The 122340-nt window shown below is 55.2% G+C and overlaps 6 protein-coding genes and 1 long non-coding RNA gene across 12 annotated transcripts; 5 read left to right on the forward strand and 2 right to left on the reverse strand.

Moving 5' to 3' along the window:
• Positions 1-565: 565 nt before the first annotated feature.
• Positions 566-21991, forward strand: CEACAM19 (CEA cell adhesion molecule 19). 2 transcript variants are annotated; one of them, XM_045845229.1, is made up of 8 exons: positions 566-807; positions 1414-1782; positions 12260-12386; positions 16791-16874; positions 17991-18037; positions 19079-19164; positions 19772-19849; positions 20563-21991. In XM_045845229.1, the coding sequence occupies exons 1-8, from the start codon at positions 753-755 to the stop codon at positions 20614-20616; spliced, it is 900 nt and encodes a 299-aa protein (XP_045701185.1). In that variant the 5' UTR covers positions 566-752; the 3' UTR covers positions 20617-21991. The 2 variants fall into 2 exon arrangements, with proteins under 2 accessions (XP_045701185.1, XP_045701186.1); XM_045845230.1 differs by lacking the exon at positions 16791-16874.
• Positions 21992-36497: 14506 nt separating this feature from the next.
• On the forward strand, positions 36498-46197 carry CEACAM16 (CEA cell adhesion molecule 16, tectorial membrane component). Of its 2 annotated transcripts, XM_045845208.1 has the most exons (7): positions 36498-36629; positions 38307-38439; positions 39620-39964; positions 40282-40557; positions 41501-41779; positions 43966-44292; positions 46019-46197. In XM_045845208.1, the coding sequence occupies exons 2-7, from the start codon at positions 38403-38405 to the stop codon at positions 46027-46029; spliced, it is 1275 nt and encodes a 424-aa protein (XP_045701164.1). In that variant the 5' UTR covers positions 36498-36629; positions 38307-38402; the 3' UTR covers positions 46030-46197. The 2 variants fall into 2 exon arrangements, with proteins under 2 accessions (XP_045701164.1, XP_045701165.1); XM_045845209.1 differs by lacking the exons at positions 36498-36629; positions 46019-46197 and adding an exon at positions 45829-45893 and having other exon boundaries at positions 38388-38439.
• Positions 46198-61764: 15567 nt separating this feature from the next.
• Positions 61765-69299, reverse strand: LOC123822980 (cyclin-dependent kinase inhibitor 1C-like). Of its 2 annotated transcripts, none has more exons than XR_006786454.1 (4): positions 68997-69096; positions 68225-68404; positions 64015-64073; positions 61765-62290 (listed from the first exon to the last, which is right to left on the reverse strand). XR_006786454.1 is itself a non-coding variant. In XM_045845233.1 (4 exons), the coding sequence occupies exons 1-4, from the start codon at positions 69297-69299 to the stop codon at positions 62027-62029; spliced, it is 867 nt and encodes a 288-aa protein (XP_045701189.1). In that variant the 3' UTR covers positions 61765-62026. The 2 variants fall into 2 exon arrangements, 1 of the variants encoding a protein (XP_045701189.1); XM_045845233.1 differs by having other exon boundaries at positions 68164-68404; positions 68997-69299.
• Positions 69298-78758, forward strand: BCL3 (BCL3 transcription coactivator). Its single transcript, XM_045845206.1, has 9 exons — positions 69298-69553; positions 71439-71592; positions 75959-76067; positions 76263-76467; positions 76575-76663; positions 76868-76945; positions 77419-77586; positions 77895-78012; positions 78150-78758. The coding sequence occupies exons 1-9, from the start codon at positions 69298-69300 to the stop codon at positions 78335-78337; spliced, it is 1365 nt and encodes a 454-aa protein (XP_045701162.1). The 3' UTR covers positions 78338-78758.
• A 3681-nt stretch (positions 78759-82439) lies between these two features.
• LOC123822998 lies at positions 82440-88833 on the reverse strand. Its single transcript, XR_006786459.1, has 4 exons — positions 88750-88833; positions 87449-87678; positions 87229-87318; positions 82440-82546 (listed from the first exon to the last, which is right to left on the reverse strand). It is a non-coding gene; the product is annotated as an uncharacterized LOC123822998 (long non-coding RNA).
• Positions 88744-102601, forward strand: CBLC (Cbl proto-oncogene C). 3 transcript variants are annotated; one of them, XM_045845198.1, is made up of 12 exons: positions 88744-89162; positions 90121-90267; positions 90475-90631; positions 90855-90976; positions 93023-93160; positions 95801-95888; positions 96521-96652; positions 98187-98348; positions 98660-98740; positions 101677-101792; positions 101917-101989; positions 102090-102601. In XM_045845198.1, exons 1-11 carry the CDS (start codon positions 88810-88812, stop codon positions 101924-101926), a joined length of 1506 nt encoding a protein of 501 aa, XP_045701154.1. In that variant the 5' UTR covers positions 88744-88809; the 3' UTR covers positions 101927-101989; positions 102090-102601. The 3 variants fall into 3 exon arrangements, with proteins under 3 accessions (XP_045701154.1, XP_045701155.1, XP_045701156.1); XM_045845199.1 differs by lacking the exon at positions 101677-101792; XM_045845200.1 differs by lacking the exon at positions 93023-93160.
• Positions 102602-107290: 4689 nt separating this feature from the next.
• BCAM (basal cell adhesion molecule (Lutheran blood group)) lies at positions 107291-116909 on the forward strand. The gene is made up of 15 exons (XM_045845164.1): positions 107291-107444; positions 109352-109473; positions 109988-110216; positions 110303-110373; positions 110607-110703; positions 110791-110973; positions 111256-111392; positions 111758-111914; positions 114099-114214; positions 114317-114458; positions 114651-114787; positions 114925-115069; positions 115163-115307; positions 116248-116365; positions 116464-116909. The coding sequence occupies exons 1-15, from the start codon at positions 107357-107359 to the stop codon at positions 116467-116469; spliced, it is 1893 nt and encodes a 630-aa protein (XP_045701120.1). The 5' UTR covers positions 107291-107356; the 3' UTR covers positions 116470-116909.
• The last annotated feature ends 5431 nt before the right edge of the window (positions 116910-122340 follow it).

A 122340-nucleotide genomic window follows, 5' to 3' on the forward strand; every position in this document is an offset into this window, starting at 1 on the left:
AGCATCCCCTTGGGCTCTCCCAACCCCCTGGCTCCCCCATGCCAGCCCTGATCACTCTGGACCATCATTATCTGGAGGTGGGTCTGTCCCACTGTGGACCAAGAGCAGGGCAGGAGCTGTCCTAATAGTCACTGTGTCTCTGGCACTGCCCGGCGTGGGGTTGGGCATGTGTCAGTTGGAATGAATGAATGAATGAATGAATGAATGAATGAATGATTTTGAAAAACCATGCGAAGAGTTTTAGAGTAAGCCAGCCATAGGTCACATCCCATCTGCCCCTTCTGGTGGGCTCACCTGTCTCTCTCCCCCTCCCCTCAGCTTCCTCATCTCTGAAACGGGCACCGCCGTGCATGGTGGGTGTCGGACAAGGTAGTGCGTGCTGGGCCAGGCACAGGTGGGGCACGTTGCTCAGCCAGGAGCCACTGTGACTGCTGTTGCAACTGACAGTCAGCTGAGTGGTGAGAAGAGATGGAAGCAGGTCAAGGGAGGAGTGCTGGGAAGCTCCGGGAAGTCCCCCCCGCCACCCAGGGAAACTGGTTGGACCAGTGTCTGCACATTCATTCCAGGGAGCACAGGTGAAGTCTCCGGAGCCTGTGGAAAGGGGGTGCCGGGGCTCGGCCAGCCTCTGCCATGTCTCATAGGCACCCCCGGGATCCTCACTGAGCAGGCCCACTGCAGACAGCCAGGGCGTGGCCCTCCGGCCCTCTCAGTGTCCAGTGGGTGGACCCTTGGCATCTCCACAGGACGTCAGGATGGAGATTCCCATGGGGACCTGGTGCCGCTTCTCCAAGGGCCTCCTGCTCTCAGGTAAGGAGGAAGTGTGCCCCCAGCGCCTAGGCAAGAAGGTGGGACTCAACCCAGGGGTTGAGGTTTCCCTCTGGAAGAGGGAGGATTGTCAGGGAAGTTGAAATTATTAGAGTAAAATGAAAGGGAGAGCAGCAGAGGTACAAACCCATCACCATTTTACCTATGGAATTTTCTAGAATGTTAGGACCATGAGGGCAGGAATTTATCTGTATTCAGTCCCCTGCTGTATCTCCAGTGCCTAGAAACCTAGGGAATTTTACATATATCATATATAATTGATGTGGTAGCATAAATAATATATATGCCTATAAGTATTGGTTAGATGAATGAATTAATGAATTCAGAGGCTCTGACTGCTTACAGGCAGGCCACACAGCATCTCAGGGCAGAAGAACCTTCTGGACCAATGGGATGGCAAACCTGTGGCATGCATATCTGGATTTCCACTCCTGAACCCAGGGCAGACATCACTAATCAATCCCAGCACTATTTCCAATGAACAGCACTCAGAGTTCTAACCCCCAGATGAGGACTTAGAGGGCAGAGAATGCTGTGATCCCTGCCCAACACACTTCTGACCTCAGGCCTCCCTTTAATTCCCAACAGCCTCAGTCCTGGCCCTCTGGACCCTCCAAGGCTCCTGGGCAGCCCTCTACATCCAAAAGATTCCAGAAAAACCTCAAAAGAACCAGGACCTCTTCCTGTCTGTCCAGGGCCTCCCAGACACCTTCCAAGACATTGTGTGGTACCACGGGGAAGAGGCAGATGGTGGCACAAGGCTGTTCTCCTACATCCCTGACCTACAGCGACCCCAGAGAGATGGCAACGCCATGAAACAACGAGACATCGTCGGCTTCCGCAATGGCTCCATGCTGTTGCGTCGTGCCCAGCCCAGCGACAGTGGCACCTACCAGGTAGAGGTCACCATCAACCCTTCCTGGACTATGCGGGCCACGACTGAGGTCCAGGTGGCTGGTGAGTGCTGGGTGATGGGGGAGGAAGTGAGAAGTTAATGCTCACTTAGCGGCTACAATGTGCCCAGCCCTGTGTAAATACTACTTCTCTTCAACACACATTGATTGAGCGCTTACTGTGTACCAGGCCCTGAAGATATTTGCTCCCCACATGCATTAACAAATAAAACATCTATAGAGTGCCCGACAGGGAGCCAGAGCTGGAGAATGGACTGTTTGACTGACTCTTCACGTGCAGTCATTAATGAAACATTTATTGAGCACCTAGTGTTTGCCGGGTCTAGAGGAAGACCATGCAGTCATTAATGAGACAGTTACTGAGCACCTAGTGTTTGCCGGGTCTAGAGAGAGACGCTGTATCACACGATCCTCGTGTTCATACTCAAGTGTTTTTTTGGTGAATCCACTGTGAGCAAAGCTCTAGAGATGGGGCAGCGGACAACAGCAAAAGCTAACATTTCATGGACACTTGCTGTGGGACAGGTACTGTTGTGAACATGCACTAGGCGGGGGTGTCCAAACTCTTGGCGTCTCTGGGCCACACTGGAAGAAGAGTTGTCTTGGGCCACACGTGAAATACATGGAGAAAAGTAATCACAAAAAAGCAAACAAACAAACTGATAGTGTTTTAAGTAGATTTATAATTTTGTGTTGGGCTGCATTCATCGCCACCCTGGACCGCGTGTGGCCTCCGGGCCGTGGGTCAGACATGCCTGCTAGCGCCACAGCCTGAGCACAGCTGACATTTGAACCCCGCTAATTCTCTATGGTGGGGTGGGCTGTCCTGTGCGCTGTGGGACATCAAACAGCCTCTCTGGCCTCTGCTCTCTACGTGCCAGTAGTGCCCTTCCAGTCGTGACAGGCCAAAATGTCTCCAGACATTGCCAAATGTCCCCCAGGGACTAAATCACCCTGACTGAGAACCACTGCCCCATAGTAACTCACTCATTTTTGCCTTTAAAAAACTCCATGAAATGTCACATGTCAACAATATCTCCATGGGGCTGGCAGGCGTTGGCAAATAATAAGCAGACTTGATCGCTCATCGTCTGTGTCCCCAGCTACCTTTCTGACTGTCATGATGTATTCTCTTTGTTTAGAGATTTTATTTATTTATTTTTAGAGACAGGGGAAGGGAGGGAGAAAGAGAGGGAGAGAAACATCAATGTGTGGTTGCCTCTCATGCACCCTGCACCGGGGAACCTGGCCTGCAACCCAGGCATGCCCTGACTGGGAATCGAACCAGCGACCCTTTGGTTCACCAGCCAGCACTCGATCCACTCGATCCACACCAGCCAGGGCTTGTATTCTAATTTATCAGTTTACACACTGGCCTCACTAGGATAATCATTCTTCAAAGTGAGAGAAATAGGAGCATACTCTTCCATTTATTATCCAACGTCTACTCCAGTGTGTGGGATGTAGTAGGTTCTCAGTTAATGTTTGCTGACTAAATAAATAAATGAATGAAAACTTTAATTAAAAAAGAAACTCCAAGAGGCAGGAGCCATTATTGTTTCCATTTTACAGATGAGCAAACCGTGGCACAGAAAATGGTAGAGCTGAGATTTGATCCTATGAAGTCATGATGCCAGGGTCTGGGAGATTAACCACATCCTCACAAAGAGAAAAAGAAAAGTCTCCCACTGTCATTGAAATGTGGGGTGCCGATAATGAGCATGCATAATAAATTAAGATGCCATTTCAGATAGTGACCTCTACAATAATAGTGATAGCTAACATTATTTAGAGCTTGTCCCATGCTAGCTTTGCATATAGTCACGCATCTAATCCTCACAGAAGCCCTGTGAGGTGCACAGTATCATTAGGCCGATTTTACAGATGGGGAAACTGAGGCACAGAAAGGTTATGACTTGCCCAGTAAAGACAAATGAAACAGAACGATGTGATCTGGGATGGGAGGTAATCAGGGAGGCCTTCCTGAGACGGGACACTGAACAGCGATGAAAAGAAGGCAAGGGAGGGAGGGAGCCGTGCAGGTTTCTGGGGGACCAAGTTCCCGGCAGAGGGAATAGCACGTGCAAAGGCCCTGAGGCCAGACTAGTTTGGTGCGTCCTAAACACAGACGGAAGGACACCGTGGCCCACAGGGTGATGAACAAGTTGGGTGTTCGCAAGCGAGTCTGAGAGGCACTCAGGGGACAGGCCTGTAGGCCATGGGGGAATGGACAAGAAGCCACAGTTTAACCCGCCGGTGGGGCCCAGTGCAGATTGCATTTGCATTTCATCCAGGGGGAACCTGAGGTTCAGGCGGCTTGCGGCGCCTCCCATTTCAGGCAGCTAATCCTCAAATTAGTGGTGCAGGATTTGAATGCAGGGCTGTCTGAATCAGAGACCCGGCTGTCTCTGAAGACGCTAAACCACCCTTTCACTTATTCCTCCAGCAAACACTCCCCAGGCGCCTCCTCCTCAAGGCCTCATCTGCGTCTGGCCCACACTGAGTGGTGCTGGGGACACAGTGGTGACCAAAGCAGCCCTGGCCCCGAGTTCCCGGTGCTCACAGCCCAGGAGGGAAGACAGATATTAACTAAATAATCACACACACATGCGCACACACAAGCAGATCATTGTACACAGTGCAGGGAAGGAAAGGCCAGGGCAGGGGTTATGAGGTTGTAGGTGGGGCATCCACTGTGGATATCAGGGAGGTTGGGCCAGAAAGGTGATCCTTCAGCAAAGCTTGAATGATGACTGGCCTTTCTAAGTAGAAGGGAAAGAAGCTCTGGGAGGATTTCGGGCAGAGAGCTCAGCCTGTGCCGAGAGCCTGTGGCAGGAAGCTGCAGGGCTGGTAAACTGAGCTGGCAGCAGAGCAAGGAGAGCATCCTAAGCATGTCTTTGAGCCAGGGCGGAGGTTGTAAGGACAGAAGCTCTCCCCAGCTGGCTCAAAGTGGGGAGAGCTATTAAAACCCCGGAGGGAGCCCCTGGGAAATGAGCACCACGAGGCCTGGGTTCACAGCTGCTCCCTGGAGCCTAGAGCAGGGCAGGACCCACTGTTGAAGGGGCCCCGCAAGATCTGAGGGGAAATAGTCGTCAGGGAGGCCAGTGCCCCTTCCTCCTCCAGAGGACTCCTCCTCTGGTCTCATCCCGTCTTGGACTCCATGCCCCTCTCCATGACCCGGCATTCCCTCCCAGACACAACAGCAAAGAGTGTGTTCGCCCAGGCTTCTTTGCCTATTCAGAATCCCTATTCTGAATGCCTATTCTGAGATTTTTTGTAAAAAGGAGCTGAAGAGAGACAGACAGAGAGACAGACAGAATCTGGATGGCCCAGTCTGGCCTGCGATTTGCTTCCCTTGAGTCAAGGGCCCACCCCTTGTCCGAGGGGGTGGGGTCAAGTAGGAAAAAACCAGAGGTGGAGCTGGGGGCCTGGGGACCAGGGCTGGGAAGATGAGCAAGAGCTCACACCCGCCATTTCTAGTAATGATAATATGTTTTCATTATCGCTTAGTTCACCATTAATCCCCTGGTGCCTCGGGCAGTGTTCAGCACACCCTAAGGATCCAATACGTATTTGCAAAGCCATCGCCCGTCTAGGGAGCACAGGCTCGAGCCTGTGCTGACCTCACCTCACCTCATTCCATTCCCACGGGAACCCCCTTGGGAAGGCCCTGGGATGATTCCCTCTTTGCAGAGGGGCAAACAGGGGCCCAGAGAGGACCCAAGGCCACGCTGCTGGGAGGAGGGACACCGAGGCTCCCGCTGGGTCCCACTGCAATCCCTCCAGCCTCTGCCACCTGGCTATTCTTCATCCGCTGCTTCCACCCCACCGGGGCTCCAGGGAAACACCAAGGGGTCCCCATGGAGTGCGGCACATAACGTAATGGGGTAGGAGCTGCCCTGGATCTCAGAGAGCTGAGCTGAGCGCAGGGAGTGGGGAGGCAAAGCCGCTCAGCTCAATGGAAAAGGAAGAGCCACGGGAAGGCGGAGGCCCTGACCCCTGTGGCTCCACGGGCCGGGCATTGTCCTGCAGAGCAAAAGGTCACACGGGTTCCTTTCCTGGCTAGGGCAGTGAAAAAAAAAAAATTAAATGACAACATTTAAAATAAATAAAAAGGCGGAAGCTGAATTCATGGGAATTAGGGACAGTTGAGAGTGTCTTCAAGTCAGAATGGTCTCCTTGGCAACCAAGGGCATTTATTTTTGAGGGCAGTTGTGGTGCAAACTTCAGCTGCTACATGGTGGGGTGTGGAGATGGCGGGTTGCACTTTCTGCACCCCCACCCCCTGCCCTCTGTAACTCAGGTGCTCTCTCTGTCCCAATCATGAGGGGATTGGGCTGTAACAGAAGCCGCCCCAGCTGGCGTGTGCAGGAGAGGGGTTAGTAGAGGGCACTGCGTGCTCACAGGGCCTCCAGAAGCCTGGGAACCAGGAACAACATACAAATTACTCAGCAAAACTGCTCCCGCCCCTCAGTCCCGGAACAGGCATGGCCCACGCTGACAGCGCTGGGCCCAGAACCCCTGCGCATGGGGCACCAGGAAGCTGCATTCATTCAGTCCTTTATTCATTCCACAAAAATCCACTGAGCCCCTGCTGGGTGAGCGGCACTGAGTTTACAGAAGGAACAGGACAGAGAGCTCTCCCCTTGTGCAGTTTATAGGTAGGTGGGCCTGGCGACCTTGTTCCCACCATCGAAGGCCTGGCCCGAGGATGACAGTGCCAGACTGAAGAGGAGGCTAAGGCCCTGGCTGGTGGGGCTCAGTGGCTTGAGCGCAGCCTGATAACCTAAGGGTTGCTGGTTCAATTCCCAGTCAGGTCATGTGCCTGGGCTGCCGAACAGGTCCCTAGTAGAGGGTGCATGGGAGGCAACCACACATTGATGTTTCTCTCCCTCTCTTTCTCCTTCCCTTCCCCTCTCTCCAAAAATAAATAAATAAAATATTTTTTTAAAAAAGGAGGCTAAGAAAGCTAGTCTCTGGCAGGACTCCTGAGGTGGAAGATTCCCAGGCACAGGGCAGCCTGGAAACATGAGACAGGCCCAGGACACGTAGGTACCGTGGCTGTCTCCACTGCACAGATGGGGAAACTGAGGCTCAGAGAGGGGAAGTCGGTAGCCCAAGCTCGCACAGCCAGGAAGCAGCAGAAACCAGGCTCAAAAGCCCAGAGGGAAGTCATAGTCACTTACAGCTGGTGTCTGTTGTTTTGTAAACCTAGTCGTGGGGATTTCAAGCGGCGCTACATGGGCACCCCAAAAACTTCCGGGCCCCCCGACAACCAGGCCAGTGAATAGGGAGCCGCACACCCCTTAACTGGCCACGCGCAGAGAGTCCACACATATTTATCTTCTGCATCCTCCCAGCCACGGCATCATGACCCCCGTTATTCAGGGGGGAAACTGAGGCACAGAGAGTTTGAGCAGCACGTCCAGGCCACCTGGCTGGGGACCAGGACTTGGACCCACGCTGGCCGGCTCCAGAGCCCACAATCTTCACTATGACTTTAGAGGAGCCCAGCCCCCACCCCCACCCCCACCATCCCTTATCTGTAGTTCTGTTTTCTGCCTTTTGGTGACCTGTGGTCTGAAAATGCTAAATGGAAAGTTCCAGAAATAGACAATTCATCAGTTGTCAATTGTGTGCCATCCTGAGGAGCATGATGAAATGTGCCGCCACCCAGCTCCGTCCTGCCCAGGACGTGAATCATCCTTCGTCCAGCATGTCCCTCCTGTGCCCACTCCCTGCCCCTCAGTCACCCGAAGGGCAGGACTAGTGATGCTAGCAACTCTGACATGCCCACAGGAACCCAAACAGTGCTTTCTGCAAGCGAAAGGTGAGTGCAGCGCAGTAAGACACTTTAAGAGACAGAGAGAGAGAGAGAGAGACCCCATTCTCGTAACTTTTATTACAGTATAGTTATAATTGTTTTATTATTGTTGTTAGTGCCTTCCTGTATCTAATTTATAAATTAGACTTTATTAGAGGTATGTAAGCATAAAAAAACATAGTATATACAGGGTTTGGTATGATCTGTGGCTTCAGGCATCCACTGGGAGTGTTGGAACGTATCCGCAGCGGATATAGAGGAGACTGGTGTATTCCGTCTCATCGTGAACAGCCATCATGGAAGGCTAACTCCACGGTGTCAGCGGTTTACTGCTCACCGGCCATTAGACCTTTCATCAGATGGCCACGCCGCTCAGAGCCTCCATTGCCACGTCTGACAATGGGGGCAACCATGACACCTCCCCCCTCAGGGCTGATATCAGGGAGACCTTGGCACATCCTTACGCTACTGCTGCCTTTGAAGCTCTGCAAATCAACAGAGCCCAACCAAAGGAGAGAGGCACAGGCTGTTTATTCAGAGTTCACTCTGTATAGCAAGGCATCAGCCGCCGTCACCCACATCGTGGCTGAGACTCAAAGGCAGGCAGAGGGAAAGCTCAAGGGTGCCCTCCGTGGGGGCCGCTGGCACAGGGAAGCGATCTAGAAGCGAGGCATCCTACTGACCGGTTAGGGCACATATCTGGCTCCCCCTGGTTGGTCCTGAGTTAGAAGTGTGGACAAAAATTAGGGAAGCTGTCAGTTATCAGCCAAGTCCCGGCCGTGTGGGGCTGACTGTTACAGAAGTTATTTAGCTTCTGGGACGGTCACTGAGGCCAGCAAGCTGGCTTCCTGCCACTCTGGTGTAGAGCAGGCTGGCTTTTCCGGGGTTGTTTGTGAGAGGGTTGGTTGCCCGGGCGGGGGCTGCTGCAGGCTGTGGGTCAGGATTGTGCCTTTATAGATGGTCTGGCCATTGTCCGTTTGTAACATGGTCCCTCGAAGCTTTCAGATGTGATCGTGTCTAATCAAATATCAGCATGGACACATCCTGTCCACAGAAGAAGGCCCAGATAATTCGTTTTTAGTAGAGCTGAGCATAAGTGGTCCCAGAGACCAGTGAGGAGAAATGCCAAAAAGAAAGTTTTCAATTCCAGAAGGTGAAACAGGATGTGAGGGCAAGTTCCAGTTACTCCTCACTGCAGAGCAAACTCGGCAGTATAAAGCAAACACCATTTTATCACGTTTCCGACTTCGGGGATCAGGAGTTTAGATAGGGCACAGCAGGGACGGCTCCTCGGTGCTGTGGTGTCTGCGGCCTCCGATGGGAAGACGCAGGAGGCCAAGGTTAGCTTCGGTGCTGGAGGCCGCATCATCCAGGGCTGTCTGCGCCCACATGTGTGGCTGGCAGCCGGGACCTGGGCTGGGGCTGTTGACCAGATCAGTGTCACGTGGCCCCTCCAGTGTGACTGCCTGGGCCTCCTCGAAGCCTGGTGGTGGGGTTCTGAGGGAGCAAACATGGAGACTGGGGGTATCCCAAAAGACCGAGGCAGAAAATGGACGGCTTCTCCTGAGTGTCACCTACAACACATTCTTTCTCTTTAAAGAGTTTATTTATTTATTTATTTTTAGAGAGAGGGGATGGGAGGGAAAAAGAGAGGGAGAGAAACACTGATGTGAAAAAGAAACATTGATACACAACCCAACCAGGGACCAAACCCAAAACCCAGGCATGTGCCCTGACCAGAAATCGAACCGATGAACTTTCACTTCTTGGGACAACGCCCCACCATGCCACACCAGTCGAGACTACATGGCATTCTTTGGGTTACAAGGAAGTCACTACAGTTGGCCCAGACTCAAGGTGGGGGTTGGGGGTGGGGGCATAAATCTTTCTGCTAGATGGGAGAATAGCAAGGTCATATCACAGAAGAGCATACTGTTGCAATACACTTTGGAAAATCCGGTGATTCACAGGCTTTCTCTTTACATGCTGTCTATAATGAAAGGCAGGAAACACATCAAGTTATAAAAAGAGGGCAATTATGTGAATCAGGCTGGGTACTTCCTTCAGCAACAGAAACTGCTTCTGGCTGATTTCGGCGGCAGGAGAATGAATTAAAGAGTCCTGAACAGCTCACAGACTCTCAGGACAGAGGACCAGGCTTGGGAGGTGTTTTATGTTGAATCAGGTCTCCTCCAAAAGATGTGTTGAGTCCTAACCCGCAGTACCTCAGAATAGAACCTTATTTGGAAATCACATCTTTACAGAGGTAAGCAAGGTAAAATGAGATCATACCGGGGGCCCTGACCCAATATGCCTGGTGTCCTCATAAATTAGGGAAATCTGGACACAGAAATGTGTATGTGAAGTTGCCCAGGGTTTCAGTGTCAGAAGCAATACTGGTGTTTTGTTTAGTCAACACAGTGCTTTAAGGCAGGTTTAAATGAGTGGTCCACACATGAGGCTGGAAAATGTCTTTATTTGGGGCAGGCTTCTGCCCAGTTAAAACTCAGGATTCTCTTTCCAAGGAAGCAAAGGTAAGGTCTTCGCGGCAGCAGCAGCAATAGGACTCCAGTGCTCACAGGCCTCCCAACTCCACAACCGACTTCCAGGGCAGGGAATGTCCTTTTTCCAGGCTCTGAACTACAGCCCTTCACTTCACTCTGATTGGACCAAGCTGAACCAATCACTTAGGCCAAGTGAATGAGGAGTTCTGATTGGCTTACATCTGGATGGCTGCCTATTCTGATCCAGTCACTGTGACAAGGGTTGGGACTATACTGATTGGAATATGCTAATGAAGTCCCACCCAGAACTGAGGGTGGAATCAATCCCTCTATCTCTTGAAAATCCTGGAAACTTCACAACAGTGGAATGGTAGAAGGTGCTGGGGAAACACCCACATGCCCATTCTACCAACATTAACTAATTGCATAATTAAGTAATGAGCCATGAAGAAAAAGTGTATCAGGAGTCTCCTTGGCCTAGGGTTATAAAAGAAAGCTTCTAGAAGGAGCTGGGAATGGAAAAGTGAGCAGGAGTTGTAGCACATGGGGAAGAGCATGCCAGGCAGAGGGAACAGTATGAGCAAAGGCTGGATAGCTCAGAGAGTGAGGAAGGGAGTTGTGGGTGGTGAGACTGGGTGGATGGACTAGGCAGCAGGTGCCAGAGAGAGCAGGTCCTGGGGGAGGGGACTCCAGATGTTGTAAGAAGGCTGGCCGATTGGTGGAAGGATGGGGGAAGGACAGGGACTGGAAGGCTCCCTAAGCCAGCCAACTCAGCCTCAGCCTTGTCCCATCTCCAGAGTCACTCAGGGAAGTCACCTAATAACCACCTGCTGTTGTGGGAATTGGATAATGTAGACATAGAAGGTGCAAAAGTTGTTGGTACAGTTTCTGGAAGAGGGACAGCCTTCTACTGTCTGCCCAAAGTGGCCTGCTGGGCCTTGGTTTGTACATCTGCAGAATGGGCCTAACTTAGCCAACTCCCTGGGGTAGGGAGACAACTACTGAATATGCCCAAATACCAGACAAGTCTGGACGCAGCTACCCACTTCCTCCCAGGGACAAGATTAAACTTTAACATGGACTTTGAACACTTTGAACAGATAAACTTTTAGGGACATGGATGAAATAGGCAAACATTTATTAATTTGAATACATACACGCACACAGACACACACACATAAGGAGAGGGAGAGAGACTCTAGTCCATTGGGAAATGCCTTTACTGGCTCAGAGCCTGAAATAGCTCATTCCCACCATTCAAGGCTCTCAGGACCCAGGCACCTCTTTCAGAAGCCACACACAGTGGTCATTAGGAGTTCAGGTGGCCCAGGTATGATCCCAGCACTGCAATTACCGTGAACTTACCATGAGCCCTCGGGTAGATCAGTTCACTTTTCTGTGCCTCAGTTTCCTCATCTGTACAATGGCACAGAATCTACTTCAGTGGATAATTGAGAGAGCTGTGTGTGTGTGTGTGTGTGTGTGTGTAAACTCATTCAGTCTTCACCACAACCCTACAAAGTAGGTATTCTTACAATCCCCATTTCACAGATGGGAAAACTAAGGCACAGAAAGGCTGAGTGATCTGCCCAAGGCCACATAGCCAGTAGGTAGCAGGGACTAGAACTCCAGTATTCTGACCTCAGGGTCTACGAACTCAGCTGCCAAGAAGGGCTGGGATATAAGTGTTCAACTTGACATGAAAGGCTGGAGGCCTCGGGCTGGGGGCCAGAAGCCTGGTAGGCTTTGTCCCAAACCCGGCACGTTGAGTTTGAGAGCCCTGCTAGTCCAGTCCTCTATGTCCTCCACAAAACACAGCCCAGAACCTCCTGCTTTCACTGGAAGAATGGAAATGTCATACCTGAGGCACAAAAAAGTGGGTAGGGGGTGGGGTAGGGGGTCACATCAGGAGATGGGTTTGGGATGTGCTGGGAGTGGTAGGAAATCCTAGGAAAGCTGAGACCTTGAGGTGGGGCAGCCAAGGAGCTCCATCCGGGACTCACTGGGTTCTGTGTGCAGTGGAGTCAACCAGGTGGTAGGATACTCAGGTCCGAAAAACAGAAGAGAGCTCTGGGCTGGGAAGTTGCCCAGATCACACCTCGTCTCTCGGTGGATAGTCATGAATGTGGGGGGTAGGGTGTGCTCCTGAGACATCACACAGCCTTGTCTCTCTCTCTCTCTCATTCTCTCAGAAAAGCTGCCCGTAAGCACTGGGAATTTGACTGCCATCATCATCGGATCTCTTATTGCTGGGTCCCTCTTCATCAGCATCATTGCCTATGTCCTGGTGACAAGAGGCTGGAGGGGCCGGAGCCACAGGTACAGGGGCCCCAGGCCTCTCTGCTTTCCTTCTGTCTCCTCCCCCTGCCCCCTCAATCAACCCCATTCATTGATTCTTCCACAAGTCACATCATCTGACCGATACACAATTTCATCAAATCTTAGGGCCCCTAAAGTGAAAGAATCTTTCCATCCTGATTTTGGAGAGAATTCTGTATTGCAAGGGACAAAAACCCAACACTTGAACTGGCTTACAAAGAATTAGAAACTGTTTTTGTCCTATGTGAGCTTCAGGTGTAGCTGGATCCAAGGGCTCAATTTTTGTCAAGAAACTCCTTTAGCCCTGACCAGTGTGGTTTAGTTGGTTGGGTGTCATCCTGCAAAGTGAGAGGTCGTGGGTTCAATTCCTGGTCAGGGCACATGCCTGAGTTGCAGGTTCCGTCCCTGGTTGGGGTCTTTATGAGAGGCAACCAATTAATGTTTCTCTCTCACATCAGTGTTCCTCTACCTGTCTCTCTCCCTCTCTTCCTCTCTCTCTAAAATAAATAAATATTTTTTCAAGAAAAGAAAGCCCTGGCTGATGTGACTCAGTGAATTGAGCACCAGCCTGAGAACCAAAGGGTCGCTGGTTCAATTCCCAGTCAGGGCACATGCCTGGGTTGCAGGCCAGGTCCCCAGTAGGGGGCGTGTGAGAGGCAACCACACATTGGTGTTCTCTCTCTCTCTCTCTCTTTCTCTCTCTCTCTCTCTCCCCCCTTTCCCCTCTCTAAAAATAAATAAAATTTTTTTAAAGAAGAAAAGAAACTCCTCCACATGCCTCTCAACTCTGCCTTTCTCTATGGTGGCTTTATTCTCAGGCAGGTTCTCACCTTGTAGTGTGACAAGAAAGCTCCTAGTAGCTCCAGGCTTATGCCCCACCAGCTCAATTCCCGCAGAGGACAAACTGCCTCGTGTTCCTGATAGTTCCAACCAAAGCCCAAGGGTTGACTTAAATCACATGTTCTCACAAGGAGTAGTTACTGTGGCCAGGTGCTGGAATGCCCTAATTGTCCAAACATAGGCTATTTGGGAAGCCCTGGAGCTGGAAATACAACCAGCTTCACAAGACCAAATGGATTGAGAGTGGGGAGGGGTTCCTCAAAGGCAAACCAGATGCTATTGCCAAAGAAGTGGAATGGATGGTGAGCAGGCAAAGCCATCAGACAGTGCCTACTTCTGCATGGGTGGGGAGAGAGCAGTGGGGGCCTGTTTCCCCAGGAGACAGTCTGTTTGTGAAACACTCCTCCCTCCTGAGATGAGCCTCTTCAGAACTTGGTTCTGAGCTAGTTGCAGATAAGCCATCCAATTTTTCTGCTCCACCCCCCCAATCCCCAGAAAATGAAGGCAGCAATCTTCTCTCTTCCCTCACCTCTTGCTTGCGTGTTATGGTTTCTTGACCTACATCACCTTACTTGTCTTCCTCCTGATATGTCCTAATTTAGGGGTGTCAAGGGGCTGTAAAAAATACTATAAACAGAGCCACTTTAAAATGGAGCCAGAGCAACAAACAGAATAGACTCATAGATACAGAAGACAGACTGGCAGCTATCAGAGGGGAGGGGGTAAAGGGGCTGGGCGAAAAAGATGAAGGTGTTAAGAAAAAAAAAACAAATATAGACAACGGTATGGTGATTACCAGAAAGAAAAGAAGGTAGGGGGAGATAATGTTACAGAACAGACGGAGGGGGTGTTGACGACATAAAAGATGCCCCCTTTTTCTCCGGGGGTTCCTCCCCCGTACTAGGTGCACTTTGCCGCCACAGGAAAGACTCTCAATGCCAGAGATTGATGAAAAGGAAAGGAATTATTATTTATTTAAAAGTTATACAGACTAAAGTTCTTTAGAATATCCACAAATGCACACAGTCCTTCCTTCTCCCTCTGCCCCGTCTGGGGTACTGTATCTCAGGAAAAAAGTAGAAGTCTGTGATTCAAGCTCCTGGCACCATCCACATGGCAAAAGGGAGCACTTCCAAAGCCACGTGATCCCAACAAGACACCCAAGCCACGTGGTCCCGAAAAGATGCCTAATGGCTGCCAGGCCTGGGTTTAAATCCCAGTGCAAATCTTCCTCTGCAGCCTCATTTCCGTCTCCTCCCACAAGTGACCACAGCTGCCAGCATTTGGGGCAGGTGTGGCCCTATGGTGTGAAGCCAGTCCTCTCCAAGCTCATCTGGACCCCATTACAACTCCCTTATTTGGGGCTCCCCTCTTGGCTGCACCCTGTTACAGTAAGAGAGGATAAAGGGGGGGAAATGGTGATGGAAGGAGACTTGACTTGGGGTGGTGAACACACAATACACTATACAGATGATGAATTATAGAATTGTACACCTAAAACCTATATAGTTTTATAAACCAGTCACCCCAATAAATTCTATTATTAGTTAATTAATTAATTAATTAACTAAATGGAGCCGGAGCAGCCATCCTAAGGAAGCACTTTGCACCTCTTATCCCTCCAACCTCTGGAATGTTAAAACTGGACAAGACAGGCTCTGGACTGGGACTAACACAGCATTGTGTCCAAAAATAACACTGTTTGCAAAGATAACCAGGAAGCAGACATTATCTCTATGACTACCCAACTGACCGATGACTGTTAGGTTAATAATTTGAAACATTGTGTGCTTATCTGCACCAACAGAAATGCCTCCTACTGGCGTCATCGTTTCCCTTTCCTTTCTCATGCTTCACCTCCTCACCAGAACGCTTTTTGGATTTCTGCCTAAGTCCGTTACTTACTAACTAGCTCTTCCTTTTTTATCTCAAGTGAAAGCCGTGGCCTCTCGCTTTTGGCATTTTATTTTTAGCTTTCACCTCCTAGCCCGATTCTGATCAGGAAAACAGTCAACACATATTTGCAGAGGACCTACTAGGTGCCTGGCACTCTTCCAGGCACTAGAAGCTCCGTGGAAACGGTTTGGAGGTCGCATCTAAGTTCAGGGGGAAAGGATGCTGTGATTGGCTACTAATGTCTGCCGCTGTCCTATCAAAGGTAGAGCAGGCACAGAAGCCCTTCTCACTACACTCCTTCGCTCCAAGAGGAACCGAAAGAGGTGATGGGGAGCATCTGTACCTCGGAACACAGTTTGCTGTAGTCTCTAGAGCCTCTCTTTAGAGGCGTGAAGTCGTTCACCAAATGGCCTAGAACTGGCTTGTGACTGCCAAGAGTTTCTCGGGACAGAACCCGGTGACTTGGAAGCTCCAAACAAAACTAGGCTCCGTGTGTCCTGACCCTCGGACCAGCTTTTCCCCCACTCCCACCAGTGATTCTCGCAGACTCTGAGAGATTCTCAAAGCGCTGGCTAAACTACAGGCAACTTAACCTGGCATTCTGGGCCAGGGCATTAAAAACACAGAATCATGGAAATACTTAAATACATGGAAGTATTTTGTGGTAAAAGGCCATCCTTTTGAAACTTACCCTCAGATGGTTCTGGAAAAAAATATGCATGGGGGAAGAGAGAGGAAGAGAAAGAAGACAGATGCTAAAGCAAATGGAGTAAAAATAATAGGCCAATTTGAATAAAAATAATAGGCCAATTTGAGTAAAAGTTATATAGATGTTTTTCATACTATTTTTGTAAATTTTTCTCTAAGTTTTAAATAGTTTCACATAAAAAAGTTTGTTTAATGGCTTGGTATTTTTAAAGGCTTTGGAACACATGGTGAAAAAATTATTTTTCTGTTCTCTTGGCCTCGTTCTGCTTGTGGTAACTGAACAGAATTTGATTCTAGCCAGCCTTTAATGCCTTTCTAATATTTGCTGGCTTTTACCGAGAGAAAATCGGCGGCTACGCCAAGCTACAAATCATTGTTGGGCTTTTTTTAATTTCCCCAGGCATTTTCTGCTTACGTCTCCTTGGAATTAGTTTTTATGTATAATATAACAGCTTCTGATGGGTCTCCCAGCTTCCACTCCTGGCCCCACAGTCTATTGCCCATTCAGCAGCCAGAAACACCCTGTTCAAATCTGTGAGCTCAGCGTTCCTCAGAGTCAAGGCCACCATCGACATGAGACCTGGCTCAGCCTCCTGCCCCGCCCTACCCCACCTCACCTCCCTGACCTCACCGCTTCCCACTTTCACAGCCTCTCTTCCCAGCCACGCTCCTCTCCTTACTGTTCCTTTGCTGCTCCTGCTCCTGCCTCAGGGCCTTTGCACAGACTGTCCCCCTCCGCCTGGAACTCTCTGTTCCTGATTCCTGCACATCTGGTCCCCTTGGCTATTTAAGGATCCTTAGACTATCCTACTTAAAATCATACACACGCACCCCTTCTGCCCTCTGCTCCTTTCCATCTTTATTTTCCTTCATAATATTTTTCAATCTACTGTTGATTGTTTATTCCAATTCTCTACCATCTAATCTAGTGTTATCTCTGTCTTTCTCTTTCCCCACTAGAGTGTCTGCTCCAGAATGCCAGGGGTCTTTGTCAGTCTTGTTCCCAGCTGTGTCCCCAGTGCCTTCGACAGCATCCAGCTCATGGTTGGTGTTCCATAAATATTTATCCAGTGAAGTTACTCATTGGAGGTAGTGATGCCAAGTGTACTTTTAAATAAGAGTATTCAAATGAGCTTATTTAAAGAGAACTATTTTGCCCTGGCTAGTGCGGCTCAGTTGGTTAGAGTGTCAACCCATACACCAAAAGACTGGGGGTTCCATTCCCAGTCAGGGCACATACCTAGGTTGCGGTTCGAACCCCAGTCAGGGTGCGTATGGGAGGCAACCAATCAATGCTTCTTTCTCACATTAATGTCTGTCTGTCTGTCTCCCTCTCTCTCCCCTTCCTCTATTTCTAAAATCAATAAACATATTTTTAATTTTTTAAAGAAGTACCTTTTCTTTCTTTTTTTAAGATTTTATTTATTTATTTTTAGAGAGGAAAGGGAGGAAGAAAGAGAGAGAGAGAAACATCAATGTGTGGCTGCTGGGGGCCATGGCCTGGAACCCAGGCATGTGTCCTGACTGGGAATCGAACCAGCAATGCTTTGGTTCGCAGCCTGCTCAATCCACTGAGCTGTACCAGCCAGGGCTTATTTTTAATTTTAAAAAAATTTTAAAAGTCAGGAGAAGTATTTTTTTCAAATACAAACAACAGTTTGTTTAGAAAGTCACAGAGTTTTTTTTGTTTTGTTTTTAAGTGAGCCAGTTGGGCTTTGGGGGCTCAGGAAACAAGTTATAGGGGAAAGAAGGGCCCTTGGAGCTTATGAGAGAGACAGCACAAAAGTACGTGCCTGGAGGGAAGAAGAGGGAGAAGGGGTGGAGAAAGAGAGACAGACGGAAAGCCTAAAGAGAAATATCAAGGAGATCATGAAACGGGTGGATGGAGCTGAATTGCTTAGACGGCCTGTATAAATGGCAGCCTTGGAGAAATGCTGCTTATTGGTGTCAGGTGGAAGCTGGGGATACTGAGGAAAGGCTGCGTAGCTGGGGATTATGGGAGAAGAGATGTGGATGGGGACCGGTCTCATCCTGGCTCACACTGAAGCAGGGACCACCTCTCTCTCTGGAGCCTGGTGGGCTTTCCAGCTCCCCTGGGTCTCTGCCCACCTACCCGAGCATTTGACTGTACTAATGTTGGTTCCCTCCATGTGCCCCAAGGATGGCGACCACAGGGAAACCGGAGCTGGACCCCAGTCGTAACAGTGGTAAGCCAAGGGCCCAGCCCTGCTACCTGACCTTGCTCAGGGCACTTTCCTCTTCTTCCACAGCAACAAATCGCCTTGCCCTCCGCTACTTGGGCTCTCCCAACTGTCTACCCCACCCAGACCTCTCTGGGGTCCCCAGACTCAGCCCACAGATTCCGAGGGCATTGGCACTCACCCCAAACCTGTTTTTCTCCTCTCCTCAATGGCTGGCGCTCCCTGTCCCCAGGCACCATCTCACCTGCCCAGACACCAACGGGCCACACCCACCAACAGGCCACACCCACCTCAGGTTCCACCGCCCAGATCCCTCCACCCAGCTCCCCCCGGGTGTCCCAGGACAGCCTTCACCCCATTCCTGGCAGGGCCCTTCCAAAACTCCCACCATGTCTCTACTCACAGACCCTTCATGGCTCACCAGTGCCCTTAAGGTAAAGTTCAGGCTCCCTAACATGTCTTTCATGGACTCCCATAAACCGGTCCCCACTGTCTATCCGGCTTCATCTCTGACAGGTAACATTCTCACCCTCAAACCAACAAACAAACCAAAAGACAGACCAAACATATAGTTCCTCAAACACGGCAGGCTCATCCTGGCTGGTGTGGTTCAGTGGACTGAGCGCCAGCCTGTGAAACCAAAGGTCGCCTGTTTGATTCCCAGTCAGGGCACATGCCAATCAATGTTTCTCTCACACATCGATGTTTCTCTCCCTTTCTCCCTCCTTTCCCCTCTCTGTAAAAATAAATACATAAAATCTTTTTTTTTAAAATCTTCACTTCTCCTTACAGTCTCAGGTGTACCCCTCTTCCAGGAAGCCATCCATGACCCTTCTCCAGGCCCTGACCCCTCTCTGGGAGCTGTCTGGGCTCCCCAGCTCCAGCCCTGCTCACTCTGGGTCTTTGCTGTGTGGGAACAGATCTGTCCCCGACATAGGGCTGGGCAAAAAGAGGGATTTGCACAAATGTTAGTTGAAGACATAAATGAATGTTGACAGCAGCCAGAGTGGGCCTCTGGGTGTTTCCTCCCCATGTCCTCTGCTTCAGGTGACAACAACATCTACGAAGTGCTGCCGTCTCCAGTCCTCCTGGTGTCCCCGCTTAGTGACTCGGGGTCCACCAACGCCACCGCGGTGAGCCCCCACCCCTCTTGGGGGCTGAAGCCCCCTCTGACCTGGTGCCTCCCCTCCAAGTCGGCCACGGTACCTCCGGGGCCCACTGTCACACAGTTTGGGAACAGTGACTGTCTCTCCGGCACCCTTCCTTCCTTAACAACCGGAAGGGAGAGAGGCTGGAAGGAAACAGCACCAAGAGCATTTGTCTCTGGGCCTGGAGCCCTGGGGACGGGCTCCATTTTCCCTCCCATCTGTGTTTTCCACACTGCGCATACACGTTCCCTTTATGCTCAGGTGGGAAGGGTTGATAAAAATAAGAATTAAATGAAACAAGAAGAGAAACTTGAGGAGCTAAGACTATACACATGGAACAGCAGGTGGTGACTGGGAGGCTGACGTTAACGGGGTGACTGTCAGGCCACTAGACACGCTCCCGTAAGGTGGCACCCTCGCACCCATTGCTCGGAGGGGAGCACGGAGGTGCAGGCAGGTTGCACCCTTCACCTGGGCTTCGCAGTCAGGGAGGGGCGATGGGGACTGGGAGTCAGGCCTGCCCTAACACCAAAGGTCAAGGGCAGCTGGTGGGGGTACCAGGACCTGGCTAACCTGTGTTCTTCCATTGCAGCCCCCGCCCCCACTCCCACTCCCAGCCCCACCCCCGCCCCTGCAGCCGGAGCCAGCGCTGGAGAACCACCAATACCAGGTGCAGATCTCGCAGGCAGGAGGGATGGCCGGGACCCCACAGAGCCGCGGTGGGGAAGGGTCAAGGAGGCCGCTGGGAGGGCTGCCCTCGCCACCACGCCCCACTCTCGGGGTCTCGCTGAGAGACCTTTGGCAAGTCCTTTCCCCTCCTGGGTTGCACTTTCCTCCTGCGTCAAAGGGACTCACGGCTGAGAGCTTGCACAGGAAGAAATGAAGGGCAGGAAGGGGAAGGGTGTCGCTCAGGGTCCCTCGGTGGTCAAGGCCCATCCCTGGGCCTGGGTCTCAGCCCCTGTCCGGCCGTCCCCTCCGGTCTGCCCCTGGGTCTCCGTCTTTGTCTCTCAGTGTCCCTGCCTGTCTGCGTGTCTCTGTGTGTGTCTCTCTACCCCCTCCCTCTCCTCTCGCTCCCTCTCTCTGTCCTTCCCTGTTTCTCTCCCTAACTCTCTCTGTATGTCCTCACGTCTTTGTTTCTCTGTCTCTTCTCATCCTTTACTGTGTCTCTGTCCCTCCCATCTCTTCGTCTCTGTCACTCCATGTCCACCCCTTTTTCTGGCTCCTCCAGTACCTCCATGCTCTGCATCTCCCTCCGTCTCGGCCTCCTGGTCTCTGTTCAGCTGTGTTTTTCTCCACATCTCCCAGTCTCTAGCTGGTGCTTCTTTCTCCCAACTCAGCCCCCAACAACAACCCCCCCCTCTCTCTCCCTCTCTCCCCCACCAGGATCTGCTGAACCCCGACCCTGCCCCTTACTGCCAGCTGGTGCCAACCCCCTGAAGGGAGCCCCAGCCGGGCCAGTGGGCAGGGAAAGGCCTCAGACCTCCCCTGGAGGCCTCACCCCTGCAGAAAAGTCTCACCAGAGACGCAGCAGGACCAGGCTGTCAGGGCTGTGGGGCCGATTGGGTGGACTAAGCTAAAGACACGGCAAGGCATCCGACAGGTGTCCGGGAGGTGGGGGGGGGCGGAACGGAAGACCACGAGGGGCCCAGCTTCCCACTCACTCTGCGTGTACCACCCGCCCTTAGTCCGGTCCTTCTCGTAACCTGACCTACGCCATGGGCCTGGGGAAAGCAGGCTCTCACCCCCTTCTCCTCCTCCGCTGGGATATTTGGGGGTTAGGAGGTGGTCTCAGGCCTGCCCCCAGACAGACCTCTTGGGCACCCACTTGGCGGGACTCCCCACTGACTATCAGTCCACAATGCCCTACCCCCGATCCCTGGTGGCCCTCAGAGCCCCTGCCCCTGGGGACAAGGCAGCCCCCTCCATACATGCCCCAGAGGACAAGGCACATGGCAGGGAGGGCTGGCCCCACAGATCTGTGGCCCCAGGTGACAGTCCTAGTCAGTTCCGATGGCTGTCGGACCCCTTCCCTGCTCAGCAGAGCCAACCCCTCCCAAAACCCAGTCTCTAGGAACCTGTGGCCATCTTCTGCCCTGCGCCCCCCACGCTGAATCTCACTGCACCCCTCAGGGCAGGAGTCCCTTCTCTGCCCCACCCCCCCACACCCCCACTCCCAAATATGAGCATGGTCTGTGGCCCTTAATTTATTCATCCATTCAACAATACGTGGGCTGTGCGCCATGCACAGCTCTGGGTCCTGCAGCTCTGGCAGGGAAGGAAGCAGAGAAGACTCCTGCTCTCCCAGAGGAACCTCGGTCAGGGGAGAGAGTCAGGAAACTAAGTAACTAACAAAGGACACCGGGTGTTGGACAGCACTCGGGGAAATAAAGAAAGGAGGGGGGTTGGGAGTGGTTCACTGAGAAGGTGACAGTGACCTTTAGTGCTCAATGACACTGAGCAAAGACCTGAAGGAGGAGAGGGAGGGAGCCATGTGAAGAGCTGCAGGCAGAGCTTCTCAGGCAGAGGGGATGGCAAGTGCAAAGGCCCTGAGGTAGGAGGGTGCCGGCGTGTTCAAGGAGCAGCAAGGAGGCCAGGGTGGTGGGAGCAGAAGACAGATAGGGCTGAAGGGTGGGAGGTGATGTCAGGAAGGCGGGCAGCAGCAGAGTGAGCAGGGCCGTGTATCAGGCACTGCACAGACTGTGGCTTTCACTCGGGAGCTGAAAAACAGAGACTGTGGTAGACTGAATAATGGTCCCTCAAAGTGTCTATGTCCTTACCGATGTCACCCCCATAAATTCAATAAAAATATCTATGTCCTAATTCCCTGTGGATGTTATCTTATACGGCAAAAGGGACTTTGCTGCTGTGACTAAATTGAGGACCCCCGAGATGGGGAGTTATCCTGGGCTATCCTGGGGGGGGACCTAAACGTAATCATAAGGACACATATAAGAGACACAGAGAGAGCAAGGGTCAGAGCAGGAGAGAAGGGAGCAGAGACCAAACGGCACACATGGGAGACGGAGGGAGGGGCCAGAAGCCAAGGCAGCTGCAGACTCAGGTACTGGGGTTCCACTGGCCCTCTCTGGCTTTGGAGATGGAAAGGGGCCAGTGAGCAGAAGCTTCTAGAAGCTGAAAAAGGCAAGAAAATAGACCATCCCCTCGAATCCCCAGAAAGCAACACGGCACTACTGATACCATGGTTTTGGCCCAGTGAGGCCCGTTTCGGACTCTGGAACTCCAGAGGTGTAAAAGGATAAATTCCTGTGGTTTTAAGCCATTAAATTTGCGGTGATTTATAATAGCAGCAACAGGAAACTGATAGAGAGAATGAGGAAGGATTCACAGAAAGGGAAGTCGCACCTCCCGTGGCCCAGCATGCAAATACTCCCTGCGAGGGACTTCCATCCCCAGACTTCTCAGGACACCCAATGCCTGGTCACTGACCTCCTGCTCGCGGCAAAGGTCAGCGGAGGTCAGTCACATGCACAAGGCTCAGCTTCAGGACTGGCTTGCTAGGGTGCCACATATGGGGGCGCTCTGTTCAACTCAACCCCGGATGAGGAGAACCCACATGCCTGCTTCCCGTCTTCTATGCCAACAACTGCCTGTCAGACCCCATACCTGTTCTCTCCTCTCCTCAATAATGGGGTTTTTAACTAAGCATATGGCTGCCGAGCATAAAAACTACACTTCCCAGCTTCCCTTGCAGCTAGGTGTTATCCATGTGATGAATTCCAAGCCAATAGGATGTGAGCAAAAGTGATACACAAATCCCAGGTCATATCCTTAAAGGGAAAGGATTCCGCTTCTTTTCTGGTGACTTAGGCTGGAGACAGGCTGTGGTGGTGGGAGCCACCTGGGATCACGGGGAGGAGGGCAGCGCAGAGCCAGGTTAGAGGGAGAGCCTGGGAGGGAACACAGGGCCTCCGTGCCAGGTTATGTTGTTACCTGAGAGACTCCTCCGTTGTGTAAGCCTTTGTTACTTGGGGATTCTATTACACCCAGCTCCTTCTAAATCTTAATACAACCCCCACCTCCAGAAGAACAGTATTTCAAGAGTAAGCTCTGGGTGCCTGACTGCCTGCTAACTTCTTGCCTGTTGTTATGGACTGAATTGTGTGCCCCCAAATTCCTGCTGAAGCCTTAACCCCCAATACCACTGTATTTGGACACACACACCTTTAATGAGGTCATTAAAGTTAAATGAGCTCTGTCTCCAGTTGGCGGTCAGCTGGTTCGAGGTGGAATCCACTGAAGAAGAAAGACCGGGGGCTTCAGCACCCTGTGCCGGCAGGGAGGTGGCACTGTGAAAACTTCTATAATATCTACTGCAGACCCCCTAAAATTCAAGTGGACTTGGCTTTGACTGGTGTGGCTCAGTGGGTTGGGTGTCATCCTGCAAACTGAAAGGTCACTGGTTCAATTCCCGGTCAGGGCATATGCCTGGGTTGTGAGCCAGGTTCCCTTCTGGGGGTGCGCAGGAGGCAACCAATTTCATTATCAATGTTTCTCTTCCTCCCTCCCTTCCCCTCTCTCTAAAAATAAATAAATTTTTAAAATTATTTTAAAAAATCAAATCTGCTTGGATCTGGACACTATCAGTAGCAATGGTTCCAGGCTGATAGGCCCATAAAGACCTGATGCTGGGTGGTTGATAGACCCTACAGTGCGACTTCATTCCTAGGCAGAAGCTGGATTCATCTGATGCCAGAGAAAATTTCAGGAGACTGAAACTACATCGGAGTTTCTTTCTAGAAACTTCTTTCCCAGCCTTGAAACTCTTGGGTGCTATATTATTCCTGGATGTACAATAGATGAGGACAATATTTTTCTTTTATGCCTGAAATTGTAGATGATTCCTCAGATTAAAGATGGAAGCTAACTTTTCTCACCAGAAATGGTTTATAGAATCAACTTGCAAAGATACAAGGAGCAATAGGCCCTGGCCAGGTAGCTCAGTTGGTTAGAGCATCATCTAGACATGTCAAGATTGCAGGTTCTGTCCCCTGTCGGGGCACATACAAGAATCGTCCAATGAATGTATAAATAAGCGGAACAACAAATTAATGTTTCTCTCTCTCTCTCTTTTTCTCTAAAAATCAATTAAAAATTAAAAAGTATATGAGGCAGCAAACAAAGGAAAGAGTACAATATTTTCTTTTATCATCCTTAGATTCTTTACTATAATGTAAACTCCATGAAAGCAGGATAACTTCCTTATCCTTAATACCTGGCCTAGAATACTCAAAAAATATTTTTTAAAGATTTTATTTATTTATTTTTAGAAAAAGGAGCTCTGGCTGGCATAGCTCAGTGGATTGAGTAAAAGCTGCAAACCAAAGCATTGCAGGTTCGATTCCCAGTCAGGGCACATGCCTGGGTTGCAGGCCATGACCCCCAGCAACCGCACATTGATGTTTCTCTCTCTCTTTCTCCCTCCCTTCCCTCTCTAAAAAAAAATAATTAATTAAATCTTTAAAAAAAAAAAGAAAAAGAAAAAGGAGAAGGAGGGGAGAAAGAAGGGGAAAGAAACAGCAATGTATGAGAGAGAAACACATCGATCACTTGCCAGTTGCACACCTCCAGCTGGGGACCTGGCCTGCAACCCAGGTATGTGCTCTGACTGGGAATAGAACCGGAGACCCTTGGGTTCCCAGGCTGGCACTCAATCCACTGAGCCACACCAGCCAGGGCTAAATACCAAAACATCTGAAGTGAACTGAAATTCCCATTGATTTTTTCTTATTACCTAGAACATGGCAACCACTTTAATGGGATTTCAGCAAGACATTTACATGGAATAAATGGCACTTAAAATTTTTGACTCTGATGTAAAATGTATGCATAGTTACATTACACTAGCTGGGTACCAGTAGGTCTGTTACAGAACAGACGGGCGAGGCGGTTGCGGGGGGGGCGATATAAAAGACCCTCCCTTTTTCTCCCAGGGTTCCTCCCCATGTACTGGGTTCGTTTTACCCGCCGCCTGAAGAAAGACATCTCTTAATACCAGAGATCAGTGAAAAGGAAAGGAATGTATTATTTATTTGAAATAATACAAACTAAAGTTCTCCACAAACGCACGCAGTCCTCCCAGCACCCTCCATGTGGCAAAAGGGAACACTTCAAAGCCTCGTGGTCCTGACTCTCACCCAAGCCACATGGTCCCAACCGAGACACCAAAGCCGCGTTGTCCTAACTGGACCCATGGTCCCAAAAAGAGAGACCCCCAATGGCTACTGTGTCTCCGTTTAAACCCCACTGCCAATCTTCTCCTGCAGCCTCATTTCTGCTCCTCCCACAATCGGCCACAGCTGCCAGAATTCCAGACAGGTGTGGCCCTGTGGTATGAAGCCAATTATCTCCAGGCTCTTCTGGACCTCGTTGCAAATCCTTATTTGGGGCTCCCCTCTTGACTGCACCCTGTTACAGGTCTACTTAAAACTCTATATCTAATTATGATGTTTGATCCTTTAAGAGGCAATAAAGAATGCCTGTGAAAACAACCTATGTCTATGAGGAGTAGATATATAAAACTGACTGATATTTAATATGAAATCTTTTCTTATGAACATTTTACAGCCTTAGTGGATAGTTATCATTGGTTTAAATTGCACATACCAGTCAAGTATAGTTAAAAAGTTATCATTTCTGCTTTATATTTAGTATTAAAATATTCTCTGTTGTTTTGGCCAAATCATAGCACAGGGAACTCATTGACCTATATACTGTGCTCACATCCATGAGGGTGTACTTAACATGCAGAGTGTATAAAATCCATCCAACATTGGAAGCCTGGCACACCTCACTGTGTTTTGCAATGAAATTTATTACTCATGCTTATACCAGAATCACACAAATGTCATGCAACTATAATGACTTCTGTTAGAATAGGATACCTATTCTTCAGGTTAAATTCCCCTATTAGCCCTGGCTGGTGTGGCTCAGTGGATTGAATGCCTGCCTGCGAACCAGAGGGTCACTGGTTCAATTCCCAGTCAGGGCACATACCTGGGTTGAGGGCCAGGTCTTCAGTTGGGGGTATGTGAGAGGCAACCGATTGATGTTTCTAAAATAAGTAAACAAAATCTTTAATTTAAAAAAGTGGACTCAAGAAGGCCTTTAAAAAAAACATGTGTGAGAATGAGAACACCAACATCTGACTTGTTTTACCTCTGGAGTGGTCAGAGGAAAATGGGGTTGAGGTGTACGCAGGGGAGCCTTCACTTGTATCTGTAATGTGCTCATTGAGATGTATCAAATGTGAAACAAAAGTTAAAAGAGGTCATAGGGTTAGGCCCTAATCCAATAGGCCTGGCGTCCTTATAAGAGGAAGAAGCATCAGAGATGCACCACGTGGAGAGGTCATGGGAGGACACAATGAGGCGGCAGCCGCCTGCAAGCCCAGCAGAGCGGCCTGAGGGGAAAGCACCCCTGCTGACACCTTGATCAAGCCCTTCCAGCCCCCAGAACTCTGAGAAAATAGATATCTGCTGTTTCAACCACCAAGTCTGTAGTGTTTTGTTACGGCTGCCGGATCTGACTAATGCCAGCTCCTCCTACCACAGCTCCAGGAAATGGGGTTCCAAAGGGGTCTTTTTCCTTCATTACAGTAAGACCAGAATTGAATATAATAATAATAATAATAATAATAATAATAATAATAATAATAAACAGTAGCCTGAAAAAGCCTGACCTCTGTGCCTTTAGAGGGCTGAATTTCTTTTTATTATTATTTTTTAATATTTTTATTGATTATGCTATTACAGTTGTCCCATTCTCCCCCTTCACTCCCCTCCCACCCGCATTCCCCCCCTTTAGTTCATGTCTATGTGTCATAAGTTCTTTCACTTCTACATTTCCCACACCATTCCTGCCCTCCCCCTATTTTCTACCTACCATCTATGCTACTTATTCTCTATATCTTTTCCCCCTCTCTCTTCCTCCCACTTCCCTGTTGCTAACCCTCCATGTGATCTCCATTTCTGTGGTTCCTCTCCTGTTCTCTTTGTTTGCTTAGTTTGCTTTTGTTTTAGGTGTGCTTGTTACTAACTGTGAGTTTGATGTCCTTTTTTTACTGTTCATATTTTTTTATCTTCTTTTTTCTTAGATAAGTCCCTTTAACTTTTCATATAATAAGGGCTTGGTGATGATGAACTCCTTTAACTTGGCCTTATCTGAGAAGCACTTTATTTCCCCTTCCATTCTAAATGAAAGCTTTGCTGGATAGAGTATTCTAGGATGTAGGTCCTTGCCTTTCATGACTTGGAATATTTCTTTTCCAGCCCCTTCTTGCCTGAAAGATCTCTTTTGAGAAATCAGCTGACATTCTGATAGGAACTCCTTTGTAGGTAACTGTCCCCTTATCTCCTGCTGCTTCTAGAATTCTCTCCTTCATTTTTACCTTGGGTAATGTAATTATGATGTGCCTTGGTGTGTTCCTCCTTGGGTCCAACCTCTTTGGGACTCTCTGAGCTTCCTGGACTTCCTGGAAGTCTATTTCCCTTGCCAGATTGGGGAAGTTCTCCTTTATTATTTGTTCAAATAATTTTTCCACTTATTGTGTTTCCTCTTCCCCTTCTGGTACCCCTATAATTCAGATATTGGAACATTTAAAGGTGTCCTGGAGGTCCCTAAGCCTCTCCTCATTTTTTTTGAATTCTTGTTTCTTCATTCTTTTCTGGTTGGTTGTTCCTTTCTTCCTTCTGGTCCCTTCCATTGATTTGAAACCCAGTTTTCTTTCCATCACTATTGGTTCCGTGTGCATTTTTCTTCATTTCGCTTATTGTAATCTGCATTTTTTCATCTAATTTATGACCAAAGTCCACCAATTCTATGAGCATCCTGATCACTAGTGCTTTGAACTGTGCATCTGATAAGTTGGCTATTTCTCGGCCGCTTAACAAGATTGGCTCTGGGGCTTTTAACTCTGTTTGAGCCATCTTTTTCTTTTCTTTTATTTTTTTCTTTGGTCTGGTCGCACCTGTTACATATGAGGGGCAGAGCCTTAGGTGTTCACCAGGGCGGGGCACCTTAGTCTCTGGGTTGCGACATTGTATGTGGGGGCGGGGTCCGAGAGGGAACAATGGCACCTGCTCCACTCTCACCAGGACTCCAGTCCCCCTTGCTGCTTCCCACAAGCAAATTGGTCCCCTCTGGTGCTGGCTCCCGGGCGGGTGGGCTTGTGCACTCTCTCGGACTCTGTGGGTTTCTCCAAGGAGCCTCCTGTGAAGCTGATAGAATCGCCCAGCCTCAACTTCCAGGTGTTTTTAATTGGTGCCTTCAGGCTTTGTTTCCCGGCGCTGGGTCCCTGGGATGAGCGGTCTGTGTCGAGCTGCCCATTTTTGCTAAGTTCTGCACGCGAATGTGCGGCTGCGGACAGCCAGCTGCCTTGCACGCCTCACTGGGTCTGCTGGTTGCCTCCTGCACCCAGGGTTTGCCACTGGTCCATCAGCTGCGGTCTGCGGTCTGCGCCATGCAAGCGCACGTCTGCCAGCCACCAATTTTTCCTGCTGGTACCCCTCGACCCCTCTCCGTAGGCCTCCGATTCTGCCCCTCCTTACCGGACTGGATGTATGGTATTCAGACTTCCATTGAGTTCATTTCTCTCTGTTCTGGTTGTTTTCTGTTTGTAAATTCTTGTTGTCCTTAGTTTTGGTTGCGCGAGGAGGTACAGTGCAGCCACCTATGCCTCCATCTTGGATCCTTCTTATTATTATTTTTTAAAGATTTTATTTATTTACTTTTAGAGAAAGGGGAAGGGAGGGACAAAGAAGGAGAGAAACATCAATGTGTGGTTGCCCCTCACACGCCCCCTACTGGGGACCTGGCCCACAACCCAGGCATGCGCCCTGACTGGGAATGGAACTGTCAACCCTTTGGTTCACGAGCCGGCACTCAGTCCACTGAGCCACACCAGCCAGGGTTGAATTTCTTGAATTCTCAGAACAGCCTTGGGAGGCTGGGACTATTATATTTCCATTTTGCCGATGGAGAATGGACGCTCAGAGCTGTGAAGTGACTACCCCCAGGTCACACACCAAGCGAGCTAGTTATGCTGCAGTAACAACCCCACAATCTCCATGGCTTAAAACATCACTGACTTATTTCTTGCCCGTGCCACGTGATCATCTCAGGCAGGTGGGTGTGACCAGCGGCAGGAGAGCTCTGGTTCCTCCTATTCATTCATGAACTAGGCTGACAGAGCCCATCCCTGTGCAGGTAAAAGGAGGGGCCATGGCCAATCACACACTGGCTTTGAAAGTCTTCTGCCAGACGTGACACTCCCACTTGCATTTCATTGGCCAAAGCAAGTCATATGATACACTCCCTGTCAAGAGGGCTGGGCAGGTGCAATCCTACCCTATACCCAGCATAATGAGAACCAGAACACGTATGGACAGCCCCGTCAATACACCACTGGGATTCACACCAGAGCCCACACCCCTGAGAGGAATTTCCAGGCAGGCCTGCCCTCCTACCTGTATTCACTCAACAACTCGTTCATTCACTCAGCAGGAGCTGGGCCAGGATGATGGAGGTGGCTGGGGCAAGAAGTACAGAGAGCCAAAAGCGATTTAGAATGAAACATGGATAGCATTTGGCCATGGATTAGATGTGGGCGATTAGGGAGAAGGGCGGATCAAGAATTTGTTCGTCCACCAATTCAACAAACATTTGTTGATCACCTGCTGTGTGCAGCTGTTTCAGGCTGTGAGGAGGCAGCTGAAAAAACAAACAAACAAACAAACAAAACACACACACAGATATCCCTGCGCCTGGTGAGCTGACCACAGAGCATCCAATGTGATGTCCCGGGCAGCCAACGTCGTGAGGGAGAACGAAGCAGGCGCTGAGAAAGCGGAGGTGCCGGAGTGGGGGAACCCTCCGGCGTCTGGTTTGTGAGACAAGAGGGCAGGGGGCAGTGGTGGGGTTCACACTGGCACAGGGCCAGGCTTTCAAGAAGTTGAGGCGCACATCCACACGAAAACTTGCACAGAAATGTTCACAGCAGCATTATTCATAATAGCCGGCGGGTGGAAACTGCCCAAGTGTCCATCAGCGGACAGAATGATAAACAAAATGTGGTCTATTTAGACCATGAAATATTATTTGGCCTCAACAAAGAAATCAAATGTAGATCGTGCTACAACAGGGTACACTGTTAGGTGAAGGAAGCCAGACACAAAAGGCCACACACTGCAGGGTTCCACTTGTATGAAATGCCCAGAATGGGCAAATCCATAGAGCGAGAAAGCAGATCGGTGCTTCCAGGGGCCACGAGGGAGGAATGGGGAATGACTGCTAATGGGTACAGGGCTTCTTCTGCGAGGGAGGGGGAGGATGGACAGATTCTGAAATTGATTGTGGTGATGGTTTTACAACCCTATGAATATACTAAAAACACTGAGCTGTGCACTTCAAATGGGGGAATTCTACAGTATGTGAATTATATCCCAACGAAGCTGGTTTTTTATAAAAGAAAGAAGAGGGCAGGGTTTGGGGAGCCCACCTGGAGTTCAGGGCCACGTGTTGGCAGGAGAAGGCAGCTGGAGACCCGGGACTAAGGGGTGGGTGGGACTGGGGACCACAAACATGATGTGCCCTGCAGCCCCTGTCGCCCCAGGAACAGCATCTGTTATCCTTGGTTAGGGTTTGGGTTTATTGGGTCCTGTCCTTGTTGCCAGTCTTGCAGGCGGGACTGGAGTCAACGTGGAGCCAGAAGGGGGCAGCAGAGGACCATGGCAGACCCACCGGCAGGAGCCCTGGCTGCCTTTGGCCGCTGTCCATGCACCTGCCCCCAGCCTCTGCCCCTTCCTCCACCCTTCTGGGCACACAGAGAGTTCACCCAGCTGCACAGACCTAAAATGAGGGCACCTCCCTCCCTCACTGCCACTGGGGCAGACAGTGCCACCCACATCACCTAAATTGTGTGTTCCCTGGTTTCCACAGCACAGCCCTGAGCCAGGCTTTCTCCGAGTCCCCTCCCCAGGCCCCACCTGGTCTCCTGCCCCCTGCCACCCTCCCACCAGACAATCCAAGGGATCTTTCTAAAGCCCAGACTCAACACTGCCCCTCCCTGTTCAAAACCATCTATGGCTCCCCAGTGCCCTCAAAGTCCAGGCTTCTCACCACAGCCTTCAAGTCCCTGTGAGGTCTGGCTCCTAGGGACTCCTCCGCCTCACCTCTCAGCACCCCCTGCCTCTCGCCCCCACCCTGGGGCCTGTGGTCCACCAAACCAACCTTCTTCCAGGTCCTTGCATATTCTGTTCCCTTTGCTGGATCATGTCCACAGACACACACCTCCACTCTGATCACCCCACCGCCATTCATCCTCTATGTTTCAGCTTAGACACTGCTTCCTCCAGGAAGCCCTCCCTAGCCCCCAAGCTGGGTCAGGTCTCCCCTGAGTTCATCCACCTCAGCCCTGCTTACTCTGGGTTGTTTCTGTCTGGAGACAGATTTATCTTCGTGCTGGACTGTGAGCCCTGGGAGGGCAGGGCCTGTCTTTGTCTGTCATCAGTGGGTCCCAACACCACCCAGCACAGGCAAGGCACAGGGGAGGGGCTTGAGAAATGCATGTGGACTAAGTGAATGTGTGTGGATTCTCATTATTGAGATTCTTCTCTTCCTGTACCTAGCAGTCTCCATTCACTCACTGGTAAACCTTTATTAAGCAACTACTATATACCACACTCTGTTGAGTGAACTCAGTCAGGCACCAGAGACATGAAGATAAAACCAGCACACCTCCTACTCTCAGGTAGCATGCAGTCTAGTGGTGGGGGGGCAATCTGGGGCCCAATGGAATAATAATGAATAGTAAACACTTATTGAGCACTTACTGTGTACACTGTGCTAATCACTTTCCATTTACTCACTTATTTTATCCTGGGAACAGTTTTGTGAGGGAAAAACTATATTGTCCCTATTTCACAGATGAGAAAACTGAGTCAGGGCATAAGTGGACAAACTGGGAATGGAACTAAAGTCTTTCCAACACCCAAGCTCTACCTTCTGCTTATTCCCTGTCTCAGAGAAAGACCGACCAAGATGTGACCCACGCCCGCAGACCACGCTGGGGTCTCTGTGTGTGCAAGCAGAGGGCTCTGCCCCTCAGGAGAGGGCACGGAGCAGAGCGCGAGGCTTCGCGCCCAGGAGCTATCGCTGAGGGTGGAATTTCGCGCATGGAGCTCTGTGTCTGGCCCAGTTAGGAAGAGACCCCGGTCCTCGGCTGGAACAGGGAGCCTGCAGGAGCCCGCCTCTGCCCAGCAGAGGTCGCTGCCTGCCACCACCACCCTTTTCCGCCGAGTCTGCGGGCACCACTAGATTCTCAGGGCTGCGGCTCCTTATTTTGCAGATGAGGAAGTGGCCGTGTGGGGAAGGAAGTGGGCTGGGCTGAGACAGAGAGTGATTATGATTCATGGGGAAAACCCTTCCCTCCCTAATCCAGCCTCTTTGTGAGCAAAGGGCATTGCCCCTGAGAGTCGCTGGGTCAGCTGGAGCAGGTAGACCCGAGACTGACCCGGGTCGCGGGCTCCCTCCCGTACCTGGGGGGAGGGGCAGCCTAGGGGTTCCACGGCAGATTGGGTTTGAGGAACGCAGCCGACTGCTGAAGCAAACACGTCGATATATTGAACTATTTGAAACCTTGGCACGAGGAACTTTTCCAGGGTGATAAAAGTGTTCTAAAAGTAGATCTGGGCCCCGGCCTGTGTGGCTCAGTTGGTTGGAGCGCCACCGTCCTATAGTTAGAGGGCTGTGGGTTTGATCCCCAGTTGAGGAGCAAATGGAAGGCAACCAGTCTCATCTCTCCCCCTGCCCCCCTATCTCTCCCCTCTTTCCCCCCTCCCCACTCCTGCCCTCCCTCCCTCATGGATGTTTCTCTCTCTCCCTTCCTCTCTAAAAGCAATGAAAAAATATCCTCAGGTGATGATAAAAATATAAAAATAAAACTAGATTTGGGTGATGGCTGCCCAAGGTGAATTTTCTGGGATGGAAATTAACGCCTGAAGCTGATAACAAGATTACGATATTTATGAGACAACTGGAAAATTGAACACTGACCGGGTATTCAAAGATGCTAAGGAATTGTTCATTGTTCATTTTCTTTTCACTTTTTAGGTGAAATAATGATGCTGTGAGTTGGGTTTGTTTGTTTGTTTTTTCCCCAATGAGTCCTTATCTTTTAGGGATACAGGCTGAAGTATCTATGAACAAAAGAACATAGTGGCTTAAATTTTCTTTCAAATAATATGGACAGGGCAGGGTGTCACCGCCTCCTCCCACCGTCCCCTCCAACACTGGGCTCTGGCCACACCAGCCTGCTTGCCTTCCACATGCTCACCAAAGACCTTCCTGCCTCAGGATCTTTGCACCTGCTGTGCCTCCTGCCCCTCTTTCCCGAGGTATTCACCTCCTTCAGGTCTCTATTTTAGGTCACCTCCTCAGAAAGACCCTCCCTGACCCTCCCTCCTTAAAAGGGTGACCCCTGTCTCTCCCTATCTTCTTGCCCTATTTGGTTTTTATGGCGCACTCTCCCTGACAGGATATGCTGTAGCAGGTGTTTCATTACTGCCCACCTCGCTCCAATAGGATTCGGCCCCACAAGGGAAGGGATGTTGCCTGTGGCCTTGACACAGCCTACAGATAGTCCATGCTCAATAAATATTTGTTAAATGATTAAATGGCTTGGGAAAACCCAGGTGAATGAGGTGAGGGGGGAGCAGGAGGGGGGAGAGATGGATATCCACATGAAGGGAATGGCCTGTGCAAAGGTGTGAGACTCGCTTCTGCGACTCCCTGTCCCCTCCTGCACAGCTGTCTGGGTGCACTTCCCAGGGCGAGCAGTTCAGGGGACACTGGGTCTCTCCCCCGGCCCCCCAAGAACAGCCTCCCAGGACCAAGCCCAGACCTTGCCAAGCCGGCAAAGGAAGCCACACCTGGAGGTCAGGTCCCTGAGTAAATATTGCAGCACCTCCAGCCTCACCCTGGTGAGATAAGGGGAGGAGGAAGGAGGGGTGAGAACGCCGCCAGCCAACCCCTCGGTTTCAAGGTCTAAGCGCAGGGAGACTAGGACAAGGGTCCTGCCACGGGGCACCGGGCACCGTTTCTATCTGACAGATATTGATTAAGTCTGCTGGGCAGGGCCTTGGCCACTGGGCTGAATGAGGAGGCCCCAGGCAGCCTCTGGCTCCCTCCGGGATTAATGAGGCGGCTGGTGAGATAAGAGGGCAGGGGTTGGGGGCGGGGAGCTGACAGGACGGGGTCAGAGAACCTCGCCCCCGGTTGGCTGTGGGGAGAAAAGACTCATCTGCTCCAACCTCTGGAGGCAAGGTCCCTGCGCCTCAGTTTCCTTGTCTGCAAAAGGCTCGAGCCTCTCTGGTCTCACTCTTACCCAAACAGCCCTGCCTCCGGGCCTCTGCCCTTGCTGTTCCCTCGCCAGGAATGCTCTTTCCCCAGAATCAGCAGGGGTTCTTTCTGGAGTCTCAGGGAAAAGGGAAGCTAGGGAATACATAAAGCAGAGTTATTTTAACCAAGCTGCTGGAATCATGAACGTTAGGAAGGTTGCAGCAAGAGGAAAGACTCCGTTCTTGTCCTAACTAGCCGGGGAATTTGAACTTTTTTGGACTCTCCAGTTCTGCATGAGTGCCTGGGTACACATCTGGCCCTTCAGGCAGCCGTCTAATTGTCCCTGGCAGGACTCACATATCCAGGCCACCTGACACCCATTATCCAGGCCACCGGAACAACGTGACCAGACGTCCTGGCACCCCTCTTCCAGGCAGGCTACCTGAATCTGCCTGATAACCAGCCTGGACCAGCCCTCGGGCTAAGAATGCAGGACTGATCCTTCTCCAGAATGTACTTTTATTTGCTATAAGAGCTTTTCACTTTGCTTTCTTCTTCCAAGCACTTCTGGGAGTTTGCCTAGCCGTGTTTCCAGTCTGCAAACGCCAGGACCCTTGAATAAATCTCTGTCATTTATTTCTAGCAAAGTCTCCAGACTCCTTTTTTTCTAATCCTCACCTGAGGATATGCTTATTGATTTAGAGAGAGAAAGAGAGAGAAGCATTGATGTGAGAGAGAAACATCAATCAGTTGCCTCTTGTTCGCTTCCCGATCGGGGAATCAAATCTGCAACCTAGGCATGTGCTCTGACCGGGAATCAAACCCTCAAACTTTTTTGTGGTATACAGGACAACACTCCAACCCACTGAACCACCCAGCCAGGGCTCCACACTCTTTTTGTTTGCTCAGCAAAGTCTCTCCCCCATGCCACCTCCTGCAACGTCTCCTCACTGCCCTGCACGAACCAGTGCCCCAGCCACTCCATCCTCCCCAGCTCTGCAATTGGTCTGTCTGCTCCAGGCTGTAACCCAGCACCCAACAGAGTTCCCAGCCCGAGGTAGGTCCTCCACAAATGTTTGGTGAATGATGAACGGCCCATGGCGTCCACCTACTTGTGCTCTATGCACTTGCTCTCCCCCACCCCCAGAGGACTCCCAGGAAGGTCAAGGTCATAACTACCTACCACCCACTTCACAGAGAAACAAAGGACCCTGCCCATGGTTGCCTGGTCTACTTTTGGCTCAGCTCTGGGCCTGGCACATAGTAGGTGCTCAAGAAACTGCGGCTGTCTGTTGGACCCAGCATCTGGGCTCACGTGCAGGAGCACCAGAGAGGGACCAGGGAGGAGGCGGGTGGGGGCGACAGCAGAGGACGGTCGGTGTGAAGCCATGGCGGAATCTGGACACCAGCCGCGTCCCTCCCCAAGCCTCCAGGAGCCGTGTCCTCGTCCTGCTCCTCAGCCAAATCGCCAGAAACCTGGCCTCCCTGGAGGCTCCTGTTTCTGTGTCATCCACACCTGGTGTTCAGTTCCACAAATACTCCCTGAGCCCCTGCTCTGTGCCCCACCCTGGGCTGGGCAGTGCTGGGGACACAGTGGAGACCACAGTAGCCCTGGTCCTGCGCTCCCAGGACTCACAGTCCAATCGGGAAGACAGACCCATCACCCAGACAGTAAGGACCCAAGGGGGCCAGGTTAGGAATGGGGATCCCAGAGCACACTCAACCCAGCCTGAGAGTCCAGGAGGTCTTCCTGGAGGAGGAGGAATTGTTGGGCAGGCAATGAAGCAGGGGACATGCTAAGTGAAGGGAGCACAAGTGAGACAGAATAACTGGAGCAGAAAGTTCCAGAAGGGAGAGGTGTCTCATAAGGCCGGGACACATGGGTCAGGACAAGGAGCTGGGCTCTCCTGAGGACACTGGGGAGCCATGCGTGGCAGGCTCTGCGCACCCTGGTGGGAGGGCGGTGGGCAGAGACCACGGAGGAGTTGGAGGGGAAGCCAGACAGGATGCAGGAGGTGCTTGGACCAGGGCCAGGGCTGCAGAGAGGGAGAGAAAGGCGTCCATGGAAGAAATACTTAGGAAGGAGGCGCCATAAGGTATGGTGTGGTGGGGGTGGGGGTGCCAGGAGGCGTCAGGGACGAGGCCTCGGTCTTTGTGTCCCTATGACGGTGGATGGTGGCGCCGATCCCTGATAAGGGGACAGGGAGGAGGAGCAGGTCTGGGGAAGATGCCAAGGTCAGCTTGGGACGAGGCGAGCGAGAAGTACTCGGGCACACCGGGGAGGCATCAGGAAGGACGCTGGGAGGAGGTCCCGGGGCTCAGGGGAGGGGGCAGGGCGGGCACCGAGAAGGGTGAGGTGAGGTCACCAGCAGGGTGGGGGGAGCAGGAGGTGCCAGGTCACCCCCACCTGTCACTCCCCCTGCTGGAGCCCCGCCCAGCCAGGGCAGCTCAGGACATGGCTCTGGAGAAACAAACCAGGACAGGTGAGCCACAGGTATGGCTCCCTGCCCAGAAGCAGGCCTCCGGGGCCTCGGAGGGACCAGGACCCAGACGCCATCAGGACATCGATAACAACACGTCTGTCAGGATCGCTCTTCCCTCCACAGGTCCCACTGACTCCGCCATGACCTCCGCCCCACATACCCTCCCCATAGACACCCTCCCTGGTCCCCTCCTTTGCCCCTGATTTAAAAATTGCAACCCCCCTTGCTGGCTTTATTTTTCTAGATGACATATATCTCCATTCGACATGGGAGAGATTTTACATTTTTCATTTACCCCATAAATGTCAGCCCACAAAGGCAGGGACTGTCTCCACCAGCAGCCAGAACAGGCCTGGCAGGCGCTCACATAACATTTGCCGAATGAATGAATGAATGAACTAATGAACAAACGCACAATTTGCTGGGCATTTGCTCCGGGCTGGGCATTGTTATAAGAACTACACACACGTTTTCTCATTTAATCCTCAGTGCAGCCCTATGAGAGGGGCACAGACTGTGTTCCCATTTTCCAGATGAGAAAACTGAGGCCTGGTGGGCTCCATCGCCTGCCTAGAGTCATGGAGGTGGAAGACGGTGGCAGTAGGTCCAGGCTCACACTTGTAATAACAGTCACACCCACCAGACCTCACAGTCGGGCCCAGCTCTGCCAGGCGCTGGCCACAGCCCTGAGCAGCATCTGCACCATCACTTCTCGGTCCTGCTGGGAAGGCCAAGAAGCACAGCCCCAAAGGCAGTGCGCAGCCTTGGGCCCTTCTGCAGGGACTGGGAAACAGAGCAGAGTTCAAGTGCCTCTCCCTTCCGGAATTTAGGCAAGTCAGAGCCCCTGCCTGGTGACTCAGTTTCCCCACCTATAAATGAATGGGGGTTCTAACAGTACCCCCTCACAGGACACCCACTGAGATGAAAGCTGCAGGTCGCCCACAGGCAGGGAGGCTGGAAAACGGCAGCCACTGTTGCTTAGTTTTCCTCCTCAGTGACCCCCGAGCTCGACAGAGAGAGGCCAGGCCTGGGCCGTGGGTAAAAACTGCCCTAAAACCTTCCCCCGCTACCCCCCTCCCTGGCGACCTGGTTCGCCTCCTGGTACCAAACCCTGGCCCTGGGCACAAAAAAAGGTTAGGCAGTGCCCCAGGAGGCCCGGCCAGGTCGTGGCCCCTGGCCCGTGCCTGCCACGCCCGCCCTGGTACCCAAACGGGGCCCCAGATCCTTGGTGAATCGATCCCTCCAAATTCAGGTGATCTCCCCCGGCTCCAAATCGCCAAACCCTCCCAGGTCCGGCGCCAGACGGAGCCAAGCCCCAACCAGGACGGGCCTCAGAGCGTTGGACGCCAGCACCACCATCTCCAAGACCCAGGTTTGGGGTGAAAGATGGCGCTGACCCGGTGCAGCTGGCTCCTCCTCAGCGGTGAGCGAGAATGCTGCCCCCCAGAACCCCAGCCCCGGGTAGCTTCAGGGAGGTAGGGGATCCCAGCCGGCCGGGAGAGGGAAGGCGTGAGCAGCCGTCCAGCATGCTGGGTAGGGAGGGCAGCTCTGCTCCCCGCAGGCTCCAAGAGGCGCCAGCATGAGCCGAGGCAGCTCAGCCACCCAGAGAGGGTGGCAGGGTGGACTGTGGAGACTTCTAGGACCAGAGCATGAACCAGGGTGAGGCAGCCACTGTTGCGCCTTCATTCATGGGGCAAACCCTTACTGAGGTCTGGAGGCTTAAGGAGGGTGAGTTCTAACCCCCGAGGATGTGGCTTTGGGCAGCTGCCTGCCCCTTCTCAGCCTCAGTTTCCTGGTCTGTGAAATGGACCTAGCTCACAGGGTCACTGGAAGGTCATCTGGAGCTGTGTTACCGGTGCTTGCTACGGGCACCTGGAGCTGTTCTCCGTGCTCTCCTGTGTTGACACCCACCTGTGAGGGAGGCCCACTCGTGACCCCCACCTCACAGTTGAGATACTTGAGGCTCAGAGAGGTCGACTCACTGCCTGGGGTCACACAGCCAGAAGTGGCAGGGATGAGCGCTAGCCCCAGGGCCCTCCCTCCTAGCCGGGCTCTGCTAACCTGGAAAGTACCGGAAACTGGGCCAGGTACGGGAGTACTTCTTATGGGAGCTCGGCCACAGCGCTCATTCGGGGAGCCCACATAACTCAGACCCAAGCAGCCCTGACTAGCTGGTCGGGTTTGGAGCTCGCCTGCCGGGTTCAGAAGAAAGGGGGCGGAGTGTGTTAATGATGGGGAAGTGCAGGAAGAACACTGGACCGGGGAGCCAGGGCCAAGGGCCTGGAGGAGCCAGCCTGGTCTTGGAAGACTCAGTTTGGTGACTCTCACAGCCAGAAAATTCTCTGGGCCCCACGAAATCCCAAGGCCCCACGGGCTGCGTGTGAGCCCTGCGCTTGGGAAAGCCTTAGGCTAGGTTCTCGGCACAGCCGTGGAACTCAGCCCTCAGAGCACGCACAGCCTCCCCAGGGCGCAGAGCCTGCGGCTGCCTAACGTTCACTGAGCACTCAGGATGCACCCAGAACACACAGGTCAGCCTCCCGGGTCTTGCGCGGGGACCCCGGCCAAACCTGACTCGTCCCACCCCTCTGGCTCCTTTTCTTCAGCCGTGTTCCTCAGCACAGGGGCCGAGATCACTATCACCCCCGAGCCTGGCCAGCCGGCGGAAGGGGACAACATCACGCTGGTTGTCCATGGGCTTTCGGGGGAGGAGCTTGCCTACAACTGGTATGCGGGGCCCTCCATCAACCTGGCTTACCTGGTGGCCAGCTACATCGTAAGCACAGGCGATGAGACCCCCGGCCCGGCCCACACGGGGCGGGAGGCTGTGCGCCCCGACGGCAGCCTGGACATCCGCGGTGCTCTGCCTGGGCACTCAGGCACCTACATCCTGCAGACCCTCAACAGGCAGCTTCAGACGGAGGTGGGCTACGGACGCTTGCGGGTCTATGGTGAGACACCGCCCAGACCTCCTCTTCCCCAGCCAAGCCTTCCCACCTGCTCTCCAACCCCTTAAATTAAAAAAAAAATAAAATAAAAAACCTAAAAAATAGTAAAGCCATAAAAAAACCTGAGGTAACATTAAAATGCTCACCTCCTTCAGGATGGCATCCAGGATTAGACCTGCCTTTTATCCCATTCTTTGCCACTCTGGCTGGGGTCACAGGGGCACCCCCAGGATCCAGCCCATGCCCCTTTGCCTGGGGAAAGGGCGCCCCTGGGAGCAGGCGGTGCCTGGCGCCCTCCCCCTCTGTCTCTTGCCCCACAGAGATCCTGGCCCAGCCTGTGGTCATGGCCAACGAAACGGAGCTGGTGGAGCGCCGAGACACCCTGCGCCTGCTCTGCAGCAGCCCCAGCCCCGCTGAGGTCCGATGGTTCTTCAACGGCGAGGCCCTGCCCATCGCCGTGCGCCTCGGCCTGTCCGCCGACGGCCGGGTGCTGACCCGGCATGGCATCCGCCGGGAGGAGGCCGGAGCCTACCAGTGTGAGGTCTGGAACCCGGTCAGTGTCAGCCGCAGCGAGCCCATCAACCTGACCGTGTACTGTGAGTCCTCCCGGCCCCGCCAGGGACACCGGGTGCCCGAGCCTCATAGGTGGGGAAACTGAGGCCAAGAGAGGGCGCCCAAGGCAAACACTGGGCCCGCAGGCCTGCAGGGGTTAGGAACCAGGGAACCCTCTTCAAACGTACACGTGACCCACCTCCTAAAGACTAGCAGCTCTTTTGGAATCGAACGACCTTCCCGCTGGAAGCAGCATTTGCAGGGAAGGGCCAGAGGGGTGATTGGTTTGGGCGAGGGAGGAGAGAAGGGAGATAAAAACACCATCAGAGCCGGGAGTCGTTGCCAGGGCGGCCGATCCACAGCGTGGAATCTGGGGGAAATAACCTGCTGAGGTACTCGAGGGCCAGCGATGTAGAAAAACTTAGAGCCTAGAATCCTACAACCAAGGAATTCCGATTTGAGAAGCACAGGATTCTAGACTCTGAGGATCCTAGCAATTCTAGAAGCAGAGATTCTTAGAATCTTAGAACCTGATTCTAAAAGCTTAGAGCCACCCTGTCCTAGCATCTTAGAAGCATAGATCTCTAGAAACTTAGAATCTTAGAACCTGACAGCATCACTGTCGGAGCCTTAGCATTCTAGACTCTTAGACTGCCTTATTGGAAACCAATCATCTAGACTAATTTATTTTTTTAATGGAGCCATAGATTTCAAAAAAATATCTCAACATTTAGTCTGGCTCAACACCCTCTTTTTACAGAAGAGAAACTGGGACCCCCACCCCCAACACCAGAGAAGGAAAGAGGGTCTGGAGATCCTAAAGCAAGCTAGAGACCCATATGGGCCTCACACAGGCCAGAGCGCTCTCCCTCCACTAGGCTCAGATCCTTCCAGGGGCTCAGCCTGGTGGAAAGCAAGCCAGGGGTGCCCACCTCTCCTCCCCTCTCCCTCTACTGCCCCGTTTTTCTCTCGCTGCTGCCCCCACAGTCGGCCCGGAACGCGTGGCCATCGTGCAGGATTCCATCCCCCGCACGGGCTGCACCATCAAAGTCGACTTCAACACGTCCCTCACGCTGTGGTGCGTGTCCCGGTCCTGCCCGGAGCCCGAGTACGTGTGGGCCTTGAACGGGCGGGCCCTAAAGAACGACCGAGACCACCTCAACATCAGCAGCATGACCGCCGCCCAGGAGGGCACCTACACGTGCATCGCTAAGAACACCAAGACCCTGCTCTCCGGCTCGGCCTCGGTGGTGGTCAAGCTCTCTGGTGAGTCGCCCCGATCCGGCCCACCCACCACCCCCTACCCCCTCCTCACTGAGGCCCGGTGGAACTGCGAGGGTTTGGTGGCGCCACCCACAGGCCACAGCTTGCCCAGCAACATGACTGGAAAGGGAGAGAATGCTGGGGTCTGTTTGTTGGCCAAGCAGCAGAGGGGCACGTCAGGTGGACCCCTCTTCCTGCAGGGGACGATGGAGACAGCCCCTCCCAGTCGCCTGCAAAACAAACGACAAAACTGACTCTCTTCCTTGAAGGGTGGCAAAGTGAGAAATGGGTCAGGTGCCCCACATTTCGCAGTGGCGAGAGTGGGAGAACATTCAGCTGTCCCCTCACGCGGGCGCGCCGCTTCTAAATTCAGTCACCAGCTGCCGAGGGGCGTGGCGCACTCCCTGCGGCGCAGGCAGCTGAGGTTCTGGGTGGCCCACCAGATCTCCCCGTTATCTGGCCCAGAAGACGGTGCGAGCGCACGTACGCACGGAAAATCAGAGCCAATTGTTGGCAAATGGAAAAACACAGCTGGGGAGGCATTTTCTGATCCCTGTCCTCAGATGCCCTGGGGGCTGTGGGTAGTGCAGACACAGCTAGTGTGTTCAGAGCCATCAGGATCCTCAGGGGACATTTTTGCATCCCCTGGGGATGGTGACATTGAATGCTGGGGTCTGATTCATTCTGCCTTGGTTCCTTCCCAAGTGGCCACCATTCCCTGGGGACAGAGGGAACAGTCCTCCCCTCCCTCCCTCGCCCCTCCCTCCTCCTAACAGGCTGGGTCTCATCCAAAGGGTGGATCCTCTTTCACCCAAAGCAGAAATGACATCCCCAAAGGTAAGTGCACCTCCTGCCCTGCCCCACCTGGGCCCTGGCAGCCGGTCTGGGCAGGAGACGGGGGTGGGCCAGACGACCTCAGGTGTTCTCCCCAAGATCTGCCTGTGGCGGGGGGTGGGGGGGCCCCAGGTACACAGGTACGTGCAGGGAGTGGGCACAGTGCCCCAAATGGCCTCCTGAACTGTCAGCAACCCTGTGGCAGGTGCCAGGAAAGAGACAGAGGAAAAGGGAGACACCGCTCTCCCCCTACCTGGGGGAGCTGCTGCTCTGATGGAGGAGACACAGCCTCTGCCCTGAAAGACATGGTCCTAGAGCAGGGAGGCAGGGTCTCCTCCCGCGAGGAGCTGCCAGTCAGGCAGAAGGGGCAGTGGGCTTTCCAGCAGCGACATTGGGGGCATGACACCCCATCTCACCCAGCTCCTCAGCAGACGGAGGAGGCCCAGTGCACACTTAGAGAGATTTCCTGTTCTGATGGAGGAGACATGGCCACTTTTATTTACTACTTCTTAGAATTCCTAGTCTGATGGGGGAGACACGGTTCCCCCCTTTGGGGTACTCCCAATCTGATGGGGGAGTAGAGGCCTCCCACTTTCTAGGAATTTCTAGTGTCATGCCTTAATCCAGTCTCTGGGCTTCCCGGGCTGACTGGAAAGACCTACCCCACAGACTGGAACATCTTGTCTGATGGAGGAGACACGCCTCCTACCCTCTGGGAATTTTCGGCCTGGTGGGAAACTGTGGCCCCCACATCCTGAGGTCTCTCAGTTGGAGAGAAGACACGCAACCCGGGGTACACAACTTCCAACTATCTGATGGGGGAAACACAGTCCCCATGTTCTGAGAATTTCCAATCTAATGGGGGAGACACAATGTCCTGGCCGGTGCGGCTCAGTTGGCTGGAGAGTCTTCCTGTAACCAAAAAGTTGCAGGTTTGATTCCCAGTCAGTTTTTTTTAAATAAAAATTTTAAAATGGGGGAGACACGGTCCCCCATATTGTAGAGTTTCCAATCAGATAGGGGAGACATGGCCCCTATATTTGGAGAATTTCCAATCTGATGGAGGAGACAGGACCCTATTCTCTAGGGTCCTTCAGTTTCATGGGACAGAGACCCCCCAAAGTCTGGAAATTTGTAGTCTAACGGGGGAGACATGGCCCCCTGGCAGGCACTGTAGGGACACTGCCACCACCGCCACACCAGTCCCCTCCTTCCTCTGTCTCCTTCCCAGAGCCTTGCGGGTGGGGGCGCCAGCCAGCTGGGGGGAGGCGTCGATGAGCCAGCTCAGGGCGGGAGGGGGACACTGTGCCCAGTGCAGGCCCAGCTGACCCTGCGCCCCGTTGCTCTCTCCCCAGCGGCCGTGGTCGCCATGTCCATCGTGCCGGTGCCCAGCAAGCCCACGGAGGGCCAGGACGTGACGCTGACCGTGCAGGGCTACCCCAAGGACCTGCTGGTCTATGCCTGGTACCGTGGGCCTGCCTCGGAGCCCAACCGGCTGCTCAGCCAGCTGCCGTCGGGGAACTGGATCGCAGGCCCCGCGCACACAGGCCGGGAGGTGGGCTTCGCCAACTGCTCGCTGCTGGTGCAGAAGCTGAACCTCACGGACGCCGGACGCTACACACTCAAGACGGTCACCCTGCAGGGCAAGACCGAGTCGCTGGAACTGGAGCTGCAGGTGGCCCGTGAGTGTGCAGGAGGGCCGGGGGGCGCCTCTTTTCAGACGGGGGCTCCCGAAAGGGGCCCCTGACTCCTCCATAAGGCTGGGGGACATAGATCAAGGACGGATATGCCTCCCCACCAGACGTGGAGAAGGGAGCAGTTCCTCCGTCTGACTCAGGGGTCTCCAGACGAGCTCTTCTGGCTCCTCCGTCACACCGATGACCCAGACCAGGGGCAGACAGGCCTCCCCTTTCAGACTTGTGGCTACCACAGGGGCCTCCCTGCCTTCTCCCTCTTACAAGAGGCCCTCCAGACTGAAAGTTCTGAGAAGGGGACCGAGCCTGAGGGTAGGGCATCCTTTATCCCACAGGCGAGTGGGCCCTAAAACACACAGGATACTGCATCTCCCGCCCCACTGGGCAAATGGGCTAATGATGGGGACTTGCCTCCCCATCAGACAGGCTGGAGGTATAGAGTCAGGGTAGATCAGGCTGCCCTCTTCCACCCAGTGCCCTAGACGGTGGGGACTGTGTCTTGTCCGTTGCATTACAGTGAGAGTGAGGACAGAACTGCTACCAGCACAGGGTGGAATTTACCTCTCAAACAGAAATAGGAATAACCTGTTGCATTAGCACAGCGGTCTCCAGCTGGTGGGCATTGTGTCTCCTCCATCAGACTGGGGGCTCCCTGGTGGTCAGGAACAAGGTCTTTTTCACCAGATTTGGAATTCCCAGATGTTGGCGGCTGTGTCTCCCCATCAGACTGGGCTCCCAGGTGTTGGGCACCGTGTCTCCCCAACAGACTGGGAGCTCCCAGAGTCAGGGACCGTGTCTCCTCCATCAGACTGGGAGCTCCCAGAGTCAGGGACTGTGTCTCCTCCATCAGACTGGGAGCTCCCAGGGCCAGGGAATGTGTCTCCTCCATCAGACTGGGAGCTCCCAGAGTCAGGGACCATGTCTCCTCCATCAGACTGGGAGCTCCCAGAGTCAGGGACTGTGTCTCCTCCATCAGACTGGGAGCTCCCAGGGCCAGGGACCATGTCTCCTCCATCAGACTGGGAGCTCCCAGAGCCAGGGACCATGTCTCCTCCATCAGACTGGGAGCTCCCAGAGCCAGGGACCATGTCTCCTCCATCAGACTGGGAGCTCCCAGGGCCAGGGAATGTGTCTCCCTAACAGACTGAGCGTCTCCAGAGCCTCAAGAGGCCTGAGAGACCATGTCTCAGAGGCAGAGCCGGGCGTCACCCGTTAGGGCAGGCACTCTCGGACACTGTGGACTAGGTCATCCCAGACTGGGGTCTGGCCTCCCTGCAGCAGACCAGGCAGTCTCAGAAGCCATGTCCCCGAGTCACACACGGACAGAGCCTCCCTCCCTCAGACTGGAAGCTTCCCCGATCAGGCACCCCACCACGGGCAGACACCTCTGCACCCCTGCTTTCACCCATTCGCTCACCAGGCCCTGGTTTTCCAGGTCCGTGATGGGGGGACAATGCTGTCCAGCGACAGCAGGCCACCCCCGTGAGGCCCCGGGCTTCCCTTCACCTGTCTCTCTTCTCACAGTCAGCCTCTCTCCCTTGCACGAGGACCACCGCCACCTTCCTGCACCTGAACCCGGCACAGGCTGAGCGTGGGGGGTGGGGCCGCCTGGAGGCTGGGGGTGGGCAGGGTCGCGGGAGGGGAGGGGCACTGGGGGCTGCTCCTTCCCCTCCCTGACGGCCTCCTCCATCCCTCTGCCCATCCCCCACCGCAGCCCTGGCGTAGCAGCGTGGACCCGGACGCCTCCAGAGAGAAGAGCTCCTCGTGGCATCCTCCCCACGCCCTCCCCGTGAGCGGAGGGTCGCCATGGCTGTGGTCCTCTGTCCTCCTGCTTCCACAATAGAGTTAGAGCCGACAGGGCCCTACTCCTTCCCTGCACTGTCGGGGAGCCAGGGAGGCCATAAACATCCTGGTTAACACGAGTGTGTGTCAGCCTCTCCTTCCACCAGGGCCAGTCCTGCCGCTTCCTGAGAGCCCACTGGCTTCCCTCTGCACCCAAGGTCACTCTCAGTCTGGGGGCATGCATGCAGTGGGGTGCCCAGATCCCAGGGCTGGAGCCCCCACTGCTTACTGTCAGGAACTAGGGCCCTTCCCCTGTCTCCCCAGGTTATATCTGAAGGTCCTGCCTCCCCATGGGTCACAGGCTGCCCCTCCCAGGGACACCAAACAGAGGTGGGCTCTGTGGGACATGGCCCTCCCCTATGCTGTACTTCACTCCATCTCCCAGGCCCTCAAGCAAAGCTGCTTATGCACAGGACAGGGCCGTGTGAATAAATGAATGCAAATGAGGCAGGGGCTGGGTGAGAGGAGAGATCAGGGGAGTGGGAGCCAGAGAGAGAGTGTGCCTTCTAACTCCTCTCACAAGCTGCAGGCTCCTCCCAGCCAAGATGCCCCATTAGAGAGAGACTCTTGGTGTTGGCCAGAAGTGGTGATGGCAGACTCCAGGCTTGGGGGAGAAAGAGAGGTTTGGGTAGGGAAAGCCCAATACAGAGATTTCCTGGAAGCTTTCAAGACAGCCTTTCTGAGGATGGCTGTGTTGAGGAGGGATGGTGAGCAGTAAAAGATCACCAGAATGAGTTATAAAATCTGGGTCATAATCTCACATTTGTCATGGAGTCACTAGGCCCTCAGTTTGTTCAGGGTATGAACTTAGGGTGGACTAGACCTTCCCAAACCATTTTATTAGCCTCAGAGCCCTTTTTTCAAATGCAAAGCTTACATCGTAGGTCAACATATTATTTTAATAGCAATGAAATAAAAGGAGGTATCAGTTCAAAAGCTATAGCCTTCCTTCCCCAAATATTTCTACACACTTATAAATAATTCCTTAAATTTAAATAATATTTAGATAACAGAGACCATTAAAATACAAAATATCCAGTGGGGGGGGGAGGTGTAGGTGGAAGAGGATATAGGGGGATAAATGGTAATGGAAAAAATACAATAAAAGTTTTTTAAAAAATAAAATAAATATTAAACAAAACTAGAAACAAACAAACAAAAAAAACAGCAAAATCAACCAGAATCAAATGGCAATGAAAACACTAGTATAGAAATCTGTAGGGTATGGCCAAAGCCACACTCAGAGGGGGAATGATAACCTTCAATGCTGAAATACATTGAAAGTGATAAAAGAAAAAAACTTTTAAAGTCAACCAAATAAGCTTTCCATTCAAGAAACTAGAAAAAGTCCACGAAATAAATTGAAGAAAAAAAGGTAAGGAATTGAGAACAATAAAAGCAAAAATGGACAAAATATAAAACAAAATTAGAGTTGGTCAATAAAACCTAAAGCTTATTCTTTGAAAATGCCAATGAAATGGACAAACTTTTTGCAAGTGTGATGTGAGATGGAGACTAACACGTAAAATAAAAGAGAGGCTGCTCTGGTTGACATAGAGGATTTGTCTGTGCCAGGTTAGATGCTCAACAAATACATATGAGAGAGAAAGTGTGGCAGGTCCTGTGGATTGCTCCCCAGCAGTGACTCCTCTCTCCTCTGTCAGACACTGCCTCCCAGGAAAGAAGTTGGAACTGTCAGGTCCTCACTTTCCCAGACTGCTTTGCAGCTACAGGTGACCATGTGACCAATTCTGGCCAATAAAGGAAGGAGAGAGCCAAAAGTCTTGTCCAATAACTCTGTTCCCCTCCCTCCAGGGGGCACTGGAAGCTATTTTCTAAATCAGTGGTTTCCAATGTGAGGTTTCCAGGCAATAGCACCCCTAGGAACTGAGGATAAATTTGACTCCACACTCTTCGTCCCAGCACTATTCAGCCCCAAATGAAAAAATAACATCCATATTCTCCCCATGCCTCCAAGTTCACATAAGAATCAGTGACATGTGTAGGGCTAGAGCCTGAGTACATCAGTTAGAATTTCTTTTTAGTAACTGGCAGGAGAGACTAGAAAAAACACAGGCAGCAAAGAGAAGACTAACATAAGATAAAAGAGAAACTGGTATGTTGAAGAGTGGCTTGCATGAATAAAAGATTGTGTCTCTGTCACATAACAAAAAGGGGGCCCATAAACAAATTGTTCAGAGCTAGAATGGGGGCCCCATGGTGTCATTAGGGACACAGCTCTTTCAATCTTTCTGCTCCATGGTCCTTAGCTTGGGGCTTCCGTTTTGCCCTCACCTCGTGGTCCAAGGTAGCTGCTGGAGCTCCAGCTGCCTCATCCATGTTCCAGGTAGGAAGCAGAAAGAAGGGGACAAAGGTCAACTAGAGCCCCACACCAATGTGCCCCTTTTATGGAACATTCCCCAAAGTTCTAGCCTACAACTTCCACTTACATCTGATTGGCCAGCTCTTAGTCACATGGGGACCCTAGCTGCAAGGGAGACTGGGAAGTGGAGTCTTTTCCCTGAGTACACTGCTCTGCTGCCCCAAAGAACATCAGGGACCTGTTCCCAAGGAAGACAGAAAGAACAGATCCTAAGTGGGCAGCTGGCCAGCTCAGCCATGCCAGACCTTAGAACTCCTACCTCCAAGCTGGACTAAATGGCCTTTCTCACCTAAGCCCAATGGGATGGAGCCATAGCCAGAGTGGCAAGGAATTAGAAAAGACAGGGGTTGTGTTCAGTTGGGGCTTGCTTTGTGCACTGCAGAATGAGGCCAGCAGGAGGGGCGGAGGGAGCGAAGGAGCAGGCAGCTCAGGTTTCTGGGTCAAGCCAGATCCTGTATCCGTGGGGCGTAGCGCTCAGATGTCCCCAAAACCAAGTCTCCCATCTCTCTAGGCATCTCTGGGCTCCTTGACGGCCTCCTCCACACTGTCCAATTCCTTCCTGTCACAGAAAAAACAACGATAACCACAGATTAGTAATAGCACCCCTATCTCAGGCATCAATTTCGTCAGCCACCATATCAATGAATTCCCACAACAACCTTGTGAGTACCTACTGCCAATTCCTCCATTTTACAGAGAGGAAACTGAGGCACAGGGAGCCAAAAACCTTGTTCCAGGTCCCACAGTTCCCACGGCTGCAGCGGGGAAGGGCTGGCCCGGGAGTCCCCTCCATTCCTCAGCGGAGCAGGCAGGCAGGTGGTCACATGCACAGGCTCAGAACCCCGTTGGAGCTGAGCTGGCCACTCATAGCTGCGGGCACGCTGCTTTTCCTCACCCGTAAAAACGAAGTAATAATACTGAGCCCCTCCTAGGATGGCTGAAAAGACTAAATGAGTCAATACGGCAGAGAATCCAGCACGCAAGGGCTTGGTAAATGCCTTTGATCCCCCCCAGTGAGGTGTGTGCTGTCTTTTGGCAACAGGCAGATGGAAAAGCTAAAAACAATTTTTCTGCCACATCTTCTTCCTAGGGGACTTAATTAACCCTGCCACACAGGTTTGCCTCATGTTATGGAATACGGCGTGTTCTTGGACAAGGCAATTGCTGAAAAAATTCCTTATGAGAAAAGATAATGAATGTGCGTGAGCTTTTACAATCACACACGAATCATCTCAGGTTCGAGGGTAACAAGCTCTGAGCAGATTCTCTACCTTGTTCCTCTCAGCCTCCTTTGGAAAGGGGACCCCATGCCCCCCACCTCATCTCCTAGTGCTCATTAAAAAAATACCGGGGGCCCAGGGACTCTGCTTCTCCAGGGAAGGGACCTGGAGAAGCAGAGTCCCTGCTTGAAGACGAACCTTGAAAATGAACAGCCTGGGTGACTTTTGTCAGCGGGGACGTGGAGGGATCCAGATGCAGGGACCGTTCGACAGAAAAAGGACAGGAGCACAAAGAGGAGGAGATGACTTGCTGGAGGTCACTCAGCCAGAAAGCTGTGGGGCCAGGAATCAGCCCAGAGAGGGGCAGGAGCTGGCCCAGCATCATACAGCAGGTGGCAGGCTGGGGGCTGAGGCTACGACAGCGCCCCCCCACCCAGACACACACATGCCCTCCTGGCCCACCCCTGCGCAAAGCCACGAAGCTGAAGGGGCTGGGGCTGGGGCTGGGGGCTAGTCCAGGCCTCCAGAGCAGCCTCTGCCTCTCTCTGCCCCACTCCCCACTCCCCCTAGATGCCTTTTCTAAAGTAACCCTCCTGCAGGGGGGAGGGCAGGGAGGAGGGGTGGGAATGACCTTGCAGCCAGCACGCACAATGGTCCGGTCACTGTCTGGAGCCCCGCCAGGGACAGGAAGGAAACCTGCCCTGTTTTTCTTGCCCGCCTGGGCTGGAATGTTGATTGGGGATGGAGAGAGGGGAGGAGGGTGGGAGCGGGAGGAGGGGGGAAGTGGATCGGATGAATAGAAAAGAGGAGGGAAAGGAGGAGGAGGGTTGAAAGGAAGAAGAACAATGAGAAGAGAGAGGAGAGAAGGGGGGTGCCTGGCACCAGGGTGCCAGGGCCCGTCTTTGGGAACCAAGCAAGGAGTCTGCCCAGCCCCAGCCTTCCCTGACGCACGGTGCTGCGTCCAGAGAGGGCACCCCAAGGCCAGGGCCACCCAAAGGCCTCGCCTGTGCAGCTGGTCCCAGGCGGAGTTCCCTGAGTTCCCACGGGGACCTTGAGAAGCCAGTGTCAGCCCCCCCATCCCCCAGAAAAGGAAATCGAGCCCCCCTCCCCAGAGGTGAGTTCCCATTTCTGGAATCACATCCCCTCTGGGTCCCAGTGCATACCCTCCTCCTCTCACTTCACTCCACACCCAGCAGGTGCTGCTGCCTCAGGGCCTTTGCACTGGCCTTTCCCTCTGCCAGGAATGTCCTCCCCGTAGCCACCGGCGGAATCGCTCTGGTGCGGTCTCTGTGTACTTCTGATGCACCTGACCATACTGTCTTCCCTTTGTCCCCTGCCCATCCCTTGTCTCCTCAACCAAACTGTGAGCTCTGTGAGGCAGCAGCTTTCTCCCTGTGGTTCACTGTCCCCTACACACCTGCTGGGGACACAGGATGCGCCCAGTGTATAGTAGAAGCAGCAGTAACAATGAGATTTGCCTTACCAGCTGACAAAACACACTTTGGAGCTATTACATTATTTACGGACTGCCACCTAACCAATCACCCTAACACTCAGCACCTTTATTATCTCGCAGTTTCTGTGAGTCAAGAACCCGGGACGGCTTAGCTGGGTGGCTCTGGCCCAGTGTGTCTCAGCTGGGCACAGTGAAGGTGGCAGCTGGGCTACAGTCACCTGCAGGCTTGGCTGGGCCTGGAGGGCCCACCGCAGGGCCCACCCTCCTGGCTGTCGGCAGGAGGCCTTGGTTCCTCGCCACACAGACACCTCCCTGCAGCGGCCTCCTGACAAAGCAGCTGATTCTCCCGCAGCGAGAGCGCCAATGGGGCAGCAAGGAGGAAGCCACGACGCCTGTTACAACTTGTCTGGGAAGTCACGGGCTGTCATCATCACCATATTCTCTTTGCTAGAAGCAAGCCACTGGGTTCAGCAGGATGTGACAGGAACTCGTCTCCACCTTCCGAGGGGACGATTGTTGAAGAAGTCCTCGAGGACGTGTTTGAGAACCACTGTGGCCACGCTGATTAAAACAAAAGAGCTGGTGGAAAGACAAGGAGTGCTGGCAAGGGCCTCAGTCAGCACGGGCTGCCTAGCGAAGCGCCCCAGACAGGGCGACCAAAGCAACAGAACGTGTCTCACAGTCCTGCAGGCTGCCAGCCTCAGCCCGAGGTGCCAGCGCCGTGCTGAGTGTCTCATTCTGAGGCCCCCTCTCGTGTCTTGCTGGTGGCTGCCCTCTCACCACGTGTTCACACGTCCCCTTCTTTGTGGGTTCACGGGGACAGAGAGAAGACAGGCTTTCCATGTCTCTCCTGCTAAGGACGCCCAGGCTGTCAGATCCGGGCCCACCCTCTGCACCTCCCTTAACCTAATCAGCTCCCTGGGGGCCCTGTCTCCAGACAGAGGCACATGGCAGGGTAGGGCTTCAGCATATGGATTTGGGGGGGGGGGGCTGGGGAACACATTCAGTTTATAGTAACTGGCCAAGAGCAGAATCACTGCTTGCACCCCCAGGCTCCAAGAATAGTGCCAGGCAAAAAATGACTGTTTAGTAAATACTTGTTAAGTAAATGGATGGAAGGATGCATGGATGGATGAATGGGAAATACCTCTTGGGGGTGCACCCTAAGTGGGCACTGTGTAAGGTCACGGGTGCACATAGTGAGCCACACAACTGGGTGCCCAGCCTCACCGAGCCCCCAGCCCAGAGCGCAGGACAGGTCAGCAGACAAAGTCATTACTAAGTGTCATGATGCTCTGCCACAAAAGCGCAGGTTCTATGAGAGAAACACCAGAGCATGAAATTTAGGTGGAGACACCAAAGCAGCCTCCCAATGGGGTGAAATTTAAGGTATGCGTTAGTCTCCTGTGGCTGCTGTAATGGATGCCACAAACCTGTTGGCTTAAAAGAGCAGAAAGGTATTCTCTGATGATTCTGGAAGGCAGGGGTCCACAAGGAAGCCAGCAGGGCTAAAACCAAGGTGTCAGCAGGCTGCGTCCTTCTGGAAGCTGCAGGGGAAAACCCATTCCTCACGAATCACACTAACACTCAGCACCTTTATTGTCTCCCTGTTGTTGCTGTGAGTCAAGAACCCGGGATGGCTTAGTTGGGTGGCTCTCACTTGCCACGTCTTGCAGCGTCTGGCCGCCGCCAGCATTCCTCAGCTTGTGGCTGCATCACTCCCATCTCATCTCTGCTTCTATCCTCAAGTCCCCTTCTCTTCTGCAGTCAAAAATCTCCCTCTGCTTCCTTCTTACAAGGACGCTTGGGATGACACGTAGGCCCACCCAGACAATGCAGGGTCATCTCCCCACCTCAGGATCCTGAGGTTCATCACAAACCTCAAGTCCCTTTGTCATGCGTGGTAACATCCACAGGTTCTGGGATCCAGACCTGGATGTGGGGTGCACTATCCAGCTGACCACGGGTGAGACTGAAAGGTCTGAGGAGCCAGGTGGAAAGTTGGCAGGGAAAAGCATTGCACACAGCGGGCACGGACTGTGCAAAGGCCCGGAGGCAGGAAAGCAGGTCCCAGGCCAGTGTGGCTGGAGTGGAGGAAGCAAGGGGAGAGTGGAGCAGGCAAGGGATCGTGCAGGGCCTTGGGGGCCACCGTGAAGGCTTTGGCTGTCCCCTCCAGGGACATAGGAGCCACAGGAGGGCTTTGGGGCCACAAGCCCAAGGCCCAGGGCTCTGTCTCAAGATCTAACAGCATCCCCCGACCACATGCTGGAAGAGACTGTTGGGGACACACATAAGACGCAGGGAGCTCAGTGAGGAGGTGACCAAGGTGGTGACAGGAGGTGATGGCAGCCAGGCCAGGGTGGTTGGTGGCCCTGGAAGGTGGGATAAATCTTGAAGGCAGAGCCGACAGCACTTGCTAAGGAACTGGACGTGGCTGAAGGCAGAGAGGACTCAAGGGGCCTCCAGGCTCCGACCCTAGCAGGCGCAGGCTGGAGCTGCCACCCACGAGGCCACAGGGCCGCGGGCTCCGGAAGGGAAGTTGGCAGCGAGTTGAGGACTGTGGTTTTCACCCACCTCCAGGGGCCCCTTATCCTCTCCCCCAACTTCCCCTCCCGCCCGGGCGGAGCCGGCCTTGTTCGCTTCCCTCTGGTCATCCGTTTTTTGATGGGGAAGGCTGGTTTTCCCCTCACCGGCACACCCCTCTCCCCTCTGCCAGGCCCGCCCCTCCCGCCTCGGGAAGCCCCGTGTGCTGGCCTCTGAACTTGTCCCAGCAGGAGGGGGCCCCTGTCACCCGTTCATCCAGCCAGATGGACCCCGAAAGGGGAAGTGGGTCACCCACAGTCACCCGGCATGTGGTCAGCTGAGGACTTCAGGGTCTCATCTCCTCGATGCCCTGCCACAGCCCTGGGAAGCCGGAGAGGAACAAGCAATTCCTTGTACATTTCACACGAGAAAAGTGAGGCTCTGCAAACGGCCCACACTCGCCCGGGGTGCTCCTCGAATGAGGGAGTCGGGATTCCAACCCAGGTCCATTGTGAGTTTCGGTTGTAAGCTCTGACAAGGCAGCCCAGTACCACAGACAGTGACAACCCAGCACCTGTCAGGGCTGAGATGGGGGAGCCAGGAGGCTGTGTAGGGGAACATCTGACCCAGCTGAGGGTCAGGGAGGGCTTCCTGGAAGAGGGGACTTCTTGAGACTATGTGTGGGAGTTAGTGGGTACAAATGTTTCAGGGCAAGGGAACAGCAGATGCAAAGGCCCAGGGTTAAGAGGGAACTTGGGGACTTCTAAATCTGACCTGCCCCCTCCCCCCACCCTGATTAAACTCCCCTATGGCTGCCCTGGCCTTACATTCAATCATTCAAACAAACTGTCCAAGGAGTACATTAGTGTTAGGCTCTATAGAGAGAGAGCGGCAACCACACTAGCCCCACAGGACTGTGACTTTGACCTAGGGAGTCTGGTCAGGGATCTGGAGGAGGCATCTACTCTAAGACCCGCAGGAAGACTAAAGAGAGATGCTAGGGAGGCGACAGGGAAAGGCATTCCAGATAGAGGGAACAGCCTGTGCAAAGGTGTGAAGGTGAGTTCTGAGAGTGACTTGCCCCAGGGCTCTCCGGAGAGGCTGCAGAGGCGCTGGGAAGCCACCGCAAAGTGGTGAGCAGAGGAGTGGCTGGGGCAGGCTTGTAAGTCAGAAAGAACTCTGCCCCCACCCCGGCTCCCACAGGAAGGATGAATTTAGCAAAGCCACAGAAACGTGGATGGGCTTTGGAGCGAGGAGTGGAGGGGGAGACTTGCATCCATGGCTTCTGGGGGCCCAGGTCTCCTCCCGCTCTGGGGGAGAGGCCTGGCCCATAGCAACCGCTAGGTGGCGCCAGTATACCACCAGCCACGATTGAGCTCCTAGAAGAGGGGTCAGCCTCAGAGCCCAGAACTGCTCCCGGTCACAGGAGCAAGTCCCACGTGCCCTCTGCCTCTCTGTCCCTTGGTCCTGGCGCCTCCCAGGCTGGGATTTCAAGTATCCAAGGCTCTCCAACTCCGAGGCTCAGGAAGGAGCTGGGTGGGCTGCAACAGACATGCTCTCCATCTCTGGTCACCTCGGAAGCTCAGAGGGGAGCACTGTGCCTCCCCCATCAGACTGGAGCTGCCTGTCTCCTCCATCAGATTAGAAAGTCTTGTCACACCTCAGAATGGGCTCTCCCTACCTCCCCCTACTGGCTGGAAGTCCAGACTAGAGGCTTCTTCTCCACGGGGGAGTGGAGATTTCTCATCTTCTCCGCCTGGTGTGTGAAATCCTGTCTCCCCCACCAGACTAGGCGAGGGTTCCTCATGGTCCCCATCTGGCTGGGACTTCTGGTCTCCCCATCAGACTTGGGGAATCTTTGTCTTCTGTCAAATGAGAGGGGAGGATCCCTCCACCCTGGCACAGCTTTGAGGGTCCTTCTTCCATCCATAGGAGCCTCACCTGGGAGGAGGAAAACTGAGGCACAGGGTAGCAAAGCAGCATGGCCCTCGGTGAGCGGAGATGCTCCCCTCCCCCTTGGTCCCCCTGCACACCTGCCCCCGCCCTCCCTGCACCCTGGGTAACTCCCCTGGCACAGGCAGTAGGGGAATTCTGCCCAGCGGGCCTCTGCGTGCTTGCTGCTAGTGGCCCAGGGTTAAAGTTCTTAGTTGGGCTTGGGGCTCAGGGTGGGGAGGGAGGGAGGGGTGGCGACCTAACCCCACCCGGGGACTCCCGGGAGGTCGAGACCTCAAGGCTGGGAGGGTGAGGGATGAGCCAGGCCAGCCGCGTTCCTTCTCCGCACAGAGAGGTGGGGTGTGGGCTCGAACCTCTCGGCTTCCGTCCCCCACTGTGCAGCCTGCGACCCGGAAACCAGCTGCCTCTCCAAGCGTCAGTTTAGTTGCCCCGGGTGTCAGGAGTAAGGGACATGGGGTCCCTGGAGTCGAAATGAGTTCAACCCTCCCAGCCTCAGCTTCCCCGGCTATGGGAAAAGATACTTCTTTGGGTGGTTGTGAAGACTCACTGAGTGCGAGCACTAGAAACTCTTTGGATTGCAGCTGGTGGTGGCCTCAGGGGTCAGTGTGGAGCCCACCCCTTCCCTCCCCCAGGAGGCAGCCTCCCGAACCTCTGGAATTGATCCACTCCACTCCTGCCTCACCTACGGCCCTAACCCAAGCCCACCGCTCTCTTGCTGGGCAGCTGATCTCCCTACACAGCCAGAGGGGTCTTTTTATTTTTTTTATTAATCCTCACCTGAGTACATGCCTATTGATTTAGAGAGAAGAAGGGAGGGAGAAAGAGAGGAAGAGAAACATCTGTCTGATTGGTTGCCTCTCATACATACTCTGACTAGGGACCAAATCCGAAACTTAGGCATGTGCCCTGACTGGGAATTGAACCCTCAACCTTTTGGCTTTTGGGAGAATGTTCCAACCAACTGAGCCATACTGGCCAGGGGACCAGAGGAGTCGTTTTTAAAACTCAGCCCTGACCCCTGCTCAGCTTCCCGGAGCCCTCAGGAGAAAGCTCAAGGTCTAGCGGGCACTGCTCATCCCCACAGTCCTTTCTGTCTTTCTAACAGACGCCTGTGCTCTTCTCCTCCAAACACCTGCTTCAGGTCTCAGCAGGGCCGCCGGGGCGCCTCCCCTGATCTCCACAGACCGGGCCTGGTCCTCCCCTTCCCCCTTCTCCTGTATGTCTCTGCTCAGCCCCTCTGGCGGGTAGGAGTAAGAGGTAGTACAGTGTCTGCCTTCACAATAGCCCCTGAATGCCCCTGAATTCAGTTATTTCTCCTCATCTCAACTCCCCACTCTGGTCCAGCCACCATCATGCAACTTGCAGCTTGGACCACTGTGGTCACCTACTCACTGGGCCCACAGCCCCTGTCCTTGCCCTCACAGGCAACCAAAGGAACCAGTTAAGACCTGAGTCAGATCATGGCCCTGCCCTGCTCAGAACCCTCCATGGCTCCCATCTCCTTCTGAGTAAATGCCAGCATCCCGGGAGTGGCTCACAAGACCCAAGCAGTCTGCGCAACACCAACCCCCACCTCCCGCTTGCTCACTCTGCCCCAGCCACACTGGCCTCAGACAGCCAGCACAAACCACCTCAGGGCCTTTGCACATGCTGTCCCCACGGCCTAGAACACTCTTCCCCAGATGTCCACGTGGCTCCTTCCGTCACCTGCTTCCCATCTCTGCCCAGATGTCAGTCTTACAGCGGCCTCCCTTGGCCACTGGATTATTTTTTTTACCCTCACCTGAGGACATGCTTACTGATCTTAGAGAGAGGGGAAGAGACAGAGAAAGAGAGAGGGGGAGAAATATTAATGTGAAAAAGAAACATGGATTTGTTGCCCCTCCTACGTGCCCCAGCCGGGGACTGAACAGGCAACCCAGGCAAGTGCCCCGACGGGAAATCAAACCCGTGACCTTTTGGTTTACAGGACAACACCCAACCAACTGCAAGCCACACCAGCCAGGGAACTGGATTTTTTAAAAGGCTTTATTGAAACCACTCCCCACTCTCCTCCCTTGGGTCCCTAGCTAGCTGTACTTTTCTCTGCAGCAAACATGAGACATTGTTCCTATTTTCCTTGTCTTACTGATGGCTGCCCCCAGGACTGTACTCCGACTTCCCCGGGGCTGGAACCTGAGTGGTGGTTCCCCATCGGAACAAGGCTCGAAATACCTGTAGGTGGAGTGAATGGATCCTACGTGTTTATTATTTTGAAGAGGTAAGACGTTCGCAAGTTTCAAAATCCCAAAAACACGAAATGGAAGTGAAAGTCGCCTACCCATCCTGACCCCCCTGCTCAGCCCCTTCACAGTCCTGCCCCCTCCTCCCAGTTTCGCTCTTACCCATTTCTTGTGTTTTTTTTTCTAGAAATAGTCCGTGCACGGACAAGAAAATATGTACACACACTTCTTTCCCCGTCCCTTCTTTATGCCGACGGCACACCCTCTTATCCTATTCTGCATTTACCCCTAGCAACACCTCTAGGAGATCACGCGGGGCATGAGCCCAGGAAGTCCTTCGTCGTTTTTTCTTTCTTTCTTTCTTTCTTTTTTTTAAGCAGTTGTTTACCTGGTGACTAAGGTGGAGAGAGCTTTTGTCACAATCGTTTTTCGTTTTCTCTCTCTCTCTCTCTCTCTCTTTTTTTTTTTTTTCCAGGAGCAGTGTGGCTGGATGGACAAGGGCTCTGACCCATCTCACTGAGCCGGACTCGCAGGGTAGTTTTGCAAGCTCACACTGCCGCCAATGGGCATGCGCGCCAGGGCGGCCACCTCGGAAAACAGCGTGCCAGCTTCGCCTGAGGCGAAACATGCCCTCCTCCTCTGACCCAGCAGTTTGATTCCCCGGTATTTACCCGAGAGCAACGCAGACCTCTGGCCACACAAACACGTGTCCGTGCTTGTCCAGAACAGCTCTGTTCGTGAGTGCCAGCCCCTGGAAAGAGCCCAGAGAGTTTCCAGCCGGTAGTCGGAGCAGCGAACCGTGGCCGCCCACGCCTTAGAACATTATGCAGCGATGAAGGGCGACGAGCTGCACACGCAGGACGGCATGGGTGGATCGCAGATGCGCGCTGCTGAGCGCGAGAGGCCGGAATCGAAAGACTGCGTCACTCCATTGATCAGACGTTTGGAAACGGCTGCGCAGTGGGGACAGAACACAGACCGGCGGGGACAGGGGTCGAGGGGGAGGGTATGGCCACAGAGGCCCGGCATGACGGGGTTTTGGGAGCAACAAAAGTCGTCTCCATTTGGATTCTGGGGCCGGCTCCACTACTGCATGCGTGTCACACGCCTAGGGGACAGCCCGCTGAAAAGAGTGCATGTTACTGCCCGGGAAGTTGTAATTTTTTCTAAGGCTACATACTGTGTGGTCCCATTTCTATGCCATTCTGGAAAAACAAAACTATAAAGATTAAAAACAACAACAACAACAACAACAGATCACTGGCTGCCAGAAACTGGGAATGCAAGGAGAGTTTGAATACAAAGGGGCAGAGGAATGATAATTTGGAGAGATGGAAATGTTTTCTACCTTTAAGGGGTTTTTAAAGTCAATTTTAGAGAGATACAGGAAGGGGAAGAGAAAAGAAACATCGACCTTTGTTCCACTTTTCTATGCATTCATTGGTTGATTCTTGTATGTGCCCTGACCGGGGACTGAACCTGCAACCTCGGCGTATTGTTCTGCCTTGTGATATGATGATATGACTCTAAACTTTTATCAGAACTCATCCAAAGTACACACTTAAAAATGGGTGTGTTTTATTGTATGTACCTTATACCTCAATAAAGTTGATTTTTAAAATCTCATCTCCCCTCACCCTTCCCTGGCTGTGTGACTTCAGGCAAAGGCCCTAACCTCTCTGTGCCTTGAATAAAGGGAGGAGGGAGGCAGGGGAAGAAGGACTGTGTATCCTGGCGGTTGCTGGAGTCTCGGGTCTCACCATGGGTGCACACGGGGGACGTTTACAGACAGAAACAGAAGTGCTTTATGAACCTTCGGCGTGGAGCTGGTGACAGAGACCCGAGCTGCTGACAATGGCCCCTGTGTCTCAGCAGGGCAGGTCCTCGGCTGAGCACTGTCAGGCCTTACCTGAGTCCCTTTGGACCACTGGGCACTCTCATTGACCTAGAAAAGAAAGCAGAGCCTTCCCTGGGTCCCAGAGGGACGGTGTCAGGGGGCACAATTCAGAGCACTGTAAGAGAGCCTTGTACAAAAGGCTGGTGGGCCTAACGGGCCCGTTCCCTGAGGTCTTGGCCGTTTGGGACAGGGTCTGGTTATATACAACGATGACAACCCAGGGCCCACCCTCGCAGTTTCACACAGATAGTGACATCCCAGAACGGTTGGGGAACCCAGAGGGGACACCTGACCCAGCCTATGAAGAGAAACCAGGATGGGCTTCCCGGAGGAGGCTGCCTGAGCTGAGACCCGATATATTTACTGTATACCAACTGTGTGCTCTGACTTGGATCTCAGAGAAAGAGGCATATTTTTGAGGCTGCAGTTGAAGGGCTGTGTGTGGGAGAGGCGCTGCTGACAGCAGGGGTGCGGGTGGAGGCAGAGCCCTAGGAGATAAGGCAGGAGGGAGCGGGTGCCTGGTGCAGGGCCTCCGGGGCAGGAGCCTGGACTTTCTCCCGCTGACGCCCAAGGTGGGAGCAGCTTCCTCAGAATCCATCAACATGTGCAGGAGGGATGAGGCGGGAGGAGGCCAGTGGGGGAGGGGAGACGAGGCGGCTCCCTAGGGTGAGAAGGCAGGGTCCTTGTCTCCTCAGTCCCACCAGACACCCTTCTGACCCGGTGGAGCTTCCTCGCTCCCACACCTTGAAGGCAGAGAGTCTCCGGTTTGCCAAGGAGGCATTTTCATTTGTCTTCAGCTCCTAAGACTCTCTGACCTGGCCAGGCGTCATTTCTTAAATTCTGTTAGTCTTTGCTCCTGAGGATCTACAATTACAAGTTTATTTGATCTTTTGATCCTTTGATTCCGGGACTCATTCATTCTGTAAATATTTATTGAGCTTTTATCCTGTTTTAGGTGTGAAGGATACAGAAAAGAACAAAATGGGTGAAATTCCTCCCTTGGGGAAAACCATGTTTACCACCGAGTTCCAAGCTGGTTGTGAACATACAACTCCGTTTGATTCTGTCGCCTGCCGTCTGAGAAACAGACGTATGTTCTTCCCGTCACACAAAGAGGAAGCAGGCACGGGGTCCTGGAATGTCTTACTTGTACAAGCCTGGGACTCCAGAACTCTTTGTCCCTAAGAGTCTGAAGTTCTAGAATATTTTCTTCTAAAGACTCTGCTATGCTTCCATTCAAGGGGACAGTGGGCTGAGCCTGGAATTCAAACTGGAACTGCCGTGAGATCATGCACGCACACATGCAGGCCAGGATGACTCACACGTGACAAGCCTGCCCAGATGCAGTGCCGGCAAAAATGTGGGGCAAGTAGAACTCAGAGCAGCCCTTGGAGATGGGAGTGAAAACTGGAGAAAGCCCATGGGGAGACTGGCTGAGTCTTCCACAGCCAGACACTCACGCACCCTGAGCCCCAACAATTCTGCTAGTGGATGATGCAGGAAAGCGCGGGCTCCCGGGCACCGGGAGATGCACCCGGCATCGTTCAAAAGAGTCAGGAACTGGAAACCACTCACGTGCCTGTCAACAGGAGAAGGGATGGATAAATTGTTGCAGATCCAGGTGGGAGAATAGTATACAGCAAAGAAATGGAAACACTCCAATAGATACTAGAAAATGACTGAACTTCAGCAGCATCAAATTGAGTGGAAAGCCCTCGCCAGCATGGCGCAATTGGTTGGAGCATTGTCCTGTACACCAAAAGGTTGGGGGTTCGATTCCCAGTCAGGGCACATATCCAGGTTGTGGGTCCAATCTCCAGTTGGGGCACATATGGGAGGCCGGCAACTGATGTTTCTCTCGCTTTTGCTCCCTCCCTTTTCCTCTCTCTCTAAAATCAATAAACATTTTTTTTAATTGAGTGGAAGAAGCCAGATCCAAGAGGTTGTACTATAGGACTCTCTTTATTAAAAATTCAAAACTGTTGTGGTCAGATATGCCTTCACAGGCACAAAAAATATAAAGAAAAGCGATGGAATCATAGAAGAACACGGGCTACCTCAGGGAAGGGAAAGGTGTGAGGCCTGGAAGAGGCATGAAGGGGCTTCTGGAAAGGGCAATGCTCTTGACCTGAAACTAACTGTTCCTTCTACTAGAGCTTGTGCAACGTGACATTATATTTTATGCAATTCTCCGCATTGTATTTCACAATTTTTGAATATATTTTTTCATCCCATGATTCCACACTTCTCTGTTCCTCCGACGGCCTGGCTCTCCAGGGGCAGAGGCCCTGGGCCTCGGCGTCGGGCCGGAGGGTGCAGCGGGACCCGCAAGAAGAGAAATGGAGATCTGAAACATGCGATGCACTCTGATTTTCCCAGAAGTGAGCAAGTGTGCTGTGCGTCCGTGTGACCACAGGAGGCCGGAGCGGCGAGTTCAGAGGTGGGTGATGTCCAAAGCAGAAGGCACCAGCCAACCACCGTCGCCGCCTCCTGCAGAGGACCACAGTCGGGCTCTGTTTACCCATCACCCACGGTGCCAGCCCCATGCTCTCGGATGTGCCAGCTGCCCAGGGCGGCGCAGATGGGAGGCAGCAGTGCCGGGTGCTGCTCCCGACTTCCGACCCGGTTCCACGGGGTGCGGGGTGGGGGTGGGGGAGCGCAGAGACACGCCTGCCTGGTCCTCACTCTGGTGGGAAGACGTTGGTGGGCACGGATGACCCCGACAGGGACCGTGGTTGGGGACTTGGGGACGGGGAGGCGAGCCCAGCACGGCCCAGGCTGAAATGAGGAAGAAGCGGGCGTGACCTCAGCTTTCCCAGGAGCTGGGGGACTTTTGCCCCCCTGTATTTTTAGGCTCTGGCGGCCATAGTGGAGGCTGTGGCCTCGGGCTGGGAGGCAGAGACGTCCAGGGGAAAGACTGGCTGTTGGGCTAAGATGCTCCCTCCCACGGGGAAGGGCCCTGTGCTCTGCCCCCCCCCCCGCCCCCCGGCTGACGGAGGAAGCGTGCTTGCACAACGGAATGCTCAAAAAGCAGCACCGATCCCGTGCAGGAGGCCGGCCCGGCGGCTCCTGGGTACTCTGTAGCTCCTGCTTCAGGGCTGCGGACTAGAGGATCTCCCTCTCTCCATGCACGCTCCCAGGATGAGGGCTGATTCACCCGCCGGAGCGTCTAGCATGGCGGTGGAGGGCGCATGCTCACGCTCTCCAAGAAGCTCTGGCCTCCTCCAGTGCTCATCCAAACGTCCCCCGCGAGGGGGCGGAAGTGCCGCCCCTCAATTGGGAGCCACTGTCCTGGACCCGTGAGGGAGGCCTGCTGCTGCATCCTCAGGGAACGCCTGGCCTAAGGAGCGGCCTCCCGCCCGGGGGAGTTCCAAGGGCCCAGTCCCGATGGGGGAGGAATCACCCACTGGGAGAAACATCTAATCTGTGGAAAAGTCACCCCTCACTCTCAGGGGACTCCTGGGCTGGTGCAGCAGGAAGAACAATTCAAACCTGCAAGGGCCTCCTGCACGGATGGGGACGAGTCCTCACCTTGACAACCGGCCAGTCTGATGGCGGAGGCCTTCCTCCCACCCTCGGGAAGCTCTGGTCTGATGGGGGAGCCAGCGTTCGGTCTCACGCAATCTCCCTCCTCCCTCGCTGACTGAGAGAGCGGGCAGGGGCTGCCCCTGCCTCACCTCCGCGGGGTATCCTAGAATCGGGGAACTCCTGGCAGAGGACACTGCAGTTTCCCAGCCCTGGGACTTCCCTTTACTTCTCAGCCCAAGGTCCGGGCCTCACAGGGTCGGTCGGACATGCCTGCCCTGCACCTTCCTTAGCGCCTCCCTCTGTGTCCACGGCAGACGTCGCGGTGCCCCGCTGGGCTGCGGTGCCAGTGGGCCAGGCCTGGCCTCACCAGTGCCCCACCTGGGGAAGGAGGAGTCCATCCCCACCTCACTGGCCAGGCTAGGGGAGCAAAGCCCTCGAGGGCGACCCACAGGTGCAGATGGGCAGAGGGGAAGGCAGACAGACCCAGGCTCATCTCCCTCCTTATGGACGGAGGAGCACGGCATATCAGCACATCCATGCCCGGGCTTCTGGGCCAGCAGCTTTACTGCCGATTCACTGGAGCCTCTCAGCCATTGTGCTATTATTCTCACAGCTCAGAGGGGGAAATCGAGGCCCTGAGAGATCAGAAGCAGCTCCAAAGCCACCCAAGCAGAGCCGATACTCACACTCAGGTGTGTCGGACTCCAGTGCACTGTGGCGGGTTGGGTCCTCCTGGAAGCAACACCTGAGAAAGGGAAGGAGTGAAGGGGATCGGGCTGGGAACGTCCAGGCCACGATGCCAGCTCAAGGGGGAGCCCCCGGAGCAGAGATGGCCCGGCCCGCTAGAGGAATCCCATAATGGGCAGAAGCTGCCAGAGCCCCTGCCCAGCCTGGCTCAGCCAGCGGCCAACGCTGCCCAGGGGACCGTGTCCGGGACTGGCGAGCTGAGGCAGACCTTGTAAGAGGCAAGACGGGGGATGCAGGAGGCTGTCGGGCATCCCCGTGCCTGGCAGCTGGGCCAAGAATCTGTTCTTGAAGGGATCCGAGCAGTGTGTCACAGCGGCACTCACTGTCATCTCTCGATTAATAATAGATTAATAATGGAAGAAATTATATCTTTCATTTACTGAGACAACTTACTCCGGGCCGGCCTGTGCCAATGGGTGTTAACTCATCTGCCGCTCACAACCACCCTAGGATGCTGGCACTGGTTTTGCTCCCATTTTACAGAAGAGGAAACTGAGGCTCAGAGAGGGCAAGTCACTTGCCCGGGGTCATAAAGCTGGAAAGTGTCAGACCTGGGACTCGAACCCACACAATTCCACAGCGAGGCTCATTTACACACGAGGACACTAAGGCCCAGCATCACGCTGCCTGACTGTCCACCACCACCTTCCTGGGACCCATCTGACCTACACTTGACCTTCTGAGACACTCCGTCCCTCAGCATCGGCCCTGTCTGATCAAGGCAGTGCGTGGGGGAGGCAGACACGGTGTCCAGTCCCAAAGCAGGAAGTTGCAATTCTCTGACTCAGCGTGGTGCGTGCAGACCCAGCAAGACGGAGAAAGGGGAAGATTAAGTCTTGGCCTCATCCCCAAGTGGGCTGATCTTGCTTGGTGCCAGGGGTTCCAGTAGCCACCAAGGCCCCAGGGTGAGGAGGAACCCAGAGGTGCAAGCCGTGCTCCAGGAAGCTGGCCTGCACTCCCCCCCGGGGGTGGGGTAGGGGCAGACTCAGGCAATAGACCTGCCTGCAAACCCAGACTGGTCTTCCAGCCCAGAGCCCAGCTGGGGGGCTGTGTGACCTTGGGCAGGTCCCTCCCTATCCGGCCTCACTCAAGGTGTCTGTCTTCCTGTCTGTGAAATTTACCTGCTCTCGCTGAGCCGCCTCAAGGCCTCACTCTGTCCCCTCCTGCCCCAGCGCTCCATCTACCTGCCCCAGCCACCCCAGGCCTGGAGGTGTGAGCCGAGCTAGCCTCCCAAGGTGCCCTTGGGCTCGGAACTTGGCCTCTCTGTGCCTGTTTCCCCACCGCGACCACTCCTCCCCAGGGAATGAGGGTCTCAAATGGAGCTGGGAGGGGATGCCTGTGGCTCCGGGACTAATGACCATCCCTCCGAGGTCAACAGGTATAGGAACCCCGGTGCTGGGGTCAGAGACCTGGCCTAAGATCTTGACCTTTGCCATATGACCCCTGGCAGTAACCTCGCCCCTTGCGCCTGCTTCCTTTTCCTCCATAACATGGGGACTTTAGTTGAATTTTCCTCACAAACTTCCTATTGGGAGTTCGGCCCAGAGTGAATGGAACCATCTTGTCTCACCTCTGGACGGAAAAGGGTGACAAGGAAGGCCTGGCCTGATGGGTCAAGGCAAACAACGGGGAGATGAGAATGGGTGTCATTCATTCATTCACTCATTCATTCATTCATTCTGCACACCTGGTCTCACTTTATCTGCTCAACAATCCTACAAGGCAGGAGCTATTATCACCCCAACTATAAAGTCATAACAAAAGCACAGAAAGGGAAAGCCACCTATCCAAGATCACACAGCGAATACAGGGCAGAACCAAGACTCAACCCCATGTCTCTAAGCCCAACATGCTAAATCCTGATTTCCTCCATGAAATGGGTCCTGCTGTTGAAAACGGGTTCATTGACGATATGGCTACACGAGGAACCATGGCAAGAGCAGTGACGTTGCATGGAGCACTTTCCATCCATCGGGCCCTGTAGAATGGAAGTGTTCTTTTCTTGATTGAATCTGTTTTGTGTACCAGGGTGTTTTACAGACAGCTGAGGCTCTATAGGTTAAGTCAGTCAGCTAAGGGAAGCAGCAGACAGGACTTGCATCCAGGCCTCAGCCGGAAGCAAAGCAGGACAGCCCTATCCTCTCTTCTTAAAAAAGGAAACTGAGGCCCCAAGAACAAGAAAGCTGCCCCAAGCCCACAGCCTTCTAGCTGGAACTTCGTTTCCCTCTCAGGACCTTAAATAGGTACAATGTCGGCCCTTCCTTCCCCAGGGGGCTTGGGGGAAAATCGGAGGGGGAGGAAGCAGTCAGAGAGAGGAGGAGATCTGAATGGGTTTACAAAAGGCAGCCCGAAGAAGGGAAAGTGGTTAGACCCCACGCAGGACTTCCAGGCCTTCTCTGGGAAGTTTCTGGGACTCGTCCAGGGGCTGCCCCTGCCAGCAGGGGGCCTCCACAGGTCAAGGCCCAGAGAGGGGAGACCCTAGTCCTCCCCGCCTGGGGTGCAGGGTGTCAGGGGGAAAAGGAGGGGGGAACCTTCCAGGTTCCGCATCCTCCATTCCCGACACTCAGGGAGGTGGCTGTGGGAGCTGGGACTTTCCTGGGCAGCTGAAGATTCTGGGAAATTAGAGGCAGCTGCAGGGCGGGGCTGACTCCAGGCCTCCCTTTGCTTCCCTCCCCTGAGTCCCCGCTGGTTCCCCACGCCCCCTCCCTTCCCTCCACCCCCGAGGAGGCCCACGTCCAACTGCTCCGCCCCCCACAGACAGTGCCTGCACAGTCAGACCCTCAGACCAGTGCCCTCAGAATTCACCTCCACCCTCAGACCCTCTCCAAGTCCCTCCCTTCAGATCCTTCTCTTGCCCCCAGCTCTCTCCTCCTCCTCCCTCAGAGTACATGCCCTCACTCGGTCCTCCTCAGGCTTTCTCAGACTGTGCCCCCTCCCTCAGACTATTTCCTTCCCTCTCCGACCTGGGGTGCCTTCCTCCTTCATAACCTCCTCCCTGACTCTTTTTATCCCTCATCCATCCTCAGACTGGGAACCACCAGTGAGCGCCCTCTCCCTTAGCCCTTCCATAAGCCTCGCTCTGGGCCAAACGCAGCCACCCTCCTCCCCAGTCCTGCCTGGGCCAGAGGAGCTGTGGCTCCACCTGCCACAGGGGATGCCAGCAAGTGGGGAGTGGGAGGACCTTGGGTGTCCTTCCAATCCTGCTTCTAGGGTCACCACCTGGATGAGCCCTGCCCCCCTGGGGCTCGGCTGCCCTTTTCTGTACTGGGGGGGTCATGCTCTCCATCCCACCCCCCTCCTGTGTTTGAAAGTCCCCAGAGATGAAGGCTAGGTGGACAGGGACTTCCAAGCTCTCCTCTTGTTGTGGCCCCCACAGCACCGCGAGGCAGGAGTCCGCATCAGCCACAGTTGCCAGAAAAACAGACCGAGTCTCAAGAGGACTTGTCTGAGGAAGCAAGGGGTGGAGGGGAAATTTGAACTCGGTTCTTGCCCGGAGATGTTCCCCCATTACAGGGAGTTGAGAAGGAGATCCAGAGAGAGACAGAAAGAGGAGACTAGGGAAGAGGTCAGGCCTCTCTCTGTCAATAGCTGCTCCTCACAAAGGGTCAACGATCCTTTGGGGTGGAGCCCAAGTCCCGGGCAAAGTCATTTCCTGGGGACGGGGGACCCCACACCCAATTTCGGGGTCCCGGAGAGACACTGCCTGAGAGACAGACACAGATACCAGGAGACAAAAAGAGACGGCAGGCCGCAGACAGCCAGGGGCGTAGGGACAGAGCAGCAGACAGGCGGGGGAGACGCACAGAGAGAAGCTGCGCGCCGCCTGGGGTGCAGCCCCCACTCTCCTGTCCTCCTGAGTCCCTAAAACCTCCCCCTCCGCCTCCTGCAGCTCAGTGACCCGGACTCAACCCCAGCGCCGGCCCCGCCCCCAGGGAAATCCGGGAAAGCCCCGCTCCGCTGGGGCCCCGCCCTGGGGTGGGGAGAAAGGCGGCGGGGGCGGGGACGGGCAGAGGCCGGCCTCCGCCCCTCCCCCCAGCCCCGGCCTGCTTCTGAGTCACGTCCCCCAACCCGCCAGGCCTGTTCCTCACCCACCAACCCCGCCCGGCCCGAGAGGGGGCCTCGGGGGGAAGGGGAAGCCAGATTCCCCACCCCCATCCCCGTGCCCTGGACTTTGGTCGCTCCGAGGCTGGTCTGCGTCTCTCTCTGTGCCTCTTTTCCTTGGTCTCTCACGGTCTCTGTGCCTCTGTCGCCACGTCTTTTTCTCTGTGCATTTTCAGGATTCCCGGCGCCTGGGGGCACTGGCTGGGGGCAAGGGCTGGGCGCAGGGACCTGGCGGGGAGAGGCACATTCAGCGTTTCTCTGCAACCTCCACCGCATTCTACCCACCCCCTGAGAAGTTCAGACCCGCGGCTGCTGAAGCACTCGGGGCAGGCGGGGCGGGGCGGGCGGAGGGATGGTGCTTGGCGCCTGCCGGGACAGCCCGGGCCCTGGGTGCGTCTTTTCGCTCCCACAAAGGAGGAAACGGCTCAGAGAGGGGAAGTGCGTGGTCAAGGTCACCTGGCGAGGAAGTGGGAGTCGGGACTCGAACCCGCACCCTAGCGACCCCAGGGAGTCATGAAATTGTTTCCCTTGGGGAGAGACTGACAGCACTGGACAGCCAAAACGATGGTGACAGATGAAAAGAGACAGTGAGAACAGATAGAGGCAGGGACAGAGATTAGACAGAGACCGAGAAACTCGGAGACACCGATCCAGACGGCAGAGCCGCAGAGAGGCAGAGACAGAGACATACAACCAGAAAGACAAAAACACAGAGACAGCGGCTGAGAAAGGCCTGCAGTCGCTGGGGGGGGGGGGGGACCCCCAGCCCGACCCCGCCTCTTTCCCACCCCCACCGCACTCCCAGTCGAGGCGCAGTCACCCTGGGCACCGCGGAGCCAAGAGGGGCGGGCGCGGGGCGCGGCTCGGGCGGGGCGCACTGCGGGCTGATCCTCGGGGCTACGGGAGCGGCATTGAGTCCAGGAAACCCCTGGAGCGGATGGGTGGCCCCGGGGGGGCCGGGGGCGTGGAGGCGGGCGGCCGGCACCGCCCCGACCGACAAAAGTCCCTTCAGTTCAGCCAGCGGCAGAGGGGAAGTCCCGGCGCCTGGCTCAACCTCCCTCGGTGCTGCCGAGCCGAACTGCGCTCCGGCCGCCCTCCCGGCCGCCGTCCCAGGCGGCCCCATGCCCCGATGCCCCACGGGGGCCATGGACGAGGGGCCCGTGGACCTGCGCACCCGGCCCAAGGCCGCCAGATTCCCCGGCGTCCCGCTGCCGCTCCGCAAGCGCCCACTGCGCGCGCCCTCCCCAGAACCTGCGGTCCCCCGCTGCACTACGGGCCCCTTTGTCACCCCGGATCCCCTACTTGGCGGTTCCAACACGCCGGCGGTCCCCGCGCCCCCCCACGGCCTGGCCCGGCCAGAGGCCCTCTACTACCAGGGTGAGTGTCTCTCTCTGGTCAAGGTCGGGTTGGGGGCCAGACAGGGCACAGGGTCACCGGAGCCAGGGTGCAGAGCTCAGAGACAATTGTAGGGAGCTGGGGGGAGCAGAGGGGACAGGAGGACAGAAGCCAAAGTCCCAAAACCCACATAGGGGACTCCTGGGGAGGTCAGGGGGCAGGCCCTGAGTCCCCGGGATACAGATGTGGGCACATCAGGGAGCAGCGCCTCGGGGCAGAGATATGGGGGTCCTAGGAAGCTGGGTGTCAGGGGTCCCTGAGGGACAGAGCCTAGAGTCTGAATGCCACCCACATGGGGACCCAGGGGACAGTGCCTGTCAGTACAGATTTGAGGTGTCAGAGAATTAAGGAGGCAGAGCCTGAAGTCTCAGGAACACAGAATGACAAACGCTTCTACAGAAGCCAGATAGATCACTAGGCTTGTGAGGCACCAGTGCCTCAGGAGTCAAAGGAATAGAGCCTGGGTTCTAAGGATATTAGGGATCCCAGATGTCAAAATTTCAAGAACCAAGACATCAGGAAACTCTGGGAATTAGGAGAACAAAATCGGAGTTTTGAGCACCCCCATGTCTATCTAGCACCACAGGAGTCCAAGGAAACGGACCCAGATCCTGGGGTCCTGACGGGCCAGCAGCAGAGGGGTCCAGGCCTCTGGGCACCCAGCTGTGTGTGTTTAGCAGGGATCAGGGTTTCATCTGGAGTCACAAGACCAGTTGGTATTGGAGGGCTTGGGGACTGAGGCTTCTAATAATAGGGGACGGGACTGGGGAAATCTGGGACTCAAGAAGTTAGGGCCAGGCCCTGGCTCTTGTGGCTCAGCGGTTGGAGTGCTGGCCTATGAACCAAAAGGTGGTTGGTTCGATTCCCAGTCAGGGCACATGCCTGGGTTGACGCACAAGAGGCAACCACACATTGATGTGTCTGTCCCTTTCTCTTTTCCCCTCTGTCTAAAAATAAATAAATAAAGTCTTAAAAAAGAAGAAGAAGTTAGGGCCAGGATAAAAGATTCCGGGGTCTTCAGACAGAAGTCCTCAGGGCCACCAAGGCCTGGTATTGGAGATACTGGGACCAGGAAACTTGGGGGCAGTAAGGAATGGGGGTCCTCAAGAATCAGGGGGCAACAGATAAGGCCAAACACCCTTCTTCCCATCTGTCTGTATCCCTGATGTCAAGGAGGGGCCATCCCTGGCCACAGCTGTGCCCACCTCACCATCCCCAAGTGGCCCCCAAAGGGACAGGGCCCTGCCCAGGGCCTCCAGACCTTTCCCGGTTTCAGCACCTTCCACCTCAGCGGGGTCCAGCCTGGGGCTGAGCGGGCAGGGGCCCTGCCACAGCCTGCCCTTTCCCATTCCCCGGGTGAGAACCCAGGCCTCAGCTCTCCCCGTCTGTGTGCTGGGTAGACACCGATTTTCTGCTGCCAGGGTCCCCCCTTTGACCAGGTGATCTGAACAGGCTTCCAGCACCACCCCCCTCACCTGCTGACCCCCTCCCAAGTGCTCTAGCCACCCACCTAACACCCCATACTTCATCCCTGACTTCAGCTCCCTCAGCCACACATTCACTCAGCAAACAGACCCCGAGGTCCCTCTGCTGGCTGACGATGGGGTTCAGTCCTTAAGGGACTCTTTGCCTAGCCGGAGAAAGGGGTCCGAAACTTGAAAAGATGAGTGAAAATGAGAGTGACCGGGCTGGGGGGCACAAACTCGTGGGTGGGGGTAAGGAGTTGTGGGAGCCCAGAGATGGGACGTGGGAAGGTGGTTTGTCCCAGGCCGAAGGGCAGCTGACACTGTAGGAAGGACAGCCTGGAAGCGGGGACGGAGTTGAGGGCCTGTGGGCTTGGCCTCACCCATGTCCTTCCTCCGCCCAGCACCTTTACTGCCCTTGTACCCCACCCCGACCATGGGCTCCCCCTTCCCTCTGCTGAGCCTGCCTCCGCCCCACTACCCCATGGTGTACTCGATGGAGCACCCCTTGTCAGCCGACATCGCCATGGCCACCCGTGCGGATGAGGACGGAGACACGTGAGTAACAGCCCCCCATGAGTGGGGGGTGCGGGTGGGAATGGGGAGACCAGGTCAGCCCTCCACCGACCTCCCCCACCACGGCACAGGGGCGCTCAGCTTGGCCTTTCTGGTCGGCTCCACCACTTGCTGTGTGTCTTTGAGCAAAGCCCATTCCTTCTCCGAGCCTCAGTTTCCCCTTCTGAAACTGGGCGCCCTGAGAGCACTGGCCTCCCAGTCCTGTTTTTTGGAGCAAGGGGCTTCAGGTTTTTTATCATGCTCCAAAAATGAGAAAGACATTTCATTGATTTATTATATGAATTATGCGTGTTAAGCTCCTAGTACTGAGCCTGGTAAATTGTGAGTGCTCAATAGCTATTAATGTTATGATGGTTATTATTTTATATTAAACCCAGCACAAACACACACATATAAACCTGAAATAAAAATCACACTAAACAAAATATACTTGCTCTCCCTACATGGGACCTACTTTACTATTCTCTATTCTAGAGTATTTCATTGTTTCGTGGCCATAACTCACTAAATTAATTTGACAATCCCTTAAATTGTTTTGACAAATCCCATGGCTTTATCACCTGCAGTTTGAAGAACATATTCTTGAGAAATCCCACATGGGAGTGTTTAGCCCACGGCCTAGCACGCAGTAACCACCCAACATACGTGGCCATCATGCTTATAATTCTACCTACCTCAGTTTGAATCTCAGCTGGCCACTTTCTCACCCCTCTCTGCCTCAGTTTCCCTCTGTAAAAAAACAACAACAACAACCGGGAACCATAAGTGAGCAGGGGTCTCCGAGGTGGAAATGAGATGATTTCTCTAAAGCGCGTCTGCCTGGGGGAATTGGTTTGGGGATGGTGAACCACGGGGAGGGATAGATTGAACTGGCCTCTCTCTGCAGGGAAGGGATTGGGTGGTGGGAGCAACTCCACTCCTGCTTCCCTGCTGGTGGTAAAGGGGACTTCACACACCCCTGAGCCTCAGTTTCCCCATAGGGAAACCCGCAGCTCCGAACAGCGTCTATCACAGCGAGGGTTCAGGGCAGCTGTGAAGTGCGTGGAACCAGGCCTGGCGCACAGTAGGTGGTCAGCACACGGGGGTGGCTTAGTTGGGACAGAGCTCCCCTGCTGGTTGTGGGCAGCGGTGTGCGCCCAAGCCAGAGAAAGTGTCCGAGGTAAAGGAAGGGCTGGACGAAGCTAGTTTCCTCCCCCGCTGGCTACCTCTGGGGTCCTCGGTGAAACGTTTCATGTGTATCTATCTGCCCCCAGGGGTAAGTTGTTTGTAACCTGTGAAAGCAGGGTGCAGGAGAACCTACTCCCGTGCCCCACCCGCCCTCCCACGCACTCTCCATCTCCCGCCTCTTCCCCCCCTATCCCCCAAAGCAAACACTTCTGCCTCAGCTGCTCGTCCGGGGAAATCCCTTCCCGCAGAACCTAACCGCAGCCCAGCTGCTCTGCCTCCCCCACGTCAGCACCCGTCACTCACTCGCAGCCTCCCCCTCCTGGCTCTCCCTCTAACCTTAACCCCTTCCGCTGGGGCTGAGGCTTTACCGGAATGGGCAGCTGGCGGAGCCTGGGGGTGGGGGAGGAGGACGCGCTGAGTCTGGGCCCCCAAAGTTACAAAGCCTGCTTGGGAGGCTAGACTTCTAGGGACTGAAGAGAGCAAGAACCTCAGGGTGTCTGGACCCCCAAGAGGTTGGGCAGGGGCAAGCCGGAAATCTGGGTCTCCAAGAGAGGGGGGAAGGCGAGTACTGATTCCAGGGAGGGGGCACTGCACCCCTTGATCTCTGAGGGGTATGGAACAGGGTGCAGGGCAGCTTGGGAATCTAGAAGTGATGGAGACTGGAAAGTCCGTATCAGCCAAGAGCTAGGGTCCCAAGACACGCTGGAGGTGGATGCTGGGATATAAGGGACAAGGAGCCACTTGGAGTCTGAACCCCGAAGGGTGGAGTTCCAGGGGGGGCCCCAGGCTGGAAACCTTGGTGTTTTTCTCCCCAGAAAAGTGAGGTCTCTTTGAGTTGAGCTCCCCTTCCTCCACCCCCTTGGAGGATGGAAGCCGGGGTGCCGGGGGTGGCCGGGTAGATCCCCGGCGGGACAGGCTTCCCTCCCCCGGGAGCAGGAAGCGGAGCCCCGCCCCTCAGACCTGTTACTGGAAGTCCGAGGGCAGGGCCGCCCCTCCCGTCCCCACTTCCTCCAGCCCCGCCCCACCCCCTGCGGCCCGCGCGTTTATGGGAACTCAGGCCTGGACGGTTTCTCTGAAATCATTCGCTCCCTCTGCCCTCACTTAACCCCGCTCGTCCGTGGAGGGACCCAGACGGCGTCCTGAGAGATGAGACAGGGAAGGGACCCCTTTTCAGGGGTCCAGATCCGGCTCCTCGTCCAACTTTTTTTTTTTTTTTTTAATTGGACTTGCAAGCATCAGGATCCAGGTTCAGCTTCTCACCTGCATAGTATCCTCCTGGGAGAGGGACTATACTTCGCGGAAGAGACAAGCGAGGCTCAGAAGGGCCACGTGACTTTGCCCTAGGCAAACAGCTAGGGAGGACTGGCAGCCCCGTCTGCAACCCTGATCTCCTTAGCAGCCCCTCCCCCTAAAGCCCTCCGGGCCGCAGAATTTCTCCATCCAAGCCCAGCACCAAGGGAGCTGGTTTAAAATGGTGGATCCAGGATGTCCATTCCACAGTCGCCAGGCCGTGGTCCCTAAGCACACAGTGGTGGGTGAGAAAGCAGTTGATCTAGTACATGGGCTTGGAGGAAAGGTTGTCGCGGGCTGTGTACTTGCACTCAACCTTGGGCCCTCAGTGCTAATGTCCCTGGACCCTAAGCAAATAAGCTTCAGCCCACGCACAGTCGTCCCAGATTGCCCTCCGCTTGAAACGGCTGTTCCAGGTGGGGGGCCCTGGGAAGCTGGCAGGAAGTGTACTCGCTGGACAGAGGGAGAAGTCCAGCGGCCGTGTAGTCTCATGGGACCCCGGCTTTCCCACAGGGCGTGTTGCAGCTGAGGTGGCCTTTGCAGCTCAGCCAGAAGGCTGGGCCCTCTATGCCGGACACTAAGCCCCTAGATGGTGGCTGCTCCCTCATGACCTGGGCAAATAGTGCTTTTCAGCCAAGGGTCATTCCCATTGAATGCTGAGAGCTGACAACCTTCCCAGAAGCTGGGGAAGAAGAGGGGATCTGGGTGGCACAGCCCAAACTCCAAAACAGTGACTGCATCCCAGTTTGTCCTGCTCCCCTTGTGGGCAAAACCTCCTCCGTGGATGAGCAGATACTCTGGCAGCAGAATGTGATGGAGAGTGACGACTGATGGAGACCTCAGTGGCATCTAGTTTATCTCCACTCATTTCACAGATGAGAAAACGATGGCCCAAAATGGGTGGGGGTGGGGGGACTGTTCACGGGCTTCAGGAATGGATTCACTGATCCAGCGGCACGTATTGGGAGAGCACCTGCTCGGCACCATGCGCATCCCAGGCACTGAGTAGTGACCAGAGCAGACGAAACGCCCTGCCCCAGTGGAGCTGACCTTCTAGCAGGGGGATTCAGACAGGAAACAAGTCAACTGTATAATGTTAGGCGATGATGTGGAGAAAAATGAAGCAGGATGCGAGGGAGGAGGAGCATGCTGTTGCCATACCGTTTTAGCAGAGGCCCCGTGGGTATCTGGTGGAAGAGTGTTCCAGGCAGAGGGAACAGCCAATGCAAAGGCCCTGGGAGGCAAACATGCTTGTTATGTTTGAGTAACAGCAAGGAGGCCCATGGTTGGAGGGGAGTACATGAAGATGAGGTCAAAAGGATTGAAGAGGGCCCTGGCTGGTGTGGCTTAGTGGATTGAGTGCAGGTCTGCAAACCAAAGGGCTGCCGGTTTGATTCCCAGTCAGAGCACATTCCTGGGTTGTGGGCTGGGTCCCCAGTGGGGGGCGTGTGAGAGGCAACTACACATTGATGTTACTCTCCCTCTCTTTCTCCCTCCCTTCCCCTCTCTCTCTAAAAATAAAGAAATAAAATATTTAAGGATTGAAGAGGGAGGAGGCAAGATCACACAGGGCCTGTGGGTTATGTGAGGACCTGGCTCTGAGCAGAAGGGGGGGGGCGTGACCTGACTTGGGGTTGCACAGGGTCCCTCTGGCTGCTATGCTGGGAGACACACGGTAGGGCCACAGTGGGTGCAGGGAGCCCATTGAGTACAGGAGACGGTCCAGGAGGAAGATGATGGTGGCTGAATCAGGATGGAGGGAGTGGGGGTGGGAGAAGTGACTCGAATCTGGAGGTACTTCCCAGGTATCCCACATGTGTTGAGGTTGCACTGTTAGGAGCGTGGGGGTGGGAGCTGACCAGCCCCTGACATCTGTGACCTTCACCCCCAGGCCACTCCACATTGCGGTGGTGCAGGGCCATCTGCCAGCAGTGCATCAGCTCGTCAGCCTCTTCCGGCACGGGGGCCGGGAGCTGGATATCTACAACAACCTCCGGCAGGTGAGGCGGGGGGCCTGGGGACTCAGACTGCTAGAGAAGAAGGGCTCTTGAGTCTGAGGGAGGAGGTGCTCCAGATTCCTGGCTCCTGAGTAAGACTGGAGCTGGGGATCAGGACTGGGAAATTCGGAGGGAGGCAGGACTGGGCCGGGCCGCAGGGCAGGACACGGTCCCTCACACACAGTGTCTGTTCCCCAGACACCGCTACACCTGGCTGTGATCACCACTTTGCCGTCTGTGGTCCGCCTACTGGTGATGGCTGGTGCCAGCCCCATGGCACTGGACCGCCATGGCCAGACGGCAGCCCACCTGGCGTGTGAGCACCGCAGCCCGACCTGCCTGCGGGCCCTGCTGGACAGCGCGGCCCCGGGCACGGTGGACCTGGAGGCCCGCAATTATGACGGTGAGTACTGACTCGCACGCAGAGTGGGGTTGTCTGGCAGGACCTGGCGTCCTTCTAGGGCTGCAAAGTCCCAGGCCCATAGTTGACTGAGTCTCCTTCTCCTTCAGGGCTCACTGCCCTGCACGTGGCCGTAAACACCGAATGCCGCGAAGCAGTGCTGCTCTTGCTGGAGCGCGGCGCAGACATCGATGCAGTGGTGAGCGAGAGAGCGCGGGCGCGTGTGGGGCCAAGAGGGGCGGGGCCCCACGGGGGCGGGGCTGGCGTGGGAGAGCCGCTGCAAAGCTGCGTGCGGCTCGAGATCTCCAACGCAACTGAGACGCTGGGCCCAGCGTCAGGATGCAGACGGTCAGCTGTATGGTCATAGCTTGGAGAGACTCAAGGACCTTCCCCCCTGCCGCAGGACATTAAGAGCGGGCGCTCCCCACTCATCCACGCCGTGGAAAACAACAGCCTGAACATGGTGCAGCTGCTACTCCAGGTGGGTAGGCCCTGCCCTCGGCCTCTCGCCCACCATTTCCTGGGGCATCAACTCACCATCGCCCCCGTCCTTCCAGCTTTTGCCCTTCCTTCTAGGCTTCACTATGGCAACCCTAAGACTTTCCCCTCTAGGCTGCGACCTTACTATCCTGGGCCCTCTTCTGTCGCTCTTCCGCCCCCCAACTGCCCAGGCCCTGTCCAGCGAGAGCCTTGCTGACCCTGCCTTCCGGCTTTGACCCTGTCCCTACGCTGTCCTTCCGCCCAGACTCGACCCTGAACCCTTCCCTTCTCCGACTCCGCCGGACCGCGGAGACCAGCTCTAGTTGATTAGTCGCTGCCCGCCCAAGCCCGCGCTGCCCCGCCTCGGGTTCTAGCTTCCGCCCTTCTCTATCACCCCGCCCCTCCCGAGGCCCCACCCCCAGCCCAGATCCCAGCCAGCCGCGGTGGTCGTGACACGCCCCTCCAACCCCGCAGCACGGCGCCAACGTGAACGCTCAGATGTATTCCGGCAGCTCGGCGCTGCACTCGGCGTCGGGCCGCGGGCTCCTCCCGCTGGTGCGCACTCTGGTCCGCAGCGGCGCGGACAGCAGCCTCAAGAACTGTCACAACGACACACCACTCATGGTGGCGCGCAGCCGCCGGGTAAGTGTGCGCGCTTGTGGGGGTGGGGGGCTGGGGGGAAGGCTCTTCCCGAGCGCGAATCCATAGATGTGTGTGCGCGTGCACACAAGGGAGCAGCCACATGCGTGTGCGTCTGTGCCAGTGCGTGGAGGGGAGCGGGTGAGTGCGTGGGTATGGGGTCCAGCAGGGAGGCGAGACTGAGGCACAAAGAAAGCAAGCGACGTGCCCACCTTCACGTACTGAGAAAGAGGCGGCGCTCGCGGACAGGCCGCATAAGAGCTGAGATGGAGGAGGGAGTGACCTGGTGGTGATCCCCCATGTGCCTACAGGTCATCGACATCCTGAGGGGCAAGGCCACGCGGCCTGCGCCTGCATCACAGCCAGAACCCTCCCCCGACCGGAGCGCCACCACCTCCCCGGAAAGCAGCAGCCGCCTCAGCTCCAATGGTGAGAAACTGGCTCCCAACCCCCAGCCCCTCTGCTCTCTTCTCCCTCAGAACCATGCAGGAGTTGGGGCCCACTGCCCCCTTCTCTCTGGATCTACCCTCTCAAGGCCCTCACCCTGCTCTCTCTTCTTTCCACAGGTCTTCTCTCCGCATCACCGTCCTCCTCGCCCTCCCAGTCTCCCCCCAAGGACCCCACTGGATTTCCCATGGCTCCCCCGAGTTTCTTCCTTCCTTCCTCATCTCCACCTGCCTTCCTGCCCTTTGCCGGAGTCCTCCAAGCTCCTGGCCGGCCGGTGCCCCCCTCCTCAGCTCCAGGAGGCAGCTGAGAGGGATGGGGGGGCAGATCTTGGACTCATGAGGAGGGACCTCCCTGCCCTGTGGAGTTACCCCTCCTGGAAACTGTGAAGATCTCACTCTGCCCCCCCCCACCCCCAGTGTTCAGAACCAGGATTTGCACAGAGGCACATGTATTTACCCCCTCTTCTGAACACAGATACTCCCCATCTGGCCCCACCCCAGGGCTCTTTCCCTCATCATTCTCAGGCACCCAACTGCCGTCTGGAATTCCACCCAAACGTGTATTTCCTTCTCCCCTTCCAGAGCTGGTAGAACCAGGGAACAGCCGCTCCCCTCTGCCCTCCGCCCATGACAAGGGAGAGACGGGCTGTAGCCAGGCACTTAACAACAATGTAAATTATTAGGCATTTTTGTTAGATTTCTTTTGTAATAAACTATTTTTGTACCATATTCCTGGCTTGGCTGGACCTCTTTCGTGAGGGGTCTGGAGGAAGTGTGTTTGTGCTGTATCCAGCCAGTTCCGTGAGTGTGTGGCCACGAGTCTCAGGCTGACGATGACATGTGTAGGTGGCTGTGGGGCTTCCGGTGTGTTTGCATGTCCTGTCATTGTGTCGCTGTGCTGTGCCATTGTTTCTGGGGATGACATAATATGTGACATTATTCCAGGGGGCCCTGTTAGGTTCCATAGTGACCCTGGGTGTGTGTGTACGTGTGTGTGTGTTTCTGAGGAGTGCTACAGCTGACTGTTGTGTGCCTCTGGTTGCTGCGGGCTCTCTGTGCGTGGGAGCTTGTGGGACCTGCAGTCATCATGTGATTGTTTCTGTGTGACTGTCTCACTGGTTGTGTCCCAGTTTACTCAGTGGCTCCAGGTCTCCCTGATACAGTGTCTGCATCTGGACTCTGGGATGCATCCCGAGTGTGAACTGGTCAGGATTGCGTTCACTTCCTGTCATTGCTGCAACTGAGCCCGCACATTCAGTGGCTGAAAACAGCACAAACAGGTTCTCTTGCACTTCTGGAGGTCAGAAGTGCAAAATCAGCTTCACTGGGCCAAAGCCAAGGTGACGGCAGGGCTGCTGCCTTCAGGGGGCTCTAGGGGAGAATTCCTTCCCTTGCATTCTCCAGCTTAAGAGAATGCCTGCATTCCTTGGCTCCTGGCCCCTTCGGTGTCTACAGCCTCTTGCTTCCATCTGCCCCCCTGTGGAGGACCCTGTGATTACACTGGGCCCGCCCAGGAGAATTTCCCCATCTCAAGATCCTTAACCTCCTTTACACCTGTCAGGTCCCTTTGCCATGTAAAGTGATGTCACAGATTCCAGGGATGAGGACGAGGATGTCACATCCTTGGGAGCCTTTCTTCAGCTGAACCCAGGCTTCCATCAGAGAACCAACATCCCTAGGAGGACAGAATACGGGTAAGAGATTTGTTGCAGGGATTGACCTCAGGAAGGGAAGATGGACACGTAGTGGTGCCGGCGAGGACCAGCTGGAACCTGCCCCCCTAGGAAGGACTGGAACTCCATCAGTCCCCGCTGCCCCCGCGTGAAGAAAGAGCTGTCCTTCGGGAGAAGCTGGTGACCTTGGTCCCATTGTGTTGGTGATCATGTGGTCCCATGTTTCTGAGTGACGGTGAGTGTTGTTCTTTTTTTTTTTATCTGGGGCCTCCCTTGTGGCGCTTGTGAACATTTCTGCTGCCACGACCCCTATCACATGCTGCCTCTGTGGGGCCGACATCTTCCTGGGAGGCGCTGTTGAGTTCCATGAATGTGTGTGTGTGTGTGTGTGTGCATGCACACACATATGTGAATACATGTACACACATCCATGCACACGTACTTCCGGGTCAGCTCTGACCGGGGAACCCGTCCTCGCCTGGGCCTCCTGATTTAGGTGGCCTGGCGCCTTTGTGCTTGTTGGTGACACTGCCTGTGTTTCTGAACCCGTCTCGGAACTCTGGTGTCCCCAGAGCTGCCCAGCCTGGAAGGTATGCTGGTTTCCTGTGGCTGCCGTAACCAGCGCCCACAGCTTGGTGGCTTAAAACAGAAATTTCTTGTCTCACAGTTCTGGAGGCCAGAAGTCGAAAACCAAGGTGTGGGCAGGGTCATACTCTCTCCGAAGGTTCTGGGGAGGATCCTCCTCCAGCCCGTGGCTGCGCCGCCCCAATCTCTTGTCTCCAGCTTCCCACAGCCTTCTCTCCTCTGTGTGTCTGTGTCTCCTCTTCGGTCTCTTGGTTAAAATTTTATTTATTATTTACTTATTTATTTTTAGACAGAGGGAAAGGGAGGGAGAAAAGAGGGAGAGAAACATCAATGTATGCCTCTCATGTGCCCCCCACTGGGGACCTGGCCCTCAACCCAGGCATGCTCTCTGACTGGGAATCGAACCAGCAACCCTTTGGTTCACAGGCCAGCACTCAGTCCACTGAGCTACACCAGCCAGGGCTCCTCTTATGTCTCTTATCTTATAGAGACATTCGTCATTGGATTTAGGGCTCATCTAAGTAATTAAGGATGCTCCCATCTCAAGGTCCTTATCTTAATTACACCTGCAAAGACCCTTTTTCCAAATAAGGTCACATTCACAGGTTCTGGGGACATATCTTTGTGGGGGCCACCATTCGATCCACTACGCAAGGTGACTTTTGGGCGCTGCAAGCAGCTGCGTGACAGAACTTCCCACGTGGCAATCCCACCACCTGTGCTACGACTCACTGTCCCTCCCAGCAGCGCCCGGTCTTCCACGCTGCGGCTGCCCTGCACATAGCAGCCAGCACGCTGCCTGGCGTGAGAAGTGACAGTAGAATGAGTGAGCATCGATCACTCCGCACTGTGTTATATATGGGGTCTGCGGTTCTTTGTGGCTGTGTCCAGTCAATATTTTTTAATCCTCACCCAAGGAAATATGTTTAATGATTTTTAGAGAGGGGCAGCGGGGCGGGGGGGTGGGGGAGAGAAATATGGATTGGTTGACTCCTGTACGCATCCTGACTGGGGATGGAACCCACAACCTAGGTATGTGCCTGTACCAGGAACTAAACCCACAACTTTTCAGTGTACGGGACAATACTTTGATCAACTGAGCCACCTGACCAGGGCACACCGTGTGACCAATCCGAGGATATGAACAGAAAGGCAAATACTAGCCTTTCTGTTCCCACTGACGTCATCAGCCACTGACCCACACGATGACGCCCATACTCCGGGTGAGAAAACTGAAGCTCAGAGAGAGCAAGTCTCCTGTCCGAGCCCAAGTCTGCTGCCTCCAGAGCCCACATTACCAGTCACAGGGGCCTCCTGCCTCTCAGGAAGGTTGTGTGTGGTTGCGTCTGTCATTTTCAATGTGCACGTGCACCAGTGTGAGGATGTGCACCTGCGTGTGTGTGCAACCACAAAGGGCATAAATAACGGCCAGGCGTGTCACCCAGGGCACAAACCCTGGAGTCAGAGCTGAGTTCGAGTCCTGCCCTTCTGCTTCCTAGCTGTGTGGCCGTGGTCAGGCGCTGTCACAGCCCTGATCCTCAGTCTCCTCATCTAAAAAACCGAGGGCGGCCCTGGCTGGTGTGGCTCAGTGGACTGAGCACCAGCCTGTGAAGCAGAGGGTTGCTGGTTCAACTCCCAGTCAGGGCATGTGCCTGGGTTGCAGGCCAGGTTCCCCAGTGCAGGTCGCATGAGAGCCAACCACACATTGATGTTTCTCTCCCTCGCTTTCTCTCTTCTTTTCCTTCTGTCTATAAATAAACAGAATCTTAAACAACAAAACAACTGAGGGCACAGTAATAGCATTTACCTTGTAGTGTTGTCGTGAGGATTCAACTTGAATAATACATGTGCAGCGCTTCTAACAGGGTACAGTGCTGAGAAAGAACTCGATATGTGGGCATTGCTGTTCTTATTATCGAGGACACCGAGGGGCGGGGGAGTAGAGATGATAGGACTGTTCTTTGTCCTGATTGAAAAACGGGATAATGAGGGCCTAGCCTGGATGTGTGTGGGTTAGCTAGACTTTGTACCCTGCTGTCAAAACAAAACCCCAACAATATTGTGGCTTCAGTGAGATGGAAAGTTTGCTCTTCTCTCATGCAAAGGCCTAGTTAATACCCAAGCCTAAAATAGTAGCTTGAGAATGTCAAAGGCTCAGGCTCCTTCCACCTTGTAGCTCTTCTACCTTCAACTCACATTTCCTCCATGTTATCCAAAACAGCTGCGTCAGCTCCCATCATCACATCCACAGTCCAGCCACTGGGAAGAAGAAAAAAAAAGAAAGTCACTTGTATGCCTTGGTAAGGCTACAACCCAGGGACCATATACATCACATTCTATTGGCTAGAACTCAGTTATGTGTCTAGATCTATCATTAGGGAGACTGAGAAATGTAGTTTTATCTGGGCAACATGTAACCAGATAAAATTCTGAGGTTCTGTTACACAAGGAGGAGGAGAGACTAGTTTTTGAGGGTCAACAGTGTATCTCTCACACCAGGGTTCTGCTACCAAAGGGCTATGTGACTTATTGCCCTGAGCCTCAGCTTCCTTGTGTGTAAAATGGAAAAAACAGTCACCTCTCTGTGTTGACAGGTAGATGAGAATGTAATGAGACTGCAGGTATGGAGGGCCGAGCACGAGGCCAGGCCTTTATCAGCCTGGAATATGTGTGTCGGGGGTCTCCTTGTACCTGTGCTCCCGGCTGCATCGTGTGTGAGAAACTAGCCCCCAGGGTTCAAGAGCTGAACCAGCACTGACCTTGGTAAGTTACTTCTCTAAAAGAAAGAATCTGGCTTCTCCACACACGGAAATCCCCTCTCAGCCTGCTGACCCTGGGACGGGGCGTCTGTCCTTCCACACCCAGCCCCCTCCCCCCAGAGAGAGGCAGGCTCCAAGGAGAGGGGGAGGAGGTTCATACCTACAGTCTCCAGCCCCCCGGCCCTAGCAGAACTAAGCTCCCCTCCCTTCACCAATGCCACCAAGGCAGTTCTCCTCTGTGACAGTCCTAGCTTTCTAAAGCCAGAAGTCATACTCTCAATGCATTTCTCCAGGGGCCCCAACCCTTGTGGCAAAGTTTCAGTTGTCATCAGCACCCTGGGTAAACCCAGACACTCAGCCAGAGAGTGTCTCTTCCAGGTGCATGAATGAAATCTAGCAAATCACGAATGTTGGTATATTCAAAAAAAAAAAAAAGAGAAAAAGAAAAGAACCGGTGTTAAGAGCGTGAGAACTAAACAGAGCACATCTGCCAGTGAGGTGTGTTGGCAGACCTCATGGTAAACCACACCTCCATCTTCATGGAAGGGAAATGGTCTGGGAAGGGAAAGAAACTCACCTGGTGAGGCTGTGAGTCTGGGACCCTGTTTTCATCTTACCCAAGTGACGGGCTTCATCACCAACAATGGGATGACCAACATCATCCCCCTCCTGGTCGGATACACTGAGAAGGGCCCTGCCTCAGTGCTACAATATTCCCGCCACTAGAATCTAACCACAAGGAAATATCAGACAAACCCAAATCAAGGGGGATGGCTTACGAAGGAAGCTGGCCTGTAACGTTTAAAAATGTCAGCCTCATCGAACACAAAGGGAGGCCGAGCACTCGTACCAGACACAAGAACTACATGCACACGTGATCTCAGGGTGGCTCCTGGACTGGAAAAAAAATGTTTTGCTAAAAAGGATTGTCTAGGGACAGCTGGCAATTTGGCCAGATTTGACTGCATTGTCTGGCCAGCGTTGTATCATGGCTCCCTGTCCTGCTTCTGAAAACTGCACTGTGATGGTGTAAGGGAATGTCCATAAACATGGAAACACACGCCAAAGCGCTCAGTGGCAAAGGGGCACAATGTCTGAAACTTATTTCAGATGGTGGGGGGGTGGGGGGGGCAGGGAAGAAAGAAAGAACTGGTGATAAAGCATGTTGGCAAATTGTTAACAATTAGTGAACCCCGGTGAAGGGTGTACACAAGGCTTTGTCTTATTCTTGCAACTTTTCTGTAAGTTTAAAATGATTCCAAACAAGAAAAAAATGCTTGCAAATTAAAAGTCACGGTTTTCAGGCTCTGTGTTTTTGTGCTTGCATCTGTGGTCAATTTGGGGTGTTGGGAGGGTGAATTTGCTGCTGCAGACTCTATCTTGGGGTGTGACCAGAACCTTAGGGTGTGGTTAAGGTCTGGGGTTATATCCAAGGACTTGGAGGTGTGGCCAGAGTCTCAGAGGCGTGGTTAGAATGAGGGACAGGCCCTATCCTGGGGTGTGGCCAGAACCTGGAGCAAGGCCTGAGAAACTCGGTTCCCAAGGGAGGAGGTAAGTCTGTACTTAGAGCGCCCTCTTGCGGCTACTCTGGGGTCTTGCCCACACTTTTTTAAAACAGTTTTTTTGAGACAATGCATATACCCCGCAATTTAACTATTTAAAGTGCACAATTCAATAGTTTTAGTAAGATCACAGAGTTGTGTTTGATCATCACCAAATTCAGTTTTAAACCATTTCTTAACCCCAGCCCCATTCAGCCTTAGGCAACCCCTAATATACTTTCTGTATCCATTTGGACATTTTACATAAACTAAATCATACAGCCCTGGTAGATAGCTCAGTCAGTTAGAGTGTTGTCCTCATATGTCAAGATTGTGGGTTCGCTCCCCAGCCAGGACACATGCAAAAATCAACCAATGAATGCATAAATAAGTGGAACAACAAATCGATGTCTCTTTTTTCCCCTCTCTCTAAAGTCAATACATTTTTAAAAAATCATTGTTTCTCTCTCTCTCCTCCTTCCTCTCTCTCTAAAATCAATAAATAGCCCTGGCTGGTGTGGCTCAGTGGATGGAGCACTGGCCTGCGAACCAAGAGGTTGCCTGTTCAATTCACAGTAAGGACACAGGCCTGGCTTGCGGGCCAGGTCCCCGGCTGGGGGCCGGCATGTGAGAGGCAAATGTTTCACACTCACACAACAATGTTTCTCTTCCTCTCTGTCTCCTTCCCTGCCCCTCTCTCTAAAAATAAATAATAAATTCTTACAAAAGATAAAATCAATAAATAAGCATTTAAAAATTAAATAAAGAAATTGAATCATACAACATGCAGCCATTTGTGATGGGCTTCTTTCAGTTAGCATAATGTTTTCGAGGTTCGTTCACATTGTAGAATGCTATCAGTATTCATCCCTTTAATGGATGAATAACACTTCATTGCATGGGTATACTGCTTGCCCATTTAGCAGGTGATGAACATTTAAGTGTTTTCACAAATCTCTCTTTGGATATATGCTTTCTATTCTCTAGGATACACACACATAGGCGTGAGTTAGCTGGGTCATATAATAACTCTATGTTTAACCGCTTGAGCAACTGCCAGGCTATTTTCCAAAGCAGCTGCCCCATTTTGCATGCCCACTAGCAGTGTGTTAGGGTTTTAGCTCCTCCACAGCCTTTCCAGTGCTTGTTATTGCCTGTCGTTTTTATTGTCGCCATCCTTGTGGTTGTGAAGTGGAATCTCATTGTGGTTTGGATTTGCATTTCCCTGATGATGATGCTGAGTATCTTTTCCTATCACCCACCTCTCTCTTTTTAAACATTTTATGTATTTATTTTTAGAGAGAGGGGAAGGGAGGGAGAAAGGGAAAGAAACATCAATGTGTGATTGCCTCTTGTGCACCCCCTACTGGGGACCTGGCCTGCAACCCAGGCATGTGCTCTAGGCATGTGCCCTGACTGGGAATCAAACCAGAGACTCTGGTTCACAGACCAGCACTCAATCCACTGAGCCACACCAGCCAGGGCCTATCATCCACTTCTTTTGTACCCACTATGCAACCATATAAACTCAACCATTTTGCCATATTTGATCCATATTTTTACAATTAAAGCATTGATGATGTTGTTGAAATCCCAGTATATCCTTCTCAGAGTCCATCCTTCTCCTTCTCTATATCCTGCATTTGATGTTCAGCATTACCACACACATTTCCATACAATTAGCACATACATAAGCATCCCCAAATAATACAGAGCATTGGTGTTGCAGGTTTTCAAACTTGGTATAAATGAGGGTGCTGTGTTAATTCTTCTGCACTTGCTTTTTTTTTTTAATCCTCACTTGAGGATTTTTTTTTATCCTCACGCGAGGACGTTATATTTTTTTCCCCATCGCTTTGAGAGGGGAAGGGAGAAGAGAGAAACATTAATGCAAGAGAAGCATCAGTTGGTTGCTTTCCATACGCTCCCGAACTGGGGATGGAGCCCGCAACCTAGGTATGTGCCCTAACCGGGAATCGAACCTGCAACCTTTCAGTTACAAGACAACACTCTAACCAACTGAGCCACCTGGCCAGGGCTACACTTGGTTTTTTCAATTCATTGTATCAGTTTCCTAGGGTTGCTGAAACAAAGGACCACAAACCGAGTGACTTAAACAACAGAAATTTGTGCTCTCACGATCCTGGAGACTAGGAACCCAAAATCAGGTGTGGGCAAAGCTAGGCTCCCTCTGAAGGCTCTAGGGCACAACCCTTCCTTGCCCCTTTGTAGCTTCTGGAGTTTGCCCACAATCCTCAGCATTCTTTGACTTATAAATGCATCACTCCAGTCTCTGCCTTCATCATCACATGGCTTTCTCCCTGTGTGTGACCTGTGTCTGTGTCCAAATTTACAGTCATGTTGGATTCAGGGCCCTCCCTAATTCAGTATGACCTCATCTGAACTTGGTTACACTTGCGAAAAACTCTTTTCTAAAAATGATCACATTCACGGGTTCAGGGGATAGAGATGGGGGTGGGGCGGGGCACTACTCAACCACTACACTCATCATTATGTGTTTATGATTCACTCTATCGGTACGTGTGTCCAGTCCATTCATTCCGAGCGCTGCGTGGGAGTCCTTGGTGAGAGTATGCCGGAACTTTCTCATCCCTCCTCCTGGTGATGGACACCTCCCTACCTTGTTTCCGGTTTTCTCCGTTTCCCAGAAGGCTGCAACTAACATCCTGGAATGTGTCTCTTGGCGTGTTTTGAGTCAATGTTTTCCAACCTGCCCAACAAGATCCATTAGTGGGTTTTGAAATCAATTTAGTGGGCTGCAAGCATTTTTTCCTTTAATAAAATGGCATTAAACAGAAGAAGACACTAGAGCACATGTACATGGACGGGATAAGTATTACCCTGAGAAGCCATGCCAGGTGTACAACGTCCCGCTTTTCGCAAAAGTGTTGGCAAACTACAGCTCTGAAGGACGCAGAGGGCCATGGCCTCCCCCAACCCTGTCAAAGGTCTGATGAATCCCATCGAATTGCTCTCCAATATAATTGTCCATTTACACTTCCGTCAGCTCTTCATCAATACTTGACACAGTCAAAAGTTTGAATTTTCTCCAGGCCAGTGGGTTTTCATCCTATTTGCGGGAGGAGGAAACAGGCCAACTCAGAGAGGATAGCCATGCAAGGCGCTAAGAGGCCCTCCCCGCGCCCCTCTCCCCGTCCCCCGTCCTGGTACAAAGACCTGGGCTCCGCCTAGTCTGAGGTGCAACGTGCAAGATTCCACAAGTAAATGACTCTCGGGTTCTAAGAGATGGGGGTGGGGTCTAAGGAGGGAAATGAGGTGCGGTGGGAGGCTCAGCACCTCACTTCCCTAAACTATTATTTTCGGATTAGAAAGTCTCTAGGTAGGTGTACATATACCTGCGATCACAGCCGGTCCTGCGCGCCCAGGGGCGCGGCCTGGTGCTGTGGGGAGGAGGGACGGCCGGGCCCACAGCGCCCCCGGTGGCCGCCCGGCGCTCAGCAGGGGCTGGGCACCTGCCACCCGGAGCGCAGGTTCTTAAGAAAACCACGCCCCTCCAGCCTGATTTCCTGCTGGTTCCTGGAGATCCAGGGATTAAGTCGCCAAATTCTTGCTCCCTCAGACATCCTCCACCCAAACCCTGCTCCTAAGGGACTCAGGGGTCTGGTCGCGCTGTGTCTTCCTTCTCCGACACAAAGGGATCGCACCATCTCCCTGACCTTTCCTCCTAGAAAGTTCAGCTCTCTGACCTTTAATCCCATCCCACGACCAGAGATCCAAACCTTCACCTGGACTCAGGAGTGCTGCGCCCAGGTCCCACCTCCCTGCAGGGTCCGCAGAGGACCAGCCCTACCCCCGCCCTCAGCAGAAGTCCTAGGTCTCCCCCACCCCCGCCCCGCCCCGCCATTCCTCCATTCAACCAGCCCTCAGCCCCTCCCCATCGAGGCCCGGGCATCTTACTTGCAACTCCCTCCCACCCAGGAATCACCTCCAATCTCCACCCACCCAAGCCTCCCCATCCGGCTGTCCTTTAAGGACCAGACTTTCGAACCCGATCTCTAGGGAACCCAGGAGCCAGGGCCACAGACCCCGCCCCCTTTGGAGACCCAGGCACTTGCCTCCTCATGCCCAGTTCTCCAGGGCCCGCCCTCACCTCTGGCACCGAGTCCCGCCCCGACCTTACCTGAGCCGGGCCGCGCCTTTCACCGCCGCACCCGTCCCTCGTCAGGCACCCGAGGGGCCCATGGCTGCGGCGGCGGTCGCACGCGGGTGGCAGAGTGGAGAGCCCCGCGCGCTCGGCCGGGCGGTGAGGCTGCTGCAGCGCCTGCAGGAGCAATGCGGGGACCCCCGGCTCGCCTCGAGTCCACCCTCGCTAAGGGACCTGCTGCCCAGCGCCGCGAAGCTACTTCGAGAGGTGGCCCACGCCCGGCGGGAAGCCGGTGGAAGCGGCCACGAGGGTCCCGGGGGTGCCGGGGACTTTCTCATCGTCTACCTCGCCAACCTGGAGGCCAAGAGCAGGCAGGTTGCGGCACTCCTGCCACCCCGGGGCCAAAAGAGTGCCAACGACGAGCTCTTCCGGGAGGGCTCCATACTCAGGTGAGTGGAAACCCTTGGCCCCCAGAATAAAGGTGGGGTCATCAGGAAGGCCTAGGTCAGACTCCCATCCTTATCCCTCAGACCCAGGAGTCCAGGCCCCCAGCCCCTCCTCCCTCGGACCCGGGAGTCCTCGCCCCCAGCCCCTCCTCCCTCGGACCCAGGAGTCCAGGCACAGAACTAGGTTTTGGATTCAATTCCAGGGCACCTGATGTTTGTTTCTCTTTCACATCGATGCTTCCCTCTCTCTCTCTGTCTAAAATCAATAAACATATCCTCAGGTGAGGATTTTTTAAAGAATGAATTTCTTTAAAAGAAGAACTAATAATAATTAATATGCACTGAGCGGCGACTGTGTGCTGGGTGTGCTGGGCATTTTGTGTGCCTGTAAGAATCCTCACCACTCCCACCACTGTGGGGCAGGAGCTGTACTCATGCCCATTTCACAGTTGGGGAAACTGAGGCTTGGGGGAATAAAGGAACCTACCTAAAAGCACACAGCGAAGCGTAAGGGCTACCTTCTGCTGCCACCCACGTCCTGATCACACCTCAGGGAGGCAGCCAGCCGGCAGGAGAAAGCACGGCCTCCAGCAGCGCTGCCCCAACCCAGAGGAGGGCTCTGAGCCTGACAGGCACGCAGACCACCCTAAATGCTCTGGGCACCAGCGGTCCCCATGACCAACTAGGCAAGGCTTCTCCTGCATCACCGCAAGCTTCAGGCAGAGACTGGGCCTGCGCGCTGGGGGAGAGGATATTGCGCTGCATCTCCTTTCCTTCACAGACGAAGAAACTGAGGCTCTGACACGGGAGGCGTCAGGGCTGCAGCAGGCAGTGTGGAAATCGGCTTCCCCCTGCACCGCTGCATCAGAGAGCCTGGGGCCTGTGGGTGTTCGCTGCAGAGGGTGGGGGTGTCAGTGGGAGCCCCGGTGTCCAGCCAGGTGCTCAGAGCCCATCCTCACAGGCGACAGCTGGCCAAGCTGGCCCTTATCTTCAGCCACATGTATGCGGAGCTGAGGGCGCTCTTCCCCGGGGGAAAGTACTGTGGGCACACATACCAGCTCACCAAGACTGAAGCCCACACCTTCTGGAGGGAGCACTGTGGAGCCCGGTGAGTGAGTGCCTGCTCCTGGCGCCCCTGGAACCTTATCCTGCCCCTGCCCAGGGACCCAGGAGTCCTGGTCCACAGCCTCTCAGCCCCCTCCTCCCTCAGACCCAGGAGTTCCAGCCCCCAGATGCCTCCTTGCTAGATAGAGGTCCTCCATCCTAGGCCTCCCAGAGGCCTGATCTGCACCTCCCCACCCCTCTGTCCACCCAGGTGTGTGCTGCCCTGGGCTGAGTTTGAGTCCCTCCTGCGCACCTGCCACCCCATGGAATCAGGCCCCACGACCTTCGCCTTGCGCTCCACCATCGACCTCACCTTCAGTGGCCATGTGTCCATCTTCGAATTTGACATCTTCACCAGGCTCTTCCAGGTCAGGGGAGGTCAAGGCTGGGAGTTCAGACTTGGTTCCTGTGGGAGGAGGGGCTGGGGACCTGACTCCTGGGTCCTGGGGAATTAGGGTCTGGAGTCTTCTGTGTAAGAGAGAGATTCCTGAGGCCCACTGAGGTGTGAGCTGGGTTCTTGGATCCCCAGAAGCACCAGGAAGGGGCGCTGCTCCGCCAGCCCATTCATGACCCAGGCATCACCCTTTCCAGCCCTGGCCAACACTCCTCAAGAACTGGCAGTTTCTGGCAGTCAACCACCCAGGCTACATGGCCTTCCTCACGTACGACGAGGTCCAGGCGCGTCTGCAGGCCTGCAGAGACAAGCCAGGCAGGTACGCTGCAGCCTGGGGCTTGTGGGTGTTCGCTGCTGAGGGTGGGGGTGTCAGTGGGAGCCCCAGGCAGGCCCCAGGAAGAGGAGGCTCCTGAGGGTTCCCGGCTCTCAGTTCTGGGCTTGGGGTGGTGGAAACCCAGACATACTTCAGAGACAGCAAGAACTGAAGGGCTACTGTACCTGGAGTCCCAGAGAGTGGAGAACCCAGAGGTAGGACAGAGAGTGCCCCTGCTGCCCCACCTCTTCTCCTGAGACGTCCTAGACCTTGTTCAAGATTTTATGTATTTATTTTTAGAGAGAGGGGAAGGGAAGGAGAGAGAGAGGGAGAGAAACATCAATGTGTGGTTGTCTCTCATGCACCCCCTACTGGGAACCTGGCCGCTAACCCAGGCCTGTGCCCTGACTGGGAATCAAACCTTCAACCCTTTGGTTCTCAGGCCTCCATTGAGGCACACCAGCCAAGGCTAAATATTTGTATAAACATGCTGTTCCTTCATGGCTTGTTTGTTTGTTTGTTTGCTTAATTCTCACCTGAGGATATGCTTATTGATTTTTAGAGAGAGAAGAGGGAGAGAAAGAGAGAGAGAGAGAGAGAGAGAGAGGGAAACATCAATGTGAGAGATAAACATCCATCAGTTGCCTCTTGTACACACCCCAACCGGGGATCCAACCCAAAACCCAAGCATGTGCCCTGACTGGGGACTGAACCCACAACCTTTTGGTGTACGGGGACAACGCTCCAACCAACTGAGCCACCCAGCCAGGGTTATTAAATATTTTTAGTAGGAATTCCCTCACCTGCTGGAGGAGGAGACTGGGAACCAGACACCTGAAATTATTTCCAGCCAGGAGCTTGGAGCCATTGGGTCCCCCCAGAGGGTTAAGAATTGAGGGGCTGAGCCCTGGCTGGTGTGGCTCAGTGAGTTGAGTGCTGGCCTGAGACGGTTGGATTCCCAGTCAGGGCACATGCCTGGGTTGCAGGCCAGGTCCCCAGTTGGGGGCATGAGAGAGGCAACCACACACTGATGTTTCTCTCTCTCTCTTTCTCCCTCCCTTCCCCTTTCTCTAAAAATAAATAAATAAAATATTTTAAACAATTATAAAAAAAACTGAGGGGCTGAGCTCCCTGAAACACCAAGAGGTCAGATTCGTGAGTCTTTGCAAGGCTAGGGGGCAGACCCCCCAGGGCAGCAAGCGTATTAGCATCCTTCCGGTTACACTGCAAACTGGTTTAAAGGGAAAGAAAAAAAAAGGGATGAACTAATTTCCATAAGTGAAAAGACCAGGTGTCTTTGCAGGCTTCAGGCAGAGCTACATCCAGGTGCTCACGTGTTGACAGTCAAGAATCGGATCCTGTTTATCCCATCTCTGCTTTTGTCTCTGTTAGCTTTGTTTGCAGATATGATCTCCCTTCGTGGATTCTAGAATCCCCAGATGTATATACCCTGCCAGCTTAGCAACCTCTGTAGGAATGGGGTACCTCAGTGGAACTCCCAGCAAAAGTCCCAGGGCTGCCCTGGCCGGTGTGGCTTAGTTGGTTTGGTGTCACTCCACAAACTGAAAGGTCGTGGGTTTGATTCCCAGCCAGCCAGGGCACTTGCCTGGGTTGCGGGTTCAGTCCTCAGTCAGGGAGAACACCAGAGGCAACCGATCGATGTTTCTCTTGCATCAAAGTTTCTTTCCCCCTCTTTCTCCTTCCCCTCCCCTCTCTCTGGAATAAAAGAAAAAAAAATTTAATTGAAAAACAAAAAAAGTCCCAGGGCTGACTCCCATTACTATGCTCAGGGGTCCTGAAATGCACCGACTGGCCAGTCCAGAATCAACCTGGTCTAACCCTGGTGAAGGGGGAAGGGAGGCCAAGCAGCCGATCCCCCATATGACAGGCAGAGAGGAATATAGCACCTCATTGTCTAAAAAGTGGGGAGCTGCGTTATAAGGGGGTGGGGACTTGGGCACCTGGATCCCCAACAGTGTGAGGGACTGGGAGGTCCCAGAAAAGACAGTGGTGACCACTCTCTCCCGCCATCCTACCTGCCTCTTCCCGCAGCTACATCTTCCGCCCCAGCTGCACTCGCCTGGGCCAGTGGGCCATCGGATACGTAACCTCAGATGGCAGCATCGTGCAGACCATCCCTCAAAACAAACCCTTGTTCCAGGCGCTCCTGGAAGGAGAAAAGAGAGGCTTGTGAGTCCTCCTAGCGGTGCGGCGGGGGTCCTGGGGCTGCACCTCCCAGGGCAGGCGTCACAAACTTGCAATACTACAGTGTTCCAGCAGGTGGCAGACGAGGGTCTTGAGGAACAGGTGCCTTTTCTACTTCCCACAAAGCTGCTATACAGACCAACTGGCAGCTCCACGGAGGAGGGCGAGGGGAGTTGAGCACAACACCCACGTGGCTCCATTTCTTGAAATGACCCTCAGAGCTTTCACTTCTATATTAACCGTATCCCATTTTGTAATCCAGACTGTTAGAACAGAAAGAGAACAGGGCAGACAGCTGGACCAGTGGTTTTCCTTCTGTGACTTGGCTGCTCAGGGCCTCACTTTCAGCAGCCACCTTGGGCAGAAGGGGAGGGAGGAAAAAGCAGGTGAGGTTCCCAAGTCCCATGCTGGCCCTTCAGTCAGAGCCTTCTTAGCAGTCACATCTACCTGATACAATGAGGCACGTAGGTATGCAGTCGGTTCTCGGGATTCACGGTAGTTCTGTTCTACAGTCACTGAGGTGGCGAATACTGAGCCATTTCTGCGACACTGGTCACATTCTGTCCGCCAGTCACTACACAATAACCTTTATGTGTGCTTCTGTGTAAAGACACCTTATGCAGCCCTGCGTGGCTCAGTCGCTTAGATCGGTGTCCGGTAATTAAAACAAAGGTTGTGGGTTCGATTCCCGGTCAGGGCACATGCCTGGGTCTCAGGTTCCATCCCCGGTCCGGGCGCGTGACATCCTGTCTGAGCGCCTGCGGGACACAACCGACCGATGCTTCTCTCTCTCATCGATGTTTCCCTCTTTCCCTTCCTCTCGCTCTAAAAAGCAATGAAAATATATCCCCAGGTGAGGATAAAAAATCAAATGAAGACACCTTATATATAATATGTACTGTTGATTCCTTTAACACTGAGCGCACAGCCAACTATAAACTGTGCCCTCGGGCACTTCAAACAGTGACATCACACCATAAAAAAGCTCGGAAACGTGAGAATCGTGACACCGGCGAGCAGAAAGGGCCCTGGTTTACAGTGTGAGGGCTGGGACAAGGGGGCCGCTGCTGCCTCACTCGGCCTCACCTGGGAGCAGGCCCCTGGGCCACTCAAATTTTTTGCCACTGTGTGCATGCTCATGAACGACCACAAAAGTGCCACAGGTATTGATTTGAGGGTTACACATCTAGTGTGTAGGTAAATTTCAAATATGGAATCCATGAATAATAAAAATCTATTGTGTGTATATATGCATACATATATATACACATATATTATATCACCATATTTTTTAAAAGATTTTACCCATTTTGGACAGAGGGAAAGGGAGGGAGAGAGGGAGAGAAACATCAATGTGTGGTTGCCTCTTGCACGCCCCCCTACTGAGGACCTGGCCCGCAACCCAGGCATGTGCCCTGACTGGGAATCGAACCTGCAACCCTTTGTTTCATAGGCCTGCCCACAGGCAACCCTTTGGCTCAATCCACTGAGCCATACCAGCCAGGGATTATTATATCACCATATTTGGCAAACGAGGAACCTGAGGCACAGAGACACAGCCACTTGCCCAGGTCACACAGCCACTCAGCTGATGAGCTGGGATTTGAAGCCAGACAGCAGGCTCAAAATGTGGGCCCTTAACTCACTCTAATGCTTTGTACCCTAGGTCAGACCTCACTGGAGAGAACGCTGCAGAGTTAAAATAAGTGTGAACACCCTCAATCTGGTGCGAGCCCCTGCTACACACACACACACGCACGCACACACACGAGATCACGGCCACCATTTCACTGATGGGAACACCAAAGCCCCAAGACAGGGGAAGGGGCACCAGCTCTTTCTGCCCCGCACCGAGGTAGCTTTCCGGGGCTGCACTGTTCACAGCAGTGCCCTCTTGTCGGGCGTTTATGCACAGAGGAGGGGTGCCGAACGTTTCGTGAGCACTGTTCTATTTAATTCATACCACCCATCTTTGCCCTAACGCATTTACATCCATTTCACAGAAGGAAAAACCGAGGCCAGAAAGGGAGAGTTGCCCAGCGCAGGTCCCACAGTGTGTGTGTGGGAGAGCTGCCCTGGGGTCCAGCCTCAGGGCTGCTCCCTGGTCTGTGTCCCTCCGGGCCTCACTGTGCAGCCTTGGGCAGTCGCCTCTCCCACACTGGGCCCCAGCCCCCAGCTAGGAAACGAGAAGTGGCTTAGGTGTCTAGCAGGGTCCTTGTAGCCCTGCTGGTCTGAGACTCCAGGGATTGGTCACTCGGGAATCTGTGACTCTGAGATGCTGTTGTGCTCAGGCCTGAAGACTCCAGACCAGGTGGCATTCCGGAAGGATGCGGCCTGGATGGCCTGGGTTTGATCTGTTTCCTGGTCCTCGTCCCCGGAGCTTGAGTCACCGAGGTTATCACTGCCCATCATGGGGGTATGAGGTGACACGGCCCTGCCCTGGAGAGGCAGGTACAAGGAGAGAGGGAGAAAAATACCTCAGGCCAGCAGGAGATGTGAGGCTCCTGCTCACTGAGGAGCTCTGGGCCCTGTAGCAGTGGTCTGTTGGGGGGGGCGGGTGTCTTTGTGATGCCGGGGGCGGGCCCGCTGGAGGAACCCTCACTAGCCGTCTCTTCCCTCCCCTAGCTACCTCTACCCAGACGGGAAGAACCACAACCCGGACCTGACTGAACTCTGCCACCAGGAACCCCATCAGTACATCCAAGTGTCAGAGGTGAAGCCCAGGCCCGTGCCCCCTCTCCCCCACCCTGGGGTCAGGAACCTCTCCCACGGAGTCAGGCCCTGGAATCCCAGAGGCCTTGGGGTTTTGTGCTGGTGTGATGGCCACGTCACCTAAGGTACATCATCCCTGGGCCTCTCGGAGCCTCTCTGTTCCTTAGGTGGAAAGCACAGCTCCTCCTGATGCCTCCCCAGGGGTTTTCCTGGGGATGAGAGCAGGAAATGACACTTCTGAGATCACCAGAACAGCTAATGCACTAGCGCACTCCCAGCCCCCGAGCCTCAGTCTTCCCAGTCACCTTGAGGGTGGAAGAGAAACGACAGACAAGTCATTTTCTTTTAAGTGCAGGCACATCACACAGTGTTTGGAACACGGAAATTTTATTCTGCGTACATGTGAACAGCAAATGTAACAGGGCGTCCTGTGTGTTTCGTTGCTAACTCTAGCCGCCCTGCTAGCAGCCCACCCCAGGGAGCACATCTCGTAACCTGGGGTACATGCAAGAGGCCTGGAGCTTGGGGGACGGGTGGGGGCCCGCCGAAGTTTGGGACTCTCCCCCTGCAGCCCCGCTGGTATCCCGGGGCCGATGCCGCCACCCTTGCCTCCTCCTCTCCCCTCGCCCCCAGGAGCAGCTGCAGCTGTACTGGGCCATGGACTCCACCTTCGAGCTCTGTAAGATCTGCGCCGAGGGCAACAAGGACGTGAAGATCAAGCCGTGCGGGCACCTGCTGTGCAGCCGCTGCCTGGCCACCTGGCAGGTGGGTCCTCCGCTCCACGGGGAAAAGCCCCTGAAGGACCTCCCCTTTGCCGCGTGGATCACGTGGGGAAACGGGCCCAGGGAGAACAGAGGCTTGCTCGGGGTCGCTCAGCAGTGAGGGCCAGGAGCCCGCCCGTCCCTGTCTGTGCGACTGTCCCCATCTCACCCTGTGTCCGTCACCCCTGCTTCTCCTTCCCCACCTATGGGATTCATGGGTAGAGCTCCTTCCTTTCCTGGCTGGGCCATCTGGGGCTGGTGACTTCACCTCTCTGAGCCTTAACCTCTGTTTCTGGAGAACGGAGCCACAGGGAGGGTCCCAATCCTGAAGCCCGCAGGCCCGGCCCCTGGGGAAGGGGGCTGTGGCCTCTGTGCAGTGCAGGTGCAAGAGGCAAGTGCTCTGATTGGAACTAAACGCCTGGCATTCAGCTTCCGATCGCTGAGTCATGCATTTCAAAGACATCCATGCCCAATAAGCAAATAACCAGATGTATGACGCAATTACTGGCCAGCTGAGCAGATGAGGAACCAGGCCGCCCCCACCCAGAAAGTTCCCCTTTAGAAAGCCCTGGGTAATCTTCTTAGGTGACCCATGCATTTCCCTTTCTACACCCTAATTCCCACTCCCATTCTGTAAATTCAGTAAAAGGGAACCCATGACACCCTAAGCTGCCCATTCTGCCTCTAATGATGGCAGAGTCGCCACCGGCCAGTGTGACTTGGTGGGTTGGAGTGTCATCTGGTGAACTGAAAGGTCTCGGGCCCTGGATCCCTGGCTCCTGGGACACACCAGAGGCAACCTATCAGTGCCTCTGTCTCTCTCTGTCTCTCTCTGTCTATCTGTCTCTGCCCCCTCCTGCCCTTCCCCTCTCTCTCAAATCAATAAGCGTGTGCTTGGGTAGGAGAAAAGAATAAAAAGAAAAAAATGAATAAATGAATGAATGAATAACTGAATCTTGTTTTAAAAAAGGCAGAGCCCCCCAGGTCCATGTACCACCCCCCATCCCACCCCCCCACCTCACCCCCACCCCCGGCCACCGCCTCTCTCTACTTGCGACCTCCCTGTGGCCTTCGGGCCCGCTGGGCACCCTCCCGGACCTGAGTAATAAATCTTGTTCTTCCGAGCTCCCTGATGGTTTCTGCTGACATGCATACTGCAACCGTAATAAGAACCACCAGGACCAGTCCAGCTGCAGCGCCGGCCCAGGTGTTGGTGGGGGGATGTGGGGTTGCTGCCTAGGCGAACACCTCCGGCTTCCTCCCCCCATAGCAGCACTGTCACTGGCTGGGGTCCACACCCTGGTGCCACCGAGTTCCCCATTTGTGTGTGCCCCTAGCCTCAGGGTCTGGTCCCCTTCCCCCTTCTAGGCCTGCATCTCTCTCCTCATCTCCCTCTCTCTCTCCTCCTCTCCCCCTCTCCGTTGGCCTCCCTCTGTCTGTCCTCCCCACATCACTCTGCTGCAGAGGAAGGCCCGAGGGGTCCCAGGGGGTGTTAAAAAGAACTGGGAGACCCTGACGCTCCCCTCCCCCACCCCCAGCACTCAGACAGCCAGACCTGCCCCTTCTGCCGCAGCGAGATCCAGGGCCAAGAGGCCGTGAGTATCCATCAGTTCCAAGGGAGGCCAGTGGAAGCCAGAGCCGCTGCTGAGGGCCCAGGGAAGAGCCATGACTGGGCAAATGAAGAGGAAGAGATGGGGCAGGTAGGCAGAGCCAGCTCGGAGCTGGAACTAAAATTCCTGGGTCTGAGGGAGGAGGGGTGGGGCCTGGCTCTTGGGTCAGGGGGAGGAGGGGGCTGGTGATGGGATTTGGGGGCTCTCAGGGCCTGGACTTTTGCTTCCCTGAGGGGCCGGGGCATGGCTGTCTCTAGTCTGACCCTGCTGAGGGCTGGGACTCTGTTTCACTCTCCTTCATTCCTCCAGTGGCTGCAACGGTGCCTGGACGCCGGGACGCCAGCGTGGGTAAGAAGAAAATGGCAGCTCACAGCTCTCTTCCCACCCTCTGTCTCCTCCAGGTGACCCCCTCAGCTCCCCCACTGCCCCCTCACCTGGATCTGTCCCCTGGGCATCCCAGAAGTAAAGGCCAGCTGACGGTGGTGAGTCTGGCGCTGGTCTGAGGTGGGCAGCTCGGGGCTCGTTCCACAGCAGGGGTCCTGGTCCAGCTGGGTGCTCAGGGGTGCGGGGCCAGCCACTCCTTCTCTGCACTCACGGACAGGGTGCTGTGTCATCGGGCACCCACACTTCTCAGTCCTCTTCTCTTGTGCTCTTCCTTACTCGTGCCCCATCGCTCGCTGGCTTGCTGGCTCTCCTCCCAGCAGTGCAGACCTGTCCTGCCCCAGGGCCTTTGCACAAGCTGTCCCCACTGCCTGGAGTTCCTGTATCCAGGCTCATTGTCTCAGCCTCCCTCACGGAGATCTTCTGTGACCCCCTTACTGAAAATAGCACCCCTGTCCTTCCAAGCCCCTGCCAGCTGCGTTTTCATAGCTCTTCTCACCAGCTGGCAGAGAGAACAGTCTCTGTTCTCCTTCAGCCGCTTGTCACCCTCCTGAAGTTAGGACCTGGCCCTATTCTCATTATATCACCAATATCTAGAAGAGCACCTCACACGTAGTAGGTGCTCAATGAATAGATGTTGAATGAGTAAGTCCAGCTGCGTCTTCTCCACAGCCCTACGAAGTCCAGAATGTTCCTCCTCATTTTTCAGAGGCAAGTCACCAGACAGGTGACTGCGGCCACCCCATCCTACCCAGCCTAGAAAAGGGTACGCCAGGGTTAGGAGCCTTAAAATCCTCGGCTTATTTTCTAGGGGAGCCCCAGCCTTGCCTTCTCCCCGAACCTCTCACCTCCCACCCCAGGATTTTCTGAGACCCTGGCACACAGGGGAGGGGCAAGTCTCTGTTAGCATCGCAGACTGAGTACCCGAAAGGCTCAATCAATACAGGCCGCCTTCAAACAAACACCTCAGGAAGTCCGGGAACGCTATTCGAACACAGCAAACAAGAGAGCCGGCAGGAAGAGGGGGGAGGGGAGGGCACGCTGACACCAGCCAGGGAAGCTAAAAACAGATCCCAACCTGCAGCCAAAAGCAAATGGAAACATTAGGAGGCACTCAGCCGGCTCCCTGAGGACAAGAGGGGGACACAGCCAGAGCGGCAGGCCCAGGGGCACTGCGGGCCACACGACTGCCCCTTTGCCGAGGCTGTGCCCTCCGCCTGGCGTGCCCCCTGCTCGTCGCCCCAAACCCTGCCTGAGTCCCAGTCCAGGCAACTCCTGTTCCTTCATCCTTCAGAGCACTGAGGTCAGGTGGCCTGGTGATTTCCCAGCAAAGTGACAGTCATAATGAGAATAGTTAATGTGCGTATCACTTTCCCTAGAGGACGGCTGGCACTGCTTTGTTAGAAAAAAAAAAACACGTTTTTTTTTTAAGTATAGTGGACATACAATATTGTGTTTGTTTCAGCTGTCCAACGCAGTGATTGGACACGTACGCAGCTTACGACGTGGTGACCACACAAAGTCTAGTAACCACCTGTCACCATGCAAAGTTGTCACAATATTACTGACTGTGCTCCCTGAGCTGGGCCTGCCACTACTTTTTCATACATTTGTTTCATTGTCATGATGACCCAGTGAGGTGGGTACTGTTGTGACCCCTCTTACACAGAGGGGGACACTGGGGCTCAGTGGTGATCAGGTGATAGGACTGAAACCGGGGTCCCTGGCTCCAGATTCTAGAGCCCATCCTCCCTCCGCTCCTTCTGTGGGCCTCGATTGCTTTGTCTGGGAAATGGGTGTGATGCCCGTTCCCGCCGTGCGGGGCTGCTGCGGGCACCGGGTGAGTGGGGCTGGGTTAATGGCCTGTGTCGCTGTGGTCTTGCTCTGCATGAGAAGCAGCTCCGGAGCAGAGCTGTTCTCCGCCTGAGAAACCCACCTCTAGGGGGCGCCACCATCACCCCGCAGAACCCGGGCACCTGGCTGACCCCTGGGCACCTCTCCCATCCTCAGTGTCTGCACGTGCAAAATGACGACAAGGCTGGCATGGGCCGCATGAGTTTTAGTGGAGTCAGCAAGATTGGGCATCTGAAACCCGAGTCAGACCGCCGCCCCGACCCGAACTCTCAGAAGCTCCCCAGGGCTCCAAGAATTAAAACCAACATCTTCTCCACTGCCCTACCCTTGAGACCTGAGGCTCTGACCCTCCCCATCTCCCCAGTGACCTTAGACACCACCCCCCAATTCCTTCCCAGCAACAACTGGCCCCTCGCTGTGCTGACAGACCAGCAAGCCCACCACCCAGGCCTCTCCCCACACCCTTCTGGCACTCGGGCTCCTGCTCACTGGCCCCTCTTCCACGAGGTCTCCCCAGCCACCCTCATGTCCGCTGCCCCGCCCCCCACCGTCTCCCCCTGCCTGTTTCAGCTCTCCGAAGAACTCCTAACCCTTGGGGATATTTCCTTGTTCACGCACTGATTACTCGGTAGACCGTCAGCTCCGTGAGGAGACAGTCTGTCTGGTTCATGGCTAAAATTTCATTCTTATTTATTTTTAGAGAGAAGGGGAGGGAAGGAGAAAAAGAGGGAGAGAAACATAAGTGTAGTTGCTTCTCATGTGCCCCCTACTGGGGGCCCAACCTGGCCCACAGCCCAGGCATGTGCCCTGACTGGGAATCAAACTGGTGACCCTTTGGTTCGAAGGCTGGCACTCAATCCACTGAGGAGCACCAGCCAGGGCCATGGTTACCTCTTTAGAGCCCAGAACAGTGCCTGACACACTGCGGATGCTAAGAAAATATTTTGGGGGTGAATGAATGAGATGGAGGCATGGATGGATGGTTGGTTGGATGGGTAGGTGTGTGGATGGACAAATTAAGACTTCTTCCTACTCGAGCCAGAGGTGCTGGGGAGGAAGAAGCACACGCTGGGAGCAAGACCCTGGCGTACCGCCCACCACCATCGTGTCGCCCCTGCCCTGGCTGGGGCATGAGGCACAGCTGCAGCTCAGCTGTAAAATTTCTTAATCTCCTCTCCTCCAGGCGCCTCCAGCCGTGCCCAGACTCCGGGCCCCTCTTATTTTGCCAAAAATTAGGACTGTGGCCTTGGTGCCGTGGGAAGCCACCTCCCGCCCGCAGGCCAGGGAGGGAGCCACAGAGTGAGTGGACAGGGCAGCTGGGGTCTGGGGCCCCTGGGTCTGAGGGAACAGGGCGTGGGGGAGGACCAGGAACACTAGTCCTAGGAGATCGACAGCTCCTCTCCCCAAATTCTCCCCATTGCAGAAACTCCTAAAGGGAAGGTCACCCCCCCAGCTGCCCTGGGGGGGTCCATGATCGCCGCCGGCCTGGAGGCCAGGTGAGTCCCCCGCCCTGCCTGGGCTCTCTCCCTTGCTCCTGCCCACCCCACCCCACCTGAATGTGATATTATTTAAACCACCTCTCTTTCCACCTCCCAGGGCACCAGGATGCGCTGCTGAAAGGAGCCCCAGGGGCTGGAAGGAGTTTGGGAAGCAGAAATAAACTGCCCCGCCTCCTGGGTGTGGAGAGAGAATGCAGCAACCACTAGGGGGCAGCTTGGCACCAGGAACTTGGGGGCCCTGAGCCCCTCCTGATTCGCCCAGGGTTCTGAGATCAGAGAGCCAGGAAGGGGGGCCCAGCTCCTCTGGATCTGGGAGTCCAGGCCCCCAGCCCCTCCTCCCTCAGACCCCAGAGTCCAGAGTGCCAAGTTCTCAGAGAAGCAGGCAGCCAACACCCTTTGCCCATCATAGCAAAAAAATAATAATAATAATCCCTGCACCGAGACCCAGACATCAAAGTTCTAAGTCCCCCCAGTCAAAAAGACCCCACACTTCCTTAAGAGTCATGTCCACAGTCTTGCCACATCTGTTCCCATCTCTCTCTCTCTCTCTCTTCTTCCCTGGGATCCTTTTCCAAGAGTAAAAGTGACCTCTGGTCCAAATCAAGCTGAGAAAGTGTCTGTCACCTCATCACTGAGGGGAGCCTCCCTCAGCTTAAGTTTAAAACTGTCCACATCCCTTGAGCCCCTACCCTGTGTCCGGCCCCCAGCTGGACCATGCTGAGCATGAGGCCCACAGTCCAGTGGAAGAGACAGACCTGTCCCCGATGGTGACGATCCAGAGTGGGCAGGGCTGGGACAGGGGAGCCCAGAGCGGGCAGCTGACCCAGCCTGGGAGGTCAGGACTGGCTTCCAGGAGGAGGAGACATCTAAGCCGAGACTGAAAACATTCCAGTGCAAGTGGAGCTGGAAGCGTGCATCACAGGCTTAGTTGCAAGCAACAGGAGCCGCCTCTGGGGCAGAAAGGAAATTGAGCGAGAGGACTTGGGCTCACTCACCGAATCCAGATCACTCACCGAATCCGGGAGAGAAGCAGGACTGGAAAGCGAGCAGCAACCCTGGCAGCTGGCCTCCAGCCATCGCCCAGCCACAAACCGGTCTGATGAGGATGCAGCAGTGACCACTGGACACTGGTCACCTTCCTCTGCTGCCCCAGAAGCAGGTGGTGCCTGCTAGCCGTGGCCCAGAGCGAATCAGGCCGAGTCATCGGCGCACAGTGGCCATCATGACCATCTCTCAGGGCTGCTGTGGGCCAGGATTTGGTGGGGAGCCCGTTCGGGTGAGTCTGGCAGAGGGTGCAGTCAAGTGGCACTTGGGCTGGGGCAGCCAGGGGCTGGAGGGGTGTGCCCCCACAGTCTCAGACCTGTCCATGGGCGCTCATGCGTGTTAGTCAGGCTCCTCCACAGCGTGGCTGCCTCTAGGTGACAGACCGCTTGTGTGGTGGCTGAAGGTCGAGGCTGCCACTCCAGTGACCCAGGCAGAAGCTGCACAGCTTTTTACCTTCTCTTGGGAGTCCCGTGGTGTCATTTCTGGCACATTCTATCGGTTACGTACGTGTGAGTCACAAAACTGCTCAGATTGCAGAGGAGGGGACGCCATAGACCCTACTTGTGTGTGTGTGTGTGTGTGTGTGTGTGTGTGTGTGTGTGTGTTGGCCGTTGTCATTTTTTATTTGACAGTGTAAAGGAAAAGAAGTTGGTGCCCCTGACCAAACAGTCAAGTACTACTGCATGTTTTAAACTTCCAGCGCACCGGCGCTGATCTTGAAAAACTCTTTCTCCTTCCCTGTGAGGGAAGACCTGGATCAGCAGGACCTCACTGGTCCTTTGGGGACCGTGGAGGTCCAGCAGAGCTAGGGAGGTCAGGGCTACCCTAAGGAACCGGATTGAGGTCTTCCAAATCGGAGATCCAGCGCCAGGCAGCGCGCACTCATCATCTCCACGGGCAGCCGCGCGCTACCGCATTTGGACTGGAAAACCGCGTCGCCCAACAGCGGGCCTGGGCCAACTCCCGCGAAAGGCGAAGTGAAGCCGAGTGCCACGTCCTGGGAGAGGGCGCAACGACACCGGTCCCGGTGGCCGCGCACAGGTGAGCGGGCTGCTGGTGGCGGACGCACACAGCCCCCCATGTAAGCTCGCTCATCTCTGGGACTCGACGGCCTGGTTCCTGGGCTTCCAGCTGCGGGGACCACCGCAAAGAGCTCAACCTGCCGGCTTTCCGCTTGCACCGCCCGCTCCGGGGAGAGGGTTTCAAAAAGCTGGACACCCGTTATCGATGTCGCCGAACGCTTGGGCGGAGCCAAAGGGCTGAGAAGCTACCGAGACCCCACTTCTGGGTGGAAGGAGCATCAAGATCAGATGCTCGAGGAGCAGGGAGAATGAGAGACATTGTCGCAGCCATCTTTGGAAGACAGGAGGTGTCCCAGCCGCCGCGGCGGGAATCGATCTGCCAGTCCCTGCTCCTTTAATGTCATTGGCTCCTGATTCCCAAGGCAGAGCCGGATTCGACAAGGTCGGTTGCAAGAACCTGCGTCCTTGCGGGCTTCAACAAGGAGAACAGGCTTTCAGGCAACAGGGAGTTTTCTAACTGTGGGAAGGGGGTGCAGAGGCTAGTGCACCCTTCCCCAAGTCCACCACAGTCCACCCCTTTGCACGCTCAACACAATATGCGCCCTTTGTCTTAAACTTCCACTCAATTCCCGCCAAAGTTCTCATCTACACTCCCTGCACAACTAACTCTTTTCCAACCAAACATGCATTCACACGCCCCCTCCCAACCCCAAGACTACACAAATTCTCAATGGCTACATTTTCCAGATGCCGTCTGGAATCACTTGGGAACGGCCATCAGCCTTGAAATGCGTCACAATCCAGTAGCCCACGAGCTGTGAACTCATTTTTAAAGATAACCGTTACACGCTGCCTGTGAAACAATGGATACAGGTGGAGGAAAGATAAGGCTTGTTGATTAAAATGTGGAAGTACGTGCCCATGAGGCAGCAAGAATGGACTGGAAAATTAATTCACGGAATTTGTTGCTCAGCTCCTCAGGCCAAACCCTGTCCTGGGCACCGGAGGAGGAACAGTGGCGAACAGAGACACTCAGAGCTCACATTCCGTGCGGGACAGACAAACACGTGTGGCAGAGAAGGTGCTGTGGGAGGAAAGTGTAGGCAGATAAGGGTGATAGGGAGGGGCCGGGAAAGCAGGAATTGCTATTTGACCAGGTGATGCTGGGTCGAGATTTGAAGCAAGTCTGTGGGGGGAGGATGTCCCAGCAGAGGGGAAAGTTGGCACAAAGGTCCTGAGGCTGGGCCATGCCTGGTGGTGGAGGTGCAGCACGGAAGCCCAGAGAGAACTACGGCAAAAGCCGAGCTAGCGAGCGGCCAGGGAGAGGAAGAGGGGGTCAGGGAGGTGACGAGGACCAGATCGAGGACCAGGGAGCCGGGGAGCAGAGCTTTGCATTCATCGGGGGAAGGGAGACAGGGCAGGAGTTTGAGCAGAAGAGTCCGAGGAGTTGACACATATTCTAATAGAGTCTCTGGCTGGTGGGAATGAATGGCAGGGGACAAGGACAGATGATGTCACAATACTAGTTTCTGTGAGGGGCTAGGGCTGGCATGGACGACTTCGCGCCCTCAGACCCCACGCATGTTTCCCAGCCCAGAGCCCCCACTGGGTGGGTTCTTGGAGAAAGTGGAAGGAGGGGGGCGGGGGCTGGTGAGAGGCGCCCAGCGGGGCTGGCCTCAGCAGCAGGTGCCCCAGCCGGGGCGCAAGAGCAGGGGAGTGGGGGTCTGGGGTCACAGTGCAGGAGCTGGTCTGGAAGTGTGACCGTCTTGTCCACAAGGGAGTTGGCCTCGCGTGTCCTCCTGTCTGGGTGGACAGTCTGGGTGGGGTTTGCACGGGGGCCTGTGTGCTCTGGAGTTTGATCCTTGCAGACCTCACCTGAGGGCCTGCTCTCTTTCTGGCCTTGTGTTGGGGAAACAACAGGGCCCAAGACAGGCCCGGGCCTTGCTCTCCTGGACTCACGTGGCTCAGCGGGGGAGGCAGGCCTGTCCTCAGAGAGGGCTGCCCAGAGCATGGAGAACCGGGGTTGGGGAGCCTGGAGGGGCACCTGACCCAGCAGTGGGGGGAGGGGCCGGGAAGGCATCCTAGAGGAAGGAAGGTCGCCTTTCCTGATGTAACAATTGCCCGCCTGTATCCCCAGTGCGTAAGGGAGCACTGCCCAGTCTGACTCCCGGACAGACCTGTAACCGGAGCCTTCCCTCTGTGTCTGATGGGCAGAGCCCAGTCTTACCAGTGACCCCTGGTGTGATCAGAGGCCTGGGGAATCTCTGTAGCGTGACCAGCTTACCCCCCATTCCCCTCAGCACCCAGGGCTTAATTTCTCCCTGGTAACCAGTGACCTCTCCTAACCCCCTGACCCCCCCCCACCCCCATCCATCAGTTTGGGGATGTTGCCCCAGTCTGACCTGGTTGGTGAGGAGCCTGGGCACTGTGATCCATGATCCTCAGTATGACCTGTGACCCTTCCCTCCATCCATGCACATGCTCCGCCCCCCCTTCTTCAGGTGCCCTGGCCTTCTCGCCTCTCCCACTCACCTGCTGCTGCAGCCTGCTTCTCTCCCCTCCCCCCAGGTAGGGAGGGAGTGAAGGAAAGAGGGAGGGAGGGAGGGAGGGGGTGGCATTCCTGGGATTCCCTGGATGGAGGAAGAGAGAGAGAGCCCTACAGGGGAAAGCTGAAGAGAGGGCACCTCACCCCACCCCCTGCCCTACCCCTACCCCCCTGACCCCGACCCCGACTCTCAGGGAAAACTTGAGTTTGGAGACCATTAAATATGAGATTAAACTGAAGAGTTCCAGGCCAGTGGTCAGACAGGAAAGCACCCAGAGCACTGGCCACAGGAAAGGGCCCCCCCAGGGCATCCTGGGAGAAGCTGTTCTAGGCCACTGGTCGGGCTAGGCGCTGCTGGTGGCGCCGAAGGAGGCCAGTGCGGCCACTGGTTGTGTTGGGTCAAATACACAAGGCCTCGGGTCCAGAGGGGGAGAGGATTTGTGGTTTTCTGGTAAAGTCCAAGATAAGGACACACCGGCTGGACTGGTCCGTCAAGCCATTCGCCGCGGGTGCTGGTCAGCAGGAGCGACAGCCTGGGGCTAGGGGCAGAGACTGCACCGCTCTGGGCAGAGCTGGGAGGTCCTCTCTGGGCAGTGGGAGGTCCTGGCCCGGCGCCCAGGTTTTGGGTGATCAGGGGGGCTGGGAGGGCGGGGCGGGGCGGGGCGGTGCTTGGGGCGGGGCCTCCTCCTCCCAGCCCCGCGGCGACCTCCTCGCTGCAGCTGGGGCTCAGTTGCTGCTGCCACCGCTGTGGACATGGAGCCCCCGGACGCCTGGGCAGGGACGCGCAGGGCCCCGCGGCTGCTGGCACTGGCGCTGGCGCTCCTGCTGGGGGCGCACCCAGGTATGCTCGGGCTGAGAGCAGGGCTCGAGGGGTGCGGCTTCCTGGAGCTTGAAGGGGAAAGAGACTTTTACCCACCCCAGGAAACCAAACTGGCGACCCTAGGAAGGAGGGACATGGGATTATGGGGGGGGGGGGTGTCGCTCATAATGAGAGACTTGGGGACAGCCAAGCAGAGGAGCTGGGGACACCACAGGGGTAGATTAGAGACCACCTGAGAAGTCAGAACCCCCTCTCCGCTCGGGTCCCAGGAGCGTGGGCCCTCGGCTCCAGAATCTGGGGCCGGGGCCCCTGCCCCCTCCCCCCTCAGACCCAGGGGTCCAGGCCTGCGGTGGCCGGAGTAGCTTCCCCCAGCACCCAGGAAACCAAAAGCTCAGGGCTCCCCTCCTGAAAGATTCTCAAGTTTTGAGAGGGTCAGAAACCTTACAACTAGAACCAGCCAGTCATGCATTTGAGGGTTTCGCAGCCCAAACTCTAGAGAGCCCGCCTCCCTCAGGGAAGGGCTGCAGTACCAGCCGTGGGCAGTGACGGTGGAACAGAGTGCTGCTGAGTGACAGTGCCCCCTTCCCGGGGCCCCAGATGAATCCATACACCTTGGTGGCGGCAGGAAGGAGGGGAGGAAGCCCTGAGGCCTGGCAGCAGAAGGGTGGAGAGATAGGAGGCATCTATCTGTGCCCCCTGCTCTCTGCTGCTCGGGCAGAAGCAGCCCTGGGCAGCAGCCTGGCCCCCAGCCCCTGTCCCTAGGCCCGGCCTGAGCCGGAGGTGGGTACCCGTGAATCCAGGCCCTTGGCATGAGCATGGCAAATAGTGGGTCTCCAGGGGCAGGGCTGGGCCAGGCTGGGCGGGGAAGGCAAGGGAGGTTCTAAGAAATGAGAGCTGATGCCAGGATGCCAGCCCAGAGGGTGAGAGAGCGTGGTTTCCCAATGGGAATGGCTCTCTCTGCCAGGCTTTGGGGCAGGAATCCGGGCCCGGCCCCTACTCCCCCGGGACCCAGGAGTCCAGGCTCCTGGCCCTTCCCCCCTCAGACCCTGGATCCCGGGCCTAGGCCTGTCTGTCCTGTTCTGAGGTGACACCCTTACCCGCTCTCCCACCTCACCCGCTCCCCTGCTCTATCAAAGAGGCGGGGGCCGGGGGGGGGCAAGGGGCGGGCAGGGGGCTCTGGCGCCAGGCCGGGCATGTCTCAGCCAGCCTGTCCCTCCCACATTCCTGAAACCTGCCCAGCCCTGTCCCCCCTCAACACCCCCACACACCTATCCCGCCTCAGCTCCAGGCCCAGCCGAAGCCCACACCTCACCTCAGTCTCCCACTCCTGAGGGGGAGGCCAGTGCTGAGGGAGATGGAGACTGAGAATGGCGAGCTCAGGAAGACAGGTGGGCAGGGACGGTGGGATGAGAGGGAGCCCCAGGCTGAGAGGCACCAGGGCAGAGATGGAGCCGTTCATCCCCCGTCGCTGTGTGCCGGGCCCTGGGTAGGGTGATGGAGGCAAAAGGATGGGCCGGCCCTGGCCCTGCCCTTGAAGGGTGTGGGGTCTGGTGGGGAAGGCAAGGACAGGTGCACTGTTACCCCAGGGGGATTGAATGGAGGCCACTGGGGCCCTGTGTGGCCCAGGGGAGGAGCCCTTCGTTCTGAAAGTAAAGAGAGATGGAGAGAAATGCCGATGGAGGGTGAGCTCAGAGACACAGAGATGAGAGATGAGAGATGGAGGGAGACAGGAGCTGCTGGGTCTGAGGGAGGAGGAACTGGGGGCCTAGACCCCTGGGTCCAAGGAAGGAGGGTTGGGGGTCTGAGCCCCTGGGCCTGAGGGAGGAGGATTGGGGGTCTGCACTGCCCTGTCCTTGGGGAAGGGGGCTCTCTCCCAAGGGCTCTCCCTACTGGCGGCAGTGGGCAAGAGCTCGGTTGCTCTCCTGCAGGTGCCCAAGCTGAGATGCAAGTGTCTGTGCCCTCCTTGGTGGAGGTGATGAGGGGGGAGTCTGTCACCCTTAACTGTACCCCTGTGGGGGCCCATAAAGAGTATGTGCTGAAATGGTTCCTGGTGAGTGCTCTGGGCCCTGGACCGGGGTGTAGTGGAGGGGGTTCTGAAAGTCAGGGCGCAGCGGGGCTGCAAACATTCATTCCTTCATCAACATCCAAAAGACCCTGAGAGCTCCGCCTGGCTGCCTTTCCATTTCACATGGGGCAACGGAGGCCCAGCGAAGGGAAGCTTCCCCTGGTGCCCGGCAGGCGCAGCTGGGGCTAGCCCCGCTTCAAAGGGCTGGCTCTTGAGAGAGACCCTCCAGAGACAGACACCAAGAAAGCAAGACTGGGGTGGGGGGCCATGAAGAGAGAGACAGAGGGGAGAGACAGGGTGGAAGAGGAAGAGAGAGGGACCAGGTGGGAACGTGGAGAGAGAGGGAGACGGAGAGGGAACCTGTGACAGCAGGTAGGGTGCAGGGGCGGGACCGGAGAGCGAGGTGACAGAGGGAGAGAGACAGAGCAGCAGAAAGACGGGAGGGGGGCGCCCAGCAGGGGGGTGGGCAGCCCCTCGCTGAGGACCCCCTTGCCCGCAGACCGAGCGCACCAGGGTGCGCCGCCTCGTGGCCGAGGCCCGAGTGCAGGGCTCTGAGGTCCAGGCCAGTGTGAAGGACTCCTTGGGCCGCAACCCCCCGTACCGGCTGGACGCCCCGGGGCGCCTGGTGCTGGCTGAGGCCCAGGTGAGCGACGAGCTGGACTATGTGTGCGTGGTGAAGGCAGGGGCGGCAGGCACCGCCGAGGCCACCTCGAGGCTCCAGGTGTTTGGTGAGTGTCTGTGGGCACCCTGGGGGAGAGTGGGGGGCAGGGGCGGGCCTGGGAAGGGGCTCCTGACAGTAGCATCTCTCCCACAGCAAAACCAGAGGCCACCGACGTCTCCCCCAACAAAGGGATACTGTCTGTGACAGATGACTCTGCCCAGGAGGTACCTCAGACTGACCTTGATTCCAGGGTCCTGGGGGAAGCGAGGGCTGGGGGTCCCAGAGTCTTGGGTCATAAAGTTGGAGGGGGCATGGGTGCCAGACTCCCACCCCCTGGGGGAGGAGAGGGTAGGTACCCGGAATCCTGGACCCTGTGTGGAGAGAGTTGTTGAGGGAGCGGGGACACGGCGCTCAGGGTCCTGGCTGAGAGCTCAGAGCCTCGCTCATCCCGCCTCAGATTGCCACCTGCCACAGCCGCAACGGGAACCCAGTCCCTCAGATCACGTGGTACCGGAATGGGGAGCCCCTGCAGGTGCCCATGGAGATGAACGCAGGTGAGCAGCGGCCGCAGGGGCCTAGCTGGGCGTGGGTGGGTGGCGTGGCGGCGGGCGTCGACTGACCGCCCCCTCCCTCCCTGCCAGATGGCTACATAACCAGCCGCACCATCCGGGAGGCCTCGGGTCTGTACTCGCTCACCAGCACCCTGTACCTGCGGCCCCAGAAGGCCGACCGGGACGCCAAGTTCCACTGCTCAGCGCACTTCAGCCTGCCGCAGGGCCAGCATGGCCGCCTGGACAGCCAGGCCTTCCGCCTCACCCTGCACTGTGAGTCCACGCCGGCCGACCTCCCCGACGTTGGGCTCCACACCTCGCGGAGACCCACTCCTCCGAGCCAGCCTTCGCCCCACACTGCGGCCCTCCGTTTCCCTGCCTCACGCTGAAATGTGTGCTGGCCGCACGGAGTAACATGAGCGCCCCCTGACTTCGGGCCCCCGCATAGCGCTCTGCGCCCCTTGCGGCAGGACTAAACTTTGCACTGCACCCTCCTGTCCCTAATTGGGTCCCGGGACCTCACACTGACGCGTTCCCCTTGCCCTTTCCCCTTAGATCCCACAGAGCACGTGCACTTCTGGGTGGACAGCCCGGCCACCACGGAGGGCTGGGTCCGCGAGGGGGACTCGGTGCATCTGGTCTGCCGCGGGGACGGCAGCTCCAGCCCGGAGTACATACTTTACCGCCTGCAGGTGACTCACTCCCTTGCTCCTTTGGAATCCCCAGCCCTGACTTCTGTGACCTACTGACCTGCACTGAGTTCTAACCTTTTACTTCGTATCCTTGGCTTAGCAAGGAACTTGGTCGGTGACCCAGGAGCTAATAGGACGTCTGACCCCTGGTTTGAGCGAGTCTTGACTTGGCATGACTTGGGAGCCCCCCCCGCCTAGCAAGACCTCTGCCCCCATACCGGAGTGGGCTCCCACCTAGTAGGACGCTGACCCGGAGACCCTGACCATCAGGGTGCCTGGCTCTGACCTGGGTGTCCCCTGACTTCTCATGACCCCACTGGACCAGGGTGGCTCCTGAGCCAGGCTCCTCATCCTTGGTCCCCCAGGATGAGGTGGAGAATACGCTGGGAACAGACTTTTCAGGGAACTGGACCCTGGAGAAGGTGCAGCGGAACCAGAGTGGGATCTACGGCTGCAGGGCAGAAGACTTCGATGCCGAGGATGACGCCGAGCTCTCCCAGACCCTGGAGCTGCACGTGGCCTGTGAGAGCCCCAGGAGGGCCGGGTGGGGGCCCTGGCACCTGCTGCCTCCTCACCTTCACCCTCCAAGTCCTGCCTCCCTTTGGTCCAGATGCCTCCTTCCTCCTGGGGACCCTGCCCTAGCCCCTCCAGACTCCCACACCAGGCAGCCAGAGCGCCCTTTCCAAAGCACAAACCTGACATTCTCCTGCTCCAGAACCTGCCTTGGCTCCCCAGTGCACTCTGGAGAAAGCCGAGATGCCTTCCCAGGGCCTTCAGGGCCCACCTGTCTGGCTTCACCTGTGGCTGACCCTTCTCCCCATCAAGGCACTTTCCTCGTCACACCCAAGCTTCTCTCATTCCCATGATCCCTCCCGTCCTTCTGCCATCCTTTTCTGACCAGGCTCTTGGGTTCCCGTCTTCCGAGAAGCCTTCGCAGTCCACCGCCCCTCCTCCCACCCCAAGCCCCGTGCAAACGCTGGTCCTTCTCTGCACTCTTTCACGTCCGCTTTTCTGGGGCCAGATGTTGGGGACGCATCTGAGCCCAAGGCAGCCCTGCCCCCACCTCCGCAGAGCACCCGGCCCAGTAGGGCAGACAGGTGGTCAAGGCCAAATAAGGCACTTTGGGGAGCCAACCCTGCATTTGCGGGGACGAATGAAGAATAAGAGGATAAGGAATAGTCGGGGGGTGTTTCCAGGCTGCGTCCTCAGGAAGAAGATTCTGACTCAGACATCTGCAGGCAGGAAGTTTATGGGGAGCCTTGGCATCCAGGTCTGCTGGGGGGTGGGGAGGGGAAGGAAGCGGGATCGGGCAGGGGAAGAAGCTGGGGGAAGAAGCTGGGCCGTGGTCGATAGGAGGCCTCAGCTGGCCCCACAGGGCTCTTGGAAACCAGGGTGCTTCCCTTGGAGCGGAGGGGCCTGCCTGGCTTTAGTACTGCCACCTCCTCCCTTAGCTCTTGGGCTGCCTGAGGAAGGGGGCGTGCCCTCGGGTGAGGGGCTCTCCGCAGCTGAGGCAGTCGCCTGCTGGAAGGGCTGACAGCTGAGGGCTGACAGCTGATGTCCCTCTCAACAGCTGAAGGGGAAATCTGAGTGTCCACAACAGGGGGTTGGAGCAGCCTCTCTGAGGAGGGGGCATTTGAGTAAGACACCGTGGAGTGGGTGCCAAGAAGGGGAGCACTTCAGGTAGTGGGAGCCGTGAGGGCAGGGGCCCTGAGGCAGGACCCAACATGGTGTACCGGAGAAAGATGAGAGGAGGATGGGGCAGCTGGAGCTCAGGGGGCAAAGGAGGAGGGTGGGCGATGAGGGCGGGGGTTGGTCAGACCAGGCGGGAGGTTTAGGCTCTCTCAAGGAATTTGGCCTCCATACCGTGGGTACTGGGGAGCCAGTGCAGGATTTTAAGCAGAAGGAAAGGCTGACCATGTGGGGTGTTCTTTTTTTTTATTTATTTAAAAACTGTCTTTCTTTGCTTTTAGAGAGAAAGGAAGGGAGGGAGAAAGAGAGGGAGAGAAACATCAGTGTGTGAGAGACTCATTGATTGGTCGCCTCTCACACATCCCCAACCGGGGACCTGGCCCACAACCCAGACATGTGTCCTGACTGGAATTGAACTGGTGATCTTTCAGTTCACAGGCCAGCGCTCAGTCCACTGAGCCACACCGGCCAGCTGACCAGTGTGTTTTGAAAGGATCCCCCCAGCTGCTCACTGGAGAGTGGAGGGGAGAGGACCAGAGTCCTGCCCGGCAGGAAGGCCAGTGAGGAGGTGACAGCTGTGGCCAGGGCAGTTGGACTGGGTGTTCCGAGGTGGACAGAAGTGGAAGGACCCCCTTTGGGGGCAGAGCGGAGAAGGATTTGATGAACGAAAGGGCAGTCGGGGTGGGGGGTGAGGCAAGGCATTAAGTTTGAACAAAGGGCGAGAGTGGTCTGTCAGAGAAGGGGCACCTGGCACCTCCCAGGCTGTCCGTTCACCTTGGGCCCAAACGTCGGCTCTGGAGGGAAGTGGTCCAGGTGGGCACGGACTCTGGAGGCAGGCTCTGAGATCTGGGCTGGAGACTGGGCCCGGACGGCAGGGCGGAGCGTCCCGGAGACAGGTGGACAAGGAGGCCCGTTCGCACCCTCTGCTGACTGCTGTGCGTTCATGCCCGCACCCGAGACAGCCCTGAGCAAAACTCGGTGGGGGTCTGGGTAAGTGGCAGTCTCTCTCCCCTCCAGACCTGGACCCCATCGAGTTTAGCGACGAGGAGGAGCTTTCCTCCACCCTGGGCAGCACGGTATCCACCAACTGCTCCGTGCAAGGCCTGCCCGCCCCGGCTCTACGCTGGACCAAGGTGAGAAGGAAAGGGGCCCTCAGCCCCAGGACCCCCGCCCTCCCCCTGCCCCCCTTCTCTCACGATCCACCTGGCCTCTTCCCCCCACCCCCAACCCTATAGGACTCGGTCCCCCTGGGGGACGGCCCCACGCTCTCCCTCAGTTCCCTCACCTTCGATTCTGCCGGCACCTACGTCTGCGAGGCCTACACGCCCACGGTCCCCCTTCTCAGCCGCAGCCGGGTCCTCACGCTGCTGGTCGAAGGTTAGAAGGTTCAGGGGCAGGGACCGGCTGGGCTGGGGGGGGTGGGGGGGTGGGGTGGGAGGCAGGACCCACAGCAAGTGGCCCTAGCAGGTCCCTCAGCCTCCTCTTCTGTTCCTCTACCCCTCTTCTCTTTCTGCTATCTCCTCTCCCCACCCTGCCTCGCCCTCCCTCCCTGCCTCACGACACCCACAGGGTCCCCGGAGATAAGGCAGGAGGAGACGCAGCCCCAGGCAGAGGGCAGCTGGCGGGAGGGCGATGAAGTGCGGCTAGTCTGCTTCGCCCGCGGCCACCCAGAGCCCAAACTCTCCTGGAGCGAACTGGGCGGCAGTGTAAGGACCCTCCCTCCACCCCGAACCCTCCAGGGCGCCAGGGGACCCTGCTCCTTCCCGGCTCCAAGCACCGTGTCCTCTCTCCCACTTCCTGAGGGGCCCGGCCATTCCCCCGGGCCTGACTGAAGCCTCCACAGCCCACAGAGCCAGTCCCCACAAGGCAGGGCTGGGTGAGCAGCGCCCTGACCGTGAAGCTGACCCACGCGATGAGCAAGAGCGGCATCTCCTGCGAGGCTGCCAACCCACACGGGAACACGCGGCACGTCTTCCACTTCGGCCCTCGTGAGTGACCCCGCTGGGGGCGCAGGGGCCGCGGGGCAGACCGGGTGCTGCCGGCCGGCCGAGCGCCTCCTCCTCCTCTCCTTGTCCCCACAGTGGCCCCCCAGACCTCCCAGGCCGGAGTGGCCGTCATGGCCGTGGCCGTCAGTGTGGGCCTCCTGCTGCTTGTGGTCGCGGCCTTCTACTGCATGAGACGCAAGGGGCGCCCCGGCTGCTGCCGACGCGGGGAGAAGGGGGCTCCGTGAGTGGCCTGCGGCCTCGGAATTGACCCGTCGCCCCACCCCATCCCTAGGGCTCACGCTGACCTCAGCCCCAGACCCGGCCAGTCACCGACCCCAACAGCACCCCATCCTCAGCCCCAAACCGGATGCAGTACGGGCCCACCTCCAACCTCAACCCTAGTCCATGGCCGTCCCCCCTCCTGTCTGCGACCTCCCCACCGAGACCTCCCCACCCGACGCACAACAGCCCATCCCCCCCATACCTGCCCTCAAACGCCCCGACGCCAACTTAACCCCGTCCCTAACCTCGCCAACCCCATCTCACGCCCACCTCCAATCCCAGTTCTAACGTAACTGTTGCTAAACCCAGCCTAACCCCACAGGCACCCCATGCTCCCCTCCAGGCCGCATCTCATCCTCGTCGCACCTCCAGCCCCATCTCCAGTCCCATGGAAGCTCCCGTCCACCCGACCGTGTCCCCATCCTCGTCCCCAACCTCAGCCCACCCACACCCCTGCCCCCCTCAACTCTGAATCCCAACTTCTTCTCCACTCCAGCCTCTCCCCAGACGCATCCCAGCTCCAACCCATCGTCGGCACCAAACCTGGCTTCCACCGCATCCCCCATCCAACCTCTGACCCACCCGGTTCCCATTCCTAACCCAGAACCCATCCCATCTAGCCCCATCTCTAACCCCCAACCCAACGGCCAGCCTCGATGCCAGGCCACAGCCACCCCAACCCGCCCCTGAGCTGACCCCAGCTACGACAGCGTCTCCGACTCCAGCAGGATCTTTGACCCCAGCCCCAGCTCATCCCTGACCCCACTGTCATCCCCAGCCCCTCCCCCATTGCCAACCCATTCCCACCCACCCTCTGAGCCCGTCTCTACCCAGCACGACCCCATCCCCAGTTCCTTCCCAGCCGGGACCACTTCCAACACGTTGCATCTTCTCCTCAGGCCACCTGGGGATCCAGAGCTGAGCCACTCAGGGTCCCAGCCACCAGAGCAGACGGGCCTCCTCATGGGAGGTGCCTCTGGAAAAGCCAGACACGGCAGTGGGGGCTTCGGAGATGAGGTGGGTGAGGGCCTGGGCACCCCGGTGAGAGGGGCCCTGCGGGGGGTGGCGCAGCCTCCACGGGGGGGCACAAGCTGACCTTTCCAACTTCTCCCCAGTGCTAACCCTGAGGACCTCCAAGAGGCAGCCATCCGACCCGACCTGGAGCTGCAGGCATCAGAGAACCAGCCCGGCTCACGCCCTGCCCGCCCCCGCCTTCCCTGGCCTCCCCTCTCCCACCCGCCCTTCCTTCCTATGCAGGCTGGGCAGGGACCCACGCTGCGGGGAAGGAGGGAGGGTGCGCTGCTGGGTGGGAGGGGACCTTCCTCCTGGGAGTATGACTCTCCCAGGCCCCAGAATAGCTCCTGGACCCAAGCCCAGGGCCCGGCCTGGGACGAGGCTGTGAGGGTCGGCCGGCCGAGGCTATTTTTACCTCCCGCCTCCATCGCTGGTCCCCCCACCTGACGTCCTGCTGCAGAGTCTGACACTGGATTCCCGCCCCCGCTCTACCCCTCATCACGGACACTGGAGTCTGGAATAAATGCTGTCTGTCACGTCGACACCATCCTGTGGCCGGAGCCTCCTCTGCGGGATGAGAGGGGAAGGGGCGCAGGTGACGCTCCCCTCCCTTCTGCTCCCCCAGCGCCCTTGCCCTTGCGAGAGCTGGGAGATATCTGACCATCTGACATCAGGGGGAAGCCATGAGAGAGGGAGAGAGAGCAGAGGGTGACTCAGCCGCCGAGGACAGAAGGGGGAGATGCCCGGGGTCCAGAGGGCACTGAGAATGGCCCCCGAAAGACCAGCGTCTGCCTGGCGGCCAGGCTGCTGTCCCCTTAAATACAAGTTCCCAGATTCTCTTGCCAGAGCCCCAGAGGGAATTGAAGCTGTGAGAGGAAAAATTCTCTGAGCTGCAGAATGGATGGAATTAGGGATGGAGCTGCCTTCTCTGGGCATGGCATCATTCCTGCAGCTGAGGGAGGAGGGGTGGCTCGGAGGGACCCAGACGGAGGGGCCTGGGGCAGAGGGAAGAGGGACAGAAGGACCTGGGGGTGGAGGGAGCATGGGAGGGGTGGACTGGTTGGGGGCAGCTCGGAGATGAGAGCTCTAGAGTCACACAGACAGAGATGGAAAGATTTCGGGACAGGAAGAGACAAAGAGAAACAGAATGTGGGGGCAGAGAGATAATTAGATAATTGCCGTCAAATATGTTGAGAGCTGCCCAGAAGCCGAGGTGGAGGTGAGCGTGTGTGACCCCGAGCCCATCAAACAGAGATAAATCACATTTGGTCCCCGGGGACGGCCGCCACGTGGCCGTTCCTGCACAGGGATGCACAGGGAGGTCTCTGCGCTCAGAAGCCTCTCACCTCCGCCAGTGACTCCACCTCACTGTCCTCAGTCTGCTCGGACACAACCCGGACAAAGCGAGATCTGGTGGCCATGGAAAATTGATGAGAGGCTACGGGAACCTCTTGGTAGGTGATCAAGCAGCCTGCCGGGGGGTCCCGGGGCAGAAGAGCTCGCCGCAAACCCCATGGTGGGTTGAATCTGATTCGCACAAATGCAAGAAGCAAAAAGCGATGGGCCAGGTTAACACACTTAGCTCGGGCACAAGGGATCGAAGGTCCCCACCACCTGAGTTCTGGGGTATATGTGGCTCTGTGTCCAGTCTCTCACACTGTGATGTGATTTCAACTCCCAGAGGGAAAGGTGAGCCTGAGGATTCTGTCCCTGGAAGGTGCCAGGGTTACAAAGAGGACAAATGCACCTGGATTTTACCTGCGTGACTTGGGCACAGGACTCACGGAACAGAGCCGGAGCCGCCAGCAGGGAAGCAACCTAAGGATGCCCGGAACGGGCTGACTGGGTCCTTCCATCCTTCCCGTCTCTGTTTAGCTCACGTTCTGAATACGTCTAACAGGCTTCATGAGTTGCTTCTTCATATCCATCTGTTTCATCTGTCTCCGTCTGCGTGTGGTTTCATTGTTTTCTCCATGGCAAAATTGAATATTCTTTTTCAAACAGTGCAGCCGACACACAGAGGGTCCCAGTGTGACTGGGAGAATTTGATGAGACAACAGTGGAAAGTGTTTAGTGCAAAGCCTGGCACAGAGTATTGTATTGGCTCAGTATGTGTGTATTAGTAGCAGTGTCATCATCCAAAGGAAATGAGGGGACAGAGAGAAAAGCAAAGTAGGGTCTCTTGATCCAGGGGAGGGACCAGGTGGGGACAGACCCCACTCTGAGAGCAGACATTGTCGAGAGGGGATTCGGGGAGCTGGAGAGGTAGTGAACAGATGTCAGGAGGAAGGGGAGATAGGGGACTCCAGGGAGGAAGGGGTTCTCCGCCCAGCACCTGGTCCCCAAGTTAATGAGGGGATGGTCCTGGCCTGCCTCCCAGAGGGCATATATTTGCATAGGATCCCTCATCTGCATAGAATGCCAGGAAATTTGCATATCAATGGCTCCCTGAGCCCTCCTCATTCCGACCCCTCCTACCTCGGCTAAGGGTCTGAGGGGACAGGAGAGGAGAAGGGGTAAACGTCAGGATCTGGGGCTCCAGGAAGTAAAGGCAAATTTAGAGTAGACTTTTCTCGTTCATCCCCTTCTGCGGCTTCCTATTGCCCTCAGGAGTATGAGTTGCCCTTCACCGGACACTCAGGGCCTTCTGAGATGTTACTCTTTACACCCACCCACTGCACCCCCTCCCACATGTGTCCCCACCTTGCGCCTTCGTGATTTTAATATTCCCCTCACCTGGAATGGCTGTCCTTCCCCATTTCCCACCCCCTGTAACAAAGCTTACCTGTCCTTCACAGCTTGCATATCTTGAAGGATTCTGAAAAGTGTTCACTCCCCTTTCCCTGCCCTTGGAACTTTACAAGACTCTGTGCCTCTTCTGAACTTGTATAGATTTTATTAGTAAGAATATGTTGATTGCAAATAAAAAATAACAAAAATTTGTGAAAATAAGTTAAAAGGAAAAGTTATTCCCTCATATAACCAGGACTATCGAAGGCTGACTACCTTCAGGCATGGCTGGATCCAGGGGCTCAAATAGTCTTCATCAGAAAACTGTCCTTGCCTTTTCATGAAAACAGGGTCCAAAGCAAAGAAGGAAGCTGCTGCCCTTCCCGAAGCCAAAGCCAAAGTAAAAGCTTTGAAGAAAAGAAAGCAGTGCTAAGAGGCATCCACAGCCACACACACAAAAAAAGATCCACACATCACCCGCCTTCTGGAGGTCTGAGACACTTCGGCCCGGAAGGCGGCCTAAATATCCTCGGAAGAGCGTCCCAGGAGGAACAAGCTTGACTACGATGCCATCATCACATTCCCCCGACTCCCCAGTCAGCCAGGAAGAAATGAGACAACAATACGCTTGTGCTCCCTGTGATGTCAAGGCCAACAAGCACCAGATCAAACAGGCTGCGAAGAAGTTCTGTGACACTGACGTGGCCAAGGTCAATGCCCTGATCAGGCCTGACGGGGAGAAGAAGGCGTCTGTTCGACTGGCTCCGGATGAGGATGCTGTGGGTCCTGCCAACAGAACTGGGATCATCTAAACCGAGTCCAGCTGGCTAATCCTAAATATAAAAATCTTATACTATAAAAAGAAACAAAGTTGTCCTTTTCCATTTCTCAGTTCTGCTGTTCTCTGGCCTGAGCCTGCGACAGGGTCTCTTGTCTCCAGTGCCCTCCCTATACTAGACTTCTACCCTACCAACTTAGCAACCCCCCACTAAAAGAAAGTGCCCCTTTCCTGCTAGTTGTGGCAAAAGTCTCAGGATTAATTCTCATTGGACAGGAATAGGACCCACGTGCTCATCCCTGAACCAATCCTTGTGGCCAGGGGATCAAATGCTCTGACTGGCCAGGTCTGGGTCAGGCTCACTCTGAACCATAAAGGCTGAGCATAGGGGATTCCCCATTAAAAAAACAAAACAAAACAAAAAACAACTTGGGTAGGGGTGGAGGCAGGGAGATGAAACTGAGAAAGAGGTTGCTGGGCGGGTGAAATACAGTTGACCCTTGGACAGTGTGAGGGTTGAGGGCGCTGACCTCCTACGCTGTAGAAAATCTTCATACAGGTACAACTTGGCACCGACTCCACAGCTCCGTCAGGATGCCTTTGGCCCTGTGCCCCTACCTCCTTCTGGTTATGACTCTTTGGTGAAGTAGCCTCTCTGAGACTTGGTGATACTGGAAGTCAGCTCTCCAGTCACAGAACCCGCCCGGTCACTTGTCAACAAGCACAGCGGTGCTCAGCCTTATGTGTGACACAGGACGCAGGGGTGAGACTGCAGTCTACCCTCTGGGGGCTTGCCTCCTGGGCTCACCTGTGCCCACCAAGAATAGCCAAAGGAACTGAGCCTGGAGAAGAGAGGGGATGAGGGGGCCTTGTGGAGGAAATCTCCTGGAGGCTGGTTATTTTGCTCAGAGGAGAAAAGTGAGTGGCCAGAATTTTACAAAGCCAGTGAGTAGCAAAGCTGGCACTAAAACCCCAAGATCCTGGTGCTCTAGTCCGGTCCCCGATTGGGGAGAGAAGGACAAAAAGATCTACAGCACATTTATTATGCACCTACTTGTCCAGCCGACCGCATACCAGGATGCGACAAGTCTGAAATAAGCATTTTCGGGCAGTCCCGTCCTGCACTTCCTTAGCGTACCTTTCAGTGAAATGAGATCGTGAGAATGTCCCCTTCACGGGCTTTCTTGGAAAAAAAAAAGTTAACTAAAAGACATCGGTCAGCTCTGGGTCCCTCCGTTTGCAACTCTGTGATTTGGGGCCAAGTCACTTCATCTCTCTGTGTCTCAATTTTCTTATCACAAAGGGAGCTGTGTGCACACTTGAATCAGAGTACACTTAAATCAGTGGCTGGCACAGAGTAAGTGCTAAATACATGTATTAATAGTATTATTACCAAGACGTGAATGCCAGTCAATAAGTATGTCTCTACTACTTGAGACCTTGCCCTTCTGGGAAGAAAGTTCAGGTGTATAGGCGGGTAAGAAGGGAGGGCAAGTCTAAGCGTACACTTTGCTAGGGAGCTCCCAAACGTCTGCCCCCAATCAGCTCGGCGCCTCCTTCCCCGAGAGGAGCTGGAAAGCATGGATTACAAGCATGCAGTGGCATCCTCTCCCTCAGCCTCCCGCTTCCCGCCCTCACCCCGGCACGCTGGGCGGCCTCATCAGCTCCCCCGGGCAGCCCAAGGAATGTGAAGAGGTAGGTGGGGGTGGGGAGAAGGGGGAGCCGCCAGGGAGAGACAAAGAAGCCGAGTGAGAGCGAGAGACACAAAGACCCGAGGAGGCTGGGAAGATAGAGAAGTGGGACAAGGACACCGGGAGGGGCAGGTGGTGTCTGGAGGCCGGACCCTTGCCCAGGCCAGCAGAGAAAGCGGAGAGCAGGGGCTGGTCTGTGCTGCCCCCTGGCGGACGGGCGCAGTAAAGAGGAAGTGCGGACCGGTGTAGGACAGGGGGATGGATGCGCGAAGGGAGGCACAGAAAACAGGCAGGGGCACAGACGTCGAGAGAGACACAGAAACACACATGCACACAGAGTCAAAGGGATGGAAAAAGACACGGAAAGCAAGTGAAACATAAACAGTGATAAAAAGAGAGAGGACAGAAACACAAAGGGACACCTAGACGTTAGGAATAAAAGACTCAGAGAAATAGAGACGAAGAAGACCCAAAGATAAAGACACAAAGACGGAGGCACTAAGACAAACAGAGAAACTGAGAAAGAAGCGATGCAGCGACTCCCAGCGTCCGATGAGAAAGAGAAGAAGATTAAATGAGAAGCCAAGAAACGCGACAGTCACACTTCGAGGGGCGAGAATAAAGGTCGAGAGGCGGGGGTAGGTTAGTGTCTTGGCGTGAGGGCGGGGCTTCAGAAGGGGCGAGCCTATGAGAATCCGCATGCTTCACGCAGGTGTGACAAGAAGGCCTGGACTAAGATTGAAAAGGGCGGGGTTAAGAACTTTAGGCGGGGCTGAGAC

This window comes from Phyllostomus hastatus, unplaced genomic scaffold (assembly GCF_019186645.2).
Source record: "Phyllostomus hastatus isolate PE091 unplaced genomic scaffold, TTU_PhHast_1.1 phas_contig_468, whole genome shotgun sequence".
Lineage (NCBI taxonomy): Eukaryota > Metazoa > Chordata > Mammalia > Chiroptera > Phyllostomidae > Phyllostomus > Phyllostomus hastatus.

What these genes read in the sequence shown, in the direction of transcription:
- BCAM (XM_045845164.1), top strand. Translation starts at nt 107,357, where the DNA reads ATGGAGCCCCCGGACGCCTGGGCAGGGACGCGCAGGGCCCCGCGGCTG. An exon ending in ATGTGCTGAAATGGTTCCTG is followed by an intron (nt 109,474 to 109,987) that starts GTGAGTGCTCTG and finishes CCTTGCCCGCAG; the next exon opens with ACCGAGCGCACCAGGGTGCG. An exon ending in CGTCTTCCACTTCGGCCCTC is followed by an intron (nt 115,070 to 115,162) that starts GTGAGTGACCCC and finishes TTGTCCCCACAG; the next exon opens with TGGCCCCCCAGACCTCCCAG.
- CBLC (XM_045845198.1), top strand. Translation starts at nt 88,810, where the DNA reads ATGGCTGCGGCGGCGGTCGCACGCGGGTGGCAGAGTGGAGAGCCCCGC. An exon ending in CGGGAGGGCTCCATACTCAG is followed by an intron (nt 89,163 to 90,120) that starts GTGAGTGGAAAC and finishes CCATCCTCACAG; the next exon opens with GCGACAGCTGGCCAAGCTGG. An exon ending in GTAAAGGCCAGCTGACGGTG is followed by an intron (nt 98,741 to 101,676) that starts GTGAGTCTGGCG and finishes CCTCTCCTCCAG; the next exon opens with GCGCCTCCAGCCGTGCCCAG.
- LOC123822980 (XM_045845233.1), bottom strand. Translation starts at nt 69,299, where the DNA reads ATGGGGCCGCCTGGGACGGCGGCCGGGAGGGCGGCCGGAGCGCAGTTC. An exon ending in TTGGCTCCGCGGTGCCCAGG is followed by an intron (nt 68,405 to 68,996) that starts GTGACTGCGCCT and finishes TCTCCCCGCCAG; the next exon opens with GTCCCTGCGCCCAGCCCTTG. An exon ending in GGAGTCCGACACACCTGAGT is followed by an intron (nt 62,291 to 64,014) that starts GTGAGTATCGGC and finishes GGTCCTCTGCAG; the next exon opens with GAGGCGGCGACGGTGGTTGG.
- CEACAM16 (XM_045845209.1), top strand. Translation starts at nt 38,403, where the DNA reads ATGGCGCTGACCCGGTGCAGCTGGCTCCTCCTCAGCG. An exon ending in CAGCTGGCTCCTCCTCAGCG is followed by an intron (nt 38,440 to 39,619) that starts GTGAGCGAGAAT and finishes CCTTTTCTTCAG; the next exon opens with CCGTGTTCCTCAGCACAGGG. An exon ending in CATCAACCTGACCGTGTACT is followed by an intron (nt 40,558 to 41,500) that starts GTGAGTCCTCCC and finishes CTGCCCCCACAG; the next exon opens with TCGGCCCGGAACGCGTGGCC.
- BCL3 (XM_045845206.1), top strand. Translation starts at nt 69,298, where the DNA reads ATGCCCCGATGCCCCACGGGGGCCATGGACGAGGGGCCCGTGGACCTG. An exon ending in GCGGATGAGGACGGAGACAC is followed by an intron (nt 71,593 to 75,958) that starts GTGAGTAACAGC and finishes CTTCACCCCCAG; the next exon opens with GCCACTCCACATTGCGGTGG. An exon ending in TGGTGGCGCGCAGCCGCCGG is followed by an intron (nt 77,587 to 77,894) that starts GTAAGTGTGCGC and finishes ATGTGCCTACAG; the next exon opens with GTCATCGACATCCTGAGGGG.
- CEACAM19 (XM_045845229.1), top strand. Translation starts at nt 753, where the DNA reads ATGGAGATTCCCATGGGGACCTGGTGCCGCTTCTCCAAGGGCCTCCTG. An exon ending in TGGAGGGGCCGGAGCCACAG is followed by an intron (nt 12,387 to 16,790) that starts GTACAGGGGCCC and finishes TTTCCCCACTAG; the next exon opens with AGTGTCTGCTCCAGAATGCC. An exon ending in GGTCCACCAACGCCACCGCG is followed by an intron (nt 19,165 to 19,771) that starts GTGAGCCCCCAC and finishes CTTCCATTGCAG; the next exon opens with CCCCCGCCCCCACTCCCACT.